Raw genomic sequence first — 144,179 nt, forward strand, 5'->3', positions numbered from 1 at the left:
GGGGAGTCGATGTACAGTTTTATAACAATAAATTATTCAATATATTTGAAAACGAACTACGACTGCAATTATAGCATTGACATATACAGTATAGACCGTTCTAAATACTCTTAAAATGACCTAAATCAAAAATATACCTCGTCAAAACCCTTGTAATTGAAAATGAGGCAGACTATGTATAAATCAATCGTCGGATGGATCTTGCATTGGATTTAAAAATAAACAATAACTAACGTCATTGCAAGATTAAGTACCACAAGTTAAAAGAATAATTTCTTTTTTCCTTAAACTGACTTTTCTTGATCCCATGAATTTACTTATTTTTAATGTTAGGTAACAAGTAAGTATTTGGATGCAATGTTACATTTTATATCCAAATCTCAACTAGCATAACATCTCTTTGCTCTTGGTGTAGAAAGAACTAGACAAATTGCAAGTATCAATCCTGGATTTTGAAAAGCTGACACAAAACTTCATTTGCTGGCTTTAATCTGTGAAAAAGCTGTGAAAAAAGCTGTTGAAGATTTATGAATGAGTTGGAAAAGAATGAACAGCAAAATCAGTGTGTCAAATTAGGACATAATATAATTAGGGCTGTCAAAAATAGCGCGTTAACGGCGTTAATTAGCTGTTTGTTGTTAATTACGTCAATTTTTTTGACGCATTTCACGCATGCGCAGTGTGACAAATTATTCAGGTCCGGAAAGAACCTCTTCTTCTAGGGAATGCACTTCATCCTATACAACACATTACTGCCACCTGCAGGCATATGTCAGGCCGTCAGGTTCAGCAAGTCGTTTGCGCCAGAGACCCGCCCCCCCCCCCCCCCCCCTCCTCCCCCCCTCCCTCCCCGGTTCTCGCGCAGCGGAACAGAGAAGAAAAAAAGCTCCGCCCAGCAGAGCAAGAGCAGCGCTGAGATAGAGGAAAGACCATCGGAGAGACCCGTAATATTGTTCTGAAACATGCGGAGGAAGAGAAGCCAATGCGACCTAAATCCTCCCAGGTATGGGGATATTTCACACTGAAATGGGGGCTGCTAGCGGAGTTCTAATCGCAGCGCTCGACTTCAAGGTGTAACCTTTATTATTGTTCGGTCTGAAACGGCGCGCCCAGTGACGGGTGGTGCAGCAATATTGTTGTTCGGGTGGAAATCGGGAGAAAGGTCGGTCCGGGAGATTTTCGGGAGGGGCTTTGAAACATCGGGAGGGTTGACATGTCTGGTCATGTCTGGTCATCGCAGGAGCACAAACTCACAGCAGAGTGGGATAAACTGCAGAGGCTCGAGACCCTTCTAGAGCCATGCAGGGAAATCAGTCTGTAACTTATCAAATAACATTGATTTGATTATTTTCTGGAATGAATTAAACCAAGTCAAATATCAAAAACATGTATTTATGTAAAAAATAATAATTATGATAATAATAATGATAATTATGTATCTGTGTCCTGTTATTTATCTTTAGTATGCATTTCAGAAAGAAAAAATGGTTAGGATTCAGGTGTGATTAATCATGATTAATCCACTGAAAATTCTGATTAATTTGATTAAAATTTTTAATCATTTGACACCCCTAAATATAATATAACAATATCATATTTTCATGATGTTTGAATTGGATTTAAAAATTATATAATCTTTTATAATGTTGTAAATGATGGAAATTCTGCAAATGCTGGATGTCAAAAGGAAGACAGACGTATTATCACCATCAGGCATGTTACTGTTGCATGTTGCTGCTCAGACACAGATGATGTGCTAAATCAATAAGGAGGATACATGTATGTGTAATAATTAAGTAAATATACACACGCAGATACCCCATCTACAGCCATTTTAAAGCTGTTGTGACAAGTACCACGAGAGAATCAGCACAAGAGGTCACCAAAAAGCAGAAGTAAGTAACATCGGTATACTGTTTTGGTGTTTTGCTTTCATTCAAAAGTTGAGCAGGCAGAGGCGCTCTTATTGCATATATTAAGACGTGTTAGTGAGGGAGGTCCTTTTGATGAAAGTGGGTTTGCATGTATATTTAATGCCATGGTTTGCCGAGCTCTGCTTGAATGTGAATGGTAATGAGGACTGACATGTTGAAAACAGGCTGTGCCACTCGTCTCCTCCCCAGGTGCACAAAACAGTCAGAGCAGAAAGCAGCCCCATTTCTCTGCCTCTGCTTTTGCATTTGGCATTACAAACTGACAACATCGCTTCCATGGCTGTCTTTTCTAAATGCTGTGCGTGTGCACTAGTCTGTGCAGCTCAATAAAAGGTCATTTCAACAGCCGTATATATATTATGGTGGTTAGTTGTTTAGTTCAGCTCACTAAAACTAAAATGCAAATAGACTAAATTATGCAAATTAAAAAAACACGGCAAGCTGACAAGCTTTCAGTTAATTTCCGGGCTTTGCAAAATGAATGTAAAAAATATAACTACCTGAGAAACACACAACAATCATCTGGGAAAATTGTCCCACAACTTAAGATTATTTCAGTTCTAACATTCTGAATGTTGATCTACGGTGTATATAATGCAAAGTAAAACGCCTCTCACTCCATTGCAAGCCTACATGAAAGGCTACCGGAAGCATGGGCATGTCCATCAGTGAGAATTTGATTTACAACTCATTTCTTTGCAACTTGCAACTTCTCTGTACTCGCTTGTGTTGACTGACTTTGCAGGGCATTCTGTTACGCTATATACCGATGGAGAAGTTTGCTAATTTGAGTATTGTGCACTTAAATGTTTTCTGAAGTTGCAGTGCGTTGAAGTCGCAGGGTGACCGCAAACATCCAAAATGTTTCACATTAAAAAATCCATTTGGTATTTAGAATATATCAATCAATCAATCATTTTAATTCCATTTGCAGGGAAAACCTTTTAAGATTTGAACAGAAACAACATGTGCACTCAGTAGTTTACATCAATTGTTTTACTGTTATATATAACAAATGACCAACATATTTACACGTATAAAATAATAATTTTCAGATTTATTCCAATATTTTCCCACTTGTTCAGCTGAATCGCATAATAAACCTACAAACCTGAGACACTAAATAAAAATAATTACAGCAACAAAAAAAAGGTTCAGAAAACTTGCTACACAGTAGCAATTATGAACAAAGTACAAAAAAATATTGGACCCATTACATTTTTTACAACAAAAAATCTGACTGTGCTGTATTTACCACAAAATATACCTTATACTACCTTGTCAAGTCTGCAAAATATCTGCCAACTATGGCTGCTCCTGTATGCAAAATAAATGTTTAACATTTATGATGTGACGTCAACTCAGCTCATAAGAAGACATCGCAGTGCTCAAAAGGGTCGCATTCAACTACTTATCGCTCTTCTCTTCTCACACAAATGTGCACACAAAAGAAACAGCTTCATCTCTCCAGTGCGGTGTCCCCTCAAGCGGGCTTTCATAAGGAGCTGCTAAACAGCACGTTCGTGATGAACCATTTCTGTCCAGTGCACTTCTGCAGAGCCAGTTGGTAGCCAAACTCATTGTCGCTGCTCACTACGAGCTCCAGGCATCTCTTTGATTTCCTGTTCTGAATGGATCCTCCCTGAAAAGATAAAAGCAGGCTGGTGAAATTTGTGGCGGCCCCCAGAGAACATCATTGTACACAATACAACTTTCCTCCTTTAAACGCATACTGCTGTAAATGGATATGGATGTGTGCAGCCGAAACACCCTTTGGCATTTTGGCTGAATCCCACTACCATCCTCATTGGGCCCACTAGATACCATCAACAAGGTTTCAAGGCAAGAACAACAGGACAATTGCCAGTGTGGTCATTAGCGTTTCTCCTAGCAAGGGGCAAGATTTTGGAAAGACCACAAGAAAAGAGGACAACCAGACACAAAAACAAAGGAATGAAGGATATGAAAACCTCAGCTTCAAAGCCATGACGGTATTGTTTGAATCTATCATAATTTACAAACTGTAATGTATCAGCTGTTGCAAGAGTCCGAAAGGAGCCAGCAAAAATATCGCTGCATGTCCCGATAAATGAGGGAGGATTTTTCTCATTATGATCCCAGGGCAGACCAAGGGCAAGTGATGGAAGAGAAGATCCTCAACAGCCAATACAGTGTGGAGAGAGCTGCAAAGAGAACATTTTTTCAATACTATGAGAGCAGTGCCGAGGGATACGGGAGAAAAAAGACCTTAAGATTGGACAGGTTGTATAGAAACAAATTACTCTTTGGTCAGTCTTTGGCCCATCCGTGGGGTCCAAAATACATTTATATTTTATAGATAACAGATGGTAATAACTGCTGAAAGTGGGCATTTATGGACCAAAACGACACGGTGTTCCGAGCCAGCCCATAAAAGCAGGGAAAGGGGCAATTAAGGCTTTTTTTTTTTACTTAATGGTATCAGTCACAAAATCCAGATTTCTTTCAGATCCCTACTACAGGTTACACCAGCTTCAGCTAGGAACGCCAGAGATTGTTAAATTATGTTTTTTTTAACATTTTTAACCATCTCCATGACAACTGAGCTGAGCTGAACCTAATTTTCAACTCCAACTAAAAGCTTTGAAAACAACATTGACATTATTTTGTTGAACATGCTGTTTGCAGGATCAAGCAGAAATTAGAAAATGGATCATATCTTGGCAGTGTGCAATGTAAAAGCGAGAAGAGACACCTTAAACCTGTTCAGAAATGGACTAAAATTTCTGGTTGGTTCATCCTTGGTTATGGGTGGTGTCGGAGTGATTTTTTATACCACTAAATGTTCCATTTAAATTAGAGTTTTTGGGTTCTTTTGAGATATGGGGCATAATGAATTAGATTCAATCGTCATTCAGTTTCACATTAACTACAGATCTGAGTATGCAGATGATTATTTTAAAATGATTTGTTCCATAGCTTCTGTACCTCAGTTAAGTTTAATACAGGGTGAACAGCGTTTTGTTCTCTAACTGAAATCCAGTCTAATATTTTAATCATGTTAGCTGATTTCTTTTACGGCTTGGACCAGTGACAGGTTGGTTCTGTGGACTTCATTTAGTAGACAATGAGGCATTGGTAGAAGTGGCAAGGAGCAGTTTATTTTGATCCACGGATGTAGCAATTATTCGGTCTCTTTCAGAAAGAAATGAAGTCTTCATGCTTAATCCTCCCTAAACAACTCCAAAACTGTTGAATCAAAAGTTCACGGACACAGCACCAGGGCTATGTGAATGTGAACAAATGAAAGATGTGAGTTGGGATTCAGAAGACTGGAGCGAGGCCAGACTTACAGCCGGGATCACTGCAAACACTGAACGGTAACTGGGTGTTACTCAGCCAAGCTCTCTATATGATGAACGTATACGTGATGGCATGTGGGGAGGATATTGTTGGACATAGGCTTCTACAGAACGATCTGTATTTGTTACAGAAACATAAAAACGTATTACCCACAGACCCTCAAAACACACACGCAGGACAAATGATGACCATTGTTATGGACCAATGCCATATCAGATTCCTTGTTTTTGGAAATACATTTTCTTGATTCCCGTTATTGTTCCACCAAGGGAACATGTGCTTGCTTTACTAATCAGCATCTACCAAGATGTCAAATCTTTACATTCACGAACTGATTTCATTTCTTTCCCTAATGAAGGCTTATCAAGATCACTTCTTTTTGGTCAATAAGAGGTTTTTAAAGTGGATGAAGGAAGTGAAGTCAATTCCTTTAGAACGTTTTCATAACGTTTATCTTCACTCAATCCAGCTTTTTGCTTTCTTATTCGTACAGCACCCTGTTCCCAAATGTTTCTATGGCGGCATTAGGAAATCAATTTCAGTTTGAGCTTAATACTTTGGACATATGGAGTCAAAACGGTCAATAATTGATGACATATTTCAGTGTCTTGATACTGTCCAACATTGCTGATATGTCCCCATCTTGTGTACTAAATTATGCAAACTTAACTAAAATAACCACTTAAAGTTCCGTGTGAGGATATGTGATGCATGAGCTCCAGCGCATGAAACCCTCTTACATTTTCACACCATCATGCTGTAATACCACACACTTGCACCTGTAGCGGCAGTCCTGCAGCGATATCGCCAAACAAATATTCTATTGGTTATAACGAGCATCTAAAATGAAGCACATTTGGGATTTCACACATATTTGACTGAAAGAGGAATATAATCTTTAATAACACTGCGCTGACAGCATAGCAGACAATATGAGGTATTTTGAGCACAAATCAAAGCATGCAGTAAATCCAATTCCCCCCCCCCCCCCTCCCCCCGCTGTCATGGGGCATTTTGTGAGGTGGCTGCTTGTTCTGTTAAAACACATTTTGCAAGCGCAGCTAATGCAGGAAGACAATTATTAAATATCAATGACTCTGGATGTATAAATGAGTTAGAACTGAGGAGAGGGAGGGGGGGGGGGGGGGGGGGTCACCTGAGTGAAGAGCCAGTGCAGCTTCATGCGTTTGGTGGCGGCGTAGCTGCACTCTATGAGGCGCGGTCTGCCGTTCACGTCCACCACGCACTTGTTGTCGTCGTCATCAACCGTTGGACTGAGGAGCCCGATGTGGAGCTGCTGAGCACTGGTGTAGTACACATTCTGCAAGAGACAACACATCGTGCTACGAACAAATTGCTAAGTTCTGTACTGTGGGCTGAGACTGCCGTGGTTGACATTTCAATACGGGTCCCTGCAGAGCTGTAGGTAATAAACTATGCAGCAAATGAGGATTGCTCTCGGTCGTCTTTGGGTTTGAAAGAGACATTTACATAGATTAAATATGCATATTTATACAGTTCTCCTGAATTCATTCAGGACAATAAAAGGCAAGCAAAAAGAAGACAAAAGGAGCTAATTATTAATTCAGCAATGTCAAGAAAACCTGAATAATTTTGCTCATCTCTCACAAAAACTGAAATTCATTTTTAGGAATTTGGCAGGAGAAGAAATGATCTGCATTCAAAAAGAGAAAAAGGCTTTGCAGTATGAGCATTATAGAGGGAATCTTGGGATTATGTTTACAGACCGGCAGAGCAGTGCTCACAGTCTGTCGCCGTAACGCCAGCTTTGGTTTGTTGTGGTGTTTCACACAGCGACGAACTAGAGGTCGTGAAAAAACAAGGCTGGACTGCATGAGATGATTTCATTTTGATGAGATGACATTTTTCAAATTGTGTATTGTACACCCCTGGAAAGTCAACTGAATTTACTAAATTGCTGCAAATTAAGTCATTTTAAGATACGTCTACTGAGTAAACACTACATTTGAGCTATTACCATTTACTGGTATGCACAGCTCAAAGAGGAGTAAAAAGGATATAAAGGAGTAGAACAAGTCTTTTTGCTAAGCTTGTCTCCGACCTGGCACTCCAGCCGAGCTGTTAGAGCACATTAAGATATGTAAAAAACAGCTTTATGTTTGAATATTCTGCTATTGTCTGGTTTTCACTCTTACCCTTCTCTCTAGTCTTATCTCATATCGCCCAAACATCCTCCTTCACACCTAACGTTAAACAGTCTGACGAGTGTGAATTTTTTATTTGTGCTGCTCATTTTGGGAGCAACACAAACTGCCGGGCCGTGTGTGGCTGTGCTTTTCTTTTGTTGCTGTGCTAAGTCGGTATATTTTGTTACCGCTTGAGCTGAAGTGCTGTACTGTATGTCTGCTGACAACATGCTCTTGTAAAGTCCGTAGCGTGTAGATGTAAGCTTTGGAAATACGCTTTCCTTTCATGTGCCGCTGTGCAATGTTCTCTCAGCGCGGTGATGTATTGCAATTTCAGCAGCACCTCGAATACAAAGAGACAAGTCTCCCAAAGCAACTCGGTGACATTTCACATGACTAAAGCAAATATTTGTTATATGTGTCATTTTAGAGTCAATCCGGGGTCTAATCCCTCTCACAACACCGAAACATAAAAATAGAGCAGACTAGATTTGTCTTGTAGAGGAGATCACTAATCTCATTAGGAACACTGGTGCTCCTCAAACCCATTGTTCCAAATGCCAGGATTTATGTGAGATTCATAGCACCTAAAAGATATATAATTAGCAGTTTTTAAAGTTATCTGGGTCTCTGCAAGGACTGTAGAGTTTTTCAAAGATCTAGAGATTCCACAATAGTTTACAAATTTCTCCTGAATCAGTTTTAATTTGCACTGAGGTGCAAATATCAATACTCGGCATAAGGAGTGTGAAACCCCTGATTGGTTCATTTGAATTAAGTGGGATAATGTAAGATCAAGCCTCACTCTGTAAGACAAGTTTACAAGTGTGAGGTTAACAATCTCGGAAAACAATCTTCTCAGATATAATTGGATGGAGAAATCGATTGCTCAATGACGCTGGAGAGAGTAAATGAGTATCAAGCTGTGCTAACATTTGAAGACGCTTACTAAAGCAATAAGGTACGAGAGGCTGTACTTTATCCTCCAATAATACAGTGTGAGGGTGTAGTTAGGCCCGACAAACTGTGCCTCTTATTGACTGGAATATATCCTGGACACGTAGTCTAGAGATATGGTCTTCAAAGACATTGGATAAAGAATAGAAGAAGAAAGCAATCAATATGATCCTGAAGACTAGATGTAGGAAAGCTGGAGAAAGTGACAAATCTAAAGTTATGTTCTATCTAAAAACAAACAAATGGATTTTAGATTGAGTTAACGTGGCATTTTGCTTTGAGCTGGACTCATGTAAAATGGAGTATAATATGTATTTAAACACATAGGAGTGTTTTTGTATAAGGCAACATATACAACTTAAAAAGGTACTGAGTTTGATCCAATCTGAAAGTTGTTTTTCTTCAAAATGAAAATGGAAAGACAATATAGTGTTGGTATATTAAATCTTTATGCTGCACGGTGTGTAGGTAGAGGCTCTAACCTGAGGTGTCATCCCGTGGCAGAGATACAGGATGGGGACATTATCATTTTCCGGCCCCTGGTCCAGACACAGATCATTCTTCAGAGAGTTCTTCAGCTGGCAGGCAGAGAAAAACGTATTCAGAAACACAGATACATTAACAAATAAACCAAATATATGAATTGTTTAAGGAAAAAATGGTATGACAGATGTATGTAAGCACAGACTAACCCAGAGGTTTGTATTGCTACAATGAATAGTGGTTTATAAATGTTTTAAGATGTAACAAGAAAGATTTGCAGTTGTATTTTCAATAAATTACTGAGTTATCCACCAATTCTGAGAGAGGAAAGAGTTTATATTCTATACTGTCTTTGAAAAAAGTCAGTGAGATTTAAAGAATAAAGACATTTTTAGCTGAGAATAGAAAAATAGATGTTCAACCTTTTTGCTCACTGATGGGTTAATATCCATTGTTTAGAATACACAATGATGATGTTTGATGTCGTATTACTATGTATTCACAATTATCTGGATTTGTCTTGTAATCTTTTGACACAAGTTAATTAATAAGTTAGAGAAATGGGACAACAGCTATAATGACTAGTATTACCTTCAAGTCATACAATTGTATATTTTATAAGGAAACTGAAAACATTCTTAAACACCACCTTGATGAAGTAAAATTTGTTTGACATTGGGACGTAAATAAAATGTTGTGGACCAGACAACAAGTAATGGTTACAGATAATTCCTGTCTGGTGTCCAATTCCCAGAAGAAAATCATATTGCCAAAACACAGTGAGAGTGAGGAAGCAGCATATTCAACATGCTCTCTTCAAATCTGCTGTACTTTGTGTGCTCTTCGGGGGAAACTACGGGCAAACACTAAGCACTGGCTGCTGCAGGGAACATTGTTCATATGTAAATATATCTGGTTGTGTGAGTTTGGACAGGACTTTTAAAACAAAAAGGAAGAATGATCATCTAATATCAGCATCCAGCTGGTCTACTCTCTGAAAATCACAGAAATATGATATAAATATATTAATATTCAAGGCTATTTAGAGAAAGTATAGAGGAATCTTGTAAAAAAAAAATGTAATTAATTAATTTTGCTTCATAAACATATAAATCAGAAGCGTTGCGCTTGATGAACAAGACACAGATTTTGAGGCCCAGAGGGTTATTCATGCGCATCATGACAAAGGTCCGCCTGATTGCGAGATACAAACTGCTCTGCAGGGATCCCCATGGAGATTGCTTTTGCGTGGGGTGTGAATTAGGTAAAGATGTGAGAAGGGAAGATTCAGCCCCCCGTTGTCCCAGGAGATTTTTACTATCTAAGAATCAGTAAATCCAGCTCAGGTCTACCAGTGGAGAGCTAGCAAATATGCAACAGTGACACCTGTGGGGATAACATCAGATTAAAGTACACAGGCATTTAGAGCGTCTTTAGCTTGCGTAATGTGTTGTGTGTGTCTGACTGAGACAGGACATCCTTCAGATTCGATTGTGCTACTCCATCTGGACACGGCTGAGCAGATGCAGAGCCCTACTGAGCTGTAGTGGAAAAGTGTCCTCCGCCTGCACCTTCCATCACCCCCATTTTTAGATCAGGCGGAGGAAGAGAGAGATGTGAATAAATTAGACCGCAAAACATCCTTTGGAAATGTCAAAGTTTTTGTAAAAAAATAATATATTTATGCATGTAACAACTCTTCAAACCACCCCGACTGACTAACCCATCAAAGGCATGTCACAAATATAGAATAATGAGGTCAATTTACTTGAGGGAAATGAATGTAATGATGCCGGCCTATTTCCTCACTATACCCATGCACCCTTTCCCCTGTTTGTAATAACAAAAATCCTCCATACAACATAGAAAGCGGTGTCATAATACTGCGGCGTGTGTGTCACTGTGAATTAGGGTCCACCACAGTGACGTGAGGTGGGAGGACAGTGGAAATAAAGCTGTTTGAGAACAACTATGAAACACTGCCAACCCCCATTGGCTGTTACTTTTTACGTCTCTCACTACTAAAATTCAGCTGCAAAATCCTCAAGTTGGAAATCTATATTGGATCTATATCCAATATAGATCTATATTGAGATGAATCTAAATGCGTCTATTGTCATTACACTTATCAGACATACTATTATTCTTTTGCAACTGCTCATTTAAGGAGTAAAGAGTGAAACCCCTTCTCCGTGGGGACTGTATGTGCTCTTGACAGCAGCCATCCGGCTCCCAACATAGGGGATTAAAATGATTTGCTCAGGCACGGTTAAGATTTGTTTGGGCTTTTCCAGACTGCTGGATTGCATTAGGGACGAAGAGGTAGGCGGCTTACTACTCCATATGCAGTGGTGTCACTGTACATCCTCATCTCAGGGTAGATGTTGACCAGGTACCACCGGAAAGTTTTACACTGCAGCCTCTTCCTCAGAGCCTTCCTCTCGGAGATATCGCCAATATCGATGCCCGGGTCCTGGTGTTCAAGCAAGCAAGCAAACACACACACACAAAGACAAATAGATGTACACAAAGCATACGATTGATTAACTATAACTAGTTAAGAAGCAAATCAGTTAGATGGGCCATTGAGGATTACAATGCAGCCATTCGTTGTGGATTTGTAAAGCTTTTCTAGGATAACGATTTTTTCCTGGTCTGATTTAAATTAAAACAACTTAACTATTTAAGCTGCTGATTGTTGCTATTTGTATTACACTACATTTACCTGATGACTAAATCTATTTGAGATCAAGATTTTACAAGAAAAACATTTAAAAAATCTGAAAGAACACTACACATTGTTTTGATTCATACAATTTCCCCTCAGAAAAAACTAAAAGATATGCGGCCAGTCCCGGACTCCTCGAGGACCATAAATGCTGTAGATCAGTATGAAGGTGGGGATGAGCCTCCTGAGCTCTACCTTGGTAGCCTCTTTGCTAAAAAAGATACAATCGGAACACACCAGGACGCGAAGATGCCGATAATTGTGAACGTAATTGTAGGCCGAGGCTGAATGTGGGTTCGGACGACTTAGAGGGAGATCAGAGCGTTTTACGCACTGTACGGCACCGCTGGCATTTGTTGTCAGCAAAAAAAATTATTTAAATGACCAGGGCAGGCAGTTCAATATCCCTCCTACTCTTATTCTATTTTTAGAAAACTGCCTAACATTACATGAAGCAACAACGGTAAAATGCCTCCTTTATTAATGCACCAGAGTGCTGTACTAACATCATACATGATATACAGTCTCAGTCAGAGGGGCAAATGACTAATTGTGCTGTTGATATTTCAAGTACATTTAACCACTAATATACTTGTCAGTAATGCAATGCTGAATTTTTAAAGTGGGTACTTTGATCCACGTGAAGGGTCCGAATGCTTCTTCCACCATGTTTCTATATGCCTCATGTGGAATGCTGTATCGCCATTAACATCATTCACAGCTTTTTTTGTAACTCTAAAGCTAAAGTTCGTGCAAAATGTTGCAGATGTGGCTTTCTGGTACTCCAAAACAAGATAAAGCTCAATTGGACTTTATGAGAGAATAGTGTTGAATTTAACACTAGTGGTGCAAATGTGGGCGATGTTTCTCTGTGTACTTCACTCACACTGCTCTAATCGCTGAGAAGTACAATTGCTAAAAGTACTTTAAGGTTTCCAACAGCAGTGTGTAACTGGTACAAACAGAATAATATGCATTGTGTGTGTGTCATACAAAATGTGTTTTTTGATTATTGAATGTATAGTATTTACAAGAGTTTTTCATTTTGCAGAGAGGGAATTGAGTTTGTGTGTGTTCTAATTGTGTGCACTGTTTTGAAAAAACGGGCTTAAGCAATTGAGAAAAACTGTAACAATGAAAATGTGTTGATAATTCAGGAGGATCAAGCTCCGGCTAAATTTCATGCTTCTTTGGTACAGACTATGTAAAACGCCTCATTATTGCCCACAGATGTTCATCTATTCATAACTTTGATTTACATATACACATTTAAATGTTGAGATTATGCAGGAGAAGAAAACATTTGACTTAAGCCTTTCAGGGGTCCTACTTTAAGACAAGATGATGGTTATTCACTTTAAGTTATTGAATCCAGTTGGAAGATCAAATAAAAATCTCACAAAACAAAAATTAAATTAAAACACTTATAAAGCCATAAAAATGCACCATACAGCATATACATTTTCTATTAGTAATATTTATAGAAACTGTGCTACATTTTGTGCTTTATTTTTTCACAATGTCTTGACTCAACATCTCAAATAACATAAATTGTTAATGAAATGAAGTGAAATAAAAAAAAAAGACATAATTCAATTTAATTAAGCTGATGCTCAGCTTTAATTTTTCAAAATGTTATTGTGTTTTCTTTTTGTATCACATTTTCTAACTCCTAATGTCTCCATTCAGAACGCTTTATTGAATCCCATTACGTATTTATTTATTCTGTGGCACGTATTTAATTTGGGCCATTCTGTAAGTACCACGAAATAATTTCATTTGAGCCTTTGGAGGTGTCCGGGGCCTGATTCAACATCTGTGGTGGCGGGAGAGCAGCTGATAACAGATGACGCTCAACCCCGTGACATTTAGATAAGGTGGCTGCAGAATGGAGCTGCCTCTTGGTGCAATAGATTTGTCATCATTTTGTTTTCATATTTGTGTGTTTGTGTCTTCTTTTTTGTCCTCTCTTTGGGACTTCTGTGAGAACGCTACCTTTGGATAATGATGCAAAAGGCAGCAACACAAAATCCTCTATCTGGATGACATAAAAAACCTACTCTGCCTTCTGTCAATTAAGCCTGCAGCCAGTTTATGGCTGACATTTGACATTTGAAAAATGGGACACATGAACAGGCCGAGGTTTGAGTTAAACAGTGAATGCAGTTGAGCGAACACGATTCCACCTCAGCTGAAAATGAAAGTGGAATTCTCAAGCAATTTGAAACATTTTTCTGTTGAGTTACACAGATGAAGTTGCACGGTTTCCCTGTCTTCTTTAAAGGATTAGATTGATTTAATTTAAAAACAGACTTTAACCCAGATTGTACTGCAGTAACAATGGTCCTTTAGTAGCAACTGCTGGTAGGAATTCATCAATAGATTTAACCTGGTGGATAAACTGCATGCCAGATTACATCAGCATCTCAACTCTCCATTTCCTGTCAGCATATTAACTGTGTACCATCGGGAAAAGGCCAAAGGGCCAAACAATATTTGGATAAAAAAGGCAAATGGAAACGAGTCCGTCATAGTGATGAAATACAAAAACAACCGGAGAGTACTTGTACTGCAAATGTTTCTTTGTATTAGTGAAAGTTTCATCAGAATTTCACACAATACAAAAAAACTCACTCGTTTCAAAAAAAGTAAAAACTACAATAATGACACTTTTATAACATACAGAGATAATTGCCTGTATTCTCACAACAATGTGATACAATGTGGACCTCAACAAATTTAATGCATATGATCACACATGACATGTGAGAAAAGCAACATGATTAACTTACCTCCATGGGAATATTCCAGGCCATGTAGACGTGGCTTTTAAACTCATCCATCCACACTTCTGCGACTCTCAGCGCATTTCGCCGCACGTGAGACGTCAGATCCTCCGTGTAGGGTTTGTGAGCGCGCTCTATGTGGGCGATGCGAGCACACGGCAGGACCTCCACACTGCCGCCACACTGCCAGACCTGGTTTTAAACATTACAAATGAAAGGAGAATATTGTCATTCATCTACAAGCAATGAGTCTGCTTCAGGAACCCTTCTGATTCAATAGTGGGACATAAAAACCGACAGAGGTTTGAGAGCACTTAGAAGGATCTCAATTCTAGGCGGCTTAAAGCATGTTTTGGTCAACAGACGGAGGCCCTCAGAAGCTTACTGTATTCTTGACTGGGAGGAGGAGGCCCCTGTGGTTTAAAACGTTGTTCCCAGAGCACAAGAGGAGCAGCCCGAGTGCCTGATGCCTAAAAGCCAGTGACACTAACACCTGATATAACGAAGACCCCTGGGATACTCAGTACCATGGAGCAGGGAGCTCTGCAACCTTTTCCCAAAAGAGATTTATCCAATAAAAGGTGACAAAAAAGGATTCATGACAACTCAATGAAGAAAATGTATTTTGTGTGCACGTGATGACACTTTCTGTTATTATTTGCAGCATTATATGATATGTGATGTTCCGCTCAGATCACTAGAATCTTTGTCTACAGGATGCAACAAAAACAAGGTGCTGTTGACTTTTTCGTGTCTGGGTTATTACAATGGCATCCATATTTCCACCATTCTTTTCAAATCAATATGCAATGAAGCATTACATGTGTTTGTCATGTTTTGTAAAGTAATTGTTTTGTGTATTCTTCAACAGCTCTAATTGCTCATATCAGCCATTGACATTTCTGTCATCATTTGATTAACACGTGCGCATCAAAAAGAAAACTTTGAAGATAACTATTTGAGAATCAAAGCTTGAAAGGAAATGAATTAGGAAATGAATTAACACGCACAACACCACTGATTCGTATCTGAAGAATTTGAATAGTATCGCGAAGCGATTCAAAGACTCAGCAGAAGCAATGAATATGTCCTTCTCTGTTTACAGGCTCTCATTTGTATGGAATCATCAAAGGAGACGTCACTCCCGGATTCTGCGGAGGATCCCCAGAAACCACTTCAATGTGCTGCGCATATCATTAGTCCAGGACTCCCGGAGTTTCAGTATGAATAAGGTTGAAATCATCTGCTTGTGCTGCTGTGCAACGATCCACTTGTGCAGCTGACTCCTTTGGTGTCCAAGTAAAAAGTGTCATTTCTATCAAAGAAGCTGCTGCCAAAAAACATATACAGTGTTTTGGTGCAGATGAGCATCATTATGGATGATAACATGTTAATGTGATTGGTACACTTACGCTTTCTGTGGCGTTTGAACTGGTCGTCAAGCATGTGTGCCACAAACGGCCGGTGATTTGTCATTGATTTTGAAGTCAAGAGAAAATGGCCTCTTTGCTGTTTTTATTGTTTTTAGTGGCTTTTGCAACAGTAAAAAACCTGAACCCTGCTGGAAGTCCCACATTTAGAATCCAGAGCTGGTAATTAGCTGAGCGTTATGAACTTAATGACCCATCACAGTATGCATTTATGCACACAAACCTTGTTAAAAGGAGGCAGTACAATGCTGAAAATGTGCAGCATTTCTACACAGAGATTTCTCTCAATATAAAAAGTGTGAAGATATATGAGGGACGTCATGTATAATTACTTTCTCCAATTTTAAGATGGACAAAAAAATAAGCTTGTCATTTCAGTCTCGGTAGATAATACGTAAATAATACTGAAATAAAATCTCATGCCATTTCAATTTAATAGAAACTGCTTTGTAGTGGCGTCCCGGCGTCACACTGAAACTCCAGATTACTGACTGATGATATATTTATTTGTGGGCCTTTTCCAGAAGCAGATAAATGACATAATTTTAACACAGCACATAATCTGTCGCGGTCTTATCCCTCTGGACCCAACCTAACACATGACCTGTACGATTTGTTCATGCTGACAACAGCGCATTGAAACATTTGATCCATTGGGCCTTCACTTTCTAAAAGCCACAGTCAATCACAGCCTATGTGCAACAATGCCACCCCCCCACCCCAATGATTCGGCCCCCATTCTTCATTGTCCACTTTCCTTTCAAACAATAAAACAAATGCCTCAGATTTTGTGCCCCCTGCAGTTAACCACCAATCGCCTGCTGCCCATTTTCCAAATGAATCACAAGAACGGGGCCATTACTGCCAACACAAGACTTCCATTACTACCGAACACTGCATTGTTATTCCATTCGAAATGTAACATTCTATTATCGTGGGATATTCCTAATAAAGAACTCCCCTTGGAACCCACCTTCTAGTTTGCATGCATGACTCGTACAATTTCTCTGTTTGCAGTCAAAGTGGAAAGCACGGCTCAACAGCATGTGCAACAAAAACCGACATGCCCCTTACGCCAAGATGGTGGCATCATCCTAGACGAGAAATGGACATAGAGGAGCAAAATGAATAGCAAATAATCAAACATTTGAGACTTGGTGCGCATAATTTAGGACTAGTATTATACTGCATTCACTTAAATACGAACATATCCAGTTGCCACTTCACCCTTCGGTCTACCTTGGGTTATTAAAAGTCCGGTCCTCACTCCATCCAGTCTCCCTGACTCCAGAGTGACGGAGCAATCTCCGTGCACAACCACTCCCATCCCTTGTAAACTTAAAAACTCATCTCCTCAAGAAATGCCTCACGTCCCCTGCTCCCACTAGTATTACAAGCCACATCCTCATACAAATATGCTCCTGTCTAAATCTGATCTTGCTGTTCTGCCTCTAATTTATTTTTCTTGCAGAGAGAAGGTCTCAAATTACAGAGCTGTTTGCTCAGATCTATTATCAGGGCACCATCAGCCTCAGCCTAAGCTAATTTTTTACTGCTGCACTCATTGTAATTTGCTTTGGATAAGAGCAAGAGCTAAAGAGCTTTAATGTAAAGGTAATGCAAGTGGAAGTGCTTTAATAATTGTTCTTTCTACAATAGGGCCAGTTATCGAGCAGAGCCTCTAGAGGCTTGTGGATTTTGATGGAAGTCTGCACAAAATTTCAGGGCATGAAGCATAGTAATGATGCTGTTTAATGGGGAGGCAATATCAATTTGAATTACAAAAAATACAATCCCCAGCATAATGGTTAGCTTTTTCAACTCTATAATTTTCTGAACTTTTTCCAACCACGTTTGTGTATGTTTGGCTGCTTTAAAGTAGTTCACACTAAATCTATCCTTAGACTGACAAACGCTCACCCCCTGCAAGCTTGAAAGACGGCTGTAACGTGTTTCTTTTCTTCTTCTACTTCTCACTAACAAACAGAGGCAGCTTTAAACTGCGTAAATTGCAATGAATTCCAAAATGTTCACGGCCCAAAAGATGAATGCACACATAAAATGTTTCTCTGCTGCTCGTGGATGTCCCCAGTATCGTTAGACTGGCTAAACGCAAAACATTTGCACATTTTACACTAATACGAGGCAACCCAATTATCCCTATGCTTGATCATCATGGAGAGACTACTGACATATCATAGCTTAGCAACTGTAACTAGGTACAGCAAGTGTGTGAAGCTTTGGTATTTTTCCATTTTGAAGTAGTGTGCATGGGTCTGAGAGGTAAGACCTGTCATTGCCTCACCATAACAGCCAAGAAACGGATTGTGTGAGCTGCAAATGTGAGCATGCCCAGCTTACTCTCTTACTACCTACACTAGTTGAGGCTTGTATTAGTGGATCTGTCATGCTTTTTTTAAAAGAAACATGGCAATACAAGAACAATGCAGCTTCTTTATCTCCAGCCTCTTTCTGTTTGGATCAACTACAGGTGAGTATTCTGACTTCTGAATCTGGGATATGTATATATATATTTTTGTTTCCAGTCCTTCTCTAACAGATGTTGCCTCTGAAGGCTGGTTAAGAAACCCAAAACCAGAGGATTCAGAAAAGAGAATAGGGCCTCGCATCAAGCTGGGTGCACAGAGATGTGGAGAACCATGAGTTCATGCATCAGTCATGCCATGAGTCATCACTGCAAGCTGCAAGCGGGATGCGGGGATATGATGAGGTAGGGTGCATTTCCATCATAAACATTGTGCCCCTTAATAAAAGCTGACTGGCAGTGGAATTACACTAGATGTAAGGACATGACAGAAGAATGCTATGTTAATACTTTTAGTTTTTTGCAGGATACCAAAGTTAAAAAGACAAAGAGGTTCAGTTTCTCTAAAGGTCTGCTTGGTCATTACATCTAAAACCAAGTCAGTAACTGCTGGATATAAAGGTGTAAAATAGAGGTTGAATACATCCATATACGTCTGCCAAACTGCATTATAATAGTTTAATTGATTTGTGACCAAATCTCCATCAATAGTATATGGGGAACCATTTGTACACATTTATGTCACAGATGTAACGCAACAGAAAACAAAACACACATTTCTGAAGCCTCCCGACAGGACGAGTAGAACATTTTTCACAATACATTTCTTTGATTTATGATGCTTTAGGAATACTGTCTATCCAAAGTGTATCTATCTGCTTTCACCTCTACTGTAACACTAGACAACCTAACTGGCTTCAAAATAACATTGATATTTCCAACTGCATTCATTTCCCAGTATTTTTGATGACAAAACCCTTCACAAGCCTTCAAAGCAAAGACTTACGTTTAAGGTACAGTTGAGCTTGCTATTTTAGTGCCCACAGCTTATTGAAGCAGTGCAGACAATTGGCGCTGATTTTCCATTGTATCTGTATCGACCTGCTCTGTCTGCTGAAAAGGAGGAGCACATTTTCTCTCCTCTCCACACAACCATTTACAGGCCATCCAAAAACAAATTGTAGAGGAAGAAAGCTGAAATATGTCTCCATTGCTGTCCTTCTCCAAACATCATTTGCTGACACTTTGACGTACTGATCTGATGTTTGCATACCACTTGTAATGTCATTTCTACACACTTAATATCCTGCAAAACTACATTGTGCAATTGAGCACAAAACAGGCAGACTGTTTCTGTCCGCATGAGTCTCACGGGTAGAAAGAAATCTGTGGTTTTGTCTTCTCAAATGCAAAGATTTGCTGAATGTCCTTGTCTTTCATGATAGTAAACTGAATTTTTTTTGGACTGTTGGTTGAAGTGACAAAAAAGATGTCCTTAGGCTTTGGCAATTTTTAAACATTTTTTATAGGCCTCTATCAATAATGACAAGTAACCATCACATTATACGACGAGGGAAAGTTTATATTTGTGCTGTCAGCACTGAAACTTTTTTTGTTCAACTCTATTGTCTTTGAGCCAAGGAAAAACAAAAACAGGACCCACTCAACTATAACTATCAATATGACTTAATACCTCTGGAACAATGTGAGACATGTTCTTTTTTCTGTAAAATGGCTAACTGTGAAAATCTCCCCCAAATCCAGAGGGTGATTGTTAATTTGACGTGGAAATGAGGCTAGGCTGCCCATTTTGAGGGTAAATGTTCTACATGGCCATCCACCACCATCTTTTGCTGACCATCACTTGGTTCTGAACATTGTCCTTGAACATAAATCGCTAATGAAGAATAAATGCATATAAATGTAATTTGTAGGAGACAGGGCTGCAGTAATCCATGCCGACAGCCATGTGAAGAGTCATAGCCTTGAAATATTAATGTACCACTTACCATCACATTCCCTCTAACTAGAAACACGGAGTTCTGTGGAAGGGGAAGAGGAGCATACGAGTTTCTTAATTGGATGTTTGTGTAATGTAATTTGTGTTATTCTAGACTAACTAGCTTTTTTACATAACTTCTTTAGCATTCTATTTATTCACTATCTATTCAAATAAGAATCATTTCTTTTACATTTTAACGTCTAGATGGAATATTTTACACTTTGAGAGCAAAGTCAGCAGTGCAAACATATTCAATACAAGGTCTTCAACCTTCAATAATGTACATATACTGTATATCAACACTAAACTAAAACAGCATAAAACAGTTGGTTTGAACAAACAGCTAAACGTACACCTCAGTTAGTTGACATCAGGCAGGCTTTGGAAACCCTGTGTTCTCATAGCCCAGACACAGATTAGCATGCAATGCATGAAGGACCAGCTACCACTCAGCCAGCAGGTAACCCATTCTAAATATAAGGAACTGATAGTAAAAACAAGTACTTTCCTTTATCAACGGCCACCAAAAACCAGCATTAAAATGTCCCAAAGCTTTATTCCCCTTATCATGCTTCTAAAAACTGGAGACCAATGAAGATCTTTTGCCCCACTGCTGCTTTACTAAACATAGACATTTCATTGATTTAGTTGTGATAATCAAATAGGGATTTCTTAGTCTTCTGTTTGCAGAAAAGAAAAATCCCTTGCTTCCTGCATTTAGAAATATTGGACTGGCCTGCTACAAGAACCTCATTGAGGATGTTTTGGGTGCTCATGAACAATATAAAAAATTGTATTCTGCAGTGACACGTATCTCTTGGCACGTCTGCACTGCCAGTTGCAACCACTTGAGAGCTGGTTATTACCAAATATCACAAAGCCTGCAGTCTGCCACGCCAACAAGTGGGTTTGTTGTTTTGCCGCGGCACTGAATCAACAGAGAACAAAATATCCTTTTGACAAGGGACTTGATTTATGTTTCGATCTAAGCAGCTTCCTTCCTCCTTACAAGTGTCATCAGCACAAGGAAGTGCGAATGTGAGAAAAACAGCAGAGAACACCTTCGGGGGTGAAACATTTAACACGATCATCGAGCAAGTTCTCTGTAAACACAACAACCTTCATATGTGCCTTTCTGTATACATATGACCGTTCAATAAACCATTTATGAAACCACTAGATCCGGCTCAGGATAATAAATAATCCAATTTGACACTACATTTTCATACTTAACCTTAAATGTTTCAGTTAACTGGAGCTGTGCAAGTTTTGAAGAGTATCGCACCTTCTGCAAGATGTTTATTTGAGGGGATAAATATGTAAATCAGGCGTATCCGCTTTCAAATCACAAAGCAATAAATATAGCTGTATGCAGTGTAGAATGAGCTCATGAATAATAAGTTATCAGATGGAGATGGCTAAAGAAAGATTGTCCACCGAGAAATTCAGAGATACCGGATGAAAAGGCAACAAGTGTAAATAAAAGAAATAGGGGTTCAGATTGCACAGTCAATACTGGCCATCAAAAACGGTCCAGCAGGAACTGAACCAGATCTGTCAAATATGATTCAGCCTCTCCACGGGGATCCATGTTCAAGCTTCAGTATTTACTCTGTGCTCTTGAATCTGCCATTTAGAGGGTTTCTTCAAAAACCGCACTGTGCCACACTGTGTTTACCCTCACCTGGTCCTCTGGCATCACTCCTCCAATATCGATCCCCTCCTGTCCATTGCAAATGGTCCGTAAAGGAAACCACAATATGAGCTCTGTCTTTTAAATAAATCAATCAACCTTAGGAACTATTCTATGACAGTATGTGGTGTAATAGTGCCTGGCTTTAAATTTAGTTTAAGAAGCCAAAATTAAATTAGCCGGTAGTTAAATATAAAAATAGGTTCTAGTGACATTTTATGTAGTATTTCAAACAAAATGCACTATTTTGAAGTATATTACCATTACGGTAGCTTTGTTAATAGTGATGCTGCATGATACAGTGGTTAGCTATGATCATTATGTTGCTGTAATACATTACAATGTCATGCTTTATTTGAATTGAACTTCTCACAAACAAAGGTTGATAATTTGCTTTGCAAGAAGCATAAACAAAGGTCAGCAATGTACCCTGGACCGCTGCCATGTAAAGCCTTGCAGGTGATTCCAATAATTTTAAAATCAATTCTAAAACCAACGCGCCGGAATAATGAAGGTCATGGAAGATAAATGAGTGGACCTTTGTTTTTTCTGTAGTCTGGAAGCTCCTAGCGGTTTACTGTTGAAATATCTTTAATATCAATAAATATTCTTTACAGTACATTTTACGAAATATTGTTATAATATTACAAGCATCCTTGTGAACCATTGCTATCTTTAGAATTTCATTACCTTTCTAAAAGCATTGCCATATTTAACTATGCTGATTTTGTAGTGCAGAAAGTGGTTATTTTTATTAAATATATTCTAAAGGGCTACAGTATCACTAATATTCTATAATAATTTCCTTGTTCAGAGCGAAGATCATCAACTTGTAAAGTTTGGATGAATTGAGTAAATAATGTTGTTTTCATCTTCGAGGCTTAGAAAATCTGATGAATGAAAATACTGTATTCTTACATAATTTAGCAGATTGATATGTCACTGTCAACACTCAGTCTTTTCACATATATCACATATATCACATTTGTGATATATGTGCTTTTCACATTGGTACATAAATTGCTCATTCAGATAAATACACGTTACTTTTCTGCAATATACTAGGGTTAAACTCATTTTTATGACAGTAATGGTGTTTTAATGCCAGTTTCATAAAAACTGGACAAAGCGCACATCATAATTGGTTTTCACAGCCCTCAATGATCCTCCTTTCTCAACTGAACCTTTCTGTTACTGGTTGAGAGTGATGATGTCTGCTTTAGTGTTTTTGTGATGCATTGTTCCATGCTGCGCTCCACTGGCACAACACCCAGTATTCACAGGTGTTTTGGACCATCATTTGTGTTAAAATTATAAAGGGTCCTGTCCGATTTGCTTTTATTTCCACCATACAATGTGACTTGAGTGATTGAGTCACCAAACTACATCTAGGGCTTTCTGCACATTCATCTAAAAAGGGTCGGCCCCGTAACTCTGCGCTGTGTTTTATAGACAAGGACCAAGCTTCCCAGGATTATTTCTCATCAATTTATTGCGACAGATGGCATCATCATAAATTCCCTGCATTCACAAGGTCTCTGTTGGATAAATGCTCAGGACAGGACCGGCAGAAGGGATACTGAAAGGGCAACCCATACACTGTGGTTAGCAGACACATCCGCCAGCGCATCCATGTGATGTGCTTTCTCTTACTGCTGCAATTACTGCGGCATGGAATCAAACAAATGCATTGACTGTCAGTGCAACCTCACATATTCGAGTGGATCATGGTTTATAGGGATTTCCCAAACAACATATTAGAGTGACAATGCCCAGGCTGGCTCGGGGTCAGACAAATACTGTATTTGGAAGTGATCTTCGGTTTTCGGGTTCGGCCCACTTGATATGGGGCATCAAGTTCTTTGAAGTGAAAATACGGTTTAAAAATGGCCGGATCTACTGTCTGTGTTGGGTTTGGTATTTTAGTGACTGTCAGGGATGAGGTGACAGACTCTGCTGAAGCCTACATTATCTCCATAGGGCGCTATGGAAATAACTAACATAAATATACCTGATCAAAGAGGTAAAGAAAACAAGGACACATCAAACAAATGCATCATGCATGACTTAATGCCTCTTGAGAATAATAATTCTTGTACATCTTAATAGAAACATCCTCCACTTTGTGACGAAATGTGAACACAGAGCAGCTCTTCACCCTCGCACTAACCAGGACATCTCTTTTAAGTGTCAGCCAAAGCCTGAAGCGGTTAGCCTGGTTTGCGTGTGTCTCTGAGGATCCGTCAGCAGCCAGTCTGTGTGCTGGCAGGTGGTCTCAAGGCATGACCAATACACTGCAGACAGGCAGACCATGCTGGGGCTCTACGGGGCTGCTAATCTGGGGGCCAAGCCAAGGTCCCTCAGCTTGGTGCTGTAGCTTTCAGCTAACTGTGTCACCCTCAGTTTTCAAAAGCTTTACTGAACCCTCAACTACATTCACCTCCAGGCAAGGGCGAGTTCCTTCAGTCCAACACAACCGAGCACGTAAACAGCATGGAGGGTAACCTCAAAGTACAGAGCAATGAAGCACAGTGATTAATCTAACTGTTTATACATAGGGAGAAGATCGTGGTTTATAATGTGCGATAAAATCCTCCAGCATTCATTATTATCAGCCCCGTAATTCTAAAAGCATGTATTTCCTGGAAAATGACTTATGGGACTAATCACCCTTTCCTTTTTTTTTTTTTTTGAACTGATGATTGGTTCTCTGTCATCAGCGAGGATGGATCTTTTCACATTCGGCGGCCTGTCGTAAACGCGTCTCCGTTTCTTTATCACGGTGCACTGTATTAGGTTTGGAGCTGAGCAGGAACTGTCCCTTGCTGCTTGCTTTTATTGAACAGGCTGATGCATTAATGTATGCTATCATTAGGTCTCCCTGTGGAGGGTTGCTCTTTCTCCGGCCCATCTGCTTGTGGTAACGCTCAACTTAACAGCACATCACACAAGCCGATGTTCATCCAAGTCAGCGTGGGTGATGGCGTACAAATTAAGTATTGCACTGTGAGAGGACTGCATGACTAGCACGTTTCAACGCGTCCGTCCACTCTGAACAATGGTGCTCTCTTCTCTCATCACTGCAAGCAGTAAAGATGCTTTTTAAGTCCTACGACTCACATGTGCTTCAGTGAGATCACCAGGGGATGATGGTCATCAGTCAGACTTCAGGCTAAATTGGTAATTTTTTTTTAAAGGATAATTTCTCCCACTGTAATGTTCATGGAAGTATATATATATATAAATATACACACACACTACTCCCACATACAGTCTATGTAGCTGAGCCTGATATAGTATATGCTATATCAGGCTCAGCTACATAGACTGAGTAGGATCAATTTATTGTTAAATATACATATATATATATATATATTCTTGTCAGAGAGAAATGCTGTTCTTGACAAGATATTGACAATAAAAGTATTATGAGATTCACTGTAGAACTGTACTCTTTTCCAGGGAGCAACAGTTTACATCCTAGGCGCCAGTCAATCAAACTTACAGACAGGCAACCTTTTAAATTCACATTCACGTCTACAGGAAATTTAGAGTCAACAATTAGGCTCAAGTCAGTAAACAGCTCTATTACTGTGGTGTACAGTACTTTGACTCAATCCCACATACACTGTCCTGCTGTTGTAAGTACTCACTAGAGCACCAGATGTGTAGTCATGCACAACTAATGGTCCCAAACAATTGCACTTCACTGCTGTTCCAGTAACATCTGCAAGAGACGGCACCGCTGAGCTGTTTTAAGAATGAAGCTACTGTATATGTAGGGTTTAAAGTACTGGTGATGAAGATCATGTGATTTGATGGGAAGCTTCAAAACAGCAGCTAAATGGACCTTGAGCTTCCATTATATTGTCTTTAGTAGGAACCATTGGGCTGAGTGTCACTGTTGGTTTGACATGACACACTCTATAAAACTCAACTTCACATTTCTTAACTGTCACTCCATCTGCACACCATTTTTCAAATGCACAGACACCATCACACGTCGCTCGAATGACAATTTTCAATGACCTTGGTAAAAAAGACAATGGGGCCTCTGTGTGACCTTGCTCCCAACAGTCATTAAGTTTCATTATCATAGTTAATTTCACACACTTTACTTGGGTGAACAATGGACCATGGCCTCGGCCTGACATTATTACTCACCCTGATGCCGAGCTCCACGTTTTCTCCCCCGTACACCTCCATCCCCTCATCCAGCAAACCAATCTCTTCAAAGTACAGCCTATCCACCACAAAGCAGCCAATCAGGGCCGGGCTCCTGGTGGGGGGGGGAACATTATGAAAATCAGTTTTGTCTTTTGCAGTCTGGGTTTGCTTGGCACAGTTGCTATAGTAACAGCGAGGAAAAGCAGAAAAATGTGACCGTGACAACTTGTGATCTGTTCATAAATGATACACAAATGAACCTTTTACCGGGGCGGACACGTTCTCACTTAAGAATAGATTGAAGCTTGTGTGACTTGACCATGGGGCTTCAGTGTGCTAAATTGTGGAAAAATGATTAAAGGGGTAGTTCGTGCTTATGTCTATAATATGATTTAATGATCATATTATTACCCTTATTTAAGTAAATTACCGGAATACTTCTCCATCACTCCTTGTGTATTGTGGCGCTGAAGCACTTCTTCCTGGACAAACTAAAGGCTACATTTACTACCACTTTCAGAACTTTGCTGCTAATTTCCTCACTGGTCTGATCGTCAACATCTGTCGATTTTGAGAGCATCTTACTCGCATGACCAGACACAGACCTATTTTATAACATATGCATCAAAATGAACTAAAAATACAGGAATGAGACTGAATGTTTGAAACACGTAAAGGATACTACGAAACCAACACTCTGTGTTGCAACAAACACACAATATTAAGGAAGTGGATGAGATGGTTGATGACGGCAGCAACAACGTCACCAGCGGAAACTCTGTTGCATAGACTTTAGCAATTATTTTGGGGCTGGATCCCGCTTTGCTACCGGCAAAATATATTATATTGTTACATCATTTGAATCAGGCCCTGAAGACATTTTGGTTTTTTTCACTTACTGGATTGGAGCACTCTTATTGCCCTTATGCCACCAGGACTTGGGCGGATTGAGGTAGCGACACCACAGCTCCCAGTCAAAGCCCTGGGCAGACAGTGGGTACTCTTCAATCTCAAACGTGTCGTACTTGATGTTATCAAACGATGGGGAGATTATGCGGGTTCTGTCTTCTTTTATTCTCTCCAAAATAGGTTCAGCCCTTCGAATATGGAAAGACAAAGCGATTTAACTTATATAGTATTTTTTGTATTCGTTTTTTCAATATTGTCGGTCATGTAAGCACAATTCTCAGTAAACTATTTCAATATTTCAAGATGAATTCCATCCAGATTTTAAGCCTCACAATCCAATATAAGATCAAAATATGAGACCATAAAACATGCTTTAAACAATATACAAAAACTACCCACTCTATTCAGTAATTATACTGTGCATTTGGCAAAAGGGTGATTCATGCTCCTCATCTAAATACATGGCAAACATTTATGAGAATACTGCTAGTGATGTTTAAAAGAATGTAATATGCATTTCAATAATTGGTTCTACATTTGGCTCTGTCCAATCGGCCCACCTGCGCCCTAAAGCCCTAAAGCTGCGCCCTAAAGCTCTCCCGTATGTTGTCTGTTTGAATCTTGTAACCTTCATTTCTAATGCTTTCCCCCTGCTTCTAGTCTTTAAAATAAGTGAGGAAAGCTGGTTGCATAATGTTTTTGCTTTTTGCAAAAACTTTTGCTTTTGAAAAATAGATCAAAAAACCTGATCCTTTCCACATAAAACATTAGAGATATGAAAAATGAAAAGTAATACGTGTTAATAATAGAAAATGGTCTATTGACGGATTTGGACGAGAGCATGAAACCCACACAGACCCGCATGTGACTCAAGAACCAGCGCAATCGTGTTGGGCTGAGCTAACCTCATGCCAATGTTGTTGTGAGTGACTCACCAACCAACGTTGAACTCGACGTGGGCATCAAACAGGGCAACGACAGGGGCCGTAGCAGCCCTCCACCCGCTCACTCTGGAACGGATGAGACCTTCCTGCTTGGCATGACGTACCATCTTGATGAATCCTGGATGCTGTCTGTTTGTCTCAGATACAAAATCCTGCAGCTTCTCCTTCAGTTCATCTACAAAACACACACACACATTTTTACATAAATATCTGAACAGATTTTGAAGATCCCGGATGAGATGAAGTGAGTGAAGTTGTGAGCAAACATCCACCCACGAGATGCCGTCATATCCACCTCCAGTGGGTAGTATTTCATTGGTAGGAGGCCAAAAGTAATTGCTGCTTCACTGCTTTGATCACTGGACCAAGGAGGCAGCAGCTTGAGCCAAAACCGCAGACCGTCATAAGGCTGCAGCCATAACGGGATTTTGCAATATTGAGAACTTAGCCTGCAAATCTTTCCAAAACATGGGGGGAGGTGATGGAGAAGGTCTGTCCGGTCTAATGTTCGGCTCAGAGGGTTACCTCCGTTATTACTCGGCTATATATTTCATGATGAGGCATACCCTGCAGAATGAAAGAGACAATGCTCCTCAAAGGAAAAATAACTAAAGTAGTTCCCACATGTTATGAGTGGAAGTAATGTTTCAGCAAATACATTACAGCAACATATTAGTGGTTCAACCAGAAAAAATGCAAGTCAAGACTGATCACGATATTGAAAAGTCAGAACTTTGGTGGAAGCCTGGGATGTAAGAAAGCGAGTGAGCTAAGACACAATTCCATAACCTGAGCCTACTATCAACTGTGAAAGATAAAATACCTCCACACCTCTGGCTGTCTTCACTCTATTTCAATTCTAAAAGTCTTCTGAGTTTAAAGGATTTGTTCTTTGAAAAAAATCATTTTGAATGTACATTTCTATATACTTTTCAGCTGCCATATTTGTTTTTGCAAACTCTTGTCACAAGTAAGCAATCCTCACACAACATAAAATTCAGTGAATCTAACAATACATTTTGATAAAACATTTGTAAAAAACTGAATACAAATCTTATTTGCTTGCAAGAATAACACAAAAGACGATCTGTTTATCAAAGCATTCCACAGAACTAACAGCCCAAATTCCCACAGGGTACATGAAGTCATGTTATATTTTTATGTGAAAAACCCAACTCTTGATATTGTTCCATTTGCTCCTGGCAACAACTGACACATGAGTCAGCAGAGAAAACTAATAAATAACTATTTTGTAAAAATATAGCAACATCTGAATGTTTCACTTATCATTATAAAAGACGCTGCTGGTTCATGAAATAACTGAATAATACAAAAACATTTTACACCACATCTGACAGTTACAATCTGGAAAGGAGGCGAATGAGGACACAAGTAGACTGGTACCAAACTCAAACATGAATGAAGACAAACACACCATGAACCAAATAACTGGGAAAGAGAATAGCACAGAGTAATGTGGGAGTGGGAACAGGTGACAACAAAGCTGAAGAGAGGCAAGTGACACTGATCCGGGTGGGAAGGCTATCACAAAGGCAAGAAAACAAAAAAAAAGGCCGGAAGAAAAACAAGACACAAGTTTGCTTTTTAAACAATAAGAAGCAGAAAACACTGAGCCTGAAGGAGAAAATTGAGACGATCCAAAAAACGAAACATAACACCTAACACTAAAAGTCACTTGATTCCAAAACATGCAACACAGTCTTAACATAAAAAGTCTGACGGCACAAGCCAAACTGTGACAGCAACATAAAAATCTGTAAATTTAGCAAATTTATGTTGAGTATGATAGTGTCCCATTCAGAAGAGCCAGCAGTGGTCTGTCTCCAAAGAGAAGAAAAAAGGAAAGCTACCGTAATAGTAAAATTAACATTACTAAATACTTGTATACAAGGCTACGACAGTTACTCATGCTTTCTACATCTGTTATCATTTTCAATCCAACTAGAATTAAGAGTTCTGATATATGTGTGAATGGAAAATAATAATGAGGATGCGTTACATTAATAATAAATTATAAAAAAGCACAGTTCATTACACCAGAAATGTCTGATGGCCAACAGTCATCAACCCTTCAGGATGCTGAAGCTCTGCTGGAGAGAAATAAGCTTTAGGAAACAACCGAATCCCCCAAAAACACGTGATTTATAAATTGAAAACATGAGATGGCTATAGAATATTGTTGTCAAGCAGTTTTTTAAATTGTACTTTTCAGTCATATGTCTGTGAATAACCAGGCGAAAACCATCTGAAAGATTAATGGGATTTTAGTGTTTGTTTCCTTTAACGATATGTTAATAAATGCCTGTAGAAGAATTATTTTAAATAATCCTGCATTTAAAGTCTTACTTAAGGAAAAATACATCATCAAACTATAATTAAAACCTCAAACTAAGTACTCATGATGCAAAATAGCCCATTTCAGAATGATGTGCTGTTATAGTTATTGAAGTTAAATCATGTACATCAGTTTCACTTTGCATTTAGTAAGGGTGGGGTGAATTTGAATTAATAATGAATTAATTTAAGTTATTAAACTCATCCAGTAAAATAAAGCACTTGAATATTATCCTCTGAAGTAGAAAGAAAAAAAAGTACTCAAGTGAAGTATCTCAAAATTGTACTTGAGTACAGCAACTACCAAAGTAAATGTATAACGATACTTTCCACCCCTGGAAAAGACTCAAGTTGTCTGTCCAAGCAGCAAGAACTAAACATTATCTTCATGCATGTTCAGACTAAACAGCATGTATCAACTCAGAGGCATCACTTCTTGCACAGCAGATGGCACATTGGCTTTGATACAGGTCTAACAGTTGCTGTGTAGTTTGCACCACAGGAGTTGGCAATTTCTGACTTCACAACTCCACGGTTGTCAAGATCTGTGTTTAGAATATCCAAACGATAACTCACTCTACCGCCAAGATCTTACCAGTCTTGTATCCAATCCATCATCATCATCACATGTATACAAACCGTGGTATTATATTGAGGTTTAGTGAATTATAAATTCTCCGACAGACTGTTTAATAGGTGAGCCTCTCGTAAAACAGCACTCTTACAAAGACGGTCTAAGGCCACAGCTCGGGACATTATCCAATTAAGGAGGAATCGGCTAGGTCAATTTACCCTTCCCTCCCTTGATGGCTGCACGTCCTGCTGCATGCTAATGCCTCTTGGAGGTGAGCTGTGCGACAGTGGTGGATGACTAATGTAAAGCCATGAATGCCTGGGAGGTCAGCTGTGTTTGATGACCCCATCCACAATCCCAGCAGCAGGGTCAACTAGGCTAACGACATTTAGCACAGATAAGATTCACAGTCGTGGCGATAAGGATAACACCAGGCATCCCAGACGCAGTGAGACAGAGTGCTCAGGAAAACTGGGTGAAATGCCATTAGCAAAATGTCAATGCGTGACTTGGGTGCCTGAAGGAGTTAAAGGGAATGCTCCTGGGTTCTCAGGTACGTGATGAAATATGAATGGTAATGAGTAGCTAACTCAAAAATGTTCAAATTGGAGCTAACCGTAGGGTTTTCCAACTTTACATCTTGCCACAGATATGTTCATATGTTGACATGGTTGTTCGATACCATCCAGAGGGAGAGTCATGGTTCTAATTCCAGCACGTTGAGATACGTAGATAAACTACAGTGATCTATATTCTGTTCCATCAAGCCACAGGCAACGCTCCATGTTTTGCATTATTGACTTTGGAAAACATTCTTCCCAATGTCAGTATTTCCTGTGTTGACTGCCCGTAATGGCTCTGCCAGCCTTTGTTACAAGCAGTGCACGCCATTCAAAAGTGTAATACTTATAAATGACCTTGGCAGAGTATCATTACCTTTTATAGCCTGTTTTTGTCTTTACAATGTAGTTAAGTCCCCCTGAAAATGACCATGTCCACTTTTCACAGATGACTTTGCGTTGATTGCCCACATCATTGTTTGCACTCATAGTTAAACATTCCCAGCCTACACGGAATATCTTTTCAACCTGACACTGTTTGCACTGCCTCCAGTGCATATAGATCCCTAGATTTAGGGTTGCACATGCAGACAAGATATTCACAAACACTTCATCACCTTGCTGGATTGTTATCTGCCTCAGAGCACATTTCCTGACTTTGCAGCCAATCAGTGTACTTCAACTATCTAATCTAAGGAACATAGCCCCTAATAAAATAAACAATGAAAATATTTGGAGTCCACAGAAGCAGTAAATATCATAGATACATATTTTTTTAGATGACTTGTTGTAAAACCAGAATCCTGAATAGGGTGTTTAAATATGTTACATTTAATGCAAAATTTCTGAGGCTAAACGATGCCATACGACAGATAAATAGGATTTCTACCACTTACTGTGTACGGCAAGTGAATTATTATTGTTTTTGTATTGTTGTTTTTGTTCGGCAAAGCAGAAACACTCACTATTTAATCTCTTCATTCTCTTTTGCTCTTGTGTTTTTGAAGTTAAAAAAACCTCACCGACCCCCAAATTCTTTAAGTGCAGATTATCTCTCTACTAGAGCCCCACACACTACTTCATCATGTTCCTAAGTCCAAAGCCTAAAAGTCCTGCTGTGCTTGGTTACAGTTGCCGAGGCAACATACCTCGCAGTTTGGGGGAAGAGTTTAACAAGAGGTTGATTGCTCCATTAGAAAATAACGCTGCTTACTGTTATTGCTGTTGTCGTCGACAAGGACGATCTCCTTGAGAAGGTGGGATGGCGTCCTGTTGATGGCAGAGTGAATCGACCGCAAGATGACGGAAAACGCTTCATTCACAAAAATAAACACAATGCTCACTTGAGGCAGGTTTAAAGGATAAGTGAGGTTTCTGCACCTGTGGAGGACAAAAAACATACCATGTTGTTTAAAGGTCACATACAAGAGATACATTGATTCATAAAGAGCCTATTATTGATACTTGGCAGACAATATATCAGGATCCTATTTCTATGAATCACTGTATACGTGGAGGAATTATTCCACGTCCAGCAGATTCTTTTCTTAATTTAACTGATGGAGTACTCTTGCAGTTTTTTGTGCAACTGCAATACCGTACAATACGTTTATGAGTAATAATTTGTCGTGTGGTCAGATCTGACATCAATCAATTCTAGTTTCCTGCAAAAAATATGGTCTCTTCTGCCAACAATTAACTAATGCTTGTATCCAAGAAATACAGAGAGAGGAGGCTGTTACATTTGACTGTAATGGTGCATTTGAAATTGAATGATAATTATAATGTTTTCTGACACAAATGTCTTAGAATAATAACCTTAATAACAGTTTATGCCAATACAAACTGTGGCAAGCTACTCTTATTGATGACCGTAGTTGAAAAATCATAATTATTTCTGATCTTACAATAATATTTCAACATCATGCTGCTAAAAGGCTTGGACACTACTTTTAGCAAATGTGTACAAGATGTGTGTTATTAATTGGTCCCCTGGAAAAGCATTGGAGGACTCTACAGAGCCGGTATGAGTGGAAAAGGAGGGTTTTAAGGGGGTTTAGTAATGTGAGGTGGAGAAAGTGCCCATAAGATCTTTGAGCTGTGTAAACTTTCCCACCATGATGTCACCCTGTGGGCTCCTGTAACATCTGACATCATGTTGTGGTACTCTTGAGGATAAACACTATTGACTTTGGTGATCCCCTGACTGCTCATCATAGATGGCGATACAATTGGTTGAGACATAGTATGAACAAAGTTGAGGAGGATTTTCTTTTCTTGTCTAAATGGTTAGACAGTCCTGATGGGCTGGGATCGTCATGGTGACCCTCTGCCATAATTGTATGAATGTGTGTAAAAGCACTAATCGTTTTGAATAGAGAAAATATTATAAAAATGTACATTTTTAATGAAAGATATATACCAACAGGTTGGCCATCATTTAAACTGCAGTCTTACCCATCAGGCCTGAGGTCTGGTATTGGTCTGTCTAAAGAGAGACGATCACTGAGGTATCCGTTATAGCCGTAGTACTGGAACATCTTCAACGCCACCCGCCGGTTGTCCGGGCTGAGCTCCTGACCCCAGTGAGCGAACAGCGAAGAGTCAGAGAAGGATGTGTCCACCTGACCGTCATCTCCCCTCGCTGGAGTCTCTAGCAAGCACAGGGAGACAAACAGCGTGAATATTTTTCTAGGGCCGCGGTTTCTTTTCTCAAACCGACAGTGAGGTGGTGCATAAGGTGACATTTAAGGGATGTGAGAAAATGATAGCGCTAATACAATTACTGTGATAAATGCGGCTTTCCCTTGTGCTGTAACGTGTGTTAGCAGGTGAAGGGTGGGCTGTCGTTTCCAGAGACTGATTGGCTGTCCTTTCGACAGAAACACTAAGAGTTCATACAGCACACATGATGAAAACCTCTGGTGTCCTTGAAATAAAAGCTTCAATCACAAGAAGCAGCTGGCTTGATGTCCTGTGGCTGACCTTGCTCTTTAAACTACACAGAGAAGTTAAACTAATTTCCCTAAAGGTATTGCTAAAGAAAATGCAAATGCTTCCTTTAATAATTAATAAAGTACTAATGTGTGGTCATCTTTGGAGTAAGTGCACCTTTTCTCACTGAGTGTTTTTGCACGAAAGAAGGTTTTAGAGTTACTTTGTGCTTGAAGGACTGAAACCTGATTGATTAAAAATGAGTGCATTCCTGACTCATTTTTATAGCTGAGCAGCACTGACAGCATTGAGAGCAGAGACACATCCCACACAGACACATTTAGTGCGACAGAAAGTATATTGCAACCCATGGTCCCTGTTGATAGACGCAGATCATGTTTTTGAATCTATCAAGTCAACAGACACTGTTAAAGATTCTGTCCTGCTGCCAAAAGGTTTTAATGCACTTCAGAAGCAAACTTCTGTGCGTGTGTGTGTTTAACAGTCGGAGAGCTCTTCCCAGCCTATGGCCATCGATTTAAAGGCCACAATAAACACAATAAAGGGAGACTTTATTTAAATAATTTCATCGTCACAAATACACAAATACACAAGCGTTTTTTATTAATGGCAGCCATTTCCTCGAGCTCTAATACCTATTGCAACATCATGCAGGGTTTCAGCCACTGTCAGCTGTCTGAATATGGCAGAGCTTTAGTGTTGTTGAACAGCACAGTGATGTCTCTGGTCTGTGAAACGATGGGGGTGGGGTGAGAGGCTGGCTGAGGCAACTCAGGGAAGTTGAGGAAAGTATTATTGCACTGAGGTTAGTGACAAGGGCAGTTATGATGGATGTATAAGGTTCTCCCTCAGCACAAAAAAACAAGGAGGTCCTACAACCAAGAGGGTACCACTGCAAACAGAGATGCTGATCAAATTCATATTAATTTACTTAATTTACAGATGAATGATTACACATGAATATCGTGTCAGATAATAACTGCATATTGTTAATCAAAACGTTCTATTGAGCAGGAAATGAAATCTAACAAAAATAAATCAATGATGGCGTTATCTATTAATGATCAAATTAAAAGAGACATCAGTCCACTGCAGCTTATTATAAGTACACAACAATAAAACAAAGTTTAGGTTATTTTAGGTCTATGCTAAACAGTCATATGGATCAGTGTTGTTTTCAATGCAAGACAGGAAAAAAGATGGGAATGATCTTTGTTTAATTAATACTATTTGTAATAGCTGTGATTTTTGTGGTTTTTGTTAAAGCTTTTCTAAATGAATGTGTCTCTAAATGTCAAAATAATGAAGAACCAGAAAAGAAAACTGAGTTTTTTTTTTTTTTTTTAAATCTACTTCATTCCCTGAAATATTGAAGAATGAGCATAAACGAGGAAGCTTTAAAGACCCAGAAAGGAAAGAAAAAGCTTTAAGTCCCCAGTGACACTGCAAGCAAAAGACAAGGTTAAGTGTTATTTTGTGTTAAGTGTGTGCGCGTGTTTGTGTGCGCATTACGCATGTGTTTTAAGCAGATTGCAGAAGGTTAATATTCATGAGCAGATTGTTTTAACACACAAATGACAGACAGTCAGCCACAGAAGAACTAAGACAACAAGTGGAGGCAGGTGTGAGAGGATTACATTATGAACAAAAACAAAAAGAAAGGCTTCTGAAAAGGCACAGGCTCAATAAATGTCTACAGAAGGTGAAGGTGAATTATTGTTCTAGTGGTTAGGGGGTGTGCATCTTGTAAATTTAAACAATTTCGTAACTCTCTTACACGTGTGACGTTTATATTGAAATGAAATGTGGGCGGGATTCTATTTCTTAGAGAGATGATTTCAAAAAAATGATGATGTTGACCCGTAACAGTTTGTTGTGTCTCCAAGCAACTGTATTCTAAAAATTGCTTGCTCTCAACTCAAATGATAATGGATTCTGTGTGCGTTTTTATTTTATATTACTCTTATGCTATAATAAAAGCAAAAAAATTGCTTTAATCACAGAGGATTAGAATAGATGATTGGCCTCTCATTAAGCTGCATTATCATTGTCATCTCTATATAAAGATTTTTTTTCACATGTCAAACATGATTATTGGTACAGCTAGATGTCCTTTTCTATTTTCTCTTTTCCTTTGCCATCGAGGAGATGCTGTCCATCCGCCTGATTCCATCTCAATGCAGCCGAAAAGACGCTAAATTGTTAGCTCTCGATGTTGATGTAGCTACTGCGTAAAATATTGTTTCTAATGTATTTAACTGGACATTTTACCAAAACATCCTTATTTCCTATAATACTATATGCATTTTAGATATTGATTAAGAATCATCTACAATTCCAAATCTAGTAGCCTACCGATGTGAATAGACAGTTATCCATCTTCTACACAGCTGAATTATTTAGTTTTTAAGAACTCTGTGAAATATTTGCAAATCATTAAAAAGTCAACCAAGAACCATGTTGAAAGAACGGTGCCGAGCCAACGGTCCAAGCCTGAGGCAGAATAACTTCAACTCCTAAAATTCAACGCACAGTTGTTAAGTGCTGTGATGAAGTGAGTCCCAGCGTTTGAAGAGACAACCCTGTGAGTAGACTACAGGCACCATAACATTTCTGAAAGTCTTTCAATCCTGCCAAATACGCCTGAAGGCCCATCCACTTCACCGCCTGTGTGAGCGGTTAATTAGCCCACAGAGGCAGCTTCCTCAGAGGCGAATCCCTAAAGCAGCGGTTAGGGCACATTGGTGTTGTTTGGACAGTGTAACCGTGACAGCAAAGTCTGTTTGGTGTGTTGTTGCATTGGTGCATGTAGAGTCGATTATTGACAGATACGCAAGCACAACCGCAGTGAAATGTGGTCAAAGGCCTCACGATGACAATGAGTCACATGGCTACTTTCTCGTCATGCGGGTCATGTGACTGTAACCGTTTGAAGAGTGTTTTCCATTCAAGTACACATTCAGTAAACTCACCTTGTGGTGCAGGCTCAAGAAAAGCACAGTCAAAGATACAACAAGTCAAAGATACAACAAGTAAATCTAGCCTATGTGTGTGTGTGTGTGTGTGTGTGTGTGTGTGAACAGGCAGGGGAAGTATTCCCGACGCTTCCGAGCAGCACTCTGCCGTGTGTGGATTGCTGCACTAAGTGTGCCTTGATAGCGAGGCTACGGAGTAAAGTCTGCTTGCACGGTCACAAAGGAGATGCAGGAGAAAAAGGTATGTACATGGCCCTCGTACATGCTGAAAAACACTAAATCCTCAGAGACCAAACAAAGAGACTTAACAAAGAGGTACACAGTACATCTCCTGGTTACACCTGAGCTTTCTCTTTAGAGGCACAGCAGGACATGTGCAATGATTAGATGGAATCCCACATAGAAATAGTCCATTGTGATGAAACTGCCCTCATTAAGCACAAAGATTTTGATCACATTGCATTTATTCATTCTCTCTCGTCTGTGGAGAGAAGAGTATTTTAGATTTTGAGCGCAAATCGTTCCTATTTTTTACCACCTCAGAGATAATTTTCCCTTGAGGCAATGCTGACTCAACCTGGTACAGATTTGGAGTTTTGATAAAACTGCTGTAGACCGGCGTTGTTTTTCTGAATGTACCTGCAAATGCTACACTTTATTGCCCACTGAGGAGAAAGAAGGAAGCTTTTGACTGTTGCGCCACACTTTGAGGGAAAATCAATAAAAGGGTAAAATCTTGGTTGAGGGATCTTTAATGTAAGATTCAGCAATTTGTCAAAAGAAAATCAGTCAGTTTCCTAGTACTCGATTCTCAAAAACATTCCTTGGAGTCTTCAGCGTCTTGAGTTTTTATTTTTTTCAATAAAAGCCTTCTCTGCCATATGTTGAACAATCGTGTAGAAACACACATCAATGAGTTAATGGAAATAGGTTTTGGGTGGTCTACCATTATTAGCAGTAATACCAGTAACAGCAAGTTTTAATTGCGTATCTAAATGAAACGCATCGTTAATGAAGAGTTCCAAAGAGTCTTTTCACTAGAAACTAAAACCAACAATCAATTCAAAATTCAAATCAAAATTAAGATGATGATTCCTGTTTGACGCCAACGGCAGACAATTATTTAAAAGCTAGACTTCGTTTTGTTACACAGATTTCACTATCTGTAAATACCCCCAATTACAACAGACAGTTTGCAATTCATCCACACTCATTGTGTCATTTTGAACCCAAAATAATGAGGGCTGAGCATGGAGACGCAAAACATCACACGCCGTAGAGCAGTCAACGTGTTCATTGTATATTCACTAGGAGCCCGACTGAGAGGGAGAAGACCTTGTCGAAGATAACAAAAAAACAACACACGTCTCATCATCCACGTAAAAATGTCATGACACACCGGTTTCTTCAACTTGATATCAAAAGAGGCTGTCACGTAAAAGAGATCAAGTGTTTACAATACTTTTCATGTTCGAGGCCGTTTTGACAATAGTGCATAAAATCCCCGGCATTCTGCCACATTTACCATTTTTCCAAATGCATTTCCTGCTGCACAAGCAGCTCAACTCGACACATCTTAACAACGGCTTCAGATGTTAATATCTGAACTGCCTGTTCGTTTATTTATATTTAATCACTTCTTACTTGAATAATTCTGTAATTTGATGAACCTTTAAGTATTTTAATACAATCATGCTCATACAACGTTGAGTATGCTACATGCACACTTTGTCTGCCCGAGATCCCAATGACTGATAATAGTGTTTATCTACCTATAGTGTAATCGTGCTGTGACGACACAAAGACATTTTGTGATTGTTTCTGCAAATATTTTAAACTAACAAGTGGAGGACATTGGATACAGCACTCCTGGCCTGATAAGCATTTGCCATGACCTTTTCTATCACCGCTTCACAGCACACATTACATGCGTGCGTCACCATTTCTTCATTGGTACAATACTTCCTGCTGCTTTATATATTTGTCCCCATGGTCACATACTTTGAAATGAGTGTTTATAAATCACGTTAAGTATTAAAAATGATAAATGAAAAACCTTTGGAAGCTATGTATATATAATATAAAGATATATATATATATATATATATATATATATATATATATATATATAATGTTTTAGTTAGTCTTCTACACACTATTTGTTCACTTATGTTAAGTATGTATTGTGTTAATGCTAATAAACGTACACACACAGACATATGCTTTGTGATGAGGCATTGAACTAGTATGAGGCATGATTAGAAAAATACAACGTGAATAATGTCTGGTGCCTGTGTGGCAGGTTATGAAATCAGGAGATAATGACAATGTTTCCTTTTTCATCAAATAGACTTTCCACTTAAGTATTTATTTTCAGTAAATACTTTTGCTCACATATTTTGATGACTATTTTCCGCTCTACTTTTTAAAAAAGTGTACACCTTTATTATTACAAAGCATCCTCTGAAAACGTCCCTGAATTAAAAGCAAAAGCATGTTGCGTTCTCTTCACAGTACTCACATAAAAGTACTTAATAGCAAAATACACCAATTTGCATTTTGTAACACATTTACACAGATGACTCAACTTCCACTTCTCTCTAAGCTGCAAATGTGTTTCTACTTCAACATATTTGCATGAGAAGTTCAACCGTGTTTCAGTGCAGAACTACTGTTACGATAAAACTGCTCTTATCTCACAGCCACAGTGAGAAGGTGAGTGATGCTTCCATCGCGGCCTGTTCCTACTTTCACCCTCTCAGCTGCATGTGGCAGGAACTATTGCTGATGGGGTCCCAAATGAAGCTGAAAGAGACAATGATATCGGCCCTGTCTTATCCACCCTGCATGTGGCTGTCTGAGATTTGGAATCAATTCTAAAAATGTAATTAATTGGGGCATTGTCTGGTTTCAAATGACGTCCCGGTCACCATTAATCCAGCCAGCGAGGGCCTTAGATCTCAGTAGAAACAACCTCCCGAATTGTCCAGATCGTGAATATGTCAGTATTATTACAAAATACTATACTGCGTTTTACGGTGGAGGGCACTCTTGACATCTAGAGGTCCACCTACCTCGGCAGCTCTCACACACTTTGATCTGCTGTGCATACTTATGCAGCACAGTTATGGTACTCTCCACAGCGTTACCCTAAATACAGCTAATAACCAATTAGTGTGTTTATTCTATAGCTGCTCGATGGGTCTCTGTGACTGGCTCTTGAGGAGGTTGAAATTCTCTCATTAGGACGCATCGATGGCTGGCATCTCATTCTGGCATTTCCTCTTAAAAGAAGAGAAGGGTGTGTGCTTTGTCTTTCTCTTTGTTTGTTACCATGAGGGGATATTTAGTGGCAGAATTTAGGAGGGGGTCATGTTTACTTGCAGCGGCTTTTGTCATCTTGACCCCTTTTGTCCGTTTCTCCTCATTAAAGTGTTGAGATCACTCATGCCCTTCAGAGGAATACAAAGGCTTTCTTTGTGCCTTACTCTTTTAGAGGAATTCTAAAAGAGGAAGTAAAAGAAGAATTCTCCTCTAGAAACTCAGTCAAAGTCATTATTGCCGACGAACTGAGCGGAAAACTGCAATCTTGTCCTTCTTTGGAACAACATTAGATATTATGGGACAGCAAAAACGTTATTTAAGATTAAGCTCTGGTCATTTTTTTGTGCACCACATTTCTCCTTCCCACAATGTTCGACTTGAAAAGCTATATTTTTTATTCCATTAAATTCAGTCATCTGATCCTTTTCTTATCATATCTGACTTCCTCACCACTGAGCCTTGAGAAAAAAATGTGCTTCTTCACTGTATCTTTTAAATTTTTATCTCGCAAGTTGTCTCTATGCCCCACGCTTAACATCATTTGTCCTTTAATAGGAGTTGTTTTCTTTATTAAGTTGAGAAAAGCACACTGCTTAGGGTATAAATCGGAAAACATTTCTGATATTTCACCTGAGCACAGAAAATAAACGGATGTAGCCCAAGGCATGGAAAAATACAGGGCGAAGAAGGCCATTCGTCCATTGCTGTCTTTCTGTACCATTACCAATTATTTATTGCCAGTGAGGTTTTAAAGTATAACCCCAACTATTTTTTGACCGAGACCGATTTGTTTGTATATTTTCTAATCGACTTAATTTGCTGATTTGAATCCATTTTTAATTATCCTCAAAACAAGGCTTTTAAATTAAAGGCTTTTCCTAAAAGAGAATGCACAAACTCTTACAAAAAACTTCGTGCCTAATGTGTGCGTCGGCGTCTGTGTCCACAGACACATCCTGGATATTCTCTTTTCTTGTCATTTAGCTGTGTTCAGGACAGGGTAGCATTGCTATGCCCGGCGCTCTGCCACCGCCTCCAGCTCTCACTCATCAGCCTCCTCTCCCTCGGGGCCTCTGTTCTCGGACTCTGTAATCAGAATCGTCTGAGTCAGAAGCTTGGGAAGCTCCACCAAATTCACCTTCCTGGACACAAACACTATACCCATCAGCTAACACAACACTCGAGATCACACTCGCACATCTCGAAATATTTCAGCCTGCCTAATGCACTGAATGGAAATGACAAGTCATGATCCAGAGTGCAGGCTGATCACAAACAATGAACCACTGTTTTTGTAAAACCAGACACCAAAAAGTGGGTTGAAATAATGTGTCCGAGGCTTTAATGCTGTGTTGTAATGCATTTATTTTGATTTGTTTATGTTTTCCTCAGGTCCATTGAGTTTCACTGTATTCTGAACTTTATAAATAACTCACTAACCAACAAATGTGTGTTTGTGCGCAAGTAAATTATTCTCTTAACAAGACTTAACAAAACTGAAAGTTTACAGCCCACTATGGATTTCAGGGTCACAGTACAGCTGAGGCCGATGGGTATGTAACAATTTTTGTAGGAATTTGGTTACAAACTGTGAGTTATGCTGAACAAATCAACCTGATGTTTCCGCTAAAGGAAACATTACGATTCATCCTCAGGGGGAACCATGAACCAAATTGAAATCCATTTCATTCGTACAACAACAAATGTTCAAACGTAAAACTCAGGTGCCATCAGGATACGTTGTCCGGGAACCTTGAATCTCTGCATCACAACCAAGCCACAAAACATTGGCATGTTGGTGACGCTAAAGAAAATGTCACCGGATCAACAAAGTAAGAAGGATTTTGGATTTTGGTGAGCTATATACACGTATTCATCAGAGGCCAACTGGGTTTTCAGAGAATTTCTTTTATTCCCATATTTAACTGCTATTTTCATAGCAACAAGTTGAATAAAAATGTTCATCCACACTGTGTCAGATTGTTTCCTATTCATTAAATAAAATGTGTTTAATATTTCACTGAAAAGTAGTAACAGAATCTTTAAACACGGTCTGGTTTCTCTTGTTCTCGCCCTCTGCATCTAGAAATAGAAGTCTCTGCTCTATATTAATGAAGCCTACATGGATTTGGAAGATAGACATAGATACCCAGTGATTTGCTTTATGTTTTGCCTTTGATCATGGCCTCTGTGAACATCTGGTATGGGGCGTGTATCCATTATTTAGGTGGAGAGCTTCTTGATTTGTCGTCCAAGGAGTATTGAGTGAAACAGGGCAGTGGTCACTTAACAACCATTGTGAGAGTCTCCATTCAAGGAGCTGCTCGCCTCCTGAGATTTGTGGTGATAGAAAAGCTGACAAACGATACGCTGCATTAAAAGAACCATTCCATACCATTCATTCTATTCACACTGTCGTGAAGAGGAAGTGCACAGGAGAACATTTATTGTTGTTAAATGTTTAGTACAAATCCCAGGCGGCTCGGACTGCGTTTACATGCATTTAAGTAACCACATCACGCCTTTCGCCAGTTACCTGAAACGTTGCGTTGGCGAGACACCCGGCTTTTGTAATCTCGTTAAGGGATCAGACGGACTGGATTTGCATGTATATATTTCTTCTAGCCTTGTACACAGCAAGTTTCTGAACGACTAAAACTACGAGAATCCTCCAGACATCCGGAAGTCTCCGTTTCCACTGAACAGCTGACTCTGTATAATTCAGACACATTCAGACTGTAAGTAAAAGTACTCAAACCACAGATCCTGTTGTCTGACACACACACACACACACACACACACACACCTGAATGTGACATTAATTTACTAACATTTCCACATTATGTTTGGAACTAAAATAAGAAGCCACATCTATTACATTTTATAGCGAGAAAAATTGTAGCTATTGGGTTCCTCAGAAATGTTTTAGAATCCTTTTTTGACAAAAGGCAATTAACTAAACAATATCGGCTTGTAGCAACAGAAACATTTTTAAACTATACTACTAACGTTTCCGGCAGCATTTTTGTTTCCCATTAAAACTTAGTTGTACATAATCGTGTTCAATAATAATCATGATCAGATTGAAATTCATAACTGATCATCGCCTGATCCACCCAATCTAGAAGATTTTTCTGTAACAACAGTACTGTAAAATTCAAAAAATCACATGGTTACTTTGAGTCTATTTGACAGTACCATAAGCCCTACTTTTGGTGTTTCCTTCTTATTGTACATGGGCATCCGTGCGCCTTAATGACAACAGAAAAGTAAAGTGGCCATATGTAAGTTATTCAATAGGATCGAGTTGATAATACAATTAATGGGTTTGGGGATGCTGACAAGAAAGTGAGGCAAATGCTAGAAAACATATTTGTGGGGAGGATAAACACATACAAAGAAGGTCGTGGCTCTAATTACGGTTCGATAACGGACCATAAATTCCCAACATCTGCGATCTAGGTTGGCCCAAGGTCCGGACAACTATATCAATCAAGATTTGCCCTTTTCTGTTTAGAGGAGGGGAAACTATCTGTGGATCAAACTGCAGGCAGCGCTGCCCGGACAAAACAAATTAAACCAGCTATAAATGTGATGAAACATTTTGGAGAAAACCAAAACTAAATACACATCTGTGTTAAAACTTTGTTTCCACCATCACACCGTTGATGCGTTATTGAAGTTAGGAGTGTCATCTCATTAAGGACAAACAGATCTTTAAATAAATCACACCACAAGGGCCGACTTGAAGTCTTGACATCAGCTCTGATTTCATCTATGTTGCTTGACTGCGTTAGAAAACATATTAGAAAGAGCACATTTGTGGAACACACTTGATTGGGTAAACATCTAAACACTACTTCCTAAACAACACATGGCACCTTCTTTCCCTTGTTGGTTCTTCGTCTTGAATTTTAAACTTTCCCACGAATTGCCTTGATCAACTTATATGTGAGCATAATATCTAATGGAGATGCTGGGGATTGAATCCAGGACCTCATACATGCAAAGCATGCGCTCTACTACTGAGCTACATCCCCCTGCAAAAGCTTCAGAATTTACTTTTTTATTGGTGATATATTTATATTTATATATGTATATTCATATACTTATATGTGAGCACAATAAATGACACCTTTTTCAACAAGGGCCGACATGGAGTCTTGACATCAGCTCTGATTTCATCTATGTTGCTTGACTGTGTTTGTTATTTTTCATTTTCCTTAGTTGATGTCTGCCACGCTCAGCTGCCGCCCTCATTTGTTTTTCGCCCTTGCCTTTAATGGAGAGATTCCTTAATGAGACCTTTGAGGTTTCCTTTTATCTCATCTGAGCTTTTTTTATTATTATTTCTTCCCTTCCCTTCTATCTTTTTCATGCAGAAACAAACATTACATCCTGCAAATCAAGGGTTTCAAAGACCGAATGATGGGCTGAAAGTTCAAAAACGTATACTTTTTTTAATGGAAAAAACCCCATAAAAGAAAATGACACAATAATTAAAGTTTGTTTGGAATGTTTTGAAGGTAGCAATAATATTATATTGCATGTGTGCAATGGCAAATATACAAAACACTATAAAAGACGGGTTTTCATTTAAGCCAGTAACTACATTCAGTCTATTCTTTCACGTGAAGTGAACACTTGAATGAGAACTGCCCTGCTGATGGATATGACAATGTCTCTGTAACCATGTACTTCTGATTCAATGCTGGAGAAAATGTTACAGACTGTAGAATACAACATCATCTAGAAGGGTGTTTCATTAAAGTTCATCGAGGTTGAGAATTTCCTCATGAAAAGTTCAGGAAAATCCCAATATCTAATTTTCACAAAAGCTGTGTAATTGTCAAATCAATCAAAAAAAGTTTAATCAACAATCGTCAAAATTGAACTGGATTTATTTTAAGAAATATTTTTTTTAAAAGCCATTACAAATTAAAGTTGCTTTCTCATTTCTAGTAGAATATGGAATTGAAATTAAACACAAAACCAAAGTTTTTTGATTTATCAATTTACTGTTACTACTGACTATTTATTGTACTTTTTTTCTTTTTATTTCCGCGCTTTGTTATCTACTGATGTCTCTTTGTGCTCCAGAACTTCTCTTATTATTGTGTCTTTCCTCCCTTTTCTCTCGTATGTGAATATATTGCATTCGAGTCGAAGACAACGCTTATTATACTTATTTGATTGGCATCACATGATGATGGTTACAATAGAAGCGCAGGGTAAGAATGTAATTCTCAATCGATTTTTCTTTCCTAGACAAAGGCTCCTGCGTCAAGACCCGGACCACAGTCAGCCTATTAGAGCTATTATACATTGATTCACATTTTTATTGTCATTGCATTGCCTGCAAAATAGTTAGTGATGTGTGTAATCCCAAATCCTGAAGAATACAAAAGAAGAGATTCAACAGAGTGAAAAGCATCAACACAGTCATGTAAAACCGCACAGGCCATGCAAGTTTGAACTGGCATGCTCATTCATGAGGAAATGGAGAAAAATAGCCCCAAGCTGTCACCCTTTCGCAAATGTGTTGGCTAAATGTGTAGCGCCTCTCACATCACCCGTCAGAGGAGGAAAAACAAGCTAAAGGCGAGTAATGAAGCTAATCAAGCCTTCAGTGAAAAGAACCTGCTAGTGAAAACGTCACAGCGGTGGTGAGTGTGTTGCAAAGGACTTCAGCGCTCTAACCGTGCTAAAGGGGAGCTCTGCATGTACATAAACATGGACTCTGCATGTCGCTCAGTGATTCAAGTCCTGTATGTATCCCTCAAGTCACGGATGGAACTGGGCAACAGCCAACAACGCCGGTCCTCAGACTATTAGAATGTAAGTTCTTAAGAGTCGTTTTTCATAACTTTTTAAAGAATGCTTGTTTTACATCCAGCTCGGCACTCAAACTAACGTCAGTCCTGACATATAGTTTGGAGGACCATTTAATCTCATATGACTTCCTACAAGAATACAATGACATGTATAATTAGCTCAAAATACTCACTGCTTTTTTGCAAAAAGAAGCGAAACAGCTCGGCCCTTATCACCACACAGCAGATGCTCTACAAAAGCTGAAGACAGTTTTTGCACAGTGCTGGTTTGCACCTCAGAACAGGCAGAATGAATGGCTGCTTGCTGCTTGCCGACGGCAGTCGCTGGCCTCTGTACCAAAGAGACAAAGCACTGCCTGATGGCTGTGTCACCCGGAAATGTTTTTTAGAAGATCCAGAAGCATTTCCAGACCTTTTCATTATACTGTCTCTCTCTTTTTTTTTAAAAGAGCACACTAGAGAATAGTTTTAAAATGAAAAATGAATATAATATAAAAACACCATCGCATCTTGCTAGTCAAAGATCAACTTTTGTCCTTTTTTTTAAAGAAAATAAAAACATTCATTATGAAGATCATTTCAAGAAATATAAGTAATTAACCACCAGCAAATTAACGTGTGACCATAAAGGATGCAGGTATTACACATTTAGACCGTTGCAGACAGTTACAAATGCATGACGTCGGCATTCAAAGGACCACAGATGGCTTGAATGAAAGTTTTGTAAATAAATGATTTTGCAGCGATGCTCCGCCCGTTTTTCTCATCAGTGTGCAATTTAGCAAAGCAACTCCTCATGCAAATACAAAGCACGCTCCTCGCAAAAGATCAATTTAATTCAAAGCATTTGCATTCTTGAGAAATTTGCAAATTGTCGATGGCATGTATAGCAGCTGGGAGACAGACGTACAGGAAGTGTGGATGCTGGAGCAGAACTTCAGGTTTCAACTGCTTAACAATACAACCAAAATCAATTTAGTGCTCACAGAACTGTTCATTTTAATTCTTTCAAAATAAAATAACAATTAGTAACAGGTTACAACAGGTTTTGTTGTAATGCTTATCCTTTTTTGTCTTGAGTATTTAGGAGAAGTCTTTACACTTTTTAAATGAATGTACTGTATGTTCATTCTATTATACGGGAATGTCTATGAGAAGATATATTTCCATAATTGTATTTTGTGAGAAAAAATAATCAGATTTGGGATGACAGAACCAACTTACATTGTTTATTTATCATATGAATGTAGTGGATTATTAGGAAATTCGGTTTATTTTGTGTTAACAAGAATAGAGATACATTTTTTGTATTGAAAGGTGTTACTGCAGGAGACAATTAAATTGATCTGGTCTCTAAGAATTAGTAACCAAATTCTTTTCATCATTGATTAATTTGATGAATTTGAATTCTGTCGATGGATCAATGGTGTCCTATACAACAACCCAAACTCCAAAAGAAATTCACTTAACATCAGACAGGACGAAGGACAAACAGGAAATCTTCACATTTGAGAGGCAGGAACCAACAACACATTTGCTTTTTTTCTAATAAGAAATGTGTTTGTCATTGTATTTTTTCAAAACTCTGGCAGATGAATTTCTTGTCTACAAACTAAAGGATTGTTAAAACAATGGTTTCAGTGATACATCTCTGTGGTGTGACAAGCCGAAGATGATCCGTGATCCGTATGGCTCACATGAAGTTTGGCACCAATGTGAGCCACGTGTAGTTGGATCTCACTTGCTATGGTTACGTGACAACTTTCAGGAAATAAATCTTCCACCATTTATTTGTACTCCAGCGATTGCAATTAGATAAAAAAAAAGTAACTTCATGTTTGAATTACCTGAAAAACCGTGACTCATCTGCAGCCTGTGCAGAGCGGATTATACAAAGGTCAGGTCATCTGCATCAGCAAATTCTATTAAATATGAAGATACACAACTATAAACAAGCTTAAATTATGTCATATATATATGAAACTGTCAAATGGTAAATTTATCTACTACTACTACTCTACTGGCGGGGAGATAGAAATATGTAACATTTAAGCAGACACAGGCTTACAATCATGTGTTATTCCCCCCCCCACAAACGCAGCAGATTAACTGTGCAAGGGATGAAGAACACACATTCACCCTTTGATATTATTACAAATCATAGGAGGTCAGATCTCATTGGTTTAAACTACAGATTTACATTGGTGGTGCATTCGACAATGCTCGGACAACTCAGTTTAGACAGACTCTCGACAACAACCTTTTTAGAGGACAACAAAAATAACATCTATCTCAAATGTCTGGATCTGCAATGCAATGCTTCTCGACAGACCACTACAGTTGGAGTTTCATCTATCAGCGATGGATTAATGAGGAGTGAAGTTTGGGATAATGTATTTTAATAAAAGATCTCAATTATAGTTAGCGTTGATGAATCTCGTTTCGACGCCACGATAATTCCATTCTGTCTCATCGAGTCTCCCCCTGTAATCCATCTGCACCCTCCCCCATCATAACCTCACATCAGTAGTAGCGGACTCACAAAAGACTAATTGAGGTCCACTGCAGATCGGCCAATCGGCGGAGTGGAAAGCATGCGTCTTCAATCAAATACATACAACCTTCTGATTATGTTGGTACAACTCAAACCATTACATTGAATTTATTTTTTATGACAATTTAGTAAGCGCTACTTGTTGTAATTGTTATTCGTTAATACTTCAGATTGGGAATGAAATGTGATGGGAGGTTAAATTCTCTAACCTCGTTCAATCGGCAAAGAACACCATGTCAGAACATCACTTTGTACCAAGTTATTCAGATAAATGGTTTGAGCCGCATTGTAAACCTCATACATTCACAGCCAAACCCCATTTCAGTCTGACTGCAAGGGTTGTATTCATTTAGAACCGTTTTTTTTGTGGCCGCAGAAATTCACTGGAGAAAAAACTACACTGAAAACATAATAGTGAACTGATCTATTTAGAGGAAATTGTCAGGAGAAAACCTTTTGAAGCATTGTAAAAGACTTTATGCCTCTAATTCATTCTCTCCGTGGTGATTTGGTCCTCTGGAGTCAGAAAAATTAATTGTTTTGATTACCAAACATTCTCCAGTGCATTCATATCCCTGTATTTCAATAACATCTTGATTTTTTGGGATTACCACACACAAATATTTCCCTGTCTAATATTCCCACTCCTCAGCTCTGACTCTCTCTCTCTCACACTGCCTCCATCCCTGCTTACTGCGCGTGGCTCTTCTCTTCACTCTATTACCACGGATTATTACATCAAATAAGCACTATCGCTGTAAAGATGAAAAAAAACACCTTTAAGGGCGTTGGTCTATTATTCTCTATTACTCAAATTTGCATTGCGCTCGGTCTCCCTGAATATTCCCTGAGTCCTACCAAGTCATGCAATTCTGCCAATGGAAGGAAATGTTCCCTCAACATTTTTTTTTATTCAAACACATACTTTGTTGTTTTGTATGCTAACACATTAAATTGAAGGGGCCTCGTGCAGTCAGTGTACGCCTTTATTGTGGTGGGGGTATCCTATCGGATCTAAGTAACAAGTAGAGTGCACTTTGCAGGTTACTGTCGATCGGTGAAAAGTGTGAAATGTGTGAGATAATCAGGAGTATAGTTTAATAAATACATGATATCGTTGAAGTCACCTGCATACACCCCATGCATGTGTGTCCTAAACATTATCATGTTAGCACTGATGTTGCGAGTATGTATTGGTATTGTCCAACATATGCGTCACTGTATTGTTAGATATCTGTAATGCACAGGCTGGGAGCTAATTTGTCACAAAGGACAGCAGTTACATGAATACCTCTCTGTGTGTAGGTTTTTTAAATTCAGAGCATATACCTCTAATCTGCAGGAGTCCTCAGCTGATTCTGTCGTTCCCAATCACGTGCCAGCGCACCTTCCCCTAATTCACCTCAATTAGCCAACCGGTTTCTGCTCCCGAACACTGGAGTGTGACTGATATTGCTGTGCCACCTTAGAGGTAAGGCCCAATCAGTTAACTGCTATGAGAAGGGCATCCCTAATTTCTTTTTCACTTTGTATAAATATCTCCTATCAGCATTACTTGTGAACAAGCTTACAGAACACTCTACATTACAAAGCAAAATTACAAAATAATCATGACCTATAATCATCTACACGAATACATCAATTATCATGCTGCATCCATAAGAAAGGGAAGGAAGGTTCCTGAGGTACATGACAGAATGAAAAATAAAATATAGAAATAATGTAGTTTCTATTCAGTCTGTCATAAATATATACTGATTATACCTTGATAACTTTGAATATAATTTATTATGAAACTGTCAGTACACACATTTTATATCTAATAACGTGTAGGGAAATCTTTATTAGAAAAATGGTATTAACTTTTCTCCCAAATGACTGATCACTTTCAGAGAAACTGAAGTGCACTTGTACTTCCCCGAGCCGCATACCACAGCCTGCATGCACAAGCCTGCACAAACACCCGCACACATCCACGCACTCGTACGCTTTACCGCTTTGAAATGTACCTGACTTATTTTACAGCTGCACTCATTGTCGCACTGGCAAATCACATCAAATGAATATCACAATGGAGCTGTCCTCTGAGCCTCAATAGAAAGACTGATTTACTGAGCTTCTCAATTGACTTGACAGGTGTATTAGCCCAAAGTCATCTTGGTAGTTGTGGCTGTAATACAGCGCTAAATCAGCACTGTGTTAATGACTAACTCTCGCAGGCCTCTTGGCTCTCCAATCCCACTACATGCTGGTAATACGCATCTTCAGAGGTTGAAGCGAGCCACGAGACATGCTGCTTTTTCATAAACAACACCTTTATGAAACAGCACGTCTGACAGACCATAGAGCATCCATAGCCACATTTGACTCTGAATCTCAGCACTGTGAAAGGACACAAACCATTCAATTCCTACTGCTGCAATGATTTGTTGATTAATCGATTAGTCTATTGAAAGAAAAAAGAAAACATTCTTGGCTATTTTAATACTTTCTTCCTTGTATGAATGTGAATTATTGTTGGTTGCATCTGAGTTCACTTTTATTCACTAGTACTGTATTGCAGTAAGAGGAATTATGCCACAGCTCATCAGCCAGGTCAGCAAATACACACCCAATAAATAGAACAATTAGGTTTTATAGGAATTGAATGTATTCTACATCTTTTGTATTGTTCATTCTGTACACATGACCTCCATTGTAGTCTGTCCCTCCCAGGAAAGGGATCCCTCCTCTGACGTTCTCCCCAAGGTTTCTTCTCTTTTCTCCCCATGGAAGGGCTTTTATTTTTTGGGGAGTTTTTCCTGTGCCGATGTGAGGGTTTCAGGACAGAGAATGTCGCATGTGTACAGACTGTAAAGCCCTCTGAGGCATATTTTAATGTGCCATTTTGGGCTATACAAAATAAAAGGAATTGAATTGAATTGAAGAAGATAAAGAAGATAAAAAACAAAATAAACAGAGCTGATATTTCCTGTACAAATACAATGTACAAATACAATACTAATATCCTAAACTATGCAAATATTTGCACAGCTGTAATTAAGTTTAAGAAATATGTTAGCATGCTTATTTCACTGTATACGCAAATATAAAACACAACATAAAACAAAACATAAAAGAACGATGATCATTTTGAAGTAAAGGCTGGCGAGGTCCAGAGATGGTCACAATAACATGCAAAGAGCACAGCAAACAGCCCTCATGGTGGGCGTGTGTCAACCTGCTCAGTCCCACTTTCCAATGAATTCTCCTGGGTCGCTAATACAACAAAGAGCTCAGCGGGTGTAGGGGCTGTTGCCATGTTGCTTTGTCCACATAACAGGCCACTTAACTAAACATACCATACAGTTAGAAAAGAATATTACTATTTCTGTCTCATCCCCGAGTGACACCGGAGACATCTCTTCTAACTGTCCACAGTGACTCAGCTGCAGCAAATCAGTCGTTCTCACATGCAGTAATGTTCTGTGCTGTGGGAGCTCATGTCGGCCTTAAAGTGCACTAAAACAAAGTGCATGTGGTTGAGTGAGTTTTGCACCAGGACCCTATACAGCAAGTGTGCAAGTCACTGAACCAATAAAAATGCAAGAGGCAGGATATCAATTTTCTGCACTTGTCTCGCGGCATTACGTAGGAGGAAGATGCATTTTTAGAGATGTTGTAAGTATACTAATGACTCTCCGGCTCTGCCTAAAGCTCCCGGACGGTTGACACCGCCGGCCGCTTATAGACTGGGATTATGGCTCTCTATTTGCAGCGGATGCAGTCGGGGTAATTATCAGGGAGATCCAGACAATATGGCTGCTACTTTAAATTATTGAAAAAATGCTCACTTAGTTGGAAACGTTTTTATTGTTGCAAATGTGCGATTGTCTCCACCAGCCTGAGCAGCCTCTGTTGTCACAGTGCTCCCAAACTCTTAAATCGACAAAGACGGAGACTTCTTATGTTTAATGTACAAATACCCAAAGGAGCCAAAAATAATGATGGCTGTGTTTGCATGAGCTCGTGCTCCTAGAGGAGGGGGGAAAAGGGAAGGTTTAATGACTGCTGAACGACTGTCCCAGTTCGGATGAATACAAAATTCGGGGGAATAGACAGATGAGCAGATATGAAGCCAAAGCTGGCAGCTGGTTAGCTTAGCTTAGGATAAAGAATGGAAACAAGGTGAAGCAGCCACATACCAGCACATTTAATGTACAATAATTCATATATTATATTTTGTTTGTTAAACAATATTTGACAGTGGGGTTACGTGGGACTATTTATGTTCTAGATGCAGTCATTACCAAGATATCACATAATAAGTGAGCTTTAGAGGTGAAGTAGTCTTTTTAAAATAATTATCTTTACTCATTATGATTTTCTAAACTGTTCAAATGTTCCTGTACATGCGCATCTAGCATGAAACGATCTTTCCTGTCAAAGTAATCAAAGAAGTTGATACGTGTAGTTTTGTGCTTAGTCACCTGAACAAAGCTCCGCCCTGCGGGTGCCTATAGGTGCCAAGCTGAAATGGAGACCTGCCTCCATGAGGAATGTTTATCCGAGCTTAGCACAGAGCCTTTATGCTCAAAGCAGTCTAAGTCGCTTTTTGTTTGTTTTTCCCTTCCGAACCACGTCCAGGTCTGTGCCATTTCAGATTGGGACCTGCACCAAATGAACCCTCTGTGATGACAAAAATAGTTATCTTAAAGACACAGAAGGGAAACAAATGAACTGTGTGTCCTTTCAAGTGTAAAGGAACTGTGCACCAGGAGGAGACGAGAGGCTTGAGGGAATTTGGGAAAACGGATTCCAGACATTCCTAAGAGTAAAGAACATGTTTTAAATAACATGACATTAATAAATGCAACATGATGCTGATGAGGCTTACGCGTGGAATCTGATCAATACCCTGTGATGCACCTGCATTTTAATGCCGGATGGGTCTACTGCCCGCGCTCCATGGACTCTGTTCATTGTGTCAGAGCAACACGTATCAGAGCAACAATGAATGAGATATGAGATGTCCATGGCCAGAATAATGTTGTACCAAACAGTAAAGTCTTTATATAATTAGACTGCTCCTATGTAGATCCATTCTGAAAATGTTTGGCTGATATGTCCTTTTCATGGGAACCTGCAACCGTATAGTCATATCTCCTCTATCACACTTTCAAAATAAGCAAACCCTAAATCCTAACAGACAAAAGTAGTTCCCATACTGTGTACACCTTGATGTGCCTGCCCTCCAAAGGAAAAGCCACGCGGCTATCATTCTTTTGATGGAGCCCAAGTGGTTTGGGGGCAGGTAGAGCAATGTGGGCCATGCAGCGAGTTGAAAGGCTTTACCTTGGATGTGCTGGTTGACCACATTCTCCAGCCGATCGAGCCTCTCGATGATCCGAAGCGTGTCGCCTCGTTTGTCCCCCTCTAACTTTCTCTCCGGCAAAGGCATCGGAACTTTGATGTAAATATTGGCGATGTAGTTAGTGACCCATCCGACATAGAGCAGACAAACAATGTTGGTCATGCCGCTCAGAATCACGCATGTGGACACCAAAGTTTTTGTTCTCCTGGTGCAAGCCATGCCGACATGCCTCCATGCAGTCTGCAGTATCCCGTCAAACCAGAGGAGTGGGCGAGGGTCGTTCGCAGAAAAAGAAGCAAAGAAAGAAAGAAAACTGGAATAACGAAGTTATTTCCAGGGACCAGGCAGCGATGCGATATCAGACGCGCGGAGCTTTCTACTTCAAATGTTCTGTGTATTTTTTTCCTCCTTGGGTTTGGCCAAAAACGGGTTCATGTTAAATATCTACAGGTGAAGGTCCCCCCCTGCGCTTCGTTCCGCGACGACCCTCCGTCGGCTCCGGTTGAATGTGAGGATCGGGGACACGGGGAAGCCTCGGAGCATCCTGCTGCAGCCAATGGGAGGGCTGCTAAAGGACGGACAGCCTCCGTGATGCGTGCGTCCCCGCTGCGCACCGAATCTCGGAGAAAGTGGGTCTGACCTGACTATTTCCACAGACCAGGACACAAAGTGTTATTATAGCCTATTTCTGTCCGCACAGCGCCCACGCTGACCTTAAACTGCGCGGGTGACATTCTTGCCTGGATCAGTTAGATGGATCCGACAGAACGCGATATAAAAACACCTTTGGTGACGTTTTGGCGATGAGATCTTTCCACGCATGCACAGACTAGATTTATTGCTGCAATACTGTATCGAGCCACGAGATAGAGACAACGGGGTATCCGTGAGGCTTCAAGGTGCGGTGGGGTCATGTTGTTTGTCTGGCGGTGGTCCAGCTCGCTATGAGAAGGATGAGAGATGCAGAGAAGATGCTGCACTCATCTTTGGGCAGGGAACTGTACCTACTAACTACTGCAGTGAGTGTGAAGGCATGTAGCACTTTAACCTGGGGAGACAAAGTAGTTAGTTTTTATCTGTCAATCAAATCTTGGTCCTGATTTTTTTTTAGACTGATTTGCGTTGTTTTTATGACTGAATAGGACATTTTTTGTTAAGATGCGATTACTGCATGTTCATTTCTTTTCAATTTAGTTCTATTTGCATGTAGTATTCCTGCAACCAAGTAGAGTCTTATTACATGGCCCAGCAAAAAGAAAAGGTTTAAAATGTAGCCATTCTGAAGGTTTTGCCCGTGTTCAATCCAAATATATCGTGCATTGATTTTTAGATCTGCAGTAGTGTATACAGTATGTGACGTGTTTGCTGCAGCAGAGCCTCTGGATTCTGCGTCAGACAGCTCTTTATTTTTATTTTATGAGTTCATAAGACTGGTTGAGTTGTCCTTTCTTGCAAGCAAAAAGACTCTTTGGGAACCTCAAATAATTGGATTAATTTTAGGGCGCCTCGTATTTTTCTTAAACCCGTTAAACCCGTTAAATCCAGATGGAAACTATTCTTTTCTAGAAGGAAACTATTTGTACGAATGCTTCATCTTTTACATTGTTTTTATCAAACTTCTGTTTCATATTTCAACAGTACCAGTACCAATTTTCAGAACCATTTCTGTCGGATCATTATTTGCTAATAACAATGTCATCCAATCTACTCAGAAGTGAACCTATTTTATTTGAGGATGATAAAAATACATGCTTTGTTAATATAATACATTTTTAGGGGAGTAAACAGCACTTTCATGACACTTTTCCTCATATCCTTTATTGTTAAAGGAAGCTTTTTCAAGATGCAACTGAATGATTGTTTCTAGCTGACCTTTATACACTGTGACAACCCAGGGGATGTTGAGGCCAGATTCAGGGATAAAGGCTCAGAGACAGTCATCATACAACCAAAAGGGTCCTTTTATTAACAAGGTCGCTTAGGCCAATGCCACGTGACTAGTGGCAGCAGCACCTGCACTGGTACCTGAGCAAGAGACCTAACCCCCAACTGCTCCCAGGGCACCTTTACAGCAGCACACTGCTCCCACATTGCTGGGATTAATAAAGTATACATTCTTTCTTTTTTAGACGGTGTCTATCACCTCCCCCAATCAGAGTTTAGGGATCCCCCTTCTGTGCATGGTCTGCTTGCCCCCCCCCCCCCCCACCCCCCCTCTTGGAATGTCACAACACCTAAAGAGAAACAGAATAACAGGGAAGGCAAGAAAATGCTGAAAGAAAAAGTGCTTTAAGGCTAAACTCCAGGCCAGATACAGTATATCACTCTAGCAACAATAATTGTCGCACATTTATTTTGTCAATCAAAGAGCGTCAGACTTACTCATTCATCCTTCATGCAATCATTATCCACATGCAATCACGGACCACCTTCCCTGTCCGGTCCATCCATATATGGCTGTGAGAAGATCAATGCAGGAGCATGCCGCCCATTCATCGTTGCTAAAGAGACCTGCCAGAACCAGTGCAAAAAGGTATTTTTCTCTAGTTTGCAATATGAAGGGTTTTTCCATTATCCACTGACATAGATGTGATGAGAAAGTGTTTTCTCACCTTTTTTGCTGATTTAATCTCCTTTTACCCAAGGTATTCTATTAAAAGTCAATAAACTGCTTGTAGGATTGTGCGCCCTGCAGGTACAATAGATGTTACAATCTGTCTTTTACTGAATGTTCATCATAAAATGTTATCTGAGTCAGTTCTGAAACATTGACAATAAATCTAATGGTTAATAGACATAAAAGTAATCTGCTCAGTTGATATGATAAATATTTTCATCATCACAAAGCAACACAAAGCCATACAATGAATCAATTATCCAAATACATAAATACACATCATTAATCAACTAAGATTTGCATTTCCCCAAATATTGTGGCCAAACAATTAATTCAAATTCAACTAAAATATACTTTTGAAAATTTGAGCTTGAGAAATATTTAAATAATTTGTGTGAAAAATGTAAATACTTAATCAAATCTTGAGCTAATTCATCCCGCTGACTTCAAATGGTTTGAGTGATGCTTCTCATATTGTAAACTATGCACAGTGTAGAGATGAATACAATTAAAGTGGATTGAAATTATAATGAGAAAATTATATCTCGGTTAAATCTCCAGACACAATCACATTGAAAGGTCGATTCAGCTTGTTTACTAACTAACAATGTGATGAAGTACGAGTGTTGCTGATGAGTAGCTCACTTCATTCATGTCATTTTATGACCCCCTTCTCTGCTCAAAGGGCAGAACAGAAATCGCAAATTCACAGTCCCTGGATGTTGTTGTGAAGTCAACCTCAAAGCTGTGTACACATTTAATTGACAAGCCATGAACACCTGCAGCTGTCAGACCTGCAGCTCCCATCAATTTCATATGAATAACAGCCAGCCACAGTGGTGCTTTGAGGTTGGTATTAGGAGCCCGCTATCCTCGCCCTGAGTGATGCACCCGGCCAAGCAGCTGTCACATTTAGTCAGAACGAATGCTCTGCTTGTGGGCTGATTAATTACTGTGTGTGAGAGGTTATGTTGTAATCATCACTGCAAGATCTCAGAGACAAAGACAAAGACACTACCATTGGATGCTCCTCGGCTGTGGAGATAGCAACCGGTAATCAACAACACACACACACACACACACACACAAAGTGGGGATTACTCCTTGACAATTCAACGAAGATAAGTATATGATTGAGATAACGTTTACATCAAGATCAAGATATAGTGGAGCTATACATTATGGTGAATGTTGTTGAGGCCGTGAAAAGACAATGACGTTCTAGTGGCTTAAAAACGGCCGTCCACCTGATTGTCTCACAATCCCCCCGTGGGAGACACGTTCAACAAGAATCCAACCTACACATGGTGTGGTATGCTGACCTTTTCCTCCCAACTCGCTGTGGGCACAGGAGGACCCCTCCCCCAACATGCAGAATCACTCCAATTCAGCCTGAGGAATGTCAAATCATATAAGTTTAAGCCCTTGAAATCAATATAAAGTCGCTTTGGTGCCAGATGTTTGAGAAATCTCTCCGGCTTTTTTGGTGATAATTTTAAATTTTAGCATGAGGACATTGCAGTTAATTTGAATATGCCACATGACTGTTTTATACAACATTGTAACACGCGGTGCAGTAATTCACCAATGCACCCATAGGAATGTATACACATGAACACAGGGATGAATTGTACATGTAAAGATTTACCCAAAAGTAACATTAACGTGAAACATCCTAACAACTTCTCTAGAGTTCTGCTATTGATCATGTTACGTAACAGAAGCCCTTCATTCTGATTAGTATGTGTTTTCACACATGAACAAATGGAAAATGTATTCCTCTAATTTATCATGAAACATTACTTATATACTCAAGATTGGGTTCGCATCAGTTTTCTTTATGGAATTCAAACCTGTGCTATCAGTCTGCATCTGATGTTTTATCACTTTCAGTGTGGCAAAATACTTGAGTGGCTTCAAGGATTACCTCTTCCTCAAGTATCTTCACTGCCAACAACTGAATGGGGAACACCATTTGATTAAAATCGTCTTGACTATTCACCGAAGTGCTTTGAATATTTGTACTTTTAAATAAGTCAATGTGTTAAGGTAGATTGCTGCGATGTGGACACAGGGACAGTGAGATGTGATTCACATTAAATTATTTTAAGAACCTTTCATCACAAGTGTGTCTCAAAGGACTACACCACCAGAAGGCGAGAAGAAACCTATCTGCATCTGTCTAGTCATAATCATTCACACCACAAAGTGAAATCTTGCAATACTTGATGCAACATGTGAAATGCAATCCAGTGTACAAAGCACAAGACTCTAGAAATTATAGTCTAATTAATGTACAAGAGATGGACACAATATCACAGATACCTGTATGATCTTCTCCAGCAAAATTCTAAAAGTGCTCGATAAGCCTTTCTGGTCTGACAGTATAAGTGACAGACACAAAAAATACAATTCACACAGTACAATTTTATACATTTGCTGCTAGTTTTTCTATTATCATTTGTTTACAGAATCATGGACACAAAAGTGCCCAGCTGAAATAGACACAAACAATACTGCTGCTGCAGTAAAATGCAAACACAACTTTTTACACAGAACAAGGCTAACAAATAAGGTGACTGAAAGAATTTGTGTTTTTGTAATGTAGAAAAATGAACCTATTTGTTGGAATGAGGTTTTAGAGAAAGCAGTAGTCACGTTTGGTAGAGTACTTAAAGAAATGAAGGTGAAATGTAAGTGATCTCACCTTGACTCTGAGGGGAAATAGTTTACAAGCTCAGCCTGGTGGTCTTATAATGAAGTGATTTGGCTTTCTCTAAGCAAGCAGGAAGAAGTCAAGTAAGGCCATCTGTGCCCATTGCAAGGAGCCTTTAACGAAAAGAAGAACCATAACGGCATTTCTGTTGTGTTATGTTTTTCGGCCCAAAACTGAGAAACCTGAATATCGAAGTGAGAAGCATCACATGATGGTAGGCCAATGTTGACAAGGCTCAGCCTCTAAATACACTCTAGTCACACTTCTCTGTAAATATCCTTTTGTCTGAGGAAAAGTGAAAAATAGTTTTGACTCGCTGTGATGACTCATCCTCGTCCTACACCTTGTGACAAGTTGAGCCGAATACCAGTTTGACACTAATGAGAAATGAGACAAATCTCTCAACACATTAAAAAGAAACAATTCTGATATTGTCAAGCAGACAGTCCATATCAGATAAATAAAGCAATACTGCACAAATTGAAAATGTTTCGTCTATTGCACACAAAATGTACGACTGATTTTAATGATTGATACTCATTATCATTGTTGCTTAGCCGGACACTGGGTACTTGTTTACATTATTAAAGATGTTTCCCCTAAAAACAAGCACAGTGGATTAGTTGTGGACAAGGTTTCTTTTATTGTAACTGTAACCTGTAACCCCACAAACAGTTAGTCTGTGAAATGCTCTTTCTGACAACACTTGTTAACCCTTTAGTAATGTTACTGTAACTGGCTCGTTAGCCAGACATGCTACGTTTGAGCAGACCAAGCTCAGGTTTAAGACATAAGATAAGATAAGATATTCCTTCATTAGTCCCACAGTGGGGAAATTCACAAGATCTTGGCAGCAAAGTGGACAGTGCACACAAGATACATGGTAAAAAAACAGAGCAGCAGTATAATGAAAACAATAAAAATGACAAGAATAAATTGATAAAAAAAATAATTAAAAACAAGCGCAAAGGCCACAGTAGCTTAATATACTAAGTACCAAATAAATACCACAGTGGTCATTGCACATTGTCGTCTTTATTGCACATATGTTTTAGTGTTCTTTGGTGGTGTTTTCAGATTTAATGTCCTGTGGTCCACTGGGTGCACAGTTGGTTGTGCAGCCTGACAGCAGCAGAAAGGAAGGACCTGCGGTACCTCTCCTTTACACACCTCTTGTGCTGTTTTGGGTTTTGGAAAAGCAGTAGAACGTGGAGAAGTGTAACACTTACAGGTATGCTTTAAATAGATACGCTACAAAGCTATGATTGAAATATGGATTTTACGGAGAGGGGTTCAGATAATCATTTAGACAGATTATTTATCATAGTAGGTCAAAGTGTCCTCATATTCAAAAGGTAAGAAGACATTTTTGCAGCTGGATGCATTTTGGTGACACTGCAGGATTTGTGTCTGGTGGCGTTTTACTCAGTGACTAAGTGAAGAAAAGAACTTATCATCACTGACCATTTTAATAGTGAAGAGTAATACCAAGCATAACATCTCTTTTCTTTGCCCTACTTTCTCAATTTTAGCTGCAGATTCTTTTCATCTCTCATGCAGGACCGAAGTGAATTTGGAAAACTCAGCAGAGTGAAGCAGTATCCATCATTCGTCTTCATGCATATATAACACCAAATGAGAAAGTCTCTACAGTTTTGTCTGTGGGTGAAGATGACTAAATCCCTTCAGGATAATGGCAGAAGGTATTGTGTGGCATTTCTGGGGCTGATACATTTTTTAAAATGTATTTAGACATCTTGTGGTCTATAATGAATAGTCTTGTATTCTCTTGTGTGTTTTCTTTTTATAGAATAATATGCAATATGATTTGCTTTTGTCATAACATTTGTAAACTAACCAATGAAGTATCTTTATCACTTAACACTACATTCTCTTAAAATAGTGTGTGTCCTCTCTCTTTTGTTCTCACCCTTGGGCACTTTCAATTTAATCCTGATAACACAAGCTTTGTAGAAAAAATTAATCTGCTGTAAATCCCTCTGTTTATAAGCCTTTAAGCTGGGAATGATTATACTTACGAAGCCTAAACATTTCATGCTGAACCTCAATTTGTCTAAAATAAAAATGTGTATGTATGGAATAACAAGCAAAAAAATCATTCAGGAAATCCCCATGAAAAACTTTGACTGATATTAAAGTTGACATGTCTTTGCTGTGGGTGACTGACTTAACAATGACTTCAACACTTTTTAGTCAGAAGAAGTCTTTTAGCATTAGTGACCTGACAGTTCATGGTTTGTGTCACTATAATTAAAGAAAAAAAGGACAATCATGTCTCAAAGGACTATAAAATTTATAAAATGTGATGTGAAAACAACCTTTTGACTTCCAAACAAATGAGTCGCAATAAAAGTCATTGAGTACGGTATGTTGAGCAAGGCTATTCATTTATCCATTCATCATTATTTTCTGTGCTGGAATAAATATTAATACAGATGTAACTTTTCGCTACTACTGAATCATTGCAAAAGACAAGACACTAAAATATAGAATTTGAGTGATGAGTTGTTTTAAAATGATCAGATGCTGCCATGGCCAACGTACAGCTCATACTGCTGACTGCACGGCTTACAAAATAAATCTAAGAGTTTCATACTGTAAAAACATGCGGTCGGCTACTTCTCCTGCATGTTAAACAGTCATGGGGCAGATGGGTGTTTTTATGCATTCAAAACATGCATATAATATAGGTTGCAATGATTCAGCTGTACAATAAACAACATTTAATCATGTGGCATGTGGTGAGTGTAATGGGCAGTAAACAGTACTCTTTCCCAACCATTATATCAGGGGGGTGGCCCTCCCTCCCTCCGTAAAATTACACTGCCCCATGAAAAAGTCTGCAATGAAAAAATAAAAAATGTTTTTTTTTTTTTTTTAACTCAAGCCTTTAACGAAGACTGGGAAGACTGTTGTATGTTAACTCTTCCCAGGGGCAATCATTTATTATTACTTTATTTTTTTAGCATTTAGTTTGTTCACTATTTACAGACGTTTATGCAACAGTTCGACTATACTTCAATTCACATGGGGCTGAATTCTAAAAGTTGCATGAGGTAAATCTCCCCAACTCGACCGTGTTGAATTTTAATTGAATATCACTGGCATAAACCAACCTCAATAATGGCCAGGAGGAGTTTTAATTATCTTTAAACTCATGCCTCATGTTCATCTATTGCCTTTGTACGAGCCCCGGGAAGACAGAAGACATGTATTAAATGCATTACAGAGGAACGAAGGTTGGATATCCAATAAACCATTTTAATTGGCTGCAAAAGACTTTCGATTTCTAAAGAATTAAAAAACAAAATGTCTGTCCTTATATAGTCCTTAGACGTGTTCATTTGATCAGTGCCTCGGCCTCGGTGGACCATGTGCAAGCCATGGTCAGTTCACCTTGCACAGACTTTTCTACAGCAAGTATAAATAAAACTCCCAATGTAGATATTACAAGGAAACCAAAACACAACAATTCTTTGTTTCAGGTGATTTTACAAAAAACAAAACATAGTTATGAATATTCCTCTTCTGCTTATAGATTCTCCAAATGCAACTTGCTGGTCCTTGGAGATTGTTGGACCTCTGCCCACACAGAGTAGTCTTCTGAATCAGAGTATTCCTCTTTACCGCTCGATCAAAGGGAGAAGTACAACCGGAGTCCAACCAAAATCCTACACATTTCTTTTCTATGAATTTATCATATTATTATGCACAAAAAAGAAAAAACATGTTTGGGGATATACACTATATGATTTTTCTCCGGTGGTCCCTGCCGGGCGGAGGAACGACAGACTGGTGCTGTCACATGCAGACAGCGGGTAACGAGTAAAGACCACATCTTACCGGCACCAGGTGGCATGTGCAAGTAAGCTACCTTTATATGCTCTGCAATCACTAGCAGGCCGTGTGATTGCTATCCTAGTCTCTTGAAAACGTTCGTAAGTACATCGGGCGACCAAATCTATCTTTTCTCCTTTATCAGCCCTTTGGGTGTGAAAAAAAACCGCTTGTCGTTCTACTCGAATTATCTCGTTCAGGTCGCTTAAAGGGTCATCGGGTTCAGTTTGCCAGCTCTGTGTAGCTCCGGCTCCGGTTCCAATCAAAGGACGTGTACCTGCTGACATTGCTGCATGCCTTCTCTTCTGGCCCCGGTGTCACTAACTTGAAATGTTATTGGTTAACCCCACAAGTTTCCTTCCCGTTCACTTTAAGGCAGAGAAGGCGTTACAAGCTTCGGCCACTTTGTTTAATGTGATGCAGTAGCACACTTCAGCTGAATAGCTTTCTAGCCCACAAACTGACGTCAACGGGGCACTAATGAGGCAGATTCAGGAGAAAATCTTTAGAATTTGTTCAAATGATTTCTTTATTAAAAATGAGATATCACAAGGAAAAGATGTTAATAAAAGACAAACAGAAGTCAGAGCAAATACACTACTTATACTTTTGTTGATATTATGCAGATAAAATTTCTATCATAATATGAGCTACCTAGTTTCACTTTCAAGATCTTATTATTAGAAATTCCCAAAGGCAACAACAATACTGAAAAAAAAGAAATAAGCAGAAAAACAAACTCAAACTTAAAAGGATTATAATGAGGTAGAAAGAGCACCTGATAAAAGTAGATGACTATTTATTATTTTTGCTACTTTTGATATAGAGAGAAAGGACAAACAGCAGTCAAACAGCAGTTACTTACATCAGTGTGGTCTGATATATATTTATAGACCTGTTGCACAGGTTACCCCCTGCATCCCTGCAGTGCTGTGAAATGGTCTCTGTTGCACAGTCTTCTCTTTACTTTCGTACATCAGTAGAATCTGTTTTGCACTTCAAAGGGACACAGCGAGGGATAGGAGGGAGCGTGCGGACAGAGAGGGAGGAGGAGGAAGAGGCAAGGGAGAGAGAAAGAGAGACACACTGGCCGCTGGCTTGGTTTTGATTTGATTTCCATTAAGCAAGAGAACATAAAAGTAAAATCAATTTAAGTGTGAATTCTTTGTTCCCTGAGGTTTACGGCAGGTTAGTGTGTCTCTGTCACCAGGGCAAGGAGGCAAGAGCTCTCCACACCCGGCTGGTTGAGTTACAGATCCGGGCGCAGCTTTGATTAGTGACTCCATCTCCAGGTTTCCAATCACACAACTCCTTCCGTTTCTTTATTTCCTTCCGTGGTGCTCAGGGGCACAAGAGGAGCTAACCTCTGCCTCTGCCAGAGCTGTAAACTGAGAGCGCACCGCTTCCCTTCATTAGTCGCTGCTGTGAATTCAGGGCTGTCAACTACCTACTTTGTTGATACAACACAAATAAGACTAGAACAGAAATGAGAAGGTGCTGCTTAGCCCACTAAAAATAGCTTCGACCTCAATCAAATAGCTTAAAATAGTAGGCATCATTTACTTTATATTATACTGGATTATGAACAGACACAAACACCCACACCCAATGCAACAATATTTCCAGAGATTCACATTTTGAATGATAGTAGGGGAAATCTGTGTAAATAAAGGTATGCATTATTCTTTGTGCATTTTTTAAGCGATACACTGATTACCAAACTAATGAAAAAACATATTAGTAAAGGGAAAATCTTCTCAAATCGTATGTAGTTGACCAGAATTCAGATGTTTAAACACAAAAGCTTGCAGAAAACAGCTTTCCTCAATAAATCACAGATATACTCTTTGCACTGCCTTGCTAGAAGCTTCAATCCCAAACACTGACTTTGTTCCTTTTTCCCTAAATCAGCATCAGCCTCTAATAAACAGTAAAACGTTCTTGCAGGATAAACTGCATTAGACCATATTTTGCCTGACCGAAACAGGATGGATGAGACAGAAGTGCTAATTTGGATTAAGGGCAGTTGAACATGCTGCAATATCGAATTGGCCCTTTCTCAAAGTACAGACCTTTTCCTCAAGCAATTGATGGACATATCAATGGCTCAAAAAAGTCATGATGGACAAAAACAAATTATTTGACACTAAAAAACTGCAGGAGTACTACAAAGATTCACGTCGAACCAACTAATACCGTCCTTGAGGCATACTGGGCAATTGAATTGGTTCCCTGAAACAACAGCATGACATCCTTTCAAATGAGCTGGCTAAGTAGGTTCTCCCGTTCAGTCTCACGTTCAGTAGCTTTGTCATTGGCACCTGCAACCCACCGCTGGTTTTAAAAGCCTGTCCGTCTTTATTCTTTCTAATCAGACAGTTGCTGGTCTCTGCAAGGAGGGGTCAGAGGCTTTCTACTAAGCAAAGTGGAAGTGTCAGTTTCCTGTGACCAATCACTGGTATCCCTACAGTTACTAGTGACACCGTTAAACTGAAAGAAATTGGTAAGTACCAGCGATGGATTCATTTTGGGACTAAATTACATCTGGTCTTCTACTGCAGTAAGCAGGAAAAGTGCCTGCTTACTGCCAATTTAAGGACTACTTCTGTGAACAGAGGATGAGGGGGATGGGTTAGAGATGACTGGATAACTCAAAAAAAAAGACAATTGACTGTAGAATCTAGAGAAAATGTTTACCCAACTTTGCAGCTCTCTTTAACTCAACAAAGTGTTGTTGGAACTTTTAGCCCATTGTTGTGATTTGTTTTGGTTCACTCCCACAGCTCAGTTTCCTCCAGAAATAGCGCAATGTGATGAAACTTCAAATGATTAATAGTGTTTTTCTGCTATTTGGGTTAATTTAAACTTCAAACAATTTTGCCTTGTCACAACATAGAATTTGATATTATGTGATTTGTGTTTGAGAACCCTTCAATGAACACATTGGTTGGATTGGTTGCCGGCGAGCTGAAAATCAGTGAAATAACGATTTAAACATTTACCATTAATTGAGACAATCTTGTGTGACATCTAAATTGTAGTCGGACAACCATTGCTCCAAGAATAGCATACGCTGCTGCACAAGCATTACACACATTCAAACATGGGTATTTGCTTTGTGTAAACAAAACTTATACTTAGAAATATATTTGTGTTCTGTCTGTTGTGCAACTTATTCACGTTTTCACAATCAAATGTGCCACAAGAACAAATGCTGAAAACAACCTTTTTAGACAACCAATGTTTATTAGAAGCTGGTTTGCCCTGAACCAAACCCAAAGACAAAAGGAGTTGCCCCCTAATGGCTTTGATGCAAGGCCCTTCTGCCTTGCTTCATGTGAAAATGGATTTTAACGTGCCTATTCTGATGGAGACTCCTTCCATTTTTGCTAAAGGAACCAGAAAAGCTTACATTTTTGAAAACATGTTAATCCTCTGGCAGATGACAATAACCAATGATTTCGTGGATTTTCTGTTACAGTTGTTCCTGTGAGATTTGATACCCTTATGGGGCTGTTCATGCAGCATGTGACCGCCCTTACCCGGTGTCTGACCGACCAGTGTTTTGTTCAGGTGTCCTTGAACTCTAGAGTCTTTTCTTACCTGACTGCACCCCCCGCCCTCTTTAATCCTCTGAGTGTCGGCTATTAAAGCTTCGCTCCTTCACAAAGGATGTCCTTCAAGCTCTGTGCTGGATGGCTCTTTAGGATGAGATTTTACATTTTTTTAAACCTACAAATTTGTAGGTAGAACCGAATTATAGGTAATTTTTTTATAGAAACTATACTGAACACAGGAGAACACCGCATAGAGAAAGCCCAGCTGTCATTTGCCTAATGACTTCAGTACCGGCTGGCTTCCCTCCATACATGGGCTTAGTTAACCATTGATGCAAGAAACATGAATTCAAACTTTCTCCCATTCTTTGTCACAACACAGTAGCGAGTAGAATGAGTTTAATTACTTCATTGCAGAGGCACAGGAGCTTCGAAAGTGATGCCAAGTCAATAGTAGAAGCAAATGCATGTGACTATGATGTGGGACTAATTACCTGGTCCTGGTTACTATCACATTACTGAAGCATCTGTCTGAGAGGAAAATACATTTCTTGAACCAAAACAATCTAAATGGATATCATTTGGTGAAATTTCAAGAGCAGGACAAGATGTTAAAACACTCCTCCTGTCATTGGTCTATGTAGATTTTCTTAACTTTCCTCCTCCTAGCTGGGTTGCTGAGTCATATCTAAGTACTCTTTTACTGGAGCAGACAACACTATTTCCATTACATAAGAACCTCATGGGATGGCTTTGATCGTGCCGGTTAAGGAAAACAAATTGATCATTTCTTGGAGTTTGTAGGGTCAGCGATCCTAGCGTCAGTGCTATGGCTATCCTAGCGTCAGTGCTATGGCTATCCTAGCGTCAGTGCTATGGCTATCCTAGCGTCAATGCTATGTATATCCTAGCGTCAGTGCTATGGCTATCCTAGCGTCAGTGCTATGGCTATCCTAGCGCCAATGCTATGTATATCCTAGCGTCAGTGCTATGGCTATCCTAGCGTCAGTGCTATGGCTATCCTAGCGCCAATGCTATGGATATCATAGCGTCAGTGCTAGTGAGGTATGGAGCCAAATCCAGGTCAAAAGTTTTGTTCATTCGAAAAAAAACACTATTCAAAATTTGACTCAGTTTTATTATTTTTTTGAATAAAATATATTCTTTCATTCTTCACTTGTATTTATTTTTGATATTCACTATATGTTATTTTTCGGTTGCAAATTTTATATTTTCAGATTCAAAACTTTTTTTTTCAGGTTCAAAACTTTTTTTTTCAGGTTCAAAACTTTTTTTCGTATTTGGATCTTTTTTGTTCACATTCAGACTTTTGACCCTGATGTGCCGTAGAGGGCGGGGCGTCGACTGAGAGGGGCGTGTCGTGAGGGACCGAAATCTATCAGGACCAATAATAACTTTTTTATAAATAATTCCCTGCTGCCGCTGTTGCTACAAAAAAAGATTCTGTACCAACAACTTGAGTAATAAATGCAATAGTGTATATCCCATGTATGCATGCCAGAGTATGCTTCAATCTAACTACACTACAACAACAGCTCAGCAAGTACAAACAGGAAAGAAGACAAGAAGAGATCATTTAGAACTCAAGCCATCATCTGTTTCCTGAAAACATGTGTCTATATCCAAGTGACTGTGCAAAAACTGCACAATGTAATGTTCCACGCATGGTATGCTTCTGTTCTACAAATCAAATCAACTGGCTTGTACATCTGCTTCTCTGCTGGAAATGTGTCATCTGCTAATTGAGATGGAAAATACAATGACTTAATGATGATGTGCAACAGCGAATATGAAAGCCTGACAACACCGGCCCCTCATTATAATTTTCCCTCTAAGGCTTTGAAAGTTGTAATGTACCTCAACTTCTTGATGTCTCTGATGATTGTTTTTCAGGAAATGCTGTTAAGCATTGAGAAAAATATTAAATCCTTTTAAAACATAATAACCTACACAGTTGATATCTGGAAAAGTGCTTAACACTGTCTTTTAGCAAAGTATATCTTTTATAAATATTAAGCTACCAATATTCAGCAACACCACTTTATTGCTGTGTGAGTCCTGGGCTTATTTGGGAATTTGTTTCCCCTCTTGCCTCCTTCTTTTTTTACCTGCTTCATAGTTGGAAAGCAAATAATCCAGGCTATTCCCCACCGAACATTTAGCTTGCAGCCCCAAACAACACAATGTAGTCATTCTGCTATAGTGCTCTTATTGTTGTTATCTTCTGTTCTATTCATACTCCACTCAGACGTACAGTATAAAAGCAAAACATCTCGGCACAGAGCTTTAAACTACACAGCAAACCCGAACAAGCACAGTGTAGTTAAGCAACGTAACAACCACGTCCCTGTTTTTCCTTCACTCTCCAAGTTTTTTTTTGATTGTTTGTCCAACCGGTTCTGCAGTGAATATTGACCATGATATGAGTCTACTAATGGTAAGTAACATTTTACTTTTTTAATATCCTATTTTCCCTTTTCAGCTCGGCAAATAATTAACAGAAAAACAGATGCATTTGTCAGGAATCTAAATTTCTCTGGACGATACCCAAGGCTGGTGATAATAATGGATGTTATGGGAAACTCGATTATGGAGAAAACATCTAAACGTAACCTTATATGTTATAACATAATTAATTATTATCCTCATTTCAATACAAAAGCTGTTTCACGCTTACATCTGATAATTCATCATTATATTTTGCAGGAATTGTTTAATGTTTTTGTTTGAATCACATCAAGGGTTTGACTTGCAATCAAACAGTATCTGTGGCAACAAGGGTCAGTATTTGCTGGCATTCATGGGAAATATCCATTTTCTTTCTTTTTGAGGAGGAAAATATAGCACCACAAAATATAGCGCCACATATCAAAGTGGGGTACACTGAGTTCATAGCTGGAACTGAAAAAAAGGTACAAAATGCTCCTGAATATTTGGACACCCAGAGCTCCCAGTGCAGGGTAATGAAAGGATTTACTTCATCAGGATATTTCTTTGCATGAATAAGAACATCTACTGATGCAGGACATTCCTCTTCCACTGCAAAGACTTTTTTTTCTCGCTTAATTGCATTTAGGGATTTAATCATTTGGTTTTTATCTGCCGGCTTTTTTCCTTCAAAACCATTTTCCTACTCACTAATTCCCTAACAGACACCACACAGTGTCTTTGGGTGTGAAATGTACCTCAATCAAGCTAATTAATTTCAGGAAAGAAATGGATGGGCAACAATCGTGTTCACATTTCTAGTTGTTGCACTGTAAAAATCGGACTCCAACATGACTGCGTACGTAGTTTGAGAGATGCAGCTAATAAAATACGTGCAAACACAAAGTTAATGGCCGATTCAGTAAAAGATAAATTATTGTGAGTTTAATCAAAGTTTTTTGAATAACATATGAAGATGTATTTGAAGATGTTTCTGATATGTGTTATGAGGCAGAAAACATACAGTGCATTTGCTGAGTTATGCCTTGTGGTGGAAGATGAGAAAAGGGCGTAAACAGTTTGTTTTTCTGTGCATGGTCCTTATATTTCAAATTTCTGCACAATCAAACCAATTTCCTTGTTTCAGGCCTTTCGCATTCATCCAGCAAGAGTTGATGTTTAGCTCTTTGTCTGAGCAGCCTAGAGTGAAGAAGATATGCAAAATGATAGACTAGTAAAATCTCTACCTTTGACCCTTTTTAGGAGACAGACTCCTGATCTACTCGTAATCTGTGAGTAGATCATGAGTTCGATCTCCCTTGAACAGAAGCCATGGACACCTGCTTCTTGCTTGCATAGTTTTCCCCGTGTTTGCAAACTTTTCTTCTGTTTGAATTAAGATTTGGTTTAGGAAATGATTCCTTTGTAAAAATGGAGTCAGAAAAACAATCAGAAATATTAAATTGAGTCAATAAATTCAAAGATTGATTTAAAAAATAGACCCGTGATGGATTGGTGGATGCTTGTCGAAGTTTACTTTGAATTCAGCAGGTGCAGCAATATGACATTTTGTGTAAAATATTTTGGCTATGTCTAATGTTAAGCAGCGCAAAGAAAAACAATGATACTTTAACTTCAATAAACATGACCACACTCAACAGTGGATGTCTTTTTTATTCAGAAAATGGTGCTGATAGTTTAAACATTGCTTAACAAAGTCTCCAAATTGAAAAGAGTTCATCTTTTGAAATAGTAAAAGTGCTCTATGAACCCTTTTGGTTTTTATATACTTTATTGATATTTGTCAAGAAACCACAAATATCCACAAAACATGTTCAGAGTGTTGGGCAAGAAGCAGTTTGGACCTGACAGTTGCACTACTTGAAATGTCAAGGGGCTTGAAAAATTATAGATTATATTTCTGGGATGATAAACATCCTAAACTGTCCAGTAACTCTGGACATCTAAGTACATTTAGCACATTTTAGGTACACACATTTAGCTATCTTAATAGGTTGCCTTTAATAATGATTATTTTTAGCATCACGTGAGGAAGGTGCACAAACCGGATACAAAACAGAATATTACCCTGAAGTAATCAATGATGGTTCAAACCCACACAATTACCCACACCGTATGGTAATTAATAAATATGTGTGGTTTATTAAAGTTGTAGAAAGAAAATTAGGGGAGAGGAATGTTGACAAAGAGTTCGTCTGGAATTCCTTTTCTGACCTCTAGATTGAAACAGCTACTCACTAGAGGCGTTGATCATCACGCCGGAGAAACCGGCATCCCTAAACCAACAGTTTTATCGCATGTTCAGTCAGAGGCTGATTCCCCAGAAACCGTATGTCACAGGTTGGAAATCCAGCAGCCTGCTTTTCTGCACTGTAAGCACGGCAAGCTGAGCTGCTGAAACTTATCCGTTTGCAATCTCTTAAAACATTTACTGCACCAGCACTCCTGTGCAAAGACACATGCTTAACCTCCGGAGTAAGGAGTGGAACACGTATAATATATTAGTTTTATTTCTAGCGTACTGCAGATGGAAAACGTCTGTTTGACCTTAGAAATAGGAGATAAATATTCACACAGATCAAGTAGCATGAAATTGTTATTTCAGTTGGTTTCTTGCCAATGTTATCTCTCTTGACACTGGAAAATTAAGTATTTAAGGCATTTCTGTCTATTTTGTTGACAATGCTCAATCCTGATGCATTTCGTTATCTTGTGGATGCAATCTGGTAGATGTTTGGTCTCCCCCACTTAATTAGTTTTAATTTCTGGCAGGTTGTGAGACGCCGTGTCCATATTAACATATCTCCACGGTAACTGAAGGGCATGTAAGCTGTAGAAATTGGCCACTGCTGCCGTTTTTGATATGGCACCATGCTCTGAAATGATCTGTTCTATTATCTAATTACAGTGCCAGTCAAAAGTTTAGAAACACTTTCTCATTGAATTCATTTGGAAATAGTGTCCAAACTTTTGATTTGTACTGTGTGCAACTATATCTAAAAGGCAAGTAATTGCCAGCATCATCCTCTTGCAGGGTAATGACACCCATTTCCTTCCTGGATCATTACAGTATCCCCTGCAGGCGTGACGGTTAACCATGCTGTGCAATCACTACTGTACCTCAGCTGGACTGCTGTGGCACAGCAGCATAATGAGTGAGGCAGTCTAACTCATCTGTCCTCTGCGATGCAAAAATCGGTTGCTGAAGTATGGACAAGGATAAAGATATATATAAATATTATATCTAAAAATGGTACCACAGGGCATCTGAGGCATAAGCTTGGAGAGCACAAAGCTGTCAGAGCAGTCAGGGCTGTCCATGCTCATATGACAAAGTTAAGCTTAAGAGACACAATTAGGAGACGCCATGAACAGCGAGTTATCTATTGGAGGGAGAGTAGATTGACAGCTAAGGCGGTATTAAAGACCAGCTGCCAGGAAGACGGTGACACAGCTCTGTCATCTTTCTAGAGCCTTTCCTGCATGCTTTTCATTTCCAGGTCGGAACAGGATCTGAGCAGGGAGCCAAACTGCCTAAAGGGGGCCAACTTAAGAGAGAAAGTTCTGTATCACGGGCTCGGGTGAAGGTGAGAGCCGAAGGGTTTGAACAGAAGCCCTCATAGATGCACCACCTTGAATAAAAATAATTAGAAAATCCCACTAGTAAAAAATGGAGGAAAATAACACAATTTTCCTTTGAAGTGTAGAAAATACATATTTGTATTATATTTATTCATTTTCACTATCGCTGATAGAAATGATATGCATGAATACTTGTCTATCATAATTACCTCTCAAACTTTACTGTGTAAGATTCCCATTTTGAGGATACGACTACAAAGTAAAGAGAGAACAAGTCCACAGCCGTATCAGTCTCTTTCAACTTTTTTCTTTTCTTGATTACATTAAGGAAAGAATTGTGGTTGTGATTGAAACAACAACAACATTGACATGGTATACTTTCATAATGGAATGAAAAAACACAGTTTACGGCATTATTTCAGTTTCATCCTCCCACCTACATCAAGTCAATTACCCAAAAACAGACCACAATTGCAGAAGAAGAGCAATGCTGTATATGGAGTAATTATAATATGATTGTCTTTGGGTGTTTCCCTTCTCAGAAAATCACTATGAATTGCACAGCTGTTTTTTGGATAAGATGACAGTTCATTTGGACTAAAGACTAATCTGATGTGCATTATGTTGCTTCACCTGCGCGGACTGAGAAAGGAGGAGAGCAGGTGTTTACTCAGGTGTCTTTTGGCCTTTTGGTATGTTAATGAGGCCGGAGCATGAGTCTGTATGTACTGTTAAAGCAACAGAGAAGGCTTTGTCAGCAAAAGAAGTTGACTTACAGGTCAGTTGTGGAGTTTCGCTGGAAGCTATTGTTCATTGTGACTGAAGTGGAGGTGGTTTTCCCATCATTGGAGGGCAATATCATCAAATCTCACACACAAAAGCCTAACTGATGTTACCTAGTGCGGCGATATTTTTTAGTTAATTGTGACGCGCAGGGAAATGAACATCTATCTAGTAACTACCCTTATAACACAATTTTAACTTAACTTAAGGGTGTAACCTATTTATTGTTTTTATTTTGGTGTTTTACTGCATCTGTCCTTTTCCAAGGTTTTTCTCTCTGCATGTATTCAAACCCTTCAACTAATTGTCTTGGTGCATCTGCAATCGTTTGAATTTTAATTTGCAACAACATTGAAAACATTAAGGTAAAACTCACATGAACGGAGACTGTGAGAGATGAACAGACCTTATTTTCCGTTCACAAGTTCCACTTTGCAGTTGAAGTGGCTTCCTGGAGAAGCTCAGTTGAAAATAACTTTGGAGCATGGAGGCTTCTAGGATTAGATGTGACATTAAGATTTTGTTTTCGAGGGCCTTTCTCACGAAGCAGGATTACCAGGCTAAAGTTGGCCTTAGCCCTGACTTTTACGTCTCACGACAATGACTTAGTCTGAAACTGAGCTAACCTGCTCAGGCTGCAGGGGTGGAAATGTTGGAAATACCACGAACTCTGTAAAAGGTTCCCAGGACAAATGAGAAAAACGGGGTGATATATTGTCATTTTTTTCCAGACTGAAAAAAGAGAACCATGCAAGATGAGCATATTTAGTGTAATACATTTACTGTTGCATATTAAGCGTGCTGAAATTCCTTCAATGGAGTCTTGGGAGTGACTAAAGCAATACATTGCACTCATATTCACATCAGTGCAGCCTTTAGGGGCAAAGAGAAAAGCAAAGCTCTGTGACTTAAAATCCTTCGACCGCCTCAATGTGAAGATATCATACTCTATTAATGAAATAATCCCCACAGTGTTTTAATGACCTGGCACTGATAAGTCTATTTACTTACACATGCAGTTTTCCTGCAGCTATCTTTTTTGGGAGCTTGGCAGCAGCTGCTTTCTACGGTTGGAATTTGGTGTTGCTGATATTGATTCATTATTAACATTAAATCTTCTTTATACAAACACGGTGTTAAAGATTCGCCTCTCTCCCACGTGTTGCTGTTTTACAGTTTTCGGTAGCCCACTATCACAGAACCTCAAATACCTCCATTTAGTTTACAGAGGAACCTTTACCTGCTGCCTTTCTGCAGTCTCTGCTGAAAACCTCTTATTCAGCTCAAACTGAATTGGAAGAGCGCTTTGGGACAACAAGGCAGGGTGGACTACCATGTAAGCCTTTGCTAACCAATGAGTAGAGATGTTGAAGCAAGAGGAGAATGAAGAGGACGTTGCAGAGCATAGACCCTTCAACGTTGTGTGTTATGTGTTCTACACAACGTATTGTGTTCTAGGGGCTGAAGGTGCTCTCAAGTTTGTATTCTTTGTAAAAAAAAAATGTTGGCTGCCAAAACGTCTTGGTTGGAATGGACAAAAAGAATATGCTTTGGCTTAAAATTATAATGAAATTGAAACAAAACTGTGTTTTCTATACAGGGGTTCTGGTGTGATGTTAACATATAGGAACTCCATGATCCTCTCAGCATTATTGTGGCCTCGGCATGACTGTAAGAAAAACTACTCTCTTGTGAGGTATACAAATCAAAGCAAAAAGCCACATATTTAGGAATCAGTGAGTATTTGTTCACTGTCAGTTTGAGGATTTGTTTTTCTTAAAGAATTGTTCTTATGCACACTGAACTCCCAAATCTAGATTTTACTTGCATTAAAGTGTAAATCATTTGCTCACCATCCTGATTATGAAACCTCTGGGTACCCTTAGGTCCTGAGGGGATCTTATTTCTCCAGCTGTTTCAAGACTCAAGAAGAAAAATAAGGTGCTGAGCTGAGCATTTTAATGCCAAGCTGCATAACTTCTGAGCCAACTTCCTCCAGCTAATTCTTTAAAGGCAAAACCCCCCTCAAACAAGCAATGTATTTTCACTGTCATGTAACCAGACCCGTCCCTGTCTATTTTGTGCCAGTCTTGCTTTTTCAGTACAGCACTGACTGCTGGGTACCCAGTCTGTGGCTGCATGATTGCAGTCACTGCTTGTCTACTGAATGAAGGACATTAGGTGTTGTTTACATGGGGCTCTTCTGCGTGTGTTGTTCCTGTTTATTGTGGAAGTTTGTGCTCTGCTTTCTGTTTGCGATCCATTTTAGACCGGCTGCATTCAGTTATTTAATGTAACAATTGATTCCTTTTACGTCATCACATTTGTTGTTGTCTCATTCTTTTTTTTTTGTTGGTATTACTGTCAGCAGGACTCCAGCCCCCCTGCCACCCTGTATGTAGGATAAGCGGTTTGAAGGTGGTTGGATTATTGTCACCATCCATTCAATATTTTGTTGCATTTAGTGCCTGTAGCACACTTTGATTGCTCCAGTATGTTAAATGAATACTTAACCTGTAAAATGACCATTTGTACATTAATCACTCACCGTGTGTTTGCATCCATTCTTTGTTTTTCTTGCATGTGAACACAATTGAATTAGTTGAATTAGTAGTTGAATTATGCTTCTCGAGTTGTGTGAACATTTGTAAACCAATGCTGTGTTTAGTTCCTATTGTTAAACATGCCTCCAAGGATTTATTCTAATATCTCTTGATACAGGTCTGATACGGAGGATGTTACCCTCTAGAGATAACCCGGGTAAAACAATGTCGAAGAAGACCGAGGGATAAATCGAGAACACTCTGCTGGGATTAAATGTTCCATCTTGCAAGTTAATGCCTCACAATGCCTCTCAGAATGCTAAAGCACCTGACTGGTGACAAACGCTGAGCTATCTTACTTAATCTGCTGCCACTGCAACCTGGACTTGAGTGCCATGAAATAGTGAAGTGTACTGATGTGAAAACAGTACGTTATTGTCTGTGATCCACAACCACCCATCACCCTGTGTGACTCATCACCCTGTGTGACTCATCCCGTTTTCCTGGGCTCCATCATTACCCAGGACCTCAGGTGGGAGCTGAACGTCAGCCGCGGTCTGGCTTCCGCTGTGCAGAGAAGGTGATCGGCTGCGTCCCTCGAGGACTTTGTTCGCTTCTGGGACCCCTGAAGCGAGCTAGAAAGATTGTAGCCAAACCCTCTCACACTGGACAAAAACTGTTTGTGTCCCTTTCATCTGGCAAGAGGCTGAGGTTCATCAGGAGTTAGACCTCCCAACATGAATAAGAAATAATTCATTTAGTCAATGTCCCTTTCCAAACAGGTCACCCGCCAAACAGCTGGATCTGATTCAGTGTTGAGTGAAAAAGGAGAAATAGATGCACTTGTGGGCCACAGTGCGTCATGATTACCGACTATTTATATTAGTTAACTTTTTAAATACTCGGTTCAACATTTTATTTGTGGGGATAAATTTCCCATTAAGAAAAATGCATTTTGAATGCACTCTGTGTAGGATCTAGGGGCTTTATCCCAAGAGATATAATATAGTATTCATAACTATGTTATCATTTTTTTTGTTAAATGAAATGTGTTTGAATTTCCACCACAGTGTTCTATTCACGGAGGCCTCCATGTTGTCATATCACATTTGCATTCTTTGCTTTAGAGATCACAAAAATGTGTAAACACAAGTCACAAACTAAAAGCACAGGTGGCCCCTAACGTAATAATCCCAATAAACATAACAAAAAGAAGCTCCACTTAACTTCCCATTTGCTTGAGTTAACTGCTGTACTGGAGCCAGGGTTCAGGGCACCGAGCCAACACATGCAAGATTTCAATCTAAATCTTTTTTTTTGCTGGCATTGTCTGCCATCTGTTTAATTTAAAATGTAAGTTTACATTGTAACGGATCAGTGGGCTGTAAAGTGATATTATTTCCAAATAGCCAATATGCTTATTAGTAGTTTATTGCAGAGAATTTGGGCAAATTATGTCATCACTGTCTCTTTTCACGAAAGCCAGAAGAAAAAGTGATAAATCGTTGAGTAACAATAGCTACAATCTTTGAATAGTTAACTTAAAGTTCATGTCTTAATGGCCCTTTTATGAAGCTTGATAAATCCAATAAGATGTGGTGCATGGACAGTCTATGGTCACCTTCTTCAAACCCGTCGGCCAAACAAAGCATGTGCTTCTTCACTGTGCACCGCAGCGTCAGAGCCTGGAAATAGCTCCACAACATTAATGAGCAGTTTGATAGGCATTATGTATGGGTGTGTGGCGTACCTGCACACACAGCACTTTCAGTCCAGTAATGGCAGTCATATTCCTTTAGCAGGATAAATTGCTGCTTCTGATTAGGTTTCATACTGTGGAAGTTTGAGGTTGTTCTGGTCTGAGATTGAGGATGAGTTATGAGGCCATTTGAACTTAAACAGGACACGCATACATTATTGTAAATGACAATGGTGTGATTAAGTCCCGTTTACACCGAAGCCCTGTTAAGGCTCAGCATCTTGTGTCATTACTCATAAGAAAGCTAAACATTAAACATGACACTGGCAGATTTAGTTCTGGAAAAGTTTGAAATATCTTTGTCCTTCGGGTCAGGGTTCAAAATTGTTTGGGTTAGAATCAAACAAGGATCCGCTTTTGTTTTACTTTTCAAATAGAACACAGTGTGACATTACTGCAGGAAAATGTACAATACTGCTTCTGAAATATGGAAAGAATAACATGGTTCAAAATAGCACGAGACCTTTCTCTATGTTGTTTCTATTCTGCAGCCCTAAACAGAATATGCAATCTTTCCTTTCTCTTGTTACTCAATTGCCCCCTTTTTTGTACCGGCAAACTTGCAGACATTTGTATCCATAATCATTGATACATTTAAAACATCTCTAGAGATACGGTAAGGAGCTCGGACATCCAGAGGGAGCCTGCAGTAGAGCCGCTGCTCCTCTGCATCAAAAGTGGCCCGGTGAGGTGGTTCAATGACGTGGACAGGATGACTCCTGGACGCCGCCTCAGATGTTTTCAGACCATGTCCAACCAAAAGAAGCCCTGGGCAAAACCCAGAACATACTGAAGGGATGATGTGTCTCTCTTCACCTCGGATTGCCTCAGGCTTGCCCAGGAAGAGATGGAAGATTTGCTGGAGAGAGGGGCGTCTTGAACACCCTCCTAGACCTGCAACCCGATCAACTGATGAGGAAGCATGGACGCTTAAAATTAGTTCAAGATAAATTGTTAACAATAAGAAAGTTTGTTGAATGACATGTTAATTAGAATGTGATTTTTTTAGTGTGTGTGTGTGTGTGTCTTGTGTGTTTATTTAACCTTGCTTTTACTTCTTTTGATTTGCTTCCACTCGCCCTCCCTCCAACCTCCAACTACAATGACACCCATGAAAAACTCCAATTAATGGTCCTGCTCTCAGGGGATGGCCTAATTGCTTTTCTTTTGTCACTGCCTCTACAATTGGTTTGAGTTCCCCTGGGCTTTACCTCCAGTAAGTAAGAAAATCGACCAGTGTCTTAACTCCGTCCTCCGGTCATCGTGGTAGTCCGGCCTCAACATATTCCGTGGAGTTAATCTCCCGAGTGAGTACCTATTGTTTGCAGTCAGCAGCTCCACCCGCAAGGTTCATTATCTGTTGGCCGAATGTGCCGTCTTCTGCATGGTAAAATTACACTGTTCATCTGGGGTTATGCTTATTATCTCCCTTTTTTATTCACCCTCGTGTTCTGATGGAGTGTGTTTTTGTATAACCACTTCCTCAGGCACAGGAGGGGATGAACGTGCCCCAAACAAGCAACTGAGATCATTTTTCACAACAGTACAAGATACTTTATATTTATATTCCTTCTAATTGTACTAGAGTACTTAGACAGTGCACCAGCGTTTCTCCAACAGGGGCAACAGTACCCTCGGGTCACTCTTGAATACTGCAAGGAAGGCTTCAGATTCTTTAAAGCAGGATACAAGATTGGGGTACTCAAACTGCCCCCAAACTGCTCTCAACGTGGCAACGTCGAGCCACAGGTTCACAGCTAAAGGTGCAGAAAGCCTCAATGGAACATTGTAGAGCAAACCTGCTCCAAGTTTTGACCTGCAGGGGAATTGCTGGGTGCGGATTTATCCACTGTTCACTGTCGGTCAGGATGCCATTATCAGCTGGAAGTAAAGTATGAGACCTGCAGGCTTCTGGACAATGGCCATAAGCTAACCTGTAAGCCTGCTTAAATGCACTAACATGCACTGAATCCTGTTTGTTTTTTTGCATGCTTACAATCTCAGAGATTTGACATTTTTGTGTTACCCTGCAGATATGACCTTCAGCCCCACAATACACATATGAACAACAATTACTGGAATAATCCATGTAGAGCCCAGTTGCTGCCTTTGTCTGTTGAGATTTGAGCTTGAAAGTAATTTTATCCTGTATTTACAGCTGTCATTTGTAGCTCACATTATGTAGAGTCTTGCAGTGTTTACCGGCAAAAAAACATCGCTCTTATGGTGCTTCATCTATTCAATTTTCTTCACGATTTCTTTAAGCTCTCGACTCGTCTCGTTCCAAATGACTGAAGCCATGTGCGTGAGGATCACAGAGTCACAGAGTGAGAGCAATGCTCTGTATATTAAGAGAGTGCAGGATGGTGTCTCTTTTCTAAATATAATAAATTGATGAATTTGAGTTGAGCTGCTCTAATTAAGCCGCACAATTTACAACACCTCATTCTAACCTGTATTATTTTCCAAGCAGGGGGTATGTCCTCAGCTAACTATATTAAAAAAAACCTGTCGGTGGCTTGAACATTCTATTCCCGGCCCACCCACTGGTGCTGGGCAGAGACTTGTTACAGCCTGTGGTGAAGCAAGTCTCCAAGTATATATTAGAAATAGGTGTCATGGTGCCCAGTTAAGTCTAGAAATATGAAGAGTCTTTGGTGATTGATCCTCCTGTTGGAATGTTTGCCTTTTTATGACTGTTTCATACAGATCAATATATGACATGATGATTTTTCTGCTTTATAGTATAAATAGTGATGAGTCTGAGATCTCTGGAAAAAGTGGATCCTACTCAGATATTTAATCCATGGTGTGAATGTCAATGTTGTTATTTTTCATGTAGTCGAGAATATGCATGACCTGATTTAAATATTGGCAAACTATTCTGCAGAAATGAATCATCAAATGTATGTGCTACACATTTGGAAGTAGTCATTCTATTGAGAAAGAATGTCTGCACACACCACCTTTCAACAATTCCTCAAATCCTGCCTTTTTTCAGGCCTGGAGAAAAGTTGTAGCCAATAAGTTTTGAAACCTGTGAGAAGAAAAGGTATTTGCTGATTGTGGTGAGTCAGTGCATGTAAGTTTCTCTCCTTCAAATTTATTTTGAAGCTGTAGGCAGCCGAATCATTAAAGAAAGCGTTCCCTCCACAGAGAAAATGATTCACTTACACCCTTTAAGGATTAAACAACTTTAAGGACATGCCCAACAAATTCTATTTTACAGTTTCAGTGTGTGGTTGCTGTAACAAATTGGTGAGTCTCAGCAGGTAAATTGGTGGTTCCAGCCATGAGTGAATAATGTGGTGAATACGGCACAAGTGGAAATGGTCCTGCTGCTGACGTATGAACAGTGAATGCTGTTTATGGAAAAAAACTTTTAGTATTTTTCTTACCTTTGCAACCAATTTAATACCACGTATTATGCTCACATTTTGGCTAGAGTTGAGGTGCAGCCAACTACTTTGTAAAAGGGCAATGGTGGCGCATGGAGTAGTGTTGTGGGCTGCCGGCTGCAAGGTTAGTGGTTTGAATCCCGGCTGCCCCATGTGCCATGTTGAAGTGTCCCTGAGCAGGACACCCAACCCCTGATTGCTCCCCAGGCAATATGTAATGCATGGGTTTTATTGCAATGTAAGTTGCTTTGGATAAAAAAATTAAAAAAAGCTAAATGACATGTAATGTAGGGACTGCAACTAATTGTTTTCATAAAGGATAAATCTGCTATTTTTTTCCCAAAATAATCCATTGAATGCTTTGATGTTTGTAAAGTGAAAACAGTGAGAAACACAACCACAATTACCCAGAAATTTTTTTCCTACACCATAAACTCCCATCTAAATCGTTAGATGACATGATAACAGCCAATATATTTGTCAATCACTAAAGGGCCATGAAACAAAAGACATTAGTAAAGTACAAATACCGAAGGTGTAAATATTGTTATGTTTGGATCCACAAGGCAGACTGAACTGAACCACAGAAGTTTATTTTAACACACACACTGTTGAGGAAGAGAAATTGGCTGGATGCCAGACGGACAGGAACTGGCGAGGCAGGGAGAAGAGCTGGTCAAGGCGGAGGAGCAGGACACAGAATGGAGCTGTGGAAGATGCAGACTGGCTGGAAGTTAAGTCCTGGACAGCAATACCAGGGGCCTGTTTCAATAAGGAGGTTCAACCAACTCTGAGTTAAAACTTGAACTCTGAGTTGACTTACCCTGAGATGGGAAACTCTGAGTTTTCGGTTACAGAACAGCTGAAATGAGTTAGTTCAATCAACTCTGAGTTGACCTACTCTGAGTTAAGCGCGTGCACCACAACTATAAAAAGCCATTATCAATGGAGCGCAGATATTACGAGTCACCATGGCAACAGCGCCAGACAAAAAGAGGTCTTCATATTTTTCACCAGCAGAACTGGATGTGCTTATGCAAGCATATGGAAAGTACGAACATATATTTTTTTTAAAAAGCAACACGGCTGCAGCGGCGAAGGACAGAGAGTTAGCTTGGGAGAAAATAGCTGCTCGAGTCAATGCGTAAGTTTACATTTGAATTACTGTTATACAGTGTTGTGTGTAATTAATTTCTATGTAATCTAAAAACTGTAATTTAATTCCGTAATTTAAAGTAAAATATGATTTAATTGCATTAAATGCTGCATAAACTATAAAGCAATTCTGTATAAAACAATAGTGGATTTAACATCAAATTTTAAAAGATATATTTTTTCAAGAATAATTCATGCAATTGTATAATGTTTATTTGAAAGCATTAAAAGTGCAGTTTCTTGTCTCTCCTTGTATTGTTCAAGTGGTTGAGGTTGATATGGGATTTAGAAAGTAATTAGTAATAAGTAGATCAATACTTTCTAGAGATAGTCATTATTACATTAATCTAATTACACTGTTGAAGAAGCCAGTTGTAGTTAGTAATATAAGTGACTTGCCCAACTGTTATAATATCAGAAGTGAAACTGGAAGAACAGTGTGTTATTCAACCTCATTTTAATTTTCATGTAGGTGCAATCCTGCAGGCATTAAAAGAACATGGCAGCAGCTGAAAATATAAATATATAATATAAAAACATAATTCAATCAGGTAAGGCTTGAACATATCATGGTTGTAGTCTACCTGACTTTACAAACATTTGACATATAAATAACTAAATAGCATCCAGTGTCTAGCAGTGCAGCAGCATTTTTGACATGGGTCTAAATGTTCATTCTCATTTGACTACTCAGCCAACAGAAAGAAGGCAGAGGCTCGCAAAACGGGGGGAGGACCTGCACCACCACCTCTGACAAATGCAGAGGAGATGGCCCTGAGCCTGAATGCTGGAAGGCCAATGGCTGAGGGAATTCCTGGAGGGACACTTTCCTTACAACTCTGCAAACAGTAGCCTTACTGATATGTTCTGCATCCCCAATGTTATACAGAAAACTACCATTTGCAAAGAAACGTAATGCAACGCAAAGCATCTGCTCGGATGTTAGAGCACGGCCGCGATGGCTGATGTTTCTGATGTAAGGATGGATGAGATTATGGATGTATCTTATTGACTGTAAAGAAAAACGGTACCGCTCAAATAAAAATGAATATGGATATGACAAAAAATCCACTCTGGGTCTCAAAATCCTCTCCCGACGTAAATGCAACTCCCTACGGATTAATGCAGCCTCTTCATCCACAGGATTGTCCATAAAAGGACATGCCATTTCATTCACTTGATTTGATGCGCTCTGCGTGACTGAAATGTGCGCAATGAATGAATACCGAAAGAATGAATGAGGTGATTAAATACCACTTCCTCTTTAAAAAAGGGGAGGAGACGAAATAAACTCTGGGTTTCCCGAAGAAAACCTGCTCCCGACCAGGTTAGGTTCACAGAGTAAGTTGCCATGGTAACTGACTCTGAGTATAAGTTACCTCTCTTTCTGAAACAGGCTTGACTTACTCTGCTTTCTCAGGTTTAACATACCTCCCATTCTGAAACAGAAAACTCAGAGTTTCCCTCATTTCAGGGTTAACATACTCAGAGTTTTCACTTAACCTCCTTTCTGAAACAGGCCCCAGTACTAGTAGTTGGACAACAAAATACTATTCAACACAACAGCGGCCGGGAAGCGGATGACCACGAGTGTAACTGACGAACTGGCAAAGACCGGAAGATCAGACCGGGCTTAAATTCTGGAGGTGAGTAGAGGCAATCCAGAAGATCTGCAGCAGGTGGCAGGAATTGCTAGAAGATCGCACCTTGACCAGCTGACAACCAGGAAGGAGAGGGGGAAAAACACAAGAGACAGCCACAGACCCAACAAATATAAGCTCAGCTCTCCTTCAAGTTTGTGCCTTCATATATTTATGAGCTTGTGACAAACACAGTACATAGTTTGAAACTTCAATTCATGTTCCGCACATTTTAAAGGGTTATTTTGTCAGTCACACACCAAAATAATGATTGCCATATGCAATTACTTTTCAAGCTGCAAAAAGCTGTAATTGGTATTAAACTGGGCTTGTCTTCCTTTGTCCTTTAGCTATTGTTTACCCTTCCAACACGTTGTGTAGACTACCTCTAACCATAACAATTTGATTAAAACAATTCTTATTCATACCGTCCAACAAGATCCATTTGGAAGGTGAATTACTGCATTGCGCTGAATTTGAGTGGCTGTCATCTACTTCTTTTGAAGGCTGCGGCAAAAATGTTACCTGTTCAGCTGTGCTCATGAGCTCAATGGGGGTTTGTGCAAAAACCGAGACATCCTAGAGGATGCCATGAGACACATTTTAAGACTTCATGCATGGGGATGTAAGTCTTATGCACAGAGCAGCTTCTGTACTCAAACGGTTGGGGGCAGTTTGCCACTAAGCTTTGTGGTTTATTCTAGTTGACAGCTCTGCAATTTATTTCAGCCTCAGCACTCATCTCTGTCACCTCATCGTCTGCAGGTCGGGAATCAGTACTTGTTAGTGCAGAGCAGCGTTGGCAGCTTTTTTTCTGCAAAGCCCTCAAACATAAACTGCAAATAACCTCGTATCAGTCTTGATTTTTTGCTTCACTTATTAAAAAGACAGAAATTCCTGCAGCTGCTGTGCCTCGTATTCAGGCCAACGAGAGCTTCGATAAGCTGTCCAATTCCCATACAATACCAAATGATGCTCCTTTACTGGTAGCTGTTTTAACTCAATTAATACTGTGGGGTTTATACTAGAAAGGCCACTTTGTAAAGGTGTGTTTCAATCTTTCTCTCCGATAATTACAAACCACTTTCACAGAGCTCCTATGGTTACCATGAGACAGTGCAGGAGTTCTTTCATCATTACATAAACTTACATTTCATTTAGCTGACGCTAAAGCAACTTAAAACAGGTGCATTTAACCAAGAGGGTACAGACCCAGAACAAGAAGAGTCAATCATCATATTTCTATTTTTAGCTGAGATAGACTTATCAGGGTTGACATTTATAAGCATATTGTTTATCCATGGTTCAGAATCCACTATGAAGGCAGTTATATGTTTGTATCAATGTATTTATCAATGGACAAAACTCGTTTCTGGGCCACCGACAACTGGAAGAAGGTGCATGACAGGTAAGAAATTCCTAAATATGCCTAATTATGAAACATGATCCAGAAGCTCACATGGCATCAGACTGCTGTAAGTATGATGAGGTAGCACATGGCAGCAGTAACTGTGATTCATCCTCCTCATTACAGAAATGCTGTGCCCTATATGAGCCCGTCATCATCAACACTATAAACACACATTTCCTATACAGACTCAAAGCCATGATCAGGATAACAAAGGAACAGATTTGTTGACGGGCCATTGTACTCACTTACGTTATGTTCAACAGGAGTTCCTGACAAACAAGCAAAGAAAGGATGTTACTCTTTTCTGCATTTGCTGTTGAATTTTTGTAAAAGCAGATACAGACAGTGTGTATTTGCTTCTTATTTATATGATTACTTTGTAAATGTTGATGTTACAATGTATGAATGTAAATAAGCTCTTAGAACTTCCTAAAAGTTCTAATTCAAGGAATTACAGCTAGGAGGCTGAATTATTCCATGAGAACATAAGGACGTGCTTACAGCATAATAATCATGACCTTGATACCTTTGCATTCCAGCCCTTCATGCATGTTCTTGAAGCCGATGATGCGATGACTAGCTTGTCCTCACAGAATAAAGATGTATGGTGATCATCTCCAGGTATAAAGATCAACCTCTTATTCCTAATTTCCACAGGTGGCGCCACTAGACGACTTTTGAGTCTTGAGTTGCTGGGGCGAATTTCCCTGATGTATTATTGAGGTTCAACTTTTTGTTGTTGTTCCAGTGAGTGTTTGAGCTTACCTGCCAAACTGTCTGTAATTCCATGTTTTATATCAATAAAGTGTCTTCAACCTTCCACCAGACAGGTGTATGTGTCATACCAGTTGAGCCTTTTCTGATTCTTTGAAAATACAATGTTCTTGATGTAGAAAATAACAGGTGCTTAACTCACAGTGGAAGCATGTGTGAGAACCTAAATGATCACTTTTCTAAGCAGATATTATTCAAACTTCTAACATAAACCTGCAGATGAATCTTTATTTGTTTCTCTTTCACAGCAGTATTTTTTTTGCTTTGTTGTTGTCATTTTAGTATTCATAGGCGGATATTTTTCTTTTTCCAGAAGCAACAGAATCTCCTAGAAGACAATCTTGGTCCAACACGTCTTTGACTGAATTACACTCTATTTTATTAAAGCAACTCTTTCTCTCTATTCTCTCTAATTAAGTTTCAATTCTTATTGAGAGATTTCAGATTTTCATTTGGCCAGCCCCAGACTTTATGTACCATTGGTATTATTTCTGGGGAAGACATTTTGATTTTGATTAATTTTGTTTTTCAAGGAGCGACACAATTATTTATAAGTGTTTTGTTCCACAAGGCATTTGTGAAGTAACTCTGTTCATTGAGGATGGAAACGCAGTGAGAATATCAACTGTGTGCACTTTAGCAATCACAAGTGTTCAAAAGATCCAAAATGCAGTGCTTCAAATGATGAACCACACAGAAGTAGCATCTGCTCTCATCTCTGCTCAGTGTAGGAGTGTACACACACAGGAGACACACCACCGAGGTTGGTGAATAACTTTTTAATTGTAGATATGTGTAATTGTCTGAATTTGAACATTTATACAAACAATGCACCAGCTTTATTTCCCATGTTATACCAAAAGGTAAGGTGTTTTAGTAAATGTCAGGTAATTTACTCTAACACCAGGAAAGGCACAGTGCACGGGAGGATAGGAAATCAATTTCACTCCCCACCTTAAACACACTAATCACAATCAATTACAGTCTGGAACTACCCGTATTTCCCTCAATTATTTCATTTGTACTCAAGCAAACTGGATTTGAACAATGCAACAATCTCTGTAAATTTATTTAAGAAATAAAAAACATTTCACTTAGTGCCTTTGTAATCCGCTTCTGTGGTGTTTTTACATTAAGAAGCATTTGCTGTGATGTTGATGCAATTCATGAAAGACTGAAGGTATGAGGACGTTTGTGTGCATGTGTTTGTTTGTATGTGTGTCTGAGTGTGTATTTACCACTTTGAAATATACCTGTGCCTTTGAAGTCAGCTGGCAACAAGTATATAAATTCTCTAACAATGTCACAACAATACAGCTAAAAAGAAGCTGCTAAGATGGGCCTTTTTACACGATCGAGCAAAGCTTTCGAATAGCTGAAAAGCCATTCTGTGTATTAGATGTAGTATGAAAACAGTACCGTGAAAATATAAAATGCAGAAAACACATCACTCTTTAGGACATGAATAACCGGTCTCTTAGATACAAGTCCTGTGTTTATTTGACCAGCATCACTCACTTTATTCAGTGTCAGTTTAGGGGCTGATGTCTTCCTTCGGCTCCCCCAAAGAGTGCAGGTGGAATCAGTTATTAAATTTCAGAAAAAGTTAAGATTATAAATACATTATGCAATAAAGACTGGGAAATAAAAAGAGAGACAAAGATCAGAGCTGCAGCATATGACTAATGGATTTTTATATGAACTATTGACCGACGCTGCGGTTAGCTGCATCCCTCCCACAGACCAGCAAGTGTAGTCCCTTCATCTCATGCAGTAGGACGACTTACGCATTCATTTTTTAAGCGTAATGGCCTTTGAAGCACAAATAGTGTTACGTTTTGTTGTTGTTTTTCTTAATCATATATTTCGATAGTTTGTCCTTCAGGTCACGCAACTGCCTGCCAACGTTTGAGAAAGCATGTCACATATCCTGGGTATCCAACAATATAATCAGAAATCAAATGGTATAAGCAGTAGTATAAGGTACTGCTGCATGCATCAAAAGTCAAAACACAAAACATCATGAAATAAAAGAGTTGGCAATGATATTTAAAATGGACTGTGGTCAACGTAATCCTACACCTGGATACACTTCTCCTACTTCAAATTCCATTTGCTTTGAAACCTTCTTACAGGCCTTTGTACTTCATTTGTATCAAACCACATGGGAGTTCTGGAGAAGCCCAGCAGGAGTTTTTTTTTCATTTAATCTAAAAGTGGATGCCAGTAGAGTAGCACACTGTAGTATTTTTGTCAAATAATATTTTATTTTATTCATTCTGTTTTTGCTCTTTACCCCGGACAATACTGCTGTGACATTTTTCATTTCATCTCAAAGCAGACACTGCTTGAACCAAATAGCTCACCCACTGTCCGTCTGGCTTAATTTCACAGTTCACACCAGATTGTTGCCTTTGATGAGCCCTTCATAACTGTGTTTGTATGGTTTATTAGGTATCAGTTATTGCAGAAGCAAATCACAAGATACTGTTTATGCAAATTAATGTATGTAAATATGTACATTTATACACGGTGCATAGTTTTATAACGGCAAATCAGAAATGCACTCACCAATGTTTGTCAAAAGCATTTTTTGTTTCATTATCTGATCCCACTTGTATTTTGTTCGAGATGAGTATAACTGTGCACACACAACAATCAAAACAGCAAAAACTACCAGCTGTATCAATTAGCATGCATTATGTAAAAGCTGGATATAGTAGCAATTAATACATATTGATTATTCTTTCTACCAATGCAGAGTATTTGAATAACTAAACGCCACCACAGAGGACTATGCTCTTCATAATTTCACTGTTGGGTCACATCGACCTCTTGTGGATAAAATCTGAATTGTGGTGACTGTTTGACATCTCAGACTGGTGGAGATCATTTGTAATGTAAGTTACATTGCGCGACAACTAATGAACACCAATACACAGCCATTGTTCAGTAGTCTACTTTCTACAACAGAAAAGATAATGTTAACAAGCTTAACTTAGAATAAATATGTTCCAAAGGTGATCTGAAATGTGTACATGTAGCCCATGGAGCTGAAGTTAAAAGACTCTGATGTAGAAGTAATCCAGTTCCCCTTTGAGGGCAATTGGCTAATTATTGTTTTACTGATTTTGTTGGAGATTATTAGATCAATAGTAACCATTTTGTGGATTATTAGATCAATAGTTACCATTTTGTGTATCAGCATGAAAATACAAATGAAGATGAAGAAAGACTGATCAGTTCCCTGCTGGCTCTGTCCTGTTGGGCTCTTCCTTTAATGTCTATGGATTCAATGCTCCATGTGCACAGCAGTGAAGAGATACTAGCTACCACTAGACACCACTGCCACCTGTGCTGGCTAGTCAGCTGGGCCTTGCAAAAGTATGTGATGGATTGTTGTGAGTGTGGGTAATCACATAAAATGACAATGAAAAGACTGCCATGACCCTGCAAACCGGTTTCAAGGAAGGAGAAAAACATTTGGTTTAGCAAAAAGCAGTGGAAGAGCTTCAAAATCACTTGGATGCACACTCAGCCACATTATTTATTGCTGCACTGGATTCTACCACCCTCATAAGCTTCACAATTGCCATTCAAGAAGTAGGATTAGGTTACGTATCCTATTTGTTTGTTTGGGTCACAGGCAAAGGTGGGATGATGTCGACAATCTAAATATATCCTGTTGACATGATATCTTCATGTTAGGTGACCTCAGTTCATGAAAAAGTAACTCCATTTATAGTATTCTGGGATGCATTATTTGCTCCTACTGTCCTTCAATATAAGACCTTTAAGGAGACATAACAGAGAGAGCAATTTGTCGCTCCATGGATTTATGTTCAAAATACATGCACAGATTCGGAAAACCCTCACAGCATGAATTAACTGAATTTGATTTATTTTGTGAATTCACATTTATGCAGAACACAAGAGTAAGAGCAAAACACTTAATGAGCAGAAAGTACAGTGAGAAATCAACAATTAAGAGCTTTCAAAACCCCAAAATGAAAAGAGCCTATTTACAGCCAATACAACTATATATAGATCAAGCCATTCAAGATGAGTCATTTGTATGTACATTACTTTCTTTGTGAGTTAGGGGTGACCCAAGTTTATGATTTGCGTGCAATTCGTCCCATCAATCCCTGTCAGGTCCTCTTGCACACCAGTTGCATACCATTACTGAGATGGCTCACATCGTGACCGCATGAGGTAATGAGAGCATGTTTGAGTATACTACACATGTACAAAACATCTAGCCAAGCTGAAGCCGCAGGTGGTGCTGGGTGCCGTCCATGTGCGCGATGGAGAGGCTTGATAAAGACCCGGATCAGCATGAACTACATGGCCCGACATGTACCCTCCACCGGTTTGTTTCTCGCAGAAGGACCTATTTGAGCCAGGTGTTTAACGCCTGGATCAGTGATGTAACATGTCACTGTTATCATTTACTATCTGTTACCATTTAAGTCTGACACTAAATTGCGTCTATACACTTGAGTCGGACACAAAAAGATTTGGGGATAGGAATATATTCTAATGATGAGTTAAATCATCAATTTAATTGTAAAAATGACATTAACGCCTCTTGTAAAAAAAAAAAAAGATAATTAAAACACTGCAGCACGTTGTACAAAGGAGGTTAATGACAGAAAGATATAGATCCTTCTGTGGCACCTATTCCTTCAGTCATGGCATAGCCATTCCTTTGCCACATTTAGAAAATGTGTTACATGGTTTTCTAATGCATCTCACGACACAGTGACAATGTTATTCACATCCTGTACACCATAAAACTACAACACTGCTTTACACGTTTTATAAAGAATGAGTTAACTGCATGTTTGTCAAAGCCTTTTCATGTATATTACAGTCTCGTTATGGACATAGAGTGCGGCGGAAATTAACACATGTAAAATGCATGTTTATTCACAGTTAACCAAGTTTTCGCCACACAGCTGAAGAGAAAAATATGTGGAATTTCAAATTTGGCTCTAAAATAGGTTAAATGGGAGTTTATTTCAATGGTGTGTTGTTTGTAATAAAAATTAGAATAATCCAACAGTAAAAGTGAGGTGAGATGTAGTAATATACAGGTTCTACAGGGTGACTGAATTTATCATTGATAGAAAGTTTGAAAGGCGCATGAGAAGTCTCCTAGACGTCCTGCACTGGATGGTCATCTCTTTGGAAATGTTCCGTGTTTGAAAATACTCGGTATCGCTCTCTTCACTTTATTCCTTTTAAGCTTCCCAGTTGCACCTCCTCACAACCTTCAGATGCTTGTTTGAGGTAAACCATAAAATAAATTGCATTGCTAATAAACTAAACTTGACAGTCATTGCCATTTCAAAGAGCAGATGCATTCACTGCAGTCCCACAGCATGAGACATATCTAATTAGAGAACAATAAAGATATTCATTTTAGAGAGTGTTTCACGGGACACACAAAAGTCTCATTATTTAGCACGAGGAATGAAAAATGGAACAAGTTCAATCACAGTGTGACAAACGGGGCCCTTGCAGAGGTGTTGAAAGATGAGTTAGCAGTGAGTGGTGGTGTAGGTGGTGTCATGCAGATGCCTGTCCCCATCGATGCATTGTAAAAGTGACATCAACATTAACAGTGAAAATGGCTCATTGATGACCAGGGGAGGGCTTCGCTGTATATAAAGGAGAGAAGCTTCCCTCGCACTAAAGACTGATCAACAAGTTGGGTTTCTTTGCCACACTGATAGGGAACTATCTCAACAAAAAGAGCCAAACATTTTCTCGGATGAGGACTTAAAATCTGGTAAGAATACCATAAGAGGGGAACAGAAGTTAAATATATTATTGCTCAAGTTGGTATGACCAAAATATTGTATACATTAAGAAATTATACATTGTTCAATTGTGACAATTTTCTGTTTCATTTGTTGCAGTTACACAACATGTCTTCCTTCAAGTATTTGGAAACGGTGGTTCTGATATTCTTCCTTGCCAGTTTACCCCTAGAAGCTAAACCACTGAGGTAAATTATATTTTACGTTTTCACATTACCGTTTGGAAATAACTTCATTGTTTTTACTCTGCAGTGAGAATGACGCATTAAAATTGGATTATTGTAATAGAACAACTAATTGATGGACATTTTCCCTGTGGAATGTTGTATTTATACAGAAAGAGAACCATCAGTGAGGTACAGCTCATGCACAACATTCGAGAACACAAACAAGTCGGAGAGAGACAGGACTGGCTTCAGGAAAGATTAAAGGATATAATTGTTTCCAGCGCCAAACCTCAACGCGGACAATCTGGGAAATCTATCAATATTCTTCCCAATGATGTTCTTCGCCTGAACATGCATAAAACTTGAACGCAATATTTGTTGCCTTTTATCTAACATTCATGTTTTGTATAAGCGTTATTTATTTTAGTTTATTTCCTGATTTTTCTTTACGTATGTGAATTACCTTTATTTGTTTACATTTTTTAATCATTTCTAGCAAATATTAAAGTCATTATCTCAGGCCCCCATATGTAAGAAAAAATCTTCACTCACAGGTTTTCAAAAAAGTTAATTTACCTCCAGGTGTTCAGATGAACTGTTGAAAATAAATGATGTTTACTCTGAATTGTGATGTAAATACGGACCAACTACTGTAAACAGATAGTCTTACACTGAATGTATTGTTTCACTCATACATACATATTCATGTTCATATTCGATGACACAATTATTTTTGTTTGTAGGGTTTGAGTTGTCCTCTTTTTCTTGACACCTGATTTAGACTACAGATTCGACAAAATTATTTTTACAAGATCTTTATTAAAGTTACCTCATCTCACTGTTATCATTATCATATTAAAATCTCATTTTTGTTTTTTCAAACACAATGGAATGTTTTTCTCTGTCCATTGATGAGCTGGAACCTGAAAAAACTCAAACGTGATGCTTATTGAGTCCAACATTTCTGGTGTATTTTCATTATCAGGATTTACAGTACATAAAAACCACTCAATAGTTTCAGCAGATCACAGCATTTCATGTCTGAATCCATACATTACAATAACTATTCTTTCCATTGACCTTGGTAAATTATTATTTTCCCTAATTCTCCTATATCTTTAACATGTTAACATTTTTTTAAACTCTGTTAGCTTATCATTTTGTATCTGCGAGGAAAAATTATGTCTCATTATGTTTGATAAAACAAAGTCTGATTATGTAACAGTTGAAACAAATTGATTTATGAATTCTGCTGTGCATGTGTGCATCTCACATCCTATATACTCTACACTAATCAACACCAATCCAGTTCTTATATTTTTTGAATTAAATTTCTCTGAAAGCTTTTGATATTTGCCCAGTTTTCTATAGGTAAATTGCAACCCAATACTTTAATTCTCGTTCTGGTATGGTTATCAAAGACTGCATTGCTCCACAAGGAATAACAACGTCAAAACGTTATATTTTAAGTGTTTGCAGCACTTGCACATGTTTTATTTGTCTAATTTATCATTTTTACTTCCTTTTTCTTTTGTTTTCTATGGCTGGTTATACTTTAGGTTGAATTGTTATTTTCTCATGTTTATCTGTTACACTAAGTACAATCGCCAAATACTGTTTAAAAAAACGGAAGTAAAGAAAAAAGAAAAACCCACTCTCGCAACTTCTCGCGATATCTCAACCCCATTCCTTTTTAGGAAATAATAAAGAAATCCTTCTGCCATCTGTTGAAAACGGTTGGAAACAAATCTATCACTTTAAAAACATTTTAAAGCTCGAATGATTTTACATTTTGGTCAAAGCTAAGGTTATTCAAGTAAAGCAATAGGCCTCAGCTATAATTTGTGTCTTTGTGTGCGTCAAGACGCGATCATCACGTCGAATGTCGGTGTTTTGAAAGGAGATGGCTGGTTGCTGGTGAGGGATTGGGATTACCCTACAGCGGAAAACGTACCCAACAAGGTATCTACTCTTTAGATTTTCGCATAATCGTCGTGGAATATGATGGCCGCTGGCCACTACAGCGCAAATAACTAATACCGCCATACCGTTGTCCACTAATATTGTGCTTAAAGGTTTATACTGGACTGCTGGCAATGCCAGCTAATGCTAGCTAGCTTGCTATGCTAACGCAGCGAACTCACGGTAGCAAACGTTTAGCCCGAGAGCAACGTTGGCACAATTTGTTTCTGACATGTGTAAAACTCTCCTAAGGCTAATGACAAGGTGACATTTAACGACCGCTTCAACCACCCATCTTAATTCAGATTAAAGTCAACAGCACACGTGAACTCCCTGGCAAACTATCTTGTTGTCGTTCGTTGAAAGCGGCCAGTCGGTGGTTTGCTAGGAGCTGATCTGGGGATCGAACTGACATGTTGATTTCGCCATTAACCAGATTATGAACGGTGAAAGATCCAGACAAGACTCCCCCTGTATGGGTGATGGCAGAACGTCTGCAGTCATACGACAGTAACTCCAGTGACACCGAAAACTGGGAACGAAACGCAACAAGCCGACCTCGCAAACTCTGCAAGCACTTGAGGTGAGCAGCTGAAACCCTGTCAGACCTCCTGGGGAGGGTTCAGGGCAGCAGAGTAGTGCAACTCACTGGTAGAAGACAGGATCTTTGCTGCCTTGTGTAGCAGTCAAACATTGTTACGAGAACAGGGAAATGATAATGTGCTATTTGAGCAGCAAGTATTGGCCAGCTATTTGCAATATATCAAATGCTAAACAGAATGACTGTAAATCAGATTATTTGTATGTGACTTGTGTTGGGTTACTGGATTTGGAAAAGAAAAGGAGTTTTCCATTTAGTGGTTTTTTAATTTATGTGTACAGCGTCAGATGAGTTTACGTAATGCTATGTCCACATAAGTATATGTCATCATCCTTTGTAATTACAGATACCACGTAAAATAACTAATTTTTATATCCGACATTATTGATTAGATATATATGTAAGTATCATGTGCATATTAAGGAAAGTATATGGTGTTCTTTTTGATAATATTACAAAAACCAAGTCTATATATAAAGGCAAATCTGTGAATATGACAGAAACCAGCTTGGGGTTCCTTTTTAATGCAAATCGAAGGTTCTAGTCTCTGTAAAAGGGTGTGATGATCAACGGTGTTGGACGCTGCACTAAGGTCCAACTAGCAAGACCAAAGACAAGTCCTTTGTCTATTGTTAAAGACACATTGCTAATATCAAGTAAAGCGGGGCTAACACAAGGTTAACCTTCTTTGAGCAGCCAGGGCGGGGTCTGAGATACAGGTAGAAATTGTTAAAAGTCAGTTGATGAAAGTTGATGGGGAAACGTCGACTAAATAAAGCTGTTAAGCAGTAACACAACCTTTATTGCTTGGATCCAATACAAAAATATGTCTTTGGCATGTACATGTTTGTTGAACAGTATATACAATAGCAAAATAATCTGTAGACTAGTTAACAGAGATAGATAGATCTTTCTCTCTCTGTTAACTAGTGTACACATTCTTTTTGTTTCTTTGTTTTTGATTCTTTTGTTTATTTTTTATTATCATAAGATGGTTTATTCCTGATTCTACAGGCTGAAAAAGCATTTTTGGAAGAAGTGCTAGAAACTAGAGAATGTCTGCACTTTGTCAGTCAGTTATAGCCATCAACGACTAGTCTCTTGAGTGGTTATCCAAAACGACAAGGTTACTTTTTTTGCTCTCTCCACTACCGTTAACTGCGGCAACCTCATTAATTTTTGGCTCTGGCTCCTCCTCCCTAAACTGCGAGGTCCTTTTCGAAGCTATTTCTTTTTCAGGGGGAACAATAGAAAGACGAATATGATGAGAAGAGAGTAGGCAGGATGAGGTAAGACTGGTGCGTTTCGTCTCAAGTCGAAGGGAGTGTACTGTTTGCCTGTGGCCGGTGTGTCAGTTTCTACTTACTCACATTAATACCATAATTGTCACCTCTTCCGTATAAACCTAATAACCCGTTGGCTTTAAGTTAGCAGGTTTATGCTGTGAGAAACACATTTTTAAAGAACAATTTTGCATGAACCTACATCTTCTGTTTCTCTTACAATCTTTTTGCACTTGACTATACTATGACCTAAAACCTCACACATCTCTGATCTGGTTTTTTGTGTTTCATTCAAAAGTGATGGCAACACTGCTTTCAAAGAATGTGCATAGTTCAAGCTTACAGAATGTGGTACATCCAGTTGTTGCAAACACTTATGTAAGCTTGATGAGTTGAAGGTACATTTTGTAACGATAATAATTAACTGTTCAAAATGATTATAAACAGTTTTATGTCTTTATCCCATGTTTTGGCAGATGTGGGGGAGTTTTCCAAATAAGGATTTTGTCCATAAGTGCACTTATGTTGGGCGCATAACGTCTATAAACATCATCATTTACAACTATGAAATGTGCTCTGGGCCTGAGAAAGAGAGTGAAATGTTAACCTCGTATGCCTTTTTTTATTTTTAAAGAAGCACTCAGGCCAGAGCATATAGAGTGGAGGCAGAACAGAGGAAGATGAGCATGCATGGTGCCAGTGGAGGCTGTGACCGCTCACGTGACCGTCGCCGCTCCAGTGATCGCTCCAGAGACTCCTCGCACGAGAGAGACGGCCAGCTCACCCCCTGCATTCGGAACGTCACCTCACCCACCCGCCAACACAACAGTGGTGAGTGTGCAGGGAGAGAATAGAGGACTTATATGGATATCATGTTAGAGGTCCACAGCTCCTGGCAGCTACTGTTGAGAACAGCTGACTGCATTCATCAGCTAGCAGCTCAGACATGGATCAAATCAGCTTTAATCTACCTGTTTGTTCTAATACCAAGATGGCTTTCTGTCTGCTTTTCTAGAAACGGGACACATCAGTGAGTAGGTTCCGTTTAGTCTGGTTGCATTAGATCAGGCAAGAGAGTATATTTTCTGTAGACGTCACGTCACAAAAGTGAAGAATGTTTCTCATAAACAAAGAAACTTCCAAATTAAGATGCAAAATGTATGTCAATAATTTCCGATGTGACGTTGTCCCTGTGGCTTGTGTCCCGAGTTAAACAGGAAAGCAGTTCTTTGTGAGTAATCGCTGTGCCTGTTCTGCCTGTTTGTGCGTAGACCGAGAACGAGATGGTGGCTCGTCATCGAGGCCCAGCAGCCCGCGGCCTCAGAGAATCTCTCCCAGCGGCTCCAGCAGCAGCGGGGTGGTGAGCAGTCGCAACAGCAGCCTGTCGAGTACTGAAGGCACCTTCAAGAGCTTGGCAGTCGGAGAGATGGTGTTTGTCTATGAGAATCCCAAGGAGGGGGGAGCGGGTGCGACCGTGGGAAACCGAAATATTAGGACCTCAGAAAGAGTCACTCTGATTGTGGACAACACGCGCTTTGTAGTAGATCCGTCCATCTTCACTGCACAACCCAATACCATGCTGGGCAGGTACAGTAAACTTTGACCAGCTTTATTATCCATCATCAGTTATTAGCGCCACAATTATTGGAGATATTTAACTAATATGCAATGTATAAATCCAGTTTATATCCATGTCAATGTAGCTGTAAATGTTCTACGGTAATTTTTAATTTGTATTGTCTGTTATTATGAGAATAAACCAACTTTTCTTTATTTCAGAATGTTTGGATCTGGAAGAGAACATAATTTCACACGGCCCAACGAGAAGGGGGAGTACGAAGTGGCTGAGGGCATTAGCTCCACCGTTTTCCGAGCAATTCTGGTCAGTTTCTCTAAATGATCTTCTCTGTTACTGTCAATGATGGTAGACTAAAAACTAAAGGCAAATCTGACTAGGGTTGTAAGGGTGGGGGCCCAAAGCCTTCCGTTCAACTTGGTATTCTTTTTCCTCTGGTACCGTGCATCTGGTACCGTGCCCATCCTCAAACTCAACCTCCATTTTGATCTCCTTGACACACCTCTAAAGTTGACTGCATCCTGATGGATTGAAGCTATTGCATTGATAACATCTCTCCAAATACACACACATGTACAAAATTCTCAAAACAATCTCACACACACACACCAACATACGTTAAAACGATACCAAATACACGTTTTTGCGGCTGGTAATGGAAACCACCTCAAAGTATAAGACAATATGGCCCAGCAGCACCACAAACTACACTAAACATCACTCCTCTAACATAGTGTCAGCTGCAACTGAACATTATAACCTTTATTAAAGTGGTATTTATACAATATAACAATATAGCTAGATGCTTTTAAGTAAGTACTGGAAACTGATTGTATGTAAATGGAACTATTATTAGACTAAATATAGTTGGTACTTTGATACAGTGATGCAATCATTCCTGGAAAAGGATCTGTTGACTTCTCATGAAAGATGAGTGATAATGAAACGATGAGTTAGCAGTATGTATGCGTCTTGCATCACGGACCAAAAAAACGCACAATAAGCTTCCTGTTACCCTCAACCTACTGAGAACTCGACCTTGTTGACAAAATGAATCTTGTAACTTCTAACCTTTTTAAGCTTTCAACTTCTATTAGATGGCAAAATGCTTTACCAACGTATGATACTGTAACAGTGTTTTTTTAATTGAAAGCCCTGGTTGTTCACGTCTCGGCTCTTCATTCATTTATGTATGTTTCATAATCTGTGTAAATGAGTTAACACTGTTTGAAGTGACAGCCTTGTGGGTGATTTCTGTCTAATTGACAGGATTACTACAAATCTGGGATAATCCGCTGTCCTGATGGAATCTCTATCCCTGAGTTGCGGGAGGCCTGTGACTATCTATGCATCTCCTTCGACTATAGCACCATCAAATGCAGAGACCTCAGTGAGTACTTCGTCTGGGGTATTGTAGTTGCTAAGGTTACCCACTAACGGCGGCATTCTGAGTCAGCATTAAAAAGACACATCAATGCTACCGTGTCTCTTTCTTCCCCTCGTGGATGATTCCAATGGAATCAATTTGTAAGAAAGTACATAATCATACATGTGCTCTGTTGTAGGAAGAACTTTTAGATTTAAGTCTGCCACAAGTTCAATTTGCATTGGTTTGTATCTTCTAACTGATGCAAACTCCCTTTGATATCAGGTGCCCTGATGCATGAGCTTTCCAATGATGGAGCTCGGCGCCAATTTGAGTTCTACCTGGAGGAGATGGTGCTGCCTTTGATGGTAGCCAGTGCCCAGAGCGGAGAGAGGGAATGTCACATTGTAGTCCTTACTGATGATGATGTGGTTGACTGGGACGAAGAGTATCCACCACAGATGGGGGAGGAGTATTCTCAGAGTGAGTACATATTAATACAGAATACAGCTCTGCATTTGCACAATAGACAGATATGTGATGAAGACATTTGTTGTGGTCTTCTCTTTGCAGTCATCTACAGCACAAAACTCTACAGATTCTTCAAGTACATTGAGAACCGAGATGTTGCCAAATCAGTTTTAAAGGATAGAGGATTAAAGAAAATAAGACTGGGTATTGAAGGTGAGTTGGACTCAAATTGTAAATGGTGATGGTTTTATACTCTCTTGTATGAGAGATTGGTTTAGGAGTGGCAGGGAAACTATTAATGTTGATCACAATGGAGCAGTTGGTGTCTAAACCAAACAAATAAAAGACACAGAGATGTGGAAGGACAAAAACATTCAAATGGACAGTGTGATGGATGAGTGAGTAGTAAAATGAGAGGGAAGACAACTGACACTAAGATCTTACAGAAGGAGTTATTTGGATATGACTGAGAACAATGAGATTTAAGATTGCGTGCGTGCGTGCCTGCCACCAAAACTGCAGTAAGTGGACAGCTGACGCTCAGTTAACTGTAGCAAAAACAAGCATAAATGCATGAAAGACTGGAAAATTAAAATTTTCACTGCGGACTATATTGTAGATTTTTCTAGACGTTTTTGTTTCTAATGATCAACATATAATATAACACATTCCTACTATGTGATCCATTAAATCACACTTCAGGATATTCTCTAATTTGACATGAATCTGCAATTTGCGTTTTTCTGCGCCAATTATTGTTATTTCAACCTTTTTAAAATCCACTTTTAAGTCCTGAAATATCACTGATGTTTTAACTTACTGTTTAAGTAGCGCTTGTCCCGTCATTCTGGTGTATTTGGCTTCCTGGGGGCCAGGGTTGTTTTACAAAAACTGATTTGTCGATCCTTTTGGCAGGTTATCCTACATATAAAGAGAAAGTCAAAAAACGACCAGGAGGTCGCCCGGAGGTCATTTACAACTACGTCCAGAGGCCCTTCATCCGCATGTCCTGGGAAAAGGAAGAAGGTAAAAGCCGCCACGTGGACTTCCAGTGTGTCAAGTCCAAATCCATCACTAACCTGGCGGCAGCAGCAGCAGACATCCCCCAGGACCAGCTGGTGGTGATGCACCCCGGCCCCCAGGTGGACGAACTGGACGTCCTACCCAATCCCCCACCCAGTGGGAATCAGTACAGCAGCAACTACAGCAATGAGCCTGACCCTGATGCACCTTCACCTGCCGTTTGAGGACACACGGGTCCTCCTTCAATGCCTCTTCCCCTCCAACGTCTCTAGTCCTTCCCCAGCATGCTGCAGCATGGAGTGCCAGGGGCACCATAACCATATTGCCTTGACACCTCCTTTGCAGCCTTAGAGCCTCAAGAACCTGGTCAACTGAAGAAAAAGAAGCATGAGGGACTTAAGACTGATGAAAGGAACAGATCAATATTGTTTTTGTTTTGATTTTTTACTTGACCAAAGGAATTTATTTTTCTGTTTGGGGAAAAAAAGATGTTAAACACTTATTAACATTATTATTTACAAATGTTGACTCTTAATCGGATGGTTTTGGTTGAGCACTCATGTGATGTCACTGTTTTTTCCACAGGGTTTTATTTCACTGATGATATTGATTTTGATTATCTTGAGTGGCCTAACTACTTAATGTGCTTTGGGGAAAATGACTTTCTGGTCATTGAAGGAATACTTTTCGTTGCATAGTGTCATGATCCCTGGTTCAGCTCCTGAGATTTCTATAAATCTTGTCATTGGGTATGTAGTTGTTGGCTGGATCTGATATGTGATGTTATGCTCTTCCCGCAGCCATGATTTTAAGCAGAGCACAGGCTAACCCTGTCCTCGTCAGAATCTTTTTGTGAAAAGCTTGAAATTGTTGTTCAAAAATAAAACGTAAAATCATCAAATAAAGAGATCACAATAACCTTTGGGTATATTAAATCCTTGGTACTGGCAAACCTGCTATTAGTTCCAGTAAAACCTGTCCCAAGACCAATCAAATGAGATGTGATGAATAACAGCTGAAGTGAGTTGACAAATCGGAGCAGATTTTGTTAACTATAACCTTTATAACATATTGAAGCCATAGGTTTAACGAAGTCTGGCTTTAGCTACTGAATGCAGGACAAAAGTAATGTGCATTCCGTAAGAGGGAAGGTGTCTAAACATTACTCATTATGAGGATCAGCCCTTTTTTAGAATTAGGGATGAATTATTCACTGAAGTGATACTGTCTGCTATATAACCCTATGATTCAGAGCTTCATGGTCTATAAACAGAAATGGTGAGTCTTCTACGCGAGGATCAGCCCGTGTTCCTACACCGTGTTTCTGCGGAGTCCCAAAACGGACAACGTTGCCTGAAGGACACGGTGGTTCTCCAACACACTTGTGAAACCGGGGCAACATAAGCTTTCCAATGATGGAACTCGGCGCCAATTTGAGTTCTACCTGGAGGAGATGGTGCTGCCTTTGATGGTAGCCAGTGCCCAGAGCGGAGAGAGGGAATGTCACATTGTAGTCCTTACTGATGATGATGTGGTTGACTGGGACGAAGAGTATCCACCACAGATGGGGGAGGAGTATTCTCAGAGTGAGTACATATTAATACAGAATACAGCTCTGCATTTGCACAATAGACAGATATGTGATGAAGACATTTGTTGTGGTCTTCTCTTTGCAGTCATCTACAGACTGGGTATTGAAGGTGAGTTGGACTCTCAAATTGTAAATGGTGAAGGTTTTATACTCTCTTGTATGAGAGATTGGTTTAGGAGTGGCAGGGAAACTATTAATGTTGATCAAAATGGAGCAGTTGGTGTCTAAACCAAACAAATAAAAGACACTGGGATGTGGAAGGACAAAAACATTCAAATGGACAGTGTGATGGATGAGTGAGTAGTAGCCGAGCCATAGTGCCGCCATGACTTACAGGGCTGCTTTACCTGTGTTGTTGTAGTCAGAAATAGCTTCTGAACGTGTGAGAGGAACCATTCCCCTCGATGCTGCCAAAACACACATTCTGTCTATTAAAGGGCATTTTTAGTCCATTTTGAACCAGCTGTTTGATGTCAATTATTTAAACAGGGTTTTCAATAATAGTCAGGAGATGGAAATTCAAAAATATTTCCAGCTCTTCACCTGCAATAGGACAAGGTTGTAAGATTAATGATGTGCTGCCTTGCTTTGATGGGTTAGATTAAAATGAAATGACACACAAGAAAGGGCTTTCTGATGGTCACATGACATCAGCACACCACCTCTGAGATTAGATGCACAGATCCATTGAACACTTTGATGATTGTAATAACTTTGATCTCATTTAGCAGAATCATCTGGTGGAAATGGAAATCAATTATTTTGTCCAATACTTGACCAGCAAAATTAATTACATCCAGTTTTATTTGTGCCTTCATCTATAAAACTGCAAAATCTACAAAAACAAACTGTTTTGTAGGTTTGGTAGAGAATGAACTGAATGAATTCTTAGAAGTGAACCAGTGTGATGAATGAGCCGTCTCTTATTTTGAACTAGTAGCAGCTTCTATTGATCCGCTCTCATCCTCAGCACTTGCAGAGGGGGGGACAAGTTCAGGTAATGGATGAGATATCCCCACTTGATATGAACTACAATAGTACTTTCACCCATTGCAACAAAGCTCTGCAATTCCACCGGAGCGGATCCATTAATCACCGTAATCACCAAGCATGGAGAGCAGTCCCAATCTTTGGCAGAGCACTGAGGTGCAAAATTAATCAAGTGGTGTCCCTTCAGATGTTTACTTTACTTTCTGATGAATGAGCAATACAACCCATATGAAAGTATTTGTAAAATAAAGTCCCAAGCAGCTCCTGAAAGTTGCTGTAACCCTTATTTGTCTTATTTTCTTAATCGTGTAGTGATATGGAGTGTATACACACAAACAATAAAGCCTAATTGATTCAACTGCATTGGTATCGATTCACTGTGGTAAAAGGTTCTCACCTTCGATCTTGAAGAAAAACTTTCCATCATGAACCTGAACAAACTCTATTAGCTCAGAATTCGTGTGAGGATGCAACCGACCAGCAGCCACAAGACCTTGAGACAAACGGTTAAATTGCAGGAGTGACGGCCACACTACTAAAGATGGAGTCATTGATATGGCATTCATCATTAAAATGTACACTAGGAAAGTCGAATGTAGAGCACAACAGAGAATTTTTATATAGAAGGTTTTTTTTATGTCATTCAGTTTACAGAAAATGATTAACAGCGCTTACCCTGCTATAATTTAGCATCTAAATTAGTTCAGTGGCGGACCACATGCTAATAAACAGATTCCCTTAAGCCTGCATGAATTCATTTTATTCTATTCACGAAACGCTGACGAATGTGGTGACCTTAAAGTCGATCCTCCTGTTCTGTTGGTTTCTCTTATGGTACGGCATGTTCCTGAGTCACTGGGAGGCGCTGCGTGTTTAATCCTCCAAAAGCGGTGAGAAACCAAAAAATCCCAATAAACAGTTTGTACCTCATCACCAACTCTGACTGCTTACAATTCAATCAAAATCCAGTGGAATGGAGTTATTCACCCCTCCATGGATCAATTGGGATGTTATGGTGTAAATAGAAAGTGAATCAGCTGTTAGATTAAAATCAGGGCTTTTCTTTAAACTGCATTTATTCTGTGTTGTACCACCATACAAAGAAGTTCAGAAACCACACTGACCAGGGACTGTGACTGAGCATTGCATATAGCAACTAATGATGCCAGCTTATCAATAAAGCTTTTGTGTGTCTTCTCTATCTGACAATGAGTTAAAACATAAATGAGATTGTTTCTTGCTTTCAAAACAGTTGTGGTCGACATGCAATGTTACAGTAGCCTTTCTCGTAGAGGAGGACTTTTATTTTTGTGCTGACCTTTTGTACAATCAAAGCTGTTCCAGAAAAAGTCAGACGCACAACTGATGATAGCGCCTGAGACTCAGATATGACCTACATGAGAGAAAACTGATCTTTGATCAAGATAAATTACATTTGGCCCTATAATTGTTAATACGATTTGTGCTGAAGTGACATTGTTTTTAAACTTGAAACTCTAAATGAGACTTCCACGAGACACACGTAACAACAAAGAGGATCTGAAGAGCCAAAGGATCCTTCCTGCAGGCGATTGTTTCGTAGCTGAAGTTACAACGCCACAATGTATTGTTTCAGGCAGTTGCTCCTCTAAAAAATAAACAGATTTGTAATAGCAGGATATTAAAATAGAAACATCAAAGTAGGCCTGAAGGTTAAACAGATGGCGGCAGTAATCACATTATCAAGGTCAGTAATATGAGCTTTTTGTTGGCTCTGGGGATTAAAGCACAGTATACATTCCCAATTTCAAACCCAAAATCTTGATAATACTGAACATCAGATCACAGTTTTGTTGTTGTTGGTCTCATTAAAGGATTATTTTTTTTCAACAGTGGAAGAGACGACTTAAAGAGACATCTTGCAAATAAAAAGGATATTGACAAGTAGGGGAACTCATTGACGGGACAAGACAAGAAGGAAGGGTGACTCCCAGGCTTACAAGGCAAGCAGAACATAAACTAGAGGATGGGACTTTAGCTCCGGCATGGTGAATATCATTATCCCCCTTCCTCAACCTAAAAACGGAAATAAATAAATAAATTAGGGCTGGGACTTTAGCGTGTTATATACAATAAATTAATTACAATGTGAATTAAGATTAATTAATTACACAAAAAATAACACATTAAACATTTTTTACGCATTTTTACATTTTTTGCACCGCGGAACGTTTCTCAATGGATGAGTTTTGGAGGACCGATTATACTGGAGCACCAACTAGCGTTCATGACTTCAGACAACAACAAACCACGTGAACATGAAGGAAGAAGCTGACGAGACCGTGTCGGGTGGCCCCGTGAATGGGAAATCTTATTATAATAAACACACGGAGGGAAGCGTCGATAAGAGCGTGGTTGTGTGCAAGCTGTGCAACAAGGAATTCACATCGAGCCTCAAGTATCACCTCAACGCAAAACAAGTAGCAGCTAGCGTGGACGTACAAGGACCCACACTCAACCCACACTGCACCAGATGACTGGTTTAAGGACCAGGGTAACTAAGTCCACGTCTGAAAAAATAACCAATGTTCTGAATGTACTTGAAAGTATTGGTCTACTTAAAAAAACATAGTTTACAGAAGGTCTACTTACCTATAGGCTACCCGAATTTCTGAAAGTACTATATTTCTAAATATGCTATCTCTACACTTGTCTGCTGGAATTGGTTGAACAAAAATAAAAATCCATGTGAAAAAAATTACTTCTCACTGTTCTCAGGTCAAATATTTATGCAATTAAAATGCAATTAATTTTGATTAATTAATTACAAAGCCTCTAATTAGATTAATATTTTTAATCGAGTCCCGGCCCTAATAATATATATATTATATATTATATTATATATATATATATATATTATATTTTGACCCTACATATTTTGACTTTTTTCACAATATTTTTTTTCCCATGACATGACTGGAATGATCTTAGATGGAGCAACCTACATGTCCCTGTCACTAATGCCAAATGCCCCAAATTTCTGTACTTTAAACCTTATCTGGGTTCAACCCTCAAGGGACATGGTGGCTCTTCCTAAATCCTTTTTTAGTTTTGGGTAACTGACATTATAAAAAATCATAATGGGATATTGCCCCAGAGACGAATTGGTGCATCTTGGAGGATCAACCATGCTATTCATCCTTCGTGCATTGGTAAAGGCACAAGTGAGTTGAATTTGAATGTAACAGAGAATTGGAGGGTGGATGCACTAAAAAGGGTAAACAAATCTACACCCTGTGCCAGACTGTCAGTTTAAGGTTGTCCACAGGATGCCCTGAAGTAGACAAACATGTGATTGTCTTTAAAAAATGCCCTCAGAGGCTGTAATAAGTTTCATGTCAGTGTGACCACTGAATGAGACACATCTGCTCATCTTTACTGACTCATCCGGCCTTCTCTCCCATCCAAAAGGTGGAACCCTATAGGCTATGTAGCATGGCTAATAAGTGATAAAAGCTTAATTAGCAATTAACATCAAATTTAGTCAATTCATCATCATTCAAAAGATTCTTCATCATTCTTGACAATGCCATCATAACTCAAGTGAACACACCTTATGTTTCTGCATAACCCCCAGGGTTCACTTCTCTAAAACAACCAGTGGGGACAATGCCCCCACAAGTACCTCCACAGCAGTGCTCTCACAACTTGGCAGGAGTGGGATTTGAACCCAGTGGCGCTTACAGAGGCTTTTGGCCCCTGCACTCACCCCTACACCACCAGTCCTGGTCACATTTTAGCAACTTTGATTCACCTATTTAACCATGAGCATGTGAGTTAAACTTTAAAACTCTTTTAAATGCTATTTCCACATCTGGGCCTGAACCCACAACCTTCAAATGCAGTGGAGGCTTGTGGCAGCAGCTCTTCCGCTGTGCTACTTCACCACACACTAACCAACCCTTTGTTTGTTGTATTTAACCTTGAGATTGCTACTCAAACCTGAAGTAAAGCCAAAGGCTCAAACCCAAGACTGGGCTTAAACCCACAACCTAAAGGGTAAGGACAGTTGCTCCTCAGCTCTTGTGCTGCACTACCTCACCATGCACCAATTACATTTTTGTTTCTCGTATTTAACCTTGAGACTGCTACTCAAACCTCAAAACTCTTTCAAAGCAGAAGTGATGTCTGCATGAAGGGGCATGAACCCACAACCTCAGACAGCAGGTTGGAGCCTGGAGCCCTTCAGTTGTTCCCTTGTGCTATTCAAGCACATGCCTCATTGTGTCCGTTTCTCATATTAGACCTTGGGATTGTTTACTAAACCTCAAAACTGCTCCAAAGTTTACAGTTTGAAGCCCTGACTGCAACCAAACCCTCCTTCTGAGAGAGCAGGTTTGAACTGAGGATCCTCCACACTTCAGCCTTCCTGCTATCTCCCTGCACTGTTCCACCACACACCTGTTGATGGTTTTGTATCCAACCTCAATTCTCATAGATTCTCAGGCTGGAATCCACAACACAACACACTTGTCTGTTGGAATTGGTTGAACAAAAATAAAAATCCATATGAAATAAAATTACTTCTCACTGTTCTCAGGTCAAATATTTATGCAATTAAAATTAATTTTGATTAATTAATTACAAAGCCTCTAATTAATTGGATTAATATTTTTAATCGAGTCCCGGCCCTAAAATAAATATATCTCTTTTTATTCAAGTGGGAAAACAAATGTGGTATACCTGCATGCAGGTTGTTTGGGATGCAACATTGAAAGGAGCTCAGCCTTAAAGGTTGTCACAAACCCCTGGAGTTGATGATTTTACAGGAGAAACAGTTATTCAAAAGGGAGACAATAACCCATGAATGGTATTAATGTGTGAACAAGAAAGGCCCCAACCTTTATATCGTATATTGAAGAGGTCCATTAGGTTCATATATCTTGAAGGGCATTCATATCGGCTTTTTGTAAAGAGACATGCAGGGTTTGTTCAAATTTTTATTGAATGATGAAAAAGAAATTTCCCAGACGAACCTCCCTCTTCTTTAACTCAAGGAAATCGCTTCATAAATGGCATTAGACTATCTTTCGGAAAGCAGTCTGTCCTTCCGATTAACAGTGTGATTGTTATCATTGTTTGTACAGTACAGTATAGCAAACCTTCCGTGTAGAAGAAAAAAAGAGAAAAGGTACAACAAACAAACATTCTGATAAGAAATGCGAGACATGTAAAAAAAGATGGTCTCTTTCAGCAGGGACTTACAAGCCTTTCTCTTTTTTCACCACATGCCGGCAGCAGAGCGCCAACAAACAGATGAAAAATTAAATTAAATTGTATACAATTCAATTTACCTTTACAGAGGTTGATCTGTCCTTTTTAAAACCAACCAACTAAATACAATCATTTTTTGATAAAACTGTAAATCAACACAAACATTACTTCAAAATAACTATTTTTCTCATTTGATGCAGTTTCATTGAGACAATACCAATAAAGGATCTGTTAAGATCTAAGGTCACAATATATTTAATGTTTAATGTATTTTTAGTGTTTAATTTACAGGAGAAAAGTTTGATGTGGTTTCCATTCGAAAAATTGCTGACATGTCAATGTTGTCATCTCATGCAAATACCAACAATAACAACTTTGCAAAGTGTAAACATTGGAGCCTCTGTGCAGCAGATGTTAATGTCCTGGACTGTACGTGTAAATGTCCAACGTTCAGAGCAGACTGCTGGGCTTCATCCTTATTGTTCATCTGTTTGAAGATAACATCTCGGTTAACATCTGCTGTCAATGGCGGGACTTCAATCAGCATTAAAAATGGACACAGAGTTGATCCCATTATTTCATATGGCTGGTGTCTTTGACTATGGTTTTTATGCCCAAAAATAACAGATGACAGACAGATAAAATGGAATGATTTAAACGTCAATCCTTCCTGAAAGGGCTGTAAACTTGTCAGAGGTCAAGTGAATATTTATTCAATATCAATCTAACCGTTGCGTGAATGTGGTGGTGACCTGTTTTTTAGCTATAAGCCAAACACATAAAGATGTTGTTTAAACAACCTATTTATGAGTTATCTTTATGAATACAAGCAATAGCAGTGTGAAGTGACATGTGAAACATTTCCTTTTTAGCTGTTTTCAACAGCTGGGAGAGGACAGGCTGCGATATCTTCTAATTCAATATAGTCCAGGCACAGAGATGTGAACATGCAACATTATACCTTGTTTAACTCCAACCCAATCTAACCATCTGCTCTTCCTGTGGGATAAAGGATCAGTTACGCACATATTGACATATTTAAAATCAAATTAAAAATGTGTGGCCTTTTTTAATGCGCCATTTACTGAATCCTAAAATTAAAGGCTGTTATGTAATTGAATTACGCACAACACTCATATGGCGTTATTCTGTTTCCTGTGATAAAAAGCATTTGGTTTGCTTTCACAATGAATATGTCATGGTATCAAGAAGAATACGGTCCAACTAAATATATTCAGATTTGCTCAGCTGATTAAATAAGTGGAAATAATATGAGAGCAAAGTTGATTTAAAAACTACACCAACAACCGCAAAATAGCATTAAACGGTCATCCAGCTGTTCAACATGTTCGAAGCTATACAAAAATACACAAAAAAATTAATCATCAATGCGTTCACAAATCAAAGTCATGCTTAGTAATCTGTTGTGTTTAAGGGGATACAAAGTTTGGAAACTGTGAGCTATATGCATCAGAATCAATATGAAATAAGAAATAACGATGAGTTCAAATCTCTTTTCCAGTTTTACCGTCTGTCAAAACAGATAAACTTTCTATTGTGTTCTTCAAGGCATTTTTTAAAGTCCATTGATATTTCCTGCGAGGATTACAAGAATCAATTTGTAGTCTTGCTTGAAAAACAACAAAACACCATTGCAACAACATTTGAAACCAGAGACAAGACAACACCTCAAAAGGATTGAGGAGTAAGACAAAGGTATCACATGTAGACCGGATGTCCCACCTCAGAACACCCTTCATATTAAAGGCATGACGCTCTGCTGCTGTGAAATATAGACGTGTAAATGTGGTCATAAAGCCAGTTATTACGCAGCATTTCAGCAGCAGTGTCATTCTAACACAATAAAGACATTTAAATGAGACGCCCATAACCATCCTGCAATTACTGACTGAGCTTAGACAAAATGTCCAGCTTATGATTTGGGATTTGGAAGGTGGGCTTCTGATTTTTGGTATTCCACAGAATAATAAGTGTGCCATCTCTCAGAGGGCTGTCCTACTTTCAGACAGAGAGAAGAAGCAGCCACTTCTACGTCCATCAGAACGACCAGTGAAGAGACGCCATGGCGACGACGTCCTATTCATGCCTGTCTGTTGGCTGTAATCAATCATGTCCAAACAGCATGATGTAATCTACTACGCATGTAACTGGTCAGTGTGGTTTCTGCACTGCTGAACGGGCGCCACAAAGGCCAGGAACGCTACTCCGTCACAATTTAATAATCATCAATTATCTCTGTTCAAGGTCCAGGGTCGTCTTTCTTTTATCACTTTATTTCACATACAATATAATACATAACAAGATTTGTACTAAATACACAACGCATTATTTCACATTTTTCACCAAACTGTATGTTGGGTCATTTTTTGACTAACTTTACTGTTTCCAGCGTTCTGCATTCTATGATGTTATTGATATGCTTTTCTATGCATTCTTTATGATTTTTTTGACATACTCTAGTATAACTTTTTGAGTTAACTTTTTCCAACATAGAATATATTTTTTAATATACTTTGAATATGTGAATGAACATACTATACTGTATGTGTATGTAGTACTTCAACATACTACATTACACAACCGTCTTATTTTTTCCACATGCTTTATTATAATATAATTAATATGCTATAATATGTCTTCAACATTCCTCAGGCACCTTACTGGTGCGCATCCCCTTTTTCACTCATTGACACATTTCGCTAATTTGTTCTGGGTTGTAAATGTGCCGTGCTTCTTCCTGTTCAAATATGTCGGATGGCCGTTCATCCTTTGGCAATCAACATTGCAGTTCACTTATAATAGATTATATAAATGCAATTCTCAAAAAAGAAGAAGTCCCATGGCAACAACGGGAATATAACATAAAGGAAGAAATAATTAAATATTTCCCTTTAATAAGTGTCTCCCTTTAGCTCCCTAGTTTCGTTTGCGTTTCGGTTCCCAGATGTCCAGATGACTGGTTTCCATGACAACGCTCCTTTCACCAAATAGGCTCCACCTTTCATCGTACCAGAAAGGTTTGCACTTGAGAGCAAGAGTGCTCTCTTTGCAAGAATTCCTTATTTTTTATTAGTTCACTGAGGAGACTTTCTGATGGAGAAGTCGTCATCTATTTCTTTAGATTTAGATTTTGAAGATACAAATCAATGGACCAATCCAATTTTAAATTGTGTTCTTGAAATTTAACCCATTCCACACATTGGGAGCAGTGGTCAGCTGTAAGGGCGCCCGGGGAGCAGTAAGGGGTTGGGTGTCTTGCTAAGGGACACTTCGACATGGGACATGGAGCAGCTGGGGTTTACCAATGTACCAATGCACTGACACTGATCTGTGAAACCAAAAAGACATTTAGTTAATTCACCTGTCCATTTAATGACTTAGCTGATATAATGTTGCAGCTAAACGATCTCTAAATAATTGGAATCAAACTGGTTGAAATGACTGATTCATGAGAAAACAAAAGGAATCCATTGGTATCTGTTAATGTTGTGTAGAAACAGCATAACGAGATGCAAAATGTAGTTGATTCACATTATTATTCATGTTCATTTAGATTTTAAAACTGCAAACAGAAAAATGCCAATCAATACGGATGTCATTTAAAATATGGGGTTAGGATAAATTAAGTGACAGCACAAACCTGATTTATCATGTTACCCTTGGTAACAAATTATAAGCTAGTTCTGTTCAACAAGTTGTATGTGTGTTACTCATGAGGCACCAGCAGTTCCATCTTTTCAGCTAATTCAGACGGTCTCCATGTTCATGAGGAGACGCTAAGAAAGGGCTAATAAGTTCATTATACCAAGTAAAAAGGGAGAGCGAGCCTGCAGCCTCCCAGTCATGCAATTTACATTTGAGATGTGACCTCAGTGCTGTTAAAGAGCTTTCAGCCCTCCTCTCAAAAGAAGTAGAGTATTTCTCACTGAACCGTTGTGGGTTCCCGTCAGCTAATTTTAAATGCTAATCAGCGTGCCTTTTATTCAAACCAGACTATTTGCGCAGCGCCATCCTACACAGAACAATAACGGTTCCCTCTTCTAATACTTTGCCAAGTCTGTGGGCACAAAGGAAATTCAAAACAGCAAAAGAATTTACTTCTGTTCAGGATTGATTACTTGTGTGTAAGAGCTTTCACCCTGATTCCAGTGTTAAGTTTTAGCTTATCCAGTTACCCAGAGTCTCCACACAGTTAATAGGTCTTATCCTCACACAGACGTGTCACTCCATTGAGATCAGTATCATACAAAGTGTGTTGTGAAGTCCAGTGGTAGTATTACATACTCTGCTTTCAGACTACAGCCAAGTGTTTAAAATATATTTGTGTGAGAAATGACTCATGGACAATAAGCTTCCATTCACCCTGCAGCCGATGAAAAAGCCTTGTGTTTCGCAGTGGGTGTTGTCTTCACCAAAGTATATTAACAAGCACAAACACGACCACATTGTTTGGCTTTGGGTCTTCTTTTTGGAGAAGCCTTCTATGTGTTTTTTTTACAATCTGTGTTTCTCTGAGATGAGTCACTAAAACCTTTGTTATTAGTATGAATTACTTTTGCTTTGTGAAAATAAGACTGTTCAGACAAAGCTATTGGTGTAAAATGAGGCCAAGGCTATTTCAGTCCCCTTTCCAATCATTCACTGTTTGAGTATAAAAAATACATTTTATAAAGAGATTTTAGACACCTAATCATCATCCTCTTTGCGTCACCACTCACAGGGAAAGAATTTTTTGCTTTTGATTTAGTATATTATCCCTCTTTTGCCTCCATTGTTTGATTCTTTCACAGCCATATATGGCGATAGTGGCACATGGAGTAGTGTGGTGTGCTGGGAGTTGCAAGGTTGGCGGTTTGAATCCCCGCTGCTGCATGTGCGGCATGTCGAAGTGTCCCTGAGCAAGACACCCAACCCCTAAGTGCTCCCCAGACCAAATGTAACACATGGGTTATAATGCAATGTAAGTCGCTTTGGATAAAAGCCTCAGCTAAATGACATGTAATATGATATATACTTGTCACACACCACTGAAATGATAACAAACACAAAAATACATGATAAAATAAACAAGTGGACTGTCAACATAGGGTTTTTGAAGTGTAGTGACAGATGTTTTTTGGCCGGAGTGTCATCAACAAGCTCAGACCAGTTAGCGGCACATTGGCCAAAACATCAAGGTATTTTCTGCTGCATTGAAATGACGGAAAGCTTGATTAGAAACTGATCATGTTATTAGTGAAAGGCTATGCTTTACCTGCTATGGAATATCAAAATTCCTGCTGTGAAAAATGTCTTTTACTAGTGATCACATCTGCAAATTAAAAAATGTATGTAGCGTCCTCATTATTGATTTTTCAAATCTAGTCCCAAGATCTTTCTCAGATTTCTCTTCTCTCAGTCTTCAATGTGCATCCACTGTGAATAGAAGAGGAAATATACCCCAGAGCACTTTAACAACTGCTCCAGTCAAAATGTGTAAAAACATAATGTAGTTTTTGCATTGAGGTGCAACTTTCCACATCCTTGCTGTTTTGACGGCTAATTCAGTCCCCGCTGCATACAATGTATGTGGAGAACAAAATGACTGCAACACGATCCATTCCCATTGTATGTGAAACCAAACTTTCCCATTGAGTGATAAATATGGGGTGTTACAGCAATTGTTCTAAAGAAAAGATTTTAGCCTAAAGCGGAACCCGTTGACTTTTATAGAGGTGAAGATATTCTGTGAATTTCAGAAACACTCTGAGATCTTCGTGAGCTTCTCTGTAACTGATACACCAAGCACACCCATGACTTCCTTTATCATCAGAGGGTGCTGTCTGAGAAGATATTATGCTTACAGCTCCCTTTTCATCACTGATGGCTTGGCCACCGTTTACCGTTTCATTTTTTTCTTTACTTGTGCCGATGAGGGGGTCCCGGGACAGATGTAGTCGCATGTGTCTTTTAACAATTTCTGGTTTTCGTCAGAACGTCCTGCACCAGCTCAGGAAGTTCAGCCTCTCTCAGGAGCTGCTGGCTGGTCAGTTCTCTGTTCTCTCATCACCGTGTGGTTCGGATCGGCTACGCCAAACAAGACGGGAACAGACTCAATCATCGGGTCTGCAGAGAGGACCATTGGCCCCCAGCATGTCCTCCATCCTGGACCTCTACACCTCCAGACAAGCAGAAAAGATCAGTGCAGAACCCTTCACACCTCAACCGGTTCCATCTCCTTAATGGAATTAATGAAAAATGTGAATGGTGAATCTTGAAGACTTCCCTCAATGGATTGTCAAAAAGTTGAATTATACTAAAAGCAACAGATTTGTTCCTGGAAGAATTCCAATCATGTTCCTCAGATGGCCGTTCTAAATCTGTGACACAGGTTCTAATGTGGTTTTATTTGGTACACGTATAAAAGTACCCTACCCTCCCTGTCACATTGCTATTTGATTTTCATCTCCACCGGGGAAGGTTTCTGGGGGGAAATGAGTCTGTTGGTGACAGATCTGGGCTGCGTGAGATGCTACAGGAGGTGACAGTCTGCTTGGAAAGAGGTTGTACAGTATCCCACAGGCAAGGTCCTGGGGTCAGCACCCAGTCTTACAAGATTAACACACCTGCCACCAGCACAATGAGGTCTAATGAGCGCACACTGCGCCCCCAGTCTGTCAGCAGAGGGCCAAGTGCTCTATGAGTGGCTCACACCTCAACACTGCTTATTGAAGTTCTGGCTCTTGAGTCAATACCTTCATTAGTGACTTCATGGCGGATAACTCTCTGAGGCCGAACAAAGGAACAACAGGAACACAAAGTGACACATTCCTGGGATTAGAAACTTGTGGCCACTTCAGTCATTAAAATACAAGGAATGCAAGGAATTTGTTTGAAAAGAAAAATTTAAAAAGCTGACATGTTTGAACATATCAGAGGCAACATTTCTTTTCATTCTTAAAAGTTGAAAGTTCACATAAAACCCGCCGAAAAAGAAACTTCTACGCACGATTGGCAAAAGGGGATTTTCTTCCACTGGAAAAGTAGACCCACACCCTCCAGACCTTCATGACCCCCACGGCAGAAAGATTCATTGGCCAGCAACGCGTCAGTGACTTTAACCTTTGATAACGTGTCCTGTGAACCTGAGGAACAAAGGCTGCGACATTTCCTTTGTTAGGGCCTGACGAGGTTCTTGCTAGCGTGCACAGGGATGTCAGTTGTACATTCGTTGTATATTCCCATCAAGGGAAAGACGGAATGTCGGATATATGTGTCTGATAATGGGCACCAATAGGACAGACAGGGGGCAGAAATATGCATCAAATGATTCAAATCCTCAAACCTTTGTGTTTTTCACTCATCCCTGCTCAGCAAAAAGCTCTGGAGAAGAACACTTCAGATTCCTGAATTACCTCTCCAGAGTTTAGGGGACACTTAATCAAAACTAGACATTTATGCAAAACCTCATCCAGATGTGTGGGAAACAAGCCACTTCTTAAACAAGGACAAAGGATTGTGGTCATGTCTCCTTCTGCGAATACCGTACGCAGCCTATTACAATAGTGCTTGTCACGTGTGAGGTAGATTTTTCTTTCAATAAGGTCAGGCTAATTTATGTTCCTCCGTGAGAGCCTTACGAGAGAGGAGAGTGCTGATGTAAGTCAAGAGGCAGGAAGGCCGCCATTCAACCGGCGTGTAATACAGTACTTCCTCTTGTTTGACAAAGATGCTGCCCTAAATTCAAGACACTGAAGATGGTTTGTGTGTGTCTGTGTGTGTGTGTGTGTGTGTGTGTGTGTGTGTGTGTGTGTGTGTGTGTGTGTGTGCGTGTGTGTGTGTGTGTGTGTGTGTGTGTCATGTACTCCTATCTCTGCGAGGACCACTTTGAGTTTCAGACCTTGACAATGGGGAACATTTTTTGGGAACTGAGGATATTTTGTTTCTACTCGTAAGAAGAGAAATGTACTTCAACTGCTATCGTCCACAATATGAAAAATGACCTCTAGCTCTACCACAATTACAAATGAGACAATAGCAAGAAAAAAGCATTGGGAGAGAATGGAGTTTAAGTGCTACAAATGTTTTTTTTTTTGATGTAATGTCAGAATGTGGTTGTTGCAGCACATGTTTAAAGTCAGGTTTGGAGAATGTATTGTGTCATCGAGTCTCAAGGTGCCTCCCTTTTCAAGAGACAAAATGAATCTGAAATACCAGTACACGGTTAAGCTCTTTCACCACACACTTTTTTTGGGTTAAACTGTTGATTACTTTGTTCGTGAGAATACAAGCTACCACACAGACATGGATCCAGCAGGAAGGACGACCTGCGCTCCCTCTCTCGCTGTACGGAGCAGCGTCCTGCATGGGGTGCTGGATATGTGTAGACTAATAAATATCATAGAGTGGGGGAAACATCAGAGTCTAATGTCAAAGACATTCGACTGTCATTTCAGCGTGACATTATTATGACTCTTTGATTTTCAGTCCGTGTCTGGCTTACAGTGAACACTGATATCTTGTTCCCAATGAAGATCACAAAGATGTTTGGCTGCCCAGGTGTTTGAGGTGTGTATTGACATGGCAGAGGTTGACTGATTTTGGCATCTTGGTGTTGTCTGTATTCCTGACTCCAACATCCAATCAAAATAAAAGAGAGTAGAGCAAGAAATGAGTTCAAGCTGCAGCTTTTATTTCTTTGTAATGTCAAAACAACTTTATTGGTGATAATGAACACTTAGCACCCCGCCAAATAAAAATAAAATAAATGGAAGATATAAAAATAAATGAACATGTGAGGATTGTTGGGAATGCGATACAAAAAGAATGATGTTGACATGTTTACAATCAAAGTAATCCTTCAGACTGTGGAGGCCTAAACAGTCAGATGAATCCTAAACCAGTGACTCCCACACAGGGTGGCAGTCTGAGTCCTGACTATGCAGAGAACTTAAGCCAGTGTCTGAGTCGTCGTCGTCCACACTGTGAGCTTTAGACGGACCCCTGGCCTGCTCCACCCACTCAGTTTTCCTCTCCAAAGCGCACGTCACTCCCGTGTCATCACCCGCCCCGGACCCACATCTCTCCTCGTTGACTGCCCCGTCCTCCATGTCCAAAGTGTTCACTTTCTCCAGCAAATCCCTCATTTCCTTCTCCCTCGCGGCGCAAATCTCCTGGGTCAGCTCTAAATCGCTCCTAATAGCTTCTAAATCCGCGTTGAGGCGCAGGCCGACGTATAAACTCGCCTCTAGTTGCGTTCGGGTCCTGTCCTCTTCCCAAAGCAGCTGCTCCTCTGGCGCTGCGTGCGGCTCGGCGTCTTTGCGCCGCCGCTGCTTCCTCCGCTGCATCCAGCGGTGGTTGAGCTCCTGCTGGACCTGCGCCGCGAACACGTCCACCAGGGCTTGCTTCTCCCACAGCTCCTCTTGTAGTCGAACCACCTGCTCGCACCGCCGGACGTACTCCTCAAAGCGGGCAACAGTTCCAGGTGAACACACGTCGCCTCCGTCTCGGCGGGGAGGCTGAGGGGCATCTACTGAATACGTGTCCTGCACGTAGTTAACCCCGTGTTTTTCCATTCGGTCGGAATGCACCTTCGCCTCGCACACCTGGATGTCTGCGTCCAGCTGTGTCATCCTCTGGACCTGCTGGCGCATCGTGTGGTCCTGAGAAATCACGAGATGGACCAAAGTTTCGATCTTCTCCGCGGAGGACGCGTCTCTCGGCGCCCTCTTTTTGTTGATCTTCTCCAGCTTCCTGAAAGCTTTCCTGACGACCCGCCGGTGTTTCTCGGGTGGGATGCTCCCCTCGGGAGACCGCGCGGGGCCCTTGGTAACACAGGGCCTGTGTCTGCTGAGCACCACGCGCGCCTCTGCGCTGCGGGCTCCGTGGGTGGCCAAAGACGCCTCACTTCTCACCAGCGCAAACGTGACGTTCCTCTGCTCCTCTCCCCACGCGAACCACAGCCGCAGAATCTTGGTTTTGTTCGATAAGGTCCTCTCGAAACCTCTCCACTTCTCCACTATGCAGTAGGAGTGAGGGCACGGGGCGTCGGGGAGGCCGCGCCGTGCGTTCTGCTCCTCCAGAAGGACTTTGACAACATCAGTGCAGGCTGTGCGCTTTGACAAGCCGAAGACAAGCTTCTCCTCTCGGCAGACCCACACCGAGATTTTACCCTCCTCTGCCTCCATCGCGGATGTCTGATAACCCCCCAATAGAAAGAAGATATATAGAAAGAAGAACTTAATTCCGCATGTCCGTCAAAAGCGCTGCCGTGCCATCTCCTCCGCGTGCATGCGCGCCGCGTCCGATGCGCTGGGTGTTGCTGATGGAGATGAAGGGTTTAGGGTCCTAAGCGTCCTTCTGTGCACTTTCCTGGTGCCAAATCAAGGACTGCCCTCACGAGACTGCCTCTGCTGTGACCACATGACTTCCACCCACAAGCGTCAGCGGCCACTAGTTGTTTGTCTTTGACAAGGTTAATTATGGTTAATAAAATATTAAAGCGGCTGTAGGTTATAAAATGGGTTTACAAATGATCCCTTCTTATATAAAAACCAAAAAAAGGAGAGGATCCTTTTTCCAAATCAAAGCGCTTTAGCTTTGTTAGCTGAGGGAAACATCTGGTTTCTTTCTTTCTTTGAATGCTTGGGAGAGCGAATGGAAAGCCAGTAGAGCAAACTCATAATAAAATGCATGCAGCACCGTTTTTAAAACAATGTTGGCTAAAGTCAAATGTATAAGCACCACAGTTAAGCAAGCAAACATTTAAAGGAAAGATAACTCATAAAAGACCATTTCTAAAGAAAAAAAATCAAAATATTGCACTCAGTGGAAACGGGAAAATATTAATGGGAATTTAACACAGTGTAGGTGTGAGCAGTGATTGTGTAACAGGACTGATTTACCTGTAATTCCAGCTATCATTGCAATTTTCATTACAGAGTTGACATTGACTTTATACATGTATGTGGACACATAAAATGTGACGGTGCTAACTTAACAAAGGTCTGTTTAATGTGGCTCTACGATTTAAGTTTCGTCAGGAAAACTAGTTGTAGTTGACCCTTGAATTGAACCGTATAACATTGTAATCTTTGTTTTTAATTTGTTTCTATGGATGACATATGTCCAAAAAATGAAAAACTGTCATACAAATACTGTCGGAAGAAAACATTTTTTGAATCTAGAGCAGACACTTCATGCAGTCCCCAAGGTCGTGTGGCAGAGACACAAAGAATGTTGTATTGAGGGATCTGAGTGGAGGAGAGGTGACCTTCTGAGTTACGCTTTTGTGTTCAATGATCTGAATATTCAGGGTCAGTTTGCTTTTGTTTATCTGAGTCAGAGTGGGCAGATATTTGATTGTATAAAGGACAACTTCAGATTGTGGTGAGGATATAGCCGAGGGTTGGAGACGGTCAGAATATCTGAATGTATGAGTGTGTCAGCTAAGACTCTGCTGCTTTGCTTGCTCTTGATATTTTCTGATGATGTGTTTAAAAGGAAAATTATCTTTTTTTATTCTATCATTATTTTGAGCCTGTTAGCTTTCTTGTCACATTGACCCTTTAGGATTTCGGCCTTGGTGAGAACTGAATGCGATAGCTTGGATTTCAAAGCACATCAATGCTCACATTTGTCTCCAAGAAAGGCCTGACCTCCTGAGTTTTGAGGGGTTTCGAGGTTGCTGCTTGTGTCCCTGCAGGAGGCTTGCTTGAGGCTTGTAATGACCATGCGAACATCTTGGATAAGAGGTGAGGCAGCTTTTGTTTGTGCATCTTTTGGTGTTAAAATACATGGGGATTATTGCCATGTGAGTTCATGTGAGAGAGGTTTCTGGTTGGTATACTGTGAACAGTCTTTTCAGACGAGAGCCAGAGCAATTCTTTGACATGTGAAAGCACACAATACTCTACATTTTACAAAGTGTTAACTGGATTTGCAGGGATGTCAATTCTCAGCAACTAATCTAAAAAATGTGTCGCCAACTTGTCCAATGAAACTAGCAATCTGTCTGTTTGTTGCGGTGATCTCATGACATCACGACAAAGTGGCAGCTGTGGAAGGTAAGTAGCAGCATCAGCTCCAAGCAAACAGACCATAATTCAAACAAATGTCCCTAAATCTAGCGAGAAACTACAAAGAGACGCCCCTAAAATAAATAAGTTCAAGCTAAGCAACAGCCACAGGTAAATATTTTTTCATTTATTTGTATTAGTCTTTGATTAATTGATTTCTGCAAGCCTATCATTGCAATGCATCATATGGATGTAGTGCAACCTCAAAGCCAAATGCTATTACAATTGGTAAGCTCGCTCAGAGCACACAGATGTGCACTTGAAAGACTAAATAATAAATTATTTTGCTTGCATTCAGGAGGTTTTAGTGCAAGTGTGATTTGTGGATGAACAAATGGTGCGAAATTAAAAAACGATTCAGTTTATCCTCATCCTTTTTATTTAACTCTGTCAAGTATGTCATTAGATATCATGGAGAAAAAAATCCTTTGGTTTAGTGTTTTAAATGTTATGATTTATGTGACTGCATTTGAATTACATGCTAGATAAGATCTAGCGGCTCCTTAACAAGTTGAACTCAAAGTTAAATGAAACCATCTTCTTTGAATTAAATAATGTCTCCCTGTAGTGATGGTTGCTGTTGTGATGGTTTACAGTAAAATATTACACAGTGGGTTTACATGTGAAACGGGGACACAGGCAGATCAACATAAAGCAAGTGACAGGCTCCATCTACTGTTGATTTGACGTTTCTGCAGTTAAATGAGGCCTCGTCCACACAGATTCATGTTGGACTGCTTTACCAGCAAATACTCAAACATGCCGGTTGCTTCAGAGCATAAATGTTTAACTGAAGTGACAACAAAAGCAGGGTATTAATTTTCAGATTTATTTAACTTCAATATTGTATACATACAAAGTATCTAGAAAGCTACAAAAGAACTACAATTATCATAATGTCACGGAGCAAAGACAAGACCGACTGCAGAACACAGAAACATAGCAGAGCTGCTTTTCTCTTCTTTGCTCCAAAACTGTACTGTCATGGATACGAAAAGATATCACACACCTGTACCAAGAAAAGCGAAGATATATCATTTTGTACAAAGCACCTTTTTACAAAAAAAAAGTCTGCACACAAAACCCAAATGTGTGTATGACAACTATATGTGAGCTGTTTGAAAAATCACTTTAAAGCCACCATGTGAAAATGGTCATAAAACAAGGTACCAGTACCTACTCTTTTGACGGAATTACAAATAACAAGAGCTAAGCTGCTGATATGTTCATATTTGTGATTCCTCACGTTTCTTTTTTTAATGTGTCCATTTCATTTTAAAATCAGTCCTCCAGACATTCATGTCAACCAAGTCATTTGAGTGTTTAAACATGTCAAAATGTACCAGCAGTGCAGCAGCCACATCATTATACCATCTTATCGGGCTTGCAATATGCAGACGATGTCATCACAAAACCAAGAACAACTTTTTACAAATACAACAGGAAAACATCTAAGTAATCAATAAATGTGAACAAATACACAGGGTAAACGAAAGAAAAGAAAATACCACAGTGGCAAAATGTGGCAAAATACTGAATGATTGAACTTTATCCGACATGTGATCAAACAGAGACATTGCCTGCAATTTTTTTTTGAGCTTTTCTTATTAAAATACCTCATAATTGTAAGTTTCTCTATGGCCATTCTGGTGAAAAGCATTAACCTGCACGGCCATGTCCACAAAAAATTCACTTTCTGGTTTTTGAAAGAATTTCAACCACATGAAAAGTTATACAATTTGTAGTGTATAATTAAATACAAATTCCCTTTTGGATCTGAAAGATAAACGATCAAATCTTGCGTCGGCCCGTCGAGGACATCACAGCTGTGTCTGCTGCATCATCAAAGGTAACGTGGCGATGTTTTCACACCGTGCGAGTGCGTGAATGCAGGAGAGAGGGAAACTGAACGTCTCCCAAAACACACTCGGACCTGCGAGTGTGCGCGGCGCCAACAGCTGCGGTGTCCACGCCAGGAGGCACCCTGCACGCCGTCAGTGGCTGTGCGTTTTTAGCAGGTCTTTCAGTCTTTGAACTCCAGGAAAGAGATAAGTTTGATTTGTGAAATCAATGAAAATGAATGTTTCATTTATCTTTTTTTTTTTGCTTATGACAAGCTTCCATCCTCCTGTAGTAATTATCCTTTAAAAAGGCAATGTGGTGATTGGTTTAACTTGTGTCATTTTTGGTCTGGCAACATTGAATTTGTACTTTCCGTTCAATCTTTTTGAAGCTGGACATTTTATACCAAAAGGCACTTCCTCGCTACCATGCAGGACAGGACAAAAGAGTAACTGTATCTCTGTATTTTTGGTCTTTTACAACAGGAAAGGCAGTCAGTCTGTGTTTATAGCACACTTGTAGAAAAGAAGGCTGATATTTTAGGAACACTTACAGCATTAGAGTAAAATATAACTTGTTTTATAACTATTTCTGAGCTGAATTAAATTAACACACGTCAACAAAAGAGCACTGCCTTTTAATAACGTCAACAAAAACTACTTCTAGGAGTGTACCGATTGTAGGAAACATTACTTCTCAGATGTGAAGATGTACCAAGTAACATAGCAGGGATTTATTTTTTTGGACTTAAAACAAAGTCACGGTAAATGTTAGAGTGTATACTAAGGCACTGTACATCTACACTTTGGCAGACGGGATTGTACAATTCTTACACAATGCAAACAAAAGAGTCTTCCTGCGTAGTGATCACAGTTTAAAGGGGCATCTTTTGGGAGTTCTCACAGCTTTAACATGTTTAAGGCTCGGAATCGACGTAGGCCACAAAAAACATGTCAGCGTAGCGTGACAACGTGAAGGCAGCTCCACCCTGGTTTGGAGTCTTTTTACAGCAGCATCCCGGGGGGGGGGGGGGGGGGGGGGGGGGGGCGACGATATGCTGAGCCTTTAAGAGGACAAAGCCACAGCGTACTGAACAAGGCCTTCTTTCTACACGTGATTTGTAGTGTGCTGATCGCGTATTGTTCTAAAACCACAGCTGCAACAGAAATAATTAAGCGTTACGAAGGCAGTCCAAGCGGGGGAACAAAGTGCTTTTGGACAAGATGAGTCCGTTTCGAGTACTTTCACCTGTCTAAAGTTCCCCCATCAGTTGTCACAAAGAAACGAGTTGTAGCGCAGAGATGTTTAGCACAGGACAAGACCTCCTACATGCAGGCAAAATGTTGTTAGTACTTTCACAGTGCAACAGTTCTGTTGTTAGTGTCTAAGACTTGGAGTGCTTCAACGGGGATAAATAAACTAATGAAAGCAGAGTTGTCTTTTTTTAAGAAAAGGCAGTAAATATGCAATGTTCATAACCACTCGCTTCTAACTATCCATGTAGTGTTTTCTTAGTTTAGTTTCTTTGGAAAATCTATTGGCTGTTGGTGCATGACTGAATATCTACAGTATGTACGCTCACACATTATGAACTACAGACACACGAAACACACTCAAACATATTACACAGACCACATCAGGCTGCTGAAAGAAAAGGTCAGCATCCTTTTTTTTTCCTTAATCTACATAACAAAGCAGAAGAAGACACATATTTCCATTTACCAAATTAATATAGTAAATTCTTTAAAAACAGCCACCTTTATACCCAAAACAGACCAACTCAACATATTTATAAACGAGAATTCTCGTATTCAAACATAAAACAACTGTACCGTAATTCACAGCTGTAGTCAAATAACAAACACTTTATATTAAAACGAATTCATAACAACTGACTTCACCCAATACCATGACCAAAAAGCATTGTCGGTGTGACTTTCAGGTAGAGGCACTGCCACTTGTCTTGAGGTTGGTAAGTCCATGTAAAGAGGAGGGATTAAGGGGAAGCTCAGAGCCTCTCATTCCTTTACCAGTCTGTAGATGTGATGCTGGGCGCCGTGCTCACTGTTTGACACCTCAAACACACACGCCATGCACAGCAGTGTCTCCTGCGTGTCCCTATTTGTCACCACCTGCAAGAGAGCACACAGTCACTTTCCGGTGTTGAAGTACAAGTGTTCAAAGGGTTTGCCGTGGTTATAAAACAGAAAAACGCAATCAGGGAATCGGTGTGTAAAAATGTTTTCTTAGGTTATTATTACTTGCTTCCCGAAACCATGGGATTTGAGGAAATTTGTGCCTTATTTAATTTTTATTTAAAAATGTAAAAATAAATAAAACCCAACTTTACATCACAATGAATAAATTATTTTAATATAAATGTAGAATAATTCAGTATATGAGGGAAGAAAAGGTAAAACAAGGTCCATACTGCTATTTCAGGTTTCTACAAGAATGTGCTAACATCGTTTAATGTTTAAACAAACACAGGATTGTTCTCATGTGAATGTCCCTCCTCTGTCTGAAACACAGTGTAGTGTCTCACACTGTTACTTCACGGAGATGCTGAAGTATCAGTTCCTCCTGAGCATTTTTAAGCTTCAGAGGTTTTTGGCCCCGTTTGCCCTCCTGACTATGCCCGTCTTTTAATTTGTTTTTCTGTTTTTTTGCCCTCTCTGGAGTGCTGAATGACCCCATGTGATGGCTAATAACAGATGTTCTTTGCCCCTATAATCCTCAGTGTCCCCCTGCAGATAATGAGGCTCCTCGCACCGAGTTTCATCCCCTGTGGAATGAGGGCAACGCAAGAACAACGAGTAGAGCTCCTCTCACGGCCTTCTCCTCCCCCCACGGCCCACCCTGGCAGCAAAGGCAGGAAGTAGAATGGGAGTGGCGGAGAGGGATCTTGCCCACTCTGGTCAGTGTTGGTGATTACCAATAAGATTGTGAAGTTCTCCAGCACGCTGTTCATCATATATTTTTCTGGCAGATGTTTTAGCTTGTGGATGAAGTTGATCATGTATTCGCACATGGGAGACCGACTTATCCGGTAGACAAAGCGTCCGTTCTCAAACCGCGCATATTCAGTCTGAGGAAAAAGGGAACAAAATGTATCAATCAAAATAGTGCCTGACCTAAAGAAGGATTGGGCTCGTGTAGCAGGCTAGTTAATCACGTCCTGGATTCATTGTTTTGATTACCATGATGAAAAGATTTGAGTTCATACCTCAACTTTCTCAACCACCTGCTTGCCAAAGGAGCAGACCTTTGTTGAGCAGGTAATGGTCATGTTCTCAGAGCTTTCGTACTGACTTGTGACACCGTAGAAAGAGCCAGTGTCATCTTGAATGCTGCAGTTCAAGTCCGCCTGGAAGAAATAGAATCGATAAAATGAGAAATCGGTGGCAATTAAAATCTAAATTTAGGTTTGGAATTTACAGGAATAAACAAAGCACACAGCCACGGTACAAAGAGGAAGTGTATTAAAATGGTAAAATACTAGTAAGGGCAATGGTGACAAGGTGAACAGAACTAAATAGCTATAAATATGTTTTGGTACAGCAACATTTGCGAGGTCTTTCATACGACATCAAGTGAGTATGTGTGTTTATTCTTTGGAAGGTTACACCCATTTAAAACAAATATATATCAATGATCACATTTGTAACAGCCACGCAGGGGGATTATCTGTGACATACCGAAATTATACTTCCAAAAGGTCAATATTTAGAAAATCATTAATTATAAATAAACAATCTAAATATGGATTGCCTTTGACTGATTTTATTAATGATCAATGACCAAAATCCATCAGCGGGACATTTGAACATAAAATAAACTTAGCGCTCTCTGGTGGACAAACTTAGTAATGGAGACTAAGCTAAACTCTTACTAAATCTCCAAAAATCCACTTTGTCATTTTATTCTGCAACTTCTTGTTAAAGGCCGACATGTAGACTGATACCAAAATATCAAACGCTGATGTATTAATCTAGTCGATACCTTATTCTATAGTAAATGTGGGCATGTTGGGGTCATGTAGTGGTCACATGTGGGTAAAAGTAAGGAAATCAACAGCCCTCTAAACCCGGCTTTTTAAATGTCCCAACATTTTCCAGCAATATAAAGCAGAAAAGGAAATGGAAGAGCTGCTGATGAACGGTGGTTAATGGAGAATAACGACGCATCTTCAGTTTTAGAAAACGGGAAATGATTCCTCTGTTGAACCTGCGATATAATATTTGTATTATATTTTGCCAATTGGTAACAAGTAGTTATTGACATACATCTTTGAAGTTATTTACACATCAATCATTTACGGAGCAAACTTATGAAACATTCTTTGCTTGGGTCTCTACTAACTCCTCGTTTTTTGACTGCAAACTACAAAGACAAAGTAAACATATACTATATATAAAGTGCATAACATCTGCATTCTAAAGGACATCAGCATTTGGTTTAAATGTGGCATCCAAAAATGTTCTTTGTCACTGTCTAATAAGGAGCGGTTGAGATTAAACATGTATATCATATATCAAATGAGAGGATCTAGGCCACATCTGAAGAAGTATGTAAATGAGTCCATATTGGAAACGAGATTCTAAAGAGGATTAAATGAATTTACGTTAAAAGACTGATTATAAAGGTCGAACTGGTCTACTCCCGGAGTGCAGCCTTTCTATGCCCTCAACATCCTGTTCATTATGGATTCAAAAAGAGGAGACGTCCTCCTACAACATTCTCCTCCTTCATTAAGCAAAGTAGTTATACATTCATTATTGTGCAGATTCGGTCTTTCATTTGAAATTTAGATTGGTCGGTCACTTCAAAAGGAATTTGAGGGGACTTGGCCCAAGTGCATACGGACCTACTTTGTTGGCTGCCGCTAGTTAGCATTTTGCATCAGGGAGGAAATACATGCAATGTTTAAACAGCCATTAGGAGTGCAACCAGGTCACTCTATTGTTTGGAGATATTACATTGAATTAGTGACTGCTTTGATCAAAAGCTCTTCTGCTATGCAAGTCCAAATATAGCCGAGTGCATTCTGCAAACATTAAGGGAGCAATCTGCTCGGTTTAGACTGATTACAGCCAATCACTACAGACCAACCTGTGCCGAATGTTCCCGATTCTGCCATCAAACATTTCACAATGATATTCATACTGATGTGCGTATAAAAAACACAGACATTTTATACAATATTGATGAATCCTGCGGCTGTAACACTCACCCAGAATTTTATAAGGAAGAAGGAATTCTGAGAACCTTTTCCATACAGCTCCTTCAGTCCGCCTTTCTTCTCTGGGAATTTGTCATAAATCTGCCGAATATCCACAGACTCCAGCAGGGCGTCACTGTAGGAGTGATTTGTCTGTCCGATATGTACAAATAGGTGTTTGTTGTACTGAAAGAATAGATAAGGTTACAAACATTAAAATATGGCGCTCTAATTCACAAATCATTAAAAATGACCTAAGTATCAATATCAAGTCATCTATACAGAGAGGGTTAATGACACAAAATCAGTATAATAAACCACTATAATAAACAAGAGTTAGTAGGAATCATATTGGGTAACAATACCACCTAATGGTGATAACCCTGGGCAACACTGCTTTTTATTTTGCCGTCTACATGGTTTTATGATGTAAAAATTGATTGTGCTCCTCTGATTCCAAGGTAGGAATGACCAGATTGCTTCACGCAATTTCTATTAACCTAAGAGTTTGTGACTTTTTTTTTCATAAGCAAGAAAGCAATTATAGCAAAAATCTCAACATTTGTGTCCGAGATGGATCCATCTCTATGTGGTAAATTAGGCAAAGCCATACAGCTAAATAATTCACTCACTCAGAGAATTACTCAGTCTCCACTTGCAAGAAAAGCAACATTTTTGCAGAAGGAAACTACAATGAACCCAAATTGACAATACGGAATGCAATTAGAGTGCTTTATCTTTGAAAAAAATAGGTTTCCTCTATTCCATCAACTTTTCAAATGAGAATATTTGGATTGGTTTAACGAAGTGGATAAATGTTGTGGTCTGTTCGAAAACATGACGCATAGCAAAAAGGCAGAAAGAGAAGCAAATGAGAGAACAACATTTGATTTTCAGGAGGTTCGGTGACCTTGTGGTGACCACATTAAACGCTGTGGTACTGCACTTGAGTTTAAAAGCTCACAGAGCAGCCTGTCAAGTGTGTAGCCTTTAGGGCAAATGCAACAATTTCAACCATCGGGCTGAATGTAAGAATAATGGCTGTTGTCATGCCATTGTAATGACAAAAAAGTGCTCACAAAAAAAGTGGACAAACATTAAAAATATTCCTAAAGCAAACAAGAAATGTGAGACTTGAATTTGTCACTGTGTGAGACTCTGGATGGTCTGGCTGAACTGAAGGCTGTCACGTAAATACAGTTTTGGCCTTTTAAGGTACTGATTAATATACAGCCCCTCATTATTTCTGCAGGTTTTTGTGCCGAGTCCCTACAGGCCCTCAGCTTGTTTTGGCCTCCTCTCAGTTGACTCTGTGCCTGGGAAAAGGTCCCAGTGAATTCATAGAGGAAAGGCCTGGATGATAAGAGGTGGGAATGAACACCAAGAGATAGTGATACTTCATGCTTTAGTTCAATGCTCCACTCACTGTATCTGGGTCTCTCTGTTGCTCCAGGAAGGCGGAGAACTCCACCAGTCGGAGTTTAGATGTTCCGATGGAGCGGCCCTGCCATGCTGGTGCCGTTGGAGCTGCTGTGGGCTCGTAATCTACGGTAACGCAACAATAACACAACATTTGTCCTCTGCTAGTTGTATTATAGCACAGATACATTTTGTTAATTTAAATTTGTCTGATCAGCTTCAGTGACGGGTTTGTCCTGTTGTTCTTCTTCTAGTTCTGACCTTCTTTACTTACATTTATAACACAAACCATGTGTACAAATTGTACAAGCAAAAGAGAAATACATCTTGAAACCAGGTTCGTCTATATTTTTTTCTTTCCAAAGTCTAGTCCAAGATCTCTGTCTAATAGGAAGAAATATGTATTCATGGTTACAAGAAATTAACACAACTGAAATAAATCCCCACTCTTCAAATGATAATTTTTCAACTTTTACACAGGATTACAATGAGTCTTACATCAAAAAACACCACAACTAACACCTATACAAGCTGTTAAAACACTAGTTAAAGTCATCCCTCTCAACAATCAGTTTACTTAAGAAAGGTGCGGGGTGGTGTCTGTATTTGCCTGTAGTTTAATATTTGAATGTGTTTTAGACATTTCTGGGCATCAAACGCAGTGACCACATCGTATCCACGCTTCCAAGCGCAGGACTTCAAAATGCAGAGCGGACAAAGCTCGTTATACAACCAGCTCGGAACTGGGGTCGTCTTTCAGCTGCTCGTAAACAGCTAAGCTGTGGTCATGGGGGGGTCCATCAGTGTTGATCAATGGTGGGAAGGGGCGTTATTGTAGTATTGTTAAACTGAAACCAAGAAATGACACTAATGCTGCCTTTACTGATAAAAACGACAGTTCGTTAAATGTTTTAATTTAAAAATAAATAAATAATAATTTGAAAAAAACCTAATATTCCCTCCTGCTGCTACAGATGCTGCTAATTCTGTGTTTTATTTTTGTTCCCATCTTTAAGCATTTAAATCTCCTTCTATCAACACATTTGTTTTACAGCGAGATAATCTGCCAATGTTCCTAAGAAAACGAAATAAATAAATTCAACGATATGTTTTTTACAGAGAAAATTGTGCATGTTATTGGATATGTTGTTTTCTAATCAGGTAAATTCTTACTTGAAATGGCTGTTGTGACTGGCTGGATGGGATAGGCTTGCTGAGTGAAAGGCTTAATGCTGGAATAGAGAATGACAGGTATATGAAACCAACTATAGAACCTTAAGAGTTTTTGTAAATTCAGAAACCTATTTTTATTTAAGTTTCATACTTACTCTTGTGAGGATCCTGGCTGTCCGGCCGATATCATGCCCTGCCATAACTGGAGAATTACATATTTTAATAGAAAACAACCGAGAAGGTACAATTGTGATAAAAGACAATCACAGCTCCATGTTCAGTGGATGTAGTTATCTTGACTAACACTCCACTTGATAATGTGCTTATCAGATAGTAGCAGTTATGCAAAGCTGTGGTGTGTAATGTGATTTGGCGCGGGTGTCAGCGTGGTTGGCCCCATGGCTGCCGTGGGTGAAACTGGACAGGATGGATCAATAGCGGGGTGACGACAAGGCTCTTACCCCTGCTCCAGGAAAGGCTGGGCGCGGGATGCCTGGCAGGCCCAGCTTGTTGTGAATAGCCGTGGCAGAAACAATCTGAGCCGAGGACATGGAGGCCATGCTCTGGAGGGCTTTGTCCTTCACGGCTTGGTCCTTTAACAGCAGTCACAAAAGGCTTAGCTCTCGCACACAAGGGGAAGGTCGGGCATGTTGTAGAGGTAGCAACAAACAGACTCCAAACAACACACTAAAAGCATCACCAATCTCACAACAGTACACTGCAAGCAGGTTAAAAGAGGATGCATGTGCATCACGATTTAAGTGTTTTTACAGGAATGTGCGGAACAAGGACGATTAAATTCCAATATACAGTGCGAAAGCTGCGGTATGCATACACAAAAGTTTGATTTTTGACCATTCTACCAATAAAATACTTTCAAAACCTCATTCAGCAGCATTTCTAGCAAGATTGCGTTTGTCTGCAAGTCAAAACACATCCACACATTGTCGAGAATGTCTAAAGTAAAAACTGAAGGATAAAAAGACTCACTTAAGAAACCTTCACTTCTCTAGTTAGTTCCTTCTTTTTTTAAACAAGTAGTCTTTAAATCATCAGGAGATATCCAATTGTAAATGGCCATGTGCACATTCACTGTTGTTGTTTAAGACATCGTCCTTTGTTAATGAGGCATTCGCAAAGTTGTTTGAAGTCATATTGAATTTGCTAAGTTCAGGTACTGCAGGAGAGTGCACACCTGGACACCCAATATGTTCTAGCAAACCCATGCAGAAGGTAAGCATGCTGCCAACACATGCCGGTGGTGCAGAGTCAAGCTACAGCATGATAATAGCATGATGACACAATGAAGAATAAACACTAAACTAGAAAAACATCAACTGTGTCGCTATGACAGGAGAACAAATGCAAAACTGGCAGCTGAAGGAAAAGGCAGCCCTAAATAAAATTAAAAGACAACATTACAAGCAGAAAATGAGTACTTACCATGCTTGTAACCTATGTGCAAAAAAACAAAAGTTTGTGGTATATTAATTGTTGTTATTCAACATTTATCAATATAATGGTTATCTGCATGACAAACCTACCAACATCAGTAAATGTACAACAGTTACATTTGTGAAGCCTTCTTGACACAGCATAACACAAATGTGGAGCAAACACCTAATAAGGGTTTTTCTCTACAATTTCCACAGTTTTATCAGTAGTCGTTACTCAAAACAACAGAACAATGATGCAATGTCTGTAATTTCACAAAAAATGCTTTAGAAGTCAACACATGAAGTCGGCTCTCCAAGGAATGAAGAACATTGCACATGGGTGGAAACATTTGATATAGTATTATTCATTTAAAAAAACTTAAAATACAGGTCAATATTATTCCGGATGGCTTCTTTCACAATGCTTTTTCCCCCCATTTGAATTGGCCATTGTTAAAAGCGTTCTCCAGGGATTTTGACTAAGTCAATTATTGTTAATTGCGATTGACTAAAATGCTCTGAAATGAGGGCATCTGGACTGGGAGGTGGGAAAGCAGCTGACAGCGGCACTGTGAGGACGGAGAGGGAGGAACAAGAAAGCAGAGAGCATTTCAGCAAGAGTCAGCCATCAAAACCGATTTGCTTAGACCTTCAGCTCTCGGCCACACATCACCAGCCAATACCAGCATGCTCCCTGACATTTTACTAAATTATTACAAATACACAGAGGATACCATTTTAAGTGTGTCCAGTAAATAAACCAGACGGATTACTTTACATTACTTATACATAATAATGTGTAGGATTTATCATTTATTTTGGTCCGTCAATTTGGTCCATGCAGATAATTTTTAATTAATGATATAAAATGTGGTACACATATTCATGATCTCCAGAGGATGAACCATAAAAAGGAGACTTTTCGTTTAGTGCCCCCATCAGGTGGATGTCTGTGGTTTTGAGGGACATGACTCACAAACTATTCCAAGTATTGTCATGAAAACGCTCGTAAACATCCAAGACTTGAGCAAAGGACAGTAAAGAAAAGTGAATAAACGTAGATGAGAACAAGCCGGTAAAGAAGTCAAATTGGACCGAGAAGTTTAGAGGGGGTTAGAGAATGTGAGCAGACTACAGTCAGCGGATCATCTGGGTTAGCAGGAAGCAGAGGACCAGGCATTCACTCCGTCACCACGGGAAACAGGAAGTTAAGTCTCACAGCAACCAACAAGCCCAAAAGCAGAAAAGCGCATACCTTTAGCTTGGAATGAAACTCACGAGATTTCCTTCTGGCAAGAACCTGAATGTGACTAGACACCTGCGGGGTAGGGGAGGGGAGGAAAACAAAGGAAGAGCCTGTAACCATGGCAATGAAAAGCCCCCTGCAACTGGGCAAAGCCAGACGTACCTTAATGACAGCTTGGATTTCTCGAACTTTCTTTCTTGCTAAGACCTGTATGTGACTAGACACCTCCATTAAAAAACAAAACAAAAGAGAAAACGTAGAATAAAAACACAAGAAAAAACAAAAAAGTATAAAATGGATTATACATTTCTTTGTTAAACAGACACTTCATGGAGAACAGAAGCGTCTCCAAACCACACACCAAGCTAACAGCCAATAAAGCGTTATGCTGTGTGTTGTCGTCACTTAAGTGAACTGATTAAGGAGGATGCAGGCCCCTTTAGAACCCATTAAGAGCACCCAGATGCGATCTGCTGTGTGTTGAATGAGAATTGGCTGGTCTTGTATTCTTACGGGAGCTCGGCGAGGCATTTCACCGGCCAAGTTTACCCTGCTAAATCATTTAATGTTCTTACATGAAACATTGAGCAGTGCGAGTGACAGAGAGAGAGAGAGAGAGAGAGAGAGAGAGAAGTGACAGAGAGAGAAGTAGAAGTGTTTGGATGACAGCTTTGATGGGCGTCTCCTCTGACGCCGCCCACACAAATCATGTCAAAAGGGAGTTTTCCAGTCGGAGTAAAGTAAGTGATTTAAAAAGTGCTTCCTCTGCAGGTAATTATTTGTTGATGTTATTTCAAATAAAACCATTTTGTGCTATTAAGATCTGTCCGTCGGCCTGTGTTCGGTTTGCATATCTCGAGAATCGCTCATCTGATCTACTTCACACTTGGCATGGGTATTCCTGGAGGACCCAGGGGAGTGCTTTGTAATATATAGTGCAATTTGGACACTTGACCTCCTCAATATTAATAAACTTAATAAACAAGCAAACACCGCTCTGTGTATCTGCAGCGGGGGAGCGTTAAAGCCCAACTGCTATTCCATGGAGTCAACGAGCACAAGCGGCAACCCTAGACACAAACATTTCAACTCAAATTTGCTATATTTTGCCATAGTTACTTACAATACAAACAAAGCTGCAGATCACATCATGGGTTCACTAAATATAAAGCAATGACCAGGCCGGTTTTAAGGCGCTCCGTAGTGACTCGTCCATCTCCGAAAAGGATTTGGATTCATTTTCCAAATTTCAAAGTTATTTGAATTAACTGGCCACCTATTGGTAATCAAATAGATGGATAGTTCTTGCATGAAAACTATCAACACTTAATAAAGTGATACATTATCAGCAATCCTTAACAACACTCAAAACGTTCTCTCCTAAGTAAAACTATTAGCTGCAAGAGGAGCTGGTAAGACATGCATTCAAATACTTACTGTAAGGAAAGAAAGATGCCTTTTCAGCACAGTCTATTTAAATGACTATTTTACTATTATTATGTTGGTTCAATGTGGGGCTTTCAATTGATACTGTACAGTCTAATCAATAATACTGCATATTTGAATTTCTATGAATATTTTTTGTCCATTCTGAATCTGCAACGAAACCAGTATGTCTGTTTTAGGTAAATGCATTAGTATAATGCGTAAATAAAGTAAAATAACTCAATAAAAGGAGTTTACAGAGTTGTTTATTTTTTGAAGTGCTGTTTTTGGGGCCTTTCCCAAGTTATTCCTGGGTACAATCATTTGCAATGGTAATATGATTGAAAATGTTCCATCCAAAAGTAAATAGCTACATTTTTCACTAGTTTCTGGTGTCAGTGGTCATACTGGGGATTTGCTGTTTAGAGGGCAGACCAGTAAGTGGGTTTCATACTGTTACTGAAGCACCATCACAGCTGCTCATTACCAGTTAATATGAATACACAAATCAATTGCCCACTTGCATTTATTGTACTATGCTTCCTAAGAAAAACACATATACTGTATATAGGAAAGTTTAAGAGCCATGAATTATACATAATTTACATTAATTAAACATAAAATATTACAACGAAAACTAATACATTAATTGCAGATTAATTTAGGAATCTGAGCTGAACGCTGTGGTAAAACTTGATATTTGCAAAGCACCCAGTGAGTTGCACTCTCAGTCAATACTCTGATCAGGTTGTACCTGTTAAGGCTTCCACCTTCCTATTCATAAAGGCTTCTACTGCGACCAAGAGCACGACCTCCATGGTTTACTGATGAAGCAGAATACTTGGAACGTTGAACTACTGTGGCTCTCTTGTAATGCGCTCGTGTGTTTATGGTGTTATTGCCGCTGCTATATTGAATTTAATGAGAGTCTGCATTTTAAGGAGAAATTAGCTTTTGGAACAACTGCTACGATTTGTGTGCTAATAAGTAACAATTTTAGAAAATGTCATAATCTACGGGCATCATACAACACAGCAGGGCCGGGGACTCGTCAGCCCCAGAAGCCTCATTGAGAGCAAAGCATTGTGTTTGTCTCTTTCTAGGAACAAAAAGCAACAGTCTGCCGGCAGTCATATTTGACAGCCGTCTGACACTCGCGCCAGAGAGACGCCTCTTCTGTTGTTTTACCTGTTTCCGAGTCCTTGTCTTCCCGGTCCGAAGCTTGATGTATCGTGCTATCAACTCATTTCGACCTGGTGAGGAGAAAAATGTAAAAATGTGTTTTTAAAAAAGCAAAACAGATAATTGCCATCTCTAAATGGATTATTTTGACAGACTGATGTCGTAAAATATACATTTTAAATAATAGATATTTTAACCTGGCTTTAGTCACAAATTGAGTCACAGCTACAAAGCTACAACTTTCCTAGGAAGTATACAAATAATCTATAGCCAAGGCAAGGCAATTGTATTTGTATAGCACATTTCAACATCAAGGCAGTGCTTCACATCAAACCATTAAAAAATCCAAACATAAAGCAGGGATATTGAAAAATAGTGAAGAACATAAATTGAAATATAAAATAAAAACTGTCATTAATAAGGTAAAATTAAACAAAGAAAGCGGTAAATGTACCACAATTCCAAAATGCAGAAATGTTCAATTAAAGGGAGCAGCAAACAAAAAAGTGAAGCAAAATAATATAATGCAAACTACAACCATAACTGCAGGTGCATGCATATTGGAAGGTATGTGTATCTCCTAAACAAACCAGATCCAGTTTCCCAGTGAGAACACAAAGAGCCATAAGCATGAAAAAAAAAAAAAAACAGCACAGCCTTTCAAATTAATCTAATGCGGTCTCATTCTCTTCAAAGCAAGGCGCTTTGAAAGGAAACAGATCTAGCTGTTCATACTATTACAGGAAATAATGGCAACTGAATACATTGGGTCTGAAACATTGAAGCTCTGACTAAATAATAATTAAAGCATAGCTTTGTAGAGATTTCCAATTAACAACTGCTCCAAACATTCTTCTGCTTGGCTCCGCTCTAATTGCTGCAGCAATGCAACTGACCCCTGCTTAGCCCTTTCATATGGTAATAACATGCCGCCAACAAAAACTATTACTCAAATTATAGGTAAGGAGGCACTCTAATTATGTGTCCAGCTGTAGCCAATCAATGCCATGGATCTGCTCATCTCCTCTATAAAATGCACCGAACCCCCATTACGATGAAACATTTTTCTACATTCACATCGTCAATTAAAGGCCTTATTTTTGTTATGATACAATGGGACCACAATGTACCGCACATGTTCTAATAAGCAGAGTCTTTGGTAATCAGAAGAAAAGGCATTATCGATGAATTGCAGCGAATCACAGATGACCGTGTGTGACAGAAAGTATACTGAAAGGATACATTCCAAAGAAAGAAAAGAGCAGAATGTAGGAGACGTGTTGCATAATTAGACTTGATTAGATCTAATTAGATTAGAAAGAAAACAGTGATATATGCCAATATCTGCTTGTTGTTTGTGTAATGAAAGTATAATGAGTGTTACACTTTAGAAAGTGTTACTAAGGATTAAACCCTCTATATTGTTTGGTCCATATAATATGAGAAATGAGAATGTGCAGACTTTCATGTCATAGGAAAATAAAGAAAATCCTATTCAGAATTTTTTCTTTGTTATTTTAGAAATTGCAATCTTTGATACATGCAGCTCCTGGTGGCGTGTCACACCTACAGATTTGATTGGTCTGCCGAGCGAAAAGGGGGCGGGACGGGCCATGATATCGAGCTGCAGTTTGTAACAAGTTGACCCTGCAGCTGTTTTCCCATTGAACATTTAGGTGAGGCCAGCCAGCCTGAACCCAGCCATGTGATCTCACAGGACCAGCAAATAACATCTGGGGATTTACAATACGAGCCCGCCTGTCGACAGCACACGCAGTGCAAACTTTCCCAGATGACGCGCGGTCCTGCACTATTGGCACTATTGTCACTCCTTCGTACATCGTGGAAGCATAAGATGACAATACAAGCATTCATGCAAACTCCTGATTCCTAGATCAAAGCACACAAATGGCAAGCTGAAAGCATGTCTACTGTTGAATAATTCATTCTTTTTACCAAGCTGGAAAAAAAAATGCTTAGTGGTTCCTGTCTGGCCTGCGTTGCTTTTTTCTTGCCTGCCTTTGCTCTGCAAAAACAACAATTGCAGGGAAAAAATGTGACTGTTGTGTCCACATTCACACCTGAAAATGTTTTAGACACAACTCTGCTCGTTCCACCTGGCATTCATAAGAAGTAACAGTTTCCCACGAACTAATAAAGAAATTGTGCCACACAAATGGTACAGGACAGATTCCCTCTATGGCACATGAACTGCTTAAACGCTGATTCAATCAAACAAGATATTGTTGGAAAAGGAAAGAAATGAACTAAATTGGGTTAAAGTTATATGATGCAATGACACTCAACAACACTTTTTTCTTATGTGAATTGAAATGAGTTCACATGCATAAAGGCACGTTACTTCTGCAGCACCATCAACACATGGCTGTGAAAGTCTTTTGTAAATGCAGTTGATACGACATACGTTGGAAATGTATACATCTAAAAGTATGTTTGGTGGCTCGTTTTCAGAGCAAGAAAGGAGTTTTTGTTCAGACTGTGATCAGATCAGGATTGAAGTTATTTTGCGGTCAGAGGAACGCCTGTAAAACGCTGGTTGAACAGATTTTATTTCCCATAAATTCTTTGTTATGTTTTCAGCAAGCCACTCCTCACTGTAGTGGAAGTAGACTTGTTTTATTGGAGCGAAGCCGCCATCAAACCTTTTTCTTGTTAATTATTTACAATTAAAGTCCAATGCTATTTTGTTGCATTTCTTTTTAAAGGCTTTTATTTTAAAGCAGCACAAATTTTTGGTCTTCACCAGCTGTAACAGGATACAGCCCTGGCTTTCTATGCTCTGACTCAGATAGCTGGATTGTGCTGTGATGCATCACAGTATTTTGACAAAGAACCATTCAGTCCATTTCTATCCATGTATGTATTGACATTTTATTCTACAGTGGAACGCAGCCTGCGGACGCTTCTGCTGTGTCCTTTCGAGCCGAGCCCCGTTCTAAGGTTGTAGACTTTTTCCAACAGGGCAGAGTGGAGGTAAACTTTGAGAATAAAAAGTCATTCTATAGTGAGTCTGGTCTACTTATGGCCCTGATGTCTTTTTCTTGCATTAGTTTTGCCTGGAGATGGCTGAGGAAACTAACCCTTCATGGGGTGTTCCGGTCACTCCGCAGGAAACAGATTAGATGTGTCCAGTGTGACCCCTGAGCAGCATTTGTGCTACTAAGCAGCCGAAGGAACCCTCCCCTTGGCCAGCCTAGACCCTAACTCTGGAGGATGTGAGACATATGAAAGGCACTCCAGCAACAGCCCCACAAAGAGGTGGTGGCTCAACTTCCTCTGGACCGACCCAAAAGAGCCGATGCCTCATTCAGCCAGAAATCCAATTTGGCCCTCGGCATCCTTCCTCCATGCAACCTGGGACAGCCTCCCTCTGTTGTGAATAACAATGCAGTGTATTGTCACAGTCCTCTGTGGACCAACCTCAGAGGTACCACACCCAGGAATAACTTCCTCTTCTCTCGCTTCGGATCTCTAGCATCTAAATTAACTTTTATGAACTTAACTCTACAACCACGACAACACGTTGCAAGGAATGTTCTGCATCCCCAGGTCACGTCTCTGCAGCCTAAGTATTTCTGAACATTTGTTTGCAGTAGTTGTAGTTGCAGTAGTCCCAAGCTGATCACAACGAAATACAATTTCTGACCTCTTTCTACCTGATATTAACTGGGTTGCTGCGTGTTGGCCTCAGACGACCAATATTTATCATTTAAAACAACGTCATATTACAATCCAATATCCATATCCTTATGCTCCTTGACTTCATCACGAATAACTTCATCTGTTCCACTGATAACGATTCAAGACACTTTATTGCAATTGAAACCATACAACTAAAGAATTCAGCTTGATAACTGCCAGTGACCAGCGGAAAGAGGACATCATAAAACAAGACGTTAGGATGAAAACAAGCAGGAAGAAACCCCCAACAGAAGATAACAAATAATACTAATGAATTGCACAGAACGGTAGACATACTGTATAATTATGTGCTAAGGTACGTTTTTGCATATGTGGAAATACGCCACGATGTGAACACGTTGCCTACAACGAGCACAGCTACGTCCGTGTCACTTCATGCACAAGATGTTGTGGCCTGTCATGTGGTGGAAAACCTCGACTCCTGATTAAAAGACACTACGTTGTGTATCGTGAACAGTACAGAGATCTTAGAATTCTATGTAGTGGGAACTTGGATTGATAGTATTTGCAGCTCGGGGGGGCGGGGGGGGCTCTTGGGAAAAAGCTGTCCTTCATTCCGTTGTGATTAAGCATAGGTATTTGTAAAAGGCTTTCATGCCCGTACAGTCTGGAACAACTATGTTCAAGCATTAATCATTTGCAATAGCTATTAGAGCGGTACCGGGCCTACATTATTTAATTCTCCCCCGTCGTCACCCTGAGGATTTGAGGGGCCTTGCAGTTGAACAGAAATGTACAAGAGAATGAGATTTTTCAAATAATAGAAAAAGAGTTTACATACTTTAGGTTTATATTGCATTCAGGTTTATTGATTCTCCCCCAGTGAATAGAAATGTGTATATTGACATTCCCGCTGTGAATTACAACCTGGATAAAGCCTTTACTCTTCAGTTTTGACGGGCGGACCCCAAAACGTGACCTTTACAGTCAACAGATAAACGCTTGGTTATCAATCTCTGTTTTCAATTAACGTCTTCCTGTTGGCTGTGTGGATGAACGTAGACGCAACCTTTTGCCAGAAGTTTTGGTTTCACATGAAACAATCAAGTTTCATGATACGTCTCTGAGTGGTATGGAAAAATGATAAATAAGCCTTATTGTTCTTTGTTGCTGATTTGGTCACTCATATTGTATGTTATAAAGAATTACTTCAACACGTTGTTGTAAAACCAGACAATGAAACATGGTAATACAAAGCATTAAAGTTCTGCTATCTTCATCTTTCCCTGATTACACTGTTAATACATTATGTTGTGAAATATTTGTTATAGCCTTAATAAATAACTTGTTTCATTTGATCAACAGCCCATAGTTTAGTATATACAAGGTAGATCCAGTGAATGTGTGTGCTTGATAAAGTACTCAAATGATTATCAAAATAATCACATGAAGCAAAGCTTTTTCCCTAAAAATCTATTCAACTGACTATTATTTACCTAATTTGTTTTGAGACAAAGCGACTTACAATAAGTGCATTTCAACCATAAGGATACAACTCAGAAGAACAAGAAACAAGAAAGTGCAATTGCATCAAAAGCTTAATTAGTAGAGCTGCATTGAATGGTACACAAAGGCATGTCATTGAATTCACCAGCAATGCCTTAATGCACCTGTACAACATCTTTGGGCTTTTTTAAGTAAGGGCCTATTAAACAATTTAACAGGCTTGGTTTTGTCCTTTGAGCGGCAAGAACAACACTTTACTGCTCCAATCGCATTCTTTTTTTCTTTTCCTCATTTTAAAAACCATCCATTTCCTGTAACAGCACTTCTTTCTAATGCAGGCACAACCACAGTCACATCTGGCCCAGCACTCTGCCATGAGACGGCGGTGGGCCTGGCCGAGAATCAGGCGGCAGATTGCCTACGTGTGTGTGTGTGTGGCCTCCACCGCTCGGCTGTCTCTCTGTCTGCTGGGGCCCAGAGGCACAGGCCACGTGAAGCTATCGTTCACCCGACGCGCAGTTACCGTACCGTTCGTGACAGCAACGTGGGCCTTAACCACCATAAAGATATGTGGTTACACCAAGACGGTAAGAATAGTAAATGTTTGGTATCGACAGGGCAAACAACTATGCAAATAATCATTAATTGCAGTCCTGTTGTACATCATTATATCCTGAAGTATAATCATTTTAGAAAATGAGAAACTTCTATCCAACGTAATGCTGCAAATACAGGAATCATCAAATGACAAAGTGAATTTTTGAAATGGAAAAGTACTAAATATTTCCTAGATCAGTACTGTCGAACTTTTAAGTATTAAGCATTTTTCACTAGTGTATATAAAGCAAAAATCCACAAATCTCTGCACTGTCAAATTCCTTCAAATATTTAATTACCCAAGAAATCCTTCCGCAAAATAATTTCTTCTTTCTTTTGTATTGCTTGATCAGTTACTTATTTAGTTTCTTAGTTTTTAAAGTTGTATAGACCAAAGCCATGTCTCTCTCCCTGTGTGTGTGTGTGTGCATGTGTGTGTGTGCGCGTGTGCGTGACAACACAATGGCCCCAGCTTTCCTGTCATCAGTGATAGATGACTCAAGGGTCTCAGGCAGACATTAGCATCACAATAGACCAAGCCAACAATATGAAGGCATACTCCCAGGTTTTGGGAATTGCAGGCGGGGACAGGAAGCCTTTTACTGGCAATATCAATGGGAAACCACTGCTCGCCAAGTGGAGGATAACCTGTAGCTTGAAAGAAAATTACAATGCCTCTTTTGGGAGGGAAAAGGCCATACCATCAGTTAAGCATCCCGTTAGCTGTGGATGAGAGGCTGAAGGTTGTTGGCGACTAAGGTCCTGTGAGAGGAATAATCTCACAATCTCGGTGTCAAACATAACTGTTGTGGTGAAAACACAACATGTTAGTTATCTGAGCATAAGCAATTACAACATAAAAGTCTGAAGCTGGCCAGAGCCAGCAGGTGTGTCTTACAAGTGGGTTTTTTAACATGTTTACAAGTCTTTTCTCTCCATTTGGCAGTAATGACACGAAACACAGGTCAGAGCGACCGACCACTAAGGCCTATTTAGCTCTGAACTCTCTTGTGGAAGTCAGACAATAATGTCAACTGATCTTATCATCTGACTCCAGTCGACCAGCTGCTTCTTACGGGAGCTTTAAGCGCTCGTATTGTTGAACCCTCGCACAGGAAGCATGGGTCCATAAGAAATACTTCAAGGCCAGACGTTGCATGCATGACGCAAAGGATGAGCATAAAGACCTATTCTTTGAGACACAGGACACATTAGAAATCCCTCCTCCTCCTTCTCACACACGCACGCCACTGCCATGTCCGCAGACTAGTTGAAGACCATGTAAATGCTTATTAAACGGTCTCTGTTTATGCAGCATGCTTTTGTGTTCAGTCCTCCATTATGTAAATACAATATCAGTGAGGCATAATAAAACACAACAAAGCTTACATTGGTACATTATACTTCTGGCTTGAAAACATAACTTTGTGTCACACTTTTTGGAATAGAAGTTGATTATTATGATAATCTTTCAACATTCTCAAATTTCCATTCAGCAGGGTTTTTAAAGTCTCATAAAATCCTCACAGGCTCTTTCAGTTATAGGACACACATGTACATGGGAGTTCCACCCATATCCACAGGAAATGAGCCTATTCATTCCTCGTTTAGACAAGAAAAGCAAGGACAAAAAAATTAAAGCCTACAATTAAGAGCAGTGTATTTTTAAGCCTGAGAATTTCTGAACTGACAACCAATACAGGCAATTTGGCAAGTAGGGTTTTCTGCTTTGGGTGTGTGTGAATCTATATTTTATCTGTGACACCTTTTCAATACTCTGGATATAAAACCAGTCACTGTTTTATCACCACTGAAACCACCAATCTTTGGTTTTTATTCTTTGTCATACGTGTTTTTATTTGCACAGAAGGTTGTTTTTGTCTAATAAAATAAAATATGTTTCTGGTGAAAAAAGAGCTGATGTCACCAACCTTTAACGGTATTGAAATATAAAATAGTGCACAGTGAACACATCTGCAAATTCATTCAACATTTTCATTTTATTTCAGTGGACCAGGTTTCCAAATATATCTGACAGTAATTTATGAGTTGGTTTAGATAAACAGTTGGTTGTGCTATTTCTCTCATTGGGTGCCATTAAACCAGTGCAGAAGAAGATGGTGTAACAAGATGACGTAATTAAGAAGAGTGACAATTTCAGAACATGATGGAAATATTAAGGTTTGTTTCAATTAATTAATATGGAGGCACATTCAGTCAGTAGTCTTAGACTTTACGTTAAGTATCACTTAGGGTTCCGCCACAGCACATTTACGTTTTTTACATAATGCAGTGAGCAGCTGTAATTAACAGCTCTTTAAAAATCCATTTTTCTCTGGACACCAAAAGAAATCAATACTTAACTTCAAATGACCTTATCGAGCTGGATAAAAGGCTTTATTGCATGGGCTGGGTCAGGAGCGGTTGAGCTAATGTGTTAGATGAACAGTGGGGGATTAAAGGTGAGGTGTTCTCTCAAAATCTTACAAGACATCACAAAGCAGCAGGTCACTAACCCGAGCCTTCCTGGAGACACCGAGAGGATTACAGCAGCCAACCTCTGCTGAACTGAGCCTGTGTTCATAGGTGCTGAGGAGGCAACGACAGCCTCTTTATCACTCAGCAGGTCCAGCCAGTTGTATTTCCTGTCTCCCATCTCTACGCCA

General features: G+C 39.5%; 4 protein-coding genes and 1 non-coding gene across 15 annotated transcripts in view; 1 reads left to right on the forward strand and 4 right to left on the reverse strand.

Annotated features, from left to right (window-relative positions):
• Positions 1–2,912: 2,912 nt before the first annotated feature.
• galnt18b (UDP-N-acetyl-alpha-D-galactosamine:polypeptide N-acetylgalactosaminyltransferase 18b) lies at positions 2,913–55,176 on the reverse strand. The gene is made up of 11 exons (XM_037481925.2): positions 54,335–55,176; positions 33,816–34,011; positions 32,572–32,738; positions 27,861–28,044; positions 26,916–27,113; positions 26,014–26,128; positions 14,405–14,590; positions 11,220–11,357; positions 8,884–8,979; positions 6,433–6,597; positions 2,913–3,576 (listed from the first exon to the last, which is right to left on the reverse strand). Exons 1-11 carry the CDS (start codon positions 54,570–54,572, stop codon positions 3,430–3,432), a joined length of 1,830 nt encoding a protein of 609 aa, XP_037337822.1. The 5' UTR covers positions 54,573–55,176; the 3' UTR covers positions 2,913–3,429.
• trnaa-ugc (transfer RNA alanine (anticodon UGC)) lies at positions 44,581–44,652 on the reverse strand. The gene has a single exon. It is a non-coding gene; the product is annotated as a tRNA-Ala (tRNA).
• Positions 55,177–94,314: 39,138 nt separating the features above from the next.
• Positions 94,315–101,828, forward strand: btbd10b (BTB (POZ) domain containing 10b). Of its 4 annotated transcripts, none has more exons than XM_037450728.2 (9): positions 94,315–94,572; positions 95,009–95,155; positions 97,091–97,287; positions 97,728–98,043; positions 98,236–98,338; positions 99,302–99,422; positions 99,684–99,881; positions 99,972–100,082; positions 100,785–101,828. In XM_037450728.2, the coding sequence occupies exons 2-9, from the start codon at positions 95,055–95,057 to the stop codon at positions 101,114–101,116; spliced, it is 1,479 nt and encodes a 492-aa protein (XP_037306625.1). In that variant the 5' UTR covers positions 94,315–94,572; positions 95,009–95,054; the 3' UTR covers positions 101,117–101,828. The 4 variants fall into 4 exon arrangements, with proteins under 4 accessions (XP_037306625.1, XP_037306644.1, XP_037306653.1 ...); XM_037450747.2 differs by having other exon boundaries at positions 97,094–97,287; XM_062561755.1 differs by lacking the exon at positions 94,315–94,572 and adding an exon at positions 96,413–96,462 and having other exon boundaries at positions 95,049–95,155.
• A 15,591-nt stretch (positions 101,829–117,419) lies between these two features.
• Positions 117,420–119,072, reverse strand: rassf10b (Ras association domain family member 10b). The gene has a single exon (XM_037449492.2). The coding sequence runs from the start codon at positions 118,911–118,913 to the stop codon at positions 117,621–117,623; it is 1,293 nt and encodes a 430-aa protein (XP_037305389.1). The 5' UTR covers positions 118,914–119,072; the 3' UTR covers positions 117,420–117,620.
• A 2,795-nt stretch (positions 119,073–121,867) lies between these two features.
• Positions 121,868–144,179, reverse strand: part of tead1b (TEA domain family member 1b) — a 41,950-nt gene continuing 19,638 nt past the window's right edge. The window contains exons 4-15 of one of the 8 annotated variants that reach the window (XM_037489237.2): positions 135,754–135,818; positions 133,303–133,365; positions 133,150–133,212; positions 131,902–131,913; positions 130,920–131,051; positions 130,614–130,660; positions 130,459–130,517; positions 129,293–129,411; positions 127,879–128,052; positions 125,872–126,012; positions 125,581–125,733; positions 121,868–124,777 (exon numbers count right to left, since the gene is read on the reverse strand). In XM_037489237.2, the coding sequence (XP_037345134.2) occupies positions 124,664–124,777; positions 125,581–125,733; positions 125,872–126,012; positions 127,879–128,052; positions 129,293–129,411; positions 130,459–130,517; positions 130,614–130,660; positions 130,920–131,051; positions 131,902–131,913; positions 133,150–133,212; positions 133,303–133,365; positions 135,754–135,818 (1,142 nt within the window). In that variant the 3' untranslated portion in view covers positions 121,868–124,663. The other 7 variants (XM_037489247.2, XM_037489229.2, XM_062561760.1 and 4 more) reach the window with 7 other exon arrangements.

The sequence above is a fragment of the Pungitius pungitius genome, chromosome 4, assembly GCF_949316345.1.
Source record: "Pungitius pungitius chromosome 4, fPunPun2.1, whole genome shotgun sequence".
NCBI classification, from domain to species: Eukaryota; Metazoa; Chordata; class Actinopteri; order Perciformes; family Gasterosteidae; genus Pungitius; species Pungitius pungitius.

Coding starts and splice junctions, on each gene's coding strand:
- btbd10b (XM_037450728.2), top strand. CDS start 95,055: ATGGCAGAACGTCTGCAGTCATACGACAGTAACTCCAGTGACACCGAA. Junction 99,882..99,971: donor GGGGGAGGAGTATTCTCAGA/GTGAGTACATAT, acceptor TTCTCTTTGCAG/TCATCTACAGCACAAAACTC. Junction 100,083..100,784: donor AATAAGACTGGGTATTGAAG/GTGAGTTGGACT, acceptor TCCTTTTGGCAG/GTTATCCTACATATAAAGAG.
- rassf10b (XM_037449492.2), bottom strand. CDS start 118,913: ATGGAGGCAGAGGAGGGTAAAATCTCGGTGTGGGTCTGCCGAGAGGAG.
- galnt18b (XM_037481925.2), bottom strand. CDS start 54,572: ATGGCTTGCACCAGGAGAACAAAAACTTTGGTGTCCACATGCGTGATT. Junction 26,129..26,915: donor AATAAGAGTGCTCCAATCCA/GTAAGTGAAAAA, acceptor CCCCCCCACCAG/GAGCCCGGCCCTGATTGGCT. Junction 14,591..26,013: donor ACGTGGAGCTCGGCATCAGG/GTGAGTAATAAT, acceptor GTTTAAAACCAG/GTCTGGCAGTGTGGCGGCAG.